Here is a 144179-nt window from a genome sequence, read left to right on the forward strand (position 1 = left end):
TGCAGAGTGTTTGAGGACCAGGACATTCGCAGGGAAACCAAAATGCTTGTTTACAAAGCTATTGTACTACCAACCTTACTATATGCTTGTGAAACATGGACCACTTATAAACACCATCTCCAACTCCACGAAAGATTCCATCAACGGTGTCTCCGAAATTTTTTACACATCACTTGGGAAGACAGGCGAACTAATGGCAGTGTACTGGAAGAAGCAAAGGTCACCAGTGTTGAAGCAATGATTCTTCAACATCATTGGACTGGACATGTTGTGCAGATGCCTGATGATCGTCTTCCAAAGCAACTACTCTATTCCAAACTTAAAAATGGAAAGCGTAATGCTGGTGGTCAACAAAAGAGGTTTAAAGACTGTCTCAAGGCTAATCTAAAAAAATGTAGCATAAACACTGATAACTGGGAAACACTGGCCTGCGAGCGCTCCAGTTGGTGAACAGCCTTTACCAAAGGTGTCATGGACTTTGAAGACACTCAAACTCAGGTCACAAGGGAGAAACATGCTAGGAGAAAGGCACGCTTGGCAAATCCACACCGTGATTAGCTCCTGCCCGGAAACCAATGTCCTCACTGTGGAAGGACGTGTGGATCCAGAATTGGCCTCCACAGTCACTTATGGACTCATTGTTAAAACTGTGTTTATGAAAGACAATCTGAAGAAGAATGTAAAAACAAGTGTGTGAATCATCCTTTCTTTTTTCTAGCTCCAACAAAGGCTGTAGTCAAGTGTCACTTTCTGAAAATCTCAGTGATTACTATCAAATTGATATTGGCTGGACAAATAAAGAAATAATATAGCAAAATTATTTCTGGACTGCAGAAATGTGTGCTTGACTATTCCTCTATGGGAATGGGGAAGAAATAATCAAAGGTTAAAAACAAACATACACTAGAAGCCATCTTCTTGACTTCTAAATTTCTGTTTTGGGGGTATTATTTTAAAAGTGGAGGAGCACTCAGTCATGTTATTCCCCACGCAGCTGCAGTCTAATGGAAGTCCAGTTACCTGGACTTCCTGTTATCTGCTACTGATGGGCTGGGTTTTTATTTTTTCTTATCTATAATCTGAACTTTGTTTGGTTTTCTGCTTTATTTGGTAACTGGTTTTTAACATTTTGTATGAATTGCTTTGAATCTTTCAAATTGATATGTATTGCGAAGGAAAAATGACCCCCGCCAAAGAGGAAATGTGGAGGTGCCCTACAAAGTACGGGGGTGGGTGGGTTTAATAATGATAGGTTCAAATATTTTAAGACAAGTCCTTTGCACTGGGCCCTAGATTTCCTGGCCACCCTTTCTCAAACATGAAAAAAGTTTTTGAAAACATTCAAGGCAGTGAGCATGCTGCAAAGTGCGAGCCACTCATCCTCTTAATTTGCTCAGAGATCTAAATTTGCATCCATTCATATACATTAGCATTTGCAAAGTCTATGCAAATCTGCATCATGAGCCTGTTCCGAGAGTCCTTTTAAAGACCTAGCAACGCCCTTACTTACGTAGTACTGTAGCATAAAGCTGCGGCGATTGAAAGGAAGCAGTATCGAGCTTTATTTTGTTTTTACCTGCTTGCTGTGTTTGCTTTAAACTGCGCAGCTCCACGCTAAGTCCTATACACGGAGAACAGTATACATGAAGTATAGTTCCCACTTCACAATCCCCCCCCCAAAAAAAAAGGTGGTTAGCAGCTACACTTTAGAAATAAACGCTGCGGTTTGATTTCCCCCGTCCCAGAACTTTGGCGGGGCGTTGCTGTTGCCGGAACTGCAACAACTTGACTCCGAGCCCCAGCCGCTCGCTTTGGGGCTCGTCCGGGGCTGCCCACGTGAGATCCTACCTGGGGGAGCAAGCCCCATCGAGCAAGGGGGGGGGGGAGACTCTGTCCCGCGGAAACGCGCCGCGTGCCTGCGTAAAACAAGTGCCTCGCTTTCCCGGTGCCAGATGTGGCAGGCCGATGCGCACGCCGCGTGCGTAAAAACCTTTATTTCCTAACCTCACCCCACCCCAAGGCTCTGAGCGTTGTTGAGGGGGCACAGAGCCTGGATCGGCGGGGGAAGCACGCGGCGGACCCACGCAGCCGGCGAGGCTGGCTTTTCCTGTGGCTTGACTTCGGGACACTTCTCCCAGTTGGGCGAGGGAGTGCAACGCGCCGAGCTCCGCCCCTTTGCGCGAACTCCCGCTGCCGCCTGCTCGGCTTAGCCGCCGCTCAGAAGCCTTGCGCTTGGTGGCGAGGCGGGCGGGCGGGCGAGCGAGCGAGCGAACGAGCGACCACCTCCCGAGGGAAGCGGCCAGGTCGGAGCCCGGGGTCGCCGGGCCGCTCTGCTGCCCTCTCTCCGCGTATGGCTCTGGGCAAGTAAGCGCGCTCGCTCCTCCCTCCTTCCCGGGATCGCCCGGGCTATCATGCGCGCCTCTCGGTGGGCTCTCCAGGGCAGCTCGCCGGCCAAGTGATCGGTCCCTCCGCGGCGCGCTCGGCTGCCCCTTCCTTTTTAATGCGCGGCTCTTTCGGCCGGCCGCCTCTCCCGCCCAGCCCGCCGGCTCCCTGGCTCTGCCCCCCGTGACGGAGATGCGCGCGGCGGGGTGGCTCAAGCGGCGGGCGGCGGAGGCGGCTGCCGCCCGGCTGCTGGTGTGGCTCCTCTTGGGCGCCTGGGCTGTGGAGCTGCGCTGCGCCCTGGCCGACTTCACGCTGGAGAACGAGGTGCACTCCAGCTTCATCCACCGGAGGCTCCGCAGCCAGGAGCGCCGGGAGATGCAGCGGGAGATCCTCTCCATCCTGGGCTTGCCCCACCGGCCGAGGCCCCATCTGCACGGCAAGCACAACTCGGCGCCCATGTTCATGCTGGACCTCTACAATGCCATGTCGGTGGAGGAGGAGGGCGCCGGAGGCAGCGAGGGCGGAGAGGGCTACTCCTACCCTTACAAGCCCATCTTCAGCACCCAGGGGCCGCCCCTGGCCAGCCTGCAGGACAGCAACTTCCTCACAGAGGCCGACATGGTCATGAGCTTCGTCAACATGGGTGAGTCTCTTGGCTGGCAGGGAGAGGGAGAAGGGGCTTGGGGAACCTTGGGAGACGGACACTTCCTCGTGGCCTCCGGGAAGCCAGGAGGAACCTGTGGGATGGTGAGGCCAAGTGGCTGGCACCAGCAATGCAAGGGCATAGCAGCCCAGGCCTGGCATCCTGGGCAGTTCCTCTGGCATCCATGTGCCACCCTGTAGGGCCTGTTTGGGCAGACACCTGCTGAGGGCTTCTCTAGCAGCTGGCAGGAGCCATTTCCCCCAATTCTGCCCCCCTGCCAATAGTGGTACTCCAGGGCATTGTGGGAAATTGCAGTGACCCAGCGGGATGGCCCCCCATGAGAGGACATGGAGCTAATCTTTTTTAAAAAAACAACAACAACCCCGCTTGAACTCACCTGGAAGTATTTATTACTATCTCTTCAGTGTTTGTCCTGGCTTAAGATGCTGCCCCTTCACCCAGAAGTATTAGACTGGGCTTTAAAAATATTAACGCTCCACTAAAGCACCTTTGGAGGAACCCTCTAGTTACACGTATGAGACAGCTGTTAAAGGAAGGGTTTAGTGCAGCCCTTCTGAAGTGTTTTGATCTCCACCCCCAAAAAAGTTTATTTTAATTTCCGGGATCCCCCATTCTTGCACCAACCACCAGGACAGCAATCCTTGGTGTGCCATTCTTGTGTGCCTGCAGCCTGCTGCTGTTAAAGACCTGTTGATTGGGGTTCTTACCCAACGCTGGCATTTGAAAAGGCGATGGTGTTTGAAAAGCAGATTTATGATGCCTCTTAAATCTGCAAGCAGAGAAACATCTGAACAAATTGGGTTGGCTAGATGGAGCAAGTGGAGGAACTGCTATCCTCACAAATCCAGTGTGAATCAGTTATGATCTTCTACTAAGGGACATTCACCCTGCCAGTGTGTCATGAATGCTGAGAGAAGGATGGGTCCCTCCTCAGGATCCTGCCCCTCCTTATAACTTTCTACCCCTCCTAGGACTAGGTGATCCATACTCAACAAGGGTGGTGGTGTCCCACAAAGCGAGAGCCATTAATTTAATCTGTAACCTGTCAGTGCTGAGTGATCTTCACATATGTGCTTTTGCTGATTACTGAGTGTTTCTAGGATAGCCACCTGAAATACTTTTCCAAGGCCAAAGGTTTGGGCCATCAGCTGTCTTCAGCCATTTCCCTGCAAAGAGAGCACTCATAGATTCACTTTAAGACTGCAATCGTATGCACACTAACTTGGGAGTGAGTGGTGCTTGAATGCATAGGACCAAGATGCATGGCAAACCATGGCATGTTCAAAAGGCAGATTAACCACTGAGTAGCAAATAGAGCCCTTTGGGTTCCACGCTTGCAACAGCCAACGTGGATTGCAAGCATCAACTGAAACCTTCACCAATGAGTGTGGATTTTTAAAAGATGAGGAAATTGCATCATTTTACTGTGCACAAGTGCTTGGAGCCTGGAGGTTACAGAATCTTGTGTATGGGCCCCTAATTATACTTTAATGTACATGTTTTGGTACCCAGTTCACAGTAGGGGTGGGGTACTTGTCTAGCTCTTTAAAAATCAAGTAAAACAGGGAGGGGTATGGTGCTGCTTTGGGGTAATTTAACCTAGAATAAAGACCTTTGTGACTCATTTAGGATTGTGAAAATAATTCCATATGCATGTGCTGAAAGAGAAATAATTTCTTTTCTTTTACTATGGAAGTACTGTATGGACAAAGTGTTCTTATGGAAAACAGTTCTGTATCAAGAAGTCTTGAGAACTAGCTATCAAAAGGTGGTTCTCAGTTGTAGTTGCAACTGTGATGATTGATCATGTGGTGTTGTTAATTGTGGATTAATTAATCTCAATTAGTGTCATCTTGTAAATGCACTTGGGAGCTGGCTCAGAGAAATTTGCTGTGGCGACTTAGAACTCCTTGCTTCGCCTCCCAATCTTGTTTTGTTGTCTTTGCTGCTGCCTGAACAGGAATGCCACAATGTCCATCTTTATTTCTTTGCTTTAGCAGTGTTTGCCCGCATTTTGCCGTGAGGCTAGTTCAGACTTGGGAACCTGAACTGCAGCAGGCCACAGACTGCAACATATAACAGATGAAGGGGCTTAAACCACCTTTGAATAACTGCAACATTGCTGGTGCTGCTGTAAATGGAGAAGTCCTGGTGGAAAAGGAGACACATGCAGGCAGTATTTAAGCTTCTCCAAAGAGCCAGTTTTTGTAGGATTGCTTGTGGGGTTTCATTTCTTTTTCAGGCTGCAGTCCCCAAACCTCTTATTTTAGAGGGATTCTATTTAGACCAGTGGGAGAACTCTGCAGTAAGTGGGTTGTGATCTTAATGACCCCAAGAAAAGTTCTCTAGTAAATCCTCATTTGCTGTTCTTTCTAATGAGCTAGCCTGGGTTGCCAGCCCGTGCTCTTTTGGTGAGCACATGTGGATGGGTTTATGCAAATTAAATGGAAGTTGTCACTTTTCGGCTTGCGGTTGGCTGAGCCTTTTTAATGGGATGTGGTCCTCCAATGGGGATTTCTCTTTGTGTGCTATGGGTCAGAATAAACTGGCTGGATTTGAGTAGAACACTCTCAGGGGCAAGCTGTCTATTTAAAATATATAATTATAGGCACCAGTTTTGCTGTATCTGTTTTTAGCCTGTGTCACATGCATCTGTGAAACCACCGCATGTACAGATTGCAACTCTGTGAATCCAGACCAAATCCAAACAGAAGTTCAGAAGAGCCAAGAGCTTTAAACGCAGCCCCAGGCTCCCCCCAGTGCCCTCTACTCTGCCGCTCACATTTTAAACAAGAAGGGACTCCCTGGGAATTTGAAGGGACACACCCTTTGAAGATGAAATGATAATCTGACTCATCTTTGTTGTTGTGTTTATGGGCTCTTTTGCTTAAGATTTCATGATTGTCCAAATGACCACCAAGTAAGACTGTTGATGATAAAATGATGGTTTTGGAAGAGTCTTGTGAATAGTCTGCAAGGTGCGGCTGCTGGGAGATAAAAGGCTAAAGAGGTGCCACTTCTAAGTAGACCTGAGTTGGGGGTGTCAAATCGCCACCCCCAGGCCTCTTCAGGACTTTTCTGAGGTCACACCTCTTATCTCCAGGCCAGATCCTTCAGTAAACCTGCTCTGTATTGCCTGAGTAGAATGTTTCCTTTAACTGCGATGATGCTGGCTTGGATCAATGGCAGCGAGATGGGTGTGGGGGGTATGCACTATACAAAAGTTAGAGGCATGCCCGCTTTTGCCTCTAGGTCCTGCGCATCACTTGAATGTGGCCCCCAGAAGGTTGCCTATGATAGTATGTGGCTCTTGGGCTGACAAGGGTTCTGCACCTCTGCTTTAGACATTGTTGTTGAACCCGTATGGAACTCCATTGTTGGGAATCCTTTCTAAAACTTGGGTTTGGTAAGGAAAAACCCCATACTGAGCTGAGCATCTGAATCAAGATTCTTCTTCTCTGTACAGAGATCAAGTATGCTAGTAAAAGAGAATCACCAGGAGCTTGCCATTTTATGTATGTCATCGTTTGTACACTGGGTGATATACATCTGATCCTTGTAATCGTTCCACCCCCTCTTTGATGCAGAAGGATCGTGGCAACTGGGTGCACGCACACTGGCGACCATGTGAACCTGCACGGAGTTGTTTATAAACATGGTGTGTATGTATGTAGATGTGTGTCTGTGTGGATTCATGTGCATAAACACAGAGAGAGCCAAAATGTTCAGGCACACTTTCTAAATCCAGGAAAACCAGGACGAACTTATAAACAGTGAAACTCAATTCATAGAATCTAAGGCTAGCTCAGTCTGCAGAGCATGAGACTTTAATCTCAACCCAATCCTGTGCAGGCTTACTCTGAACTAAACACTGCTGTCTTCAGAGGAATGTGGTCCCACATAAGTGAGCAAAGGATTGCAAGACTTAGAGTTGCTTTGCATATACACATCCGTCCCTTGGTGGCTGCAGCAGTGTCAAGCAATGACTTGTTTGTGTCATTGTTGAACACCACAGATAGAATTGTAGTATTCCATTCAATCAATTCCTTGCTTTTCCATGGAACTGCTCAGCTGTACAGTATCAGATGGTGAGCAATCAAGAGATGCAAATGAATGAATGAAATAGCTCACATTTTCCATTGTTTATCTCAGGGGTGGGGAACCTCTTTCAGCCCAAGAGGCACATTCCACCCTGGGCAGCCTTTCAGGGGCCACATGCAAGTGGTGGGTGTGGCAAGAGGCCAAGTGGGCATAACAACAGGTGTGACTCTTACCTTTATAATAGTAGGCTATTTTCCAGCATGCGAAAGTCAGAGATTTCTGCATGCACATACACCGCTCCCCCCCCTCAATTCTCGGTCTTACACCTAGGCAAGCAGAGGCAGTTCAAGTATACATCCCATCCTAGGAGGATCACTTGAGGAGGTTTCAGGGCAGCAACAGGGTGGTGTGAATTGTAGAGTTGGAGTGGCCCATGAGCATCATCTAGTCCAGCTTTCTGCAATGCAGGAATCTTTTGCCCAACACTGGGCTCAAACCCATGACCCTGAGATTTAAGAGTCTCATGTTCTACTGACTGAGCTATCCCAGCAGTTAAGTGTGCAGCTTGAGGAGAGGGGATGTCACTTAGATAAAGGTTATATAATAGTATGAACATAAGGAGAGCCTTGCTGGATCAATCCCTTTCCCACGTGAAATTTGTCCTTTTACTACCTATTCACACAGTTTGGAAATATCATTTTGGAGCTCATTGCAATCCCCCTTTCTTTTAAACTACTCTGAATAAATTGGTATCAACAGCAAACTTTGCTACCTCTTTGCTTACCCCTTAACTCTAGATCATTTATGAACAAGTTAAAAAGCACAGGTCATAATACCAGTCCGGTGTGTGTGTGTGTGTGTGTTCACTTTCTAAATCTCTCCAGCAGTAGAAGTAGATAAACACAGGTGGCAGTTCCAGAGAAACAGCATGCATTATTTGTTTCCTAAAAAGCTTGCTGACTTTCCACAAATGTCTTAGAATCCTCATCCATTATCTCTATGTAAGCAAAAGCTACAGGAGTCTTGTGTTACAGTTTGAAATATTTTAACAAACCATTTCATTTGAGAGTTTAAGCAATATCACACAAATTGTAACCCAGAGAAAAGTGTAAAGCTTCATTTGAAATGCTGAACAGAAAGCTCTTCTTTGTCAGGTCCTGTTTCGGAAGAAATCACAGCTTACATAAAAGCAGACAACATGCTTCTACACTGTGCAGGTTGATGGGATGAAGTTAAGATAATTGCATGTACAGTGGTACCTCGGGTACCTCGTTCTGGAGGTCTGTTCTTAACCTGAAACTGTTCTTAACCTGAAACACCACTTTAGCTAATGGGGCCTCCTGCTGCTGCCACGCCGCCGGAGCACAATTTCTGTTCTCATCCTGAAGCAAAGTTCTTAACCCGAGGTAATATTTCTGGGTTAGCGGAGTCTGTAACCTGAAGCGTATGTAACCCGAGGTACCACTGTATTATATTGGGTCCAAACCCAACCCCTTCTTGGGCCAGCATATGCAATCAACTGGGTTTCTGGCCCCCCTTGAGCTGCTTAAGGTTAGATGAAGGGGCTGTGCCCCTGATGCTACCTTTGTGTTGAAAAAAATCCCTGCACATAGAAAAATACCATATCAGGGAGACTGATATGCTCAACTTTTCCTCCTGATGGGCTAATTTTCTATGGTGTAGGCAGTTTGCTTTATGGCAGAGCACCCAGTCGCTCCCCTGCTGCCTGCTGATTGTAGACACCAGTCTAATGCTATACTGCAGGAGATGCTCTTCAAGAAATCATGGTGCTGTTATAGTTCTATTGTGTTTGCCTTCTGTTAGCATGGTCTGTCATTAGTAAGATGATAGGCAAGATCCAATCGTTTTAACATAGACAGGTGGAACTATTAGCAACAAGGCACTTCTGAGAGTTTTGTCTGTATGGTTTTGTTCCCCTGTCAACAGTGCATGCCAGGACGAGTTTAAGAAAGGACATAGATCCATAATAGCTTTCTTCATCCTTGTGCACACCTTTCATCCCATTGTAGTCTCAGTTCTTTCATCTCCATGGGACAAAGGCCAGCTTGTTTATAGACTTCTTAATGAATTAGACTAGTTGCTAGCCAGCCTATATAGCGAAGCACAGCACCTGCTTTCAGACATACAGATTTCTATTGACAGTGGAAATTAGAAGATCTTTTGTGAGGTGGTGTCCCCCCCTTTAAACTGAAGGGTTTCTATAGCGATCTTTTAAAATTGCAGCCTGTATTAAACTGTGTGCCTTGGTTTTGTAAGAGATACTCTTGTGGGCATTGTATTTCCCAGGTAGGGTTTTGTTACATACGTCAAACTAGCGCAGCAAGTGCCATAATGCCAGAATGTGCATTGCAGCAGAGAAGTGTCATAGCACTGTGGAAGCCTTTGCAGTTCCTTTTCCTTTTTTAAAAGTAAGTTAAGTGCAGAACATAAATAAAATAAACGCAGCCCTCAATAATTGCAACATATTGGTACACATTAACTGATTTCCTTGCAGTTTTCTACCTACACCTTTGCGTGTCTGGTCATCGGGAGAAGGAGTTTTTCAAGGAGGTACTAGGTGGGCAAGCTTTGCAAGGATGGCGGAAGATCTAAAAGATTTTGCGTTTGGAACAAATGATCCTTTATGAGAAGACAGAGTGGCTTTGTAACTTGCAAGGAAGCACCGAAAGATGGAGAACCAGCAAACGACACTTATTCTTTTCTTTTTGTGCTCAATACAGTAAAGTGTAGTTGGGGAATGTGTGAGGAGCTGTGTATCCTCCGATGCATAGACAGCCACAGAGGTGATGCATGACTTTCCCCTCCATTGGTTACACTGGAATTGCAGAGAGAGAAAATGCAATGGTCATATGCTTCCTTGCAATGTGCAAAGCCACCTTGAAAACAAACTTTAGTTATTATGGAAACCACAACAGTTTACTTGTCGTGACTCACACTGGCGAACCTGGGCTTTTAGCTTGATGTAGGTATTGAAACTTCACTGTTAAAGAAATCCTGTCCTACTGAGTGACAGTTCCCATAATCTGCAGATCATTGTTTACTGCGCACAATTCTCCGAACTGCCATCATAAGGGCAAAGGAAACGGGAAATACCGGTGTGCATTGATCTTTGCCAGTAACACCAGAGCGCCGCATGGCTGCAGCAGCTAACAGCTCTTTTTCCAGCCCCTTAAACAGATGTGGAACTGAAAAACAGCAGTGATTTGACAAACCATGCAGAGGAAGGCTTTCCAAAGGTGTGGAACCACCACTGACAAGACACTGATCCTTTAGGAGGGAGGGTACATTAACTGAAGGGGGAACGGATTCTTTTTTGGGGCAGGGGAGTTGTTGATGTTTGAAGTTGAGATCTCATCTTTTACACTGTTTGTAGCCCTGGGCAAGTTTCCACCTTGCTGAATATTCTTTTTATGTAAGCCAATCAAATGCCTTTGAGAAGCTTACAAGCAGGTATGAAGTCAATAGCCCTTCCCTGTTCATGATGGAAATGTTGGTTGTTAGAGGCACCAATTGCTCTGGGTTCCTGAGGGCAGCTGGGACATAGAACAGAGGAAGCCGCCTTATGTTGAGTCAGACCAGAGGTCTATCTAACTAACTTATCTATTGTTTACATGGATTGGCAGCAGCTCTTCCCACCCTTACCTGAAGATGGCAGGGATTGAATTTGGGAACTTCTGTGTACAAAGCAGATGCCTTACCCCTGAACGGTGCTCCTTACCCAAAGCTGATGGACGGTTAAATCAGTTTTAAGTTTGTGGTGTAATATGCTCTTAGTGTGATGATTTTGGCCCTTATTCCTGCTTCCTCTCTTCTCTTGTTCCTTTTCCTTGGTTTTTCCTATCTGGCTCTCTGCTTGTTGTTGTCCCTCCTCTTTTTCACACTTGCATATTCCAGATAAAGCATATTGCAACATGCATTTGAAGCACATTACTTCCCCAAAAGAATCCTATAGTTTTCCCCCTGACAGAGCTACCATTTCCAGAACTCTTTAAAAACTACAGTTCCCAGCAGCCTTTGGGGGAAGCCATGCCCTTTAAACATGCATGGAATATGCTTTAAATGTGGAGCGTGGAACTGTCCTCCCTTCCTTTCCTCTAGCTCCCTTCCTGGTGGCTGAGACCCACACTCCATTGTTGTCCTGTGCTGGGCGGAGCAGTGCTGCACCCTCAGGGAGGTCTTTCTGCTCCATCCTTTCCTTTTCAACTGGCTCACCTTCCAGCCAGACTGCCAACACCACAGCACACTGGAGACGACTCCTCCCTGAACTCTCATCACAGTAGCTTAGCCCGAGAGAAGCTTGGCATGAGCTCCCCCACCCCACCCTGACATTGCAGCAGCTGGGATTGGAACCTGGCTCTCCCCGGACTCTAACCATTGCACCACACTTCTGCCGCTTTTCCTCAGGTGTGCTGCTTGGGAGCTGTGGTAAGTCTAATGGGAAGTAGGGAACTGAACACCATTACAATCACCTGTTCCTTTCGGCTTAGTTAAAAGCAGTATGCAAGGTGCTTGGCAGTTGCCCAGCCACCACCAAAGGACTCCCTCCCTCAGAATAGGGCCCCCAGGCCAACTTCTAAGATTGATGGTTTCCCCAGATCAATAGGTAAGTGAAACCCCAGTATTCAAGGAGAGAACAATACCATCCCACCTCCCTCAGACATGCAAAATAACCTGAGGGGTGTGTGGCGATACTTGCCTTCTGCTTTAGAGGACTGCAATCGAAAAATAGCCATCCCAGGGTGAAACTCCTTGTCTTTCTGTTGCAAATTGAGGAAGGACCTCGCCCTTTAAAACAGGGGTCAGCAACCTTTTTCAGCCATACTTCCCTCAGACCATGTGGTGGGCCAGACCATATTTTGGAGGAAAAAAATGAACGAATGAACGAATTCCTATGCCCCACAAATAACTCTGAGATGCATTTTAAATAAAGGGACACATTCTACTCACGCAATAACATGCTGATTCTTGGATCATCCGTGGGCTGGATTGAGAAGACGATTGGGCCGCATCTGGCCTCCGGGCCTTAAGTTGCCTACCCCTGCTTTAAAATGAAGAGTAAATCTTGGCTGCTGCTAATGAGAATCAAAAGGCAGGTGGTTGTTTGTTTGTTTTTAAATGTATTTTGTTAAGGTTTTTGGACGTCAGTTTAAGATGGCTTTAGAGGAGGATTAGGCTGTGAACGGCTCCTGGTCACCAGTCATGATGTATGCTATCTCCAGGATCAGTGAGCCTTTGAATTCCACTCACTGGGGAACAACGCCTTCAGAGTGCTGTAGCTCTCGAGTCCTACTTAGCAGGGTGCCTGGTTGGCTGCTGTGGGAGTCTGGGTTGCTGGACTGGATAAGGCTCTGGCCTGGTCTAGTTCAGCATCAGGTTCTCACAGTGCTATGGGAAACCCGCAAACAGGACCTGAACGCAGCAACACTCTCCCCACTTGTGGCACCCAGCAACTGGGAGCGACACTTTCGCAATCCTTATGCCTGCCCCACACTAACAGATGGAGACTGTTTTGTGCTTGGTGACGTAAGGTGCAGGAAGGATGGGGCATAGCCAAGTAGCAAGGGATGTGCTGTAGGTAGCTCAGTGCACCTCCTTTGCATGCAGCAGCTCCCTGGCATGTCCAGCAAGAGCTGGGAGGGACTCCTGGTCTGAAATTGTAGCTAGCCACTGGTAGTACGTGTTGACAATACTGATCTAGTTAGACCAATGGTCTGACTTGGTTTCCTCTGCACATTTTCCCAGACTGTGTGTGGCTTTGCACATGCCCCAGCCCCTTGTCTGTTTATAGTGGTGTTGTTAGGGAAGATACTTCGTTTGCACTTGTTATTTGAGCATATAAAGCCATGAATGGCTTGGGAACCAGGTAATTGAAAGAGCACGTGTCCCAGTATCGGCCATCTTGGACAGTACGATTGGCAGACAAGGCCTTGTTGGTGGTGATGCCACCAGGGGCTGCTTGGCTGGTGTTGACCTGTGACAGGCCCTTTCTGGTGGTGGCTCCCTTTTTGTGGAATGCCCTCCCTCTCTGGTGAAGTGTATCTTGCTTTTGATGGCTGAAGGATACTGTTCCTGACAACCCTGAGACCACGAGATGAGAGAATGCTTGTAATTGTTTTTGGAATGTCTTAATTGTTATGTACTGAAGTTTTCACCCTGGGCCAGCAGGGGGATACTGTAGATAGTTCAGGTCCACATATGCAAATAAGGGATCGAAAGTGACGTTCAGTGGTTGGATAGTTACAGAAAATGGTTACTGTTGCGTTCTAGTGGAGCTCTATATAAGCAGGCTGACTGAACCCTTCAGTTCAGTTCTGTTCTGGCCTGTGAATAAACAAGAACTGTTTGAAGAATCGCTGTGTCGTCTGATATGTTCACCCACAACTTAACATTAATGATAACTGTTTCTTGTATTTTTAGAATCATAGAATCATAGAATCATAGAGTTGGAAGAGACCACAAGGGCCATCGAGTCCAACCCCCTGCCAAGCAGGAAACACCATCAGAGCACTCCTGACATATGGTTGTCAAGCCTCTGCTTAAAGACCTCCAAAGAAGGAGACTCCACCACACACCTTGGCAGCAAATTCCACTGTCGAACAGCTCTTACTGTCAGGAAGTTCTTCCTAATGTTTAGGTGGAATCTTTTTTCTTGTAGTTTGGAACCATTGCTCCGTGTCCGCTTCTCTGGAGCAGCAGAAAACAACCTTTCTCCCTCCTCTATGTGACATCCTTTTATATATTTGAACATGGCTATCATATCACCCCTTAACCTCCTCTTCTCCAGGCTAAACATGCCCAGCTCCCTTAGCCGTTCTTCATAAGGCATCGTTTCCAGGCCTTTGACCATTTTGGTTGCCCTCCTCTGGACACATTCCAGTTTGTCAGTGTCCTTCTTGAACTGTGGTGCCCAGAACTGGACACAGTACTCCAGGTGAGGTCTGACCAGAGCAGAATACAGTGGCACTATTACTTCCCTTGATCTAGATGCAATACTCCTATTGATGCAGCCCAGAATTGCATTGGCTTTTTTAGCTGCCGCGTCACACTGTTGGCTCATGTCAAGTTTGTGGTCAACCAAGACTCCTAGATCCTTTTCACATGTACTGCTCTCAAGCCAGGTGTCACCCATCTTGTATTTGTGCCTCTCATTTTTTTTGCCCAAGTGCAATACTTTACATTTCTCCCTATTAAAATTCATCTTGTTTGTTTTGGCCCAGTTCTCTAATCTGTCAAGGTCATTTTGAAGTGTGATCCTGTCCTCTGGGGTGTTAGCCACCCCTCCCAGTTTGGTGTCATCTGCAAATTTGATCAGGATGCCCTTGAGTCCATCATCCAAGTCGTTGATAAAGATGTTGAATAAGACCGGACCCAAGACAGAACCCTGTGGCACCCCACTAGTCACTCTTCTCCAGGATGAAGAGGAACCATTGATGAGCACCCTTTGGGTTCGGTCAGTCAGCCAGTTACAAATCCACTGAGTGGTAGCATAGTCAAGACCGCATTTTACCAGCTTCTTTACAAGAATATCATGGGGCACCTTGTCAAATGCCTTGCTGAAATCAAGGTAGGCTACATCCACTGCGTTCCCTTCATCTACCAGGCTTGTAATTCTGTCAAAAAATGAGATCAGGTTAGTCTGACACGACTTATTTTTCAGAAATCCATGCTGACTATTGGTGATCACAGTATTCCTTTCTAGGTGCTCACAAACTGTTTGCTTAATGATCTGCTCCAGAATCTTCCCTGCTATTGATGTCAGACTGACTGGGCGGTAATTATTTGGGTCCTCTCTTTTCCCCTTTTTGAAAATAGGGACAACATTTGCCCTCATCCAGTCTGCCGGGACTTCGCCTGTTCGCCAGGAATTCTCAAAGATGACTGCCAGTGGTTCTGAGATCACATCTGCCAGTTCTTTTAATACTCTTGGATGCAGTTCATCTGGCCCTGGAGACTTGAATACATCTAAACTAGCCAAGTATTCTTGTACTATCTCCTTAGTTATTCTGGGCTGTGTTTCCTCTGCTGAATCATTTGCTCCAAATTCTTCAGGTCGGGCACTGTTTTCTTTATCGGAGAAGACTGAGGCAAAGAAGGCATTGAGGAGTTCAGCCCTTAACTGCATTTGTTTTTAGAATCCTCCATGATTCCAGAATGGTGATACCCAAATTGGATATATTTCTGTTTCAGAGAACTGTTTCCGTATTGATTTCTCTGTGGACCTGCTACAAGTGCTTTATAGGTTTCAGAGTATTTTAAGGTACGTGCTGAGCTCATAGGAAACACTGGTCCAAGCTGTGGGGGACTGTTACCTCATGTGAACTGAAAGGCACCCCTTCCACCCTGATCGCAGGAGATCAGGAATCCAGCTGTATTTCTGAGATGTTTGTCCATGATTATTTATTTCATTGATAAATCCCTTCGGGATTCCTTGGAACAAGGTTTGAAAAGCACCTCTCTAGGCTACAAAGGAGTCCATGCTGCTTCTCAGCAGGGTTCTGTGTGATGCTTGGAAACGCAGCTGGACCTTTCAGTAGTGAGAAGTGCAGATTTAACTCAAAGGTGGCCAAGTGATTTTATCTTTTATGCTTTTTATGCTCAGGCAATGGAGCTGGAAACTGTGACTCATAAATTTTATAAAATTTTTTTTAAAAAAATACAAGGGCATGAACTCTCTTCCATTTGTGGTTTTGGTGATGAAGCAGGAATAAAATCATAGCCTGGGCACATTTGCAATGCATTTCATTCTGAACATGATTTTAGCAGGCTTTGCAGTAATATTTTTTCTTTTTTGCAAATTCATTTTTGTGTGAATCAAAAGTGCATCAGCAGGGAAGCAGTTTCTCCCTTCCAGCGCTCAGGTAGCCCTGTAATCGACATTGGAGTGTGCTGTCTTCAGGCTAACAGAATGTACTTTGTTATACACTGAATGTGTATAACATGGTAGAGCATGGGACTCTTAATCTCAGGGTCGTGGGTTTGAGCCCCAAGTTGCACAAAGGATTCCTGCATTGCAGGGGGTTGGGCTAGATGACCCTCAGGGGTCCCTTCCAACTCTACAATTCTATTATTTACTAGAGCATTGGGGTCCACCAATCAAAGCCAAGTTTAAAACAGTGGCCAGAGGGTTGGGGCCAGGTAGAAGTTTGCCTCTGAATACAAGTTGCTGGGGAGTGCCAGTGTCTCTCTTAGATCTTGGCAAGCGGGCTTCCCGTCTCCTTTTGGTTGGTTACCACGAGAACAGAATGCTGGACTAGATAGGCCTTTGGTCTAATCCAACAGGGCTGCTCTTACCTTCTTAAATGGTACCTTGCATGGTTCCAATTATCTCCTGCATCCCAAGAGGCCACCCACTGAGTTAACTTGCCTAGGCAAGTACAGATCTACATCTGAGTTGCTGCAGATCATAATTCCTATCACAAAACTAAAATTGGCCAGCAGGGCTGTACTAAGACGAGGTCAAAAGCAGCTGACGAATACACCTATTTTACAGGTGAGGCACACTGAAGCCGAGAGATAAGTGGTTAGCCATCTCAGAGATTTTTCTTTTAAATAACATTTTCCATTGTTCAACTACTGGAAGTCAGAAACACTTGCAGATATACTGCAAGTCACTGAGTAATCTGCCAGTAGATCCTACTCTTACCTTGGGCTCACCCCTGATCTGAGTGGTCTTAGCAAGGCCGTCACAAACAGCAGAGCTGTCCCACCTGCTTGGAACAGGTTGCTGAAAATATTTGCTGGTCAGGGTGGCCGTTTTTGTGTTCTTCCCTCTTGCCTCTTGGGCTCAGTACGAGTGCGAAATGCTGTCAGCTCCAGTCACCTCACTGACAAGTATAAAATTGTGGTTAAGTGCTTGACAAAACCTAAGGAGAGAGAGAGGAGGGGAAAAATTTGGAAAATTACTCATTCTTGGAAAGAGTGCACAAAAGTGACTTTTGGTTCATGTAAGTGAAGATGCTGAGGAGACCTCAAATTTCAGTTTACTTCATACCATCTGGTGGTGTTCTCTCTCTCCCCCCCCCAAATTTCCCCCCTGACAAGTATTTGGCACCAGAATATGCATCCCGTTGCCCCCCTAGAATAGCAGGCTTTTAGCACTGTAGGGCATTAGCATTTTCATTCTGAAGCAGTTTAAGGGGGGGGGGGACTTGTAGAGAATCCTCCGTTGGGACTGGCTTTGTGAAGTGAATTCAGGGGGCAGGCCTTTGCAGCTGTAACCTGGCTTGTGTTAAAAATTGGAAAGGCTGCTTTGCATTCCATCTCGCTACAGGCCTTCCTTGGTGTACAGCCAAAGGTTAATATAGATGTCGCAAAGTTTCTCCCTCCCCGCCCCAACCCCCCACTTCGGAGAGCTTCAGATATAAGAGTATGTGTACAGCTGTGTTTGTAGTAACCCTTTCATAATCACACTTCTTAAACTTGCATTTCCCGGCTTGTATAAATGAAAAGAATTTCTGAAGGGATATTTGACCTGCGTTTGAACTTATTTGATCTTCACGTATTTCCCACTTGAAACAAAGCAGATTAAATCTTGGCCCTGAGAAGGCCTGTCGAGGATCACATGATGTGGTCCATACATCAGGGTAAATACACTTTCCCCCCCTCTTTCTCCCTCCTTTTTTAAACATCTCTGGCTGTTTTGAGAAGCGTGTGCATTGGGTCATTTTATGCTGAGATTTAGAAACCCCTCCCAGAAGGCTCAAAGCAAAGCAACACCAGTATTCCTTAGGGACCTTTAAGAATAGCTCCCACAACAACAATCTTAATAAGGATATGCAAAAAGGTACTTCTGTATGTGGATGTATAAAAGTGTTCAAAATTGCCTGTCAAATCGTCTCTCATTAAAAGTTTGCTTAAAAAAAAGCGCTGCAAAGTTTTCTTTGAATATGCTTGTGCTTTACAACTTTTAGATGTTCTAGAAGTGGGGAGCAACCTTTGAGAGACTCCGTCTCCCATTGCTCTGTCCCCCCAGCATTTTAATCTGCTGTATAGGCAGTACCGTCAAGCATTGAATGGACCATAGAAATTGGCGTGGGACATGGCCTGGGCCGATGGGTTCTATAGCATGTGTGTCAAATAAAAATATCAGGTGGTGTGATGTTTTTCAGCAAGGTGGAAGGGTGATTATTTATAGCGATACGAAGGATAAAGGGGAAATGGAAAACGTATGTTCCGAAATCCAGATCTAGAGTGGTCTGTGTATGTGTGTGTTGCAGGTGGGGGTCTGCGTGCTTTTAGTTACGTTCCTGAAATATCTCCTTTCTCTCTAGCATTTCGCATCAGGAGGCTTTGAAAACCTCTTTGGGTTGGGAAGCATTCAAACTGCTTGACTTTTTTTAAAAGGGAGCTGCATATGTGCAGCATAGGCTTGTAATTAAAGTACCAGGACAAGTGGTTAAGTGCAATAGGCCTCAGGAGGAATATTGCAGAGGGAGTTGTTTTCAGGCTTGCAAGCCTGCTTTAGTATATCATCGCTATGCACGAGAGATGCAGAACAGGTCCTCTAGCACGTGTATGTGATGTTGTTTATATATGATTGACAGGGGATGTTTTATTTAGTTCTTTTTTTAAAAAATGGTTTCCTAATCAGGGACAAAATCCAAAGCAAAGACTGCAATTCAGTTGGATTCGTCTTAGGATCTCCTTCATTCTGAATATCAAAGTGTTTGGTTAACAGTTGTATTTAGGAACCTCTACCACTGAAAGACACCCCACCTTTCTGAGCCATTAATGCTTATATCTGATCTTTAGATGATGCTATAATATTTTGGTATGTTAGAAGGGGTGGGGGCAGGGGACATGTAATTTATTTGTGACATATTATGTGTTCTTAACGACACAAACAACTAAAAAAAAGTTAAGAGTGGTGGCCCACTAACTTTTACTCAGAGTAAACCCATTGAAACCAATGGACCTAAGTTAGGGGGCAATCCTGAGCTCAGATCTGCTGGGATGAGCAACTCCAGATCTCATGGCTGAATCCTGGCTCAGCTGGACAATTCCAGCGTAAGCTCCTGCTGAGCCAAGACCAGCAGATTGTCCGAATTCTGGGGGAGTGGAGAGGATAGGAGTGAAGCGGGGACACTTTATGCTGGATCCTAAGCCTGCTCATCTTTGTCACATGACCTGACAGCCTAGCATAAGTTCCGTCAGCAATGGAAGTCCATGGGGAGGGTCTGCAGAAATCTGTAGAAATTTCAGCTCAGGCTCACCTACAATCAGGGCCGTCTTTACCCAGGGGTGCAAGGGGTATGGGGCACCTGGGTACTGAATTCTGGGGGGCGCCAGGCGCCGCCACTGAAAGGAGCAAATGCGAAAACTGCAAAGGCAACCCTTGGGCAGCAGCACAAGACAATGCAATGTCGCTGTGATGGCCTGGGATTCGGAGTTGGATGCTGAACCTGAGGGATCCCAGCCTGCACAGGATTCCCCACCTCCAGAACCAGCTGAGCCGGGGCTGGGGCATGAGCCTGAAGGGTCCTCACCTGCGCTGGATCCTCAGGTGAGGGCACCAGCTGAGTCTGCTCGGGCTCCTGAGGGGGTGGAGGACCCATTGCCTGCAGGTGCTCCACTCTCAGCCCCGTCAGAGGAAACTGAGGTTGCCTCTGGGTCCATTAACCCTCCAGCCTCTCCTGGGCTGCAGAGGCTTAGGGCAGAGAGGCTCATAGTTCATAGGCTGCAAGTCGACAGGTGCTGCAGCAACTGTCTGCTCTGTCTCTTGTTTATTCACATATATCGACTGCTAGATTAATAGGCATTTGCTGTCCAGGGTTTCAGACACAGCTCTTTTCCAGCCCTATCCAGAGATGCAGGAGATTGAACCTCGGCTCTTTTGCATGTAAAACTCAGTCTTTTCTTATTCGCTACGGACCCCTCCTCCTAGGTGCTAAAGGAGAAGATGAGGTATCTTCTTGCGCAAAACCCTCTTTCTATAGCCAATGATTAATGCTTGACCCTGGGATGTTACTCATTTTGCACAACCTCAGTATATGGCTGGGTTAACTGTTATGCTAAGCGCTCTGCAGAGTAGGGCCCTATTCAAAGAGATACCCTTTTTGCCTTGGTGAGTCATGCATATCATTGCTATCTTTTAGCTGCTGGGCATGGTAAGCAGAAATCTGTAGGAAGGTAGCTGAAAAGTAAGACAAAAAAAGCCTTATTTGCTAGAAACAATAGCAAAATCCTGCCCAGATTTCTGTTTGTGCATGCAAAGAAACCAGTATTTACACTGATGTATTTATCTAATGTTCTGGGGTTGTAACCAGCAATGTAGCACCTGGCTGATGCTCCACTAGCCTGTTGACTCTAGTGCATTTTGAATGAAGCTATATGGTCTGTTTGGAGATCTCTCTCCCTCCACATTCCCCTTTCTTAGCCTCTCCCAACTCAAGGCCTTGGAGGAAAAGTGACTGCTTGTGACATGTTAATGAGGTGTTAATAGCTCCAAGTGAGGTGCGAATAGTTGCTGAAATAGTCTTAATGGCAGCTGCATGGACCTTATACTATAGGTGGGGAAGAAGAAGAAGAAAGACGAAGCAACAAGGGGAGCATCTTTCTTGGACCTGGTCCTCTCTAACTGATTGATGAAGTGGAAGTACTGGGAACCTTGTGAGGAAGTGATAATGTTCCCTTGGGTTTCATTCTATAGAGGCAAGGGAAAGCTGAGTGTAGTTGAACATGCACTCTGGAATTTAAGAAGACTGATTTTGAAAAGCTTAAGGAATTACTGGGTAATCTCAGAGACTCTATCATCTATGAGAATTCTTGGAATACAGGTGAGGTCCATCATCACAAAAGGCAAAGAGAGACCCAGGTAACTATCAACCAGAGAAGGTGGTGTTGAGACCAGGAAAGGTCCTTGAACATATAACTAAACAGTCGGTCTGTGAACACTTAAAAAAGGATGCCTTGATTACTAACAACCAGCCTGGGTTTCTAAGCTGCAACTACAGAAGTACAGTGTCCTGATCAAGGGAAGTAAAAGTACCACTCTGTTCTGCCTTGGTCAGGCCACACCTGGAATACCGTGCCCAGTTCTGGGTGCCACAATTTAAGAAGGATATTGACAAGCTGGAACATAAAGAGGAGGGCAACCAAGATGATCAATGGTCTGGAAACCCTTGGGGAATGGTTAAGGGAGTTGGGTGTGCTTAGCCTGCTAAAGAGGAGATATGATTGCCATCTTCAAAATATCTCAAGGGCTGTCACATGGAAGATTGAGTAAGTTTGTTTTCTCCTATTCTGGAGGGTAGGACCCAAACCAATGGCTTCAGGTTACGAGAAAGGAGATTCCAACTTAACATCAGGAATAACTTGCTAATGGTAAGAGCTGTTTGTCAGTGGAACAGACTCCCTCAGAAGGTGGCGGACTCTGCTTCCTTGGAGGTGATTAAGCAGAGGTTGGATGGCCATCTGTCATGGATGCTTTAGCTGAGATTCCTGCACTGCAGATTTGAAGTATAGCAGCTGATAGGAAGTGGAAGTTACGAGTATAATGGGTAAAATATAAGTAATATAGCAGCTTTGTAAGGTAAGAAACGAACACCATGGAAGGCTGGATGGGAAGTTGATGCATATGAGATATATGTTCTGACAGTTGTTTAAAAGAATTTGAAAAGCTAAAAAAAATAATAATGTTGAAAAAGAGTTTCATGAACTTCAGGGGGTTGGGCTAGATAACCCTCGGGGTCCCTTCCAAGTCTACAGTTCTATGATTCTTTAACAGGAGGCCATGTGCCACTGCTGTTTACATGGAAGATGGCAAGGAGGAGATCCATTGCACATGCCTTTGGGGCACAGAGAGGCATTACCAACTCATTGTTGAACATCCAAATACACTGAATAGTTGATTTTGCGAGGCAGTCGGGCAATCAGATCTGGCCAAGGGTACTTTCTAAGGGCATTCCAAAAAGTGTGAACCTGTCGACTTTGCTAGATCACCAGAAACCAGAGCTTTGGGAGCAAGAGCTGCTACAGAGACCCTCATCAAGGCCTGTGGTTTAAGAAGCCCCGAAGCAAGTCTTGCAATGTACAGCCCAAAAGGAAGGCCCCTCTTGAAACCCATAACGGGCCATTGCTGTTGACGAACAACATACATTTTGACATCTCTGTGTGTGCATAAGCACACCGGCTGTCTTTGGAGAGTGTGGGCAGCTGGAGCAGGTTGCTCTTAGTCACTGTAGTGGTGAAGTGACTGTTTTACACCAGTTTGGGGAGCAGTTTTGTTGCAAGACTCACAAAGGTCTAATTTGGCTGTTTTGTTCTTCTCTCCATTGTTGCTTGTTCAGCTGCTTTTAAAGCACACTCACTCACGCGTGCGTGCGCGCGTGCACACACACACACACACACACAGAGAGACAACTTACTCTCTTTTCTTAATAAAAATTGCATCCAGTTTGGGACATCTTGTGGGGGGAACGGTACAGGGTGGAGAGGTAGGGAATGAATGCAACTGGAAAGATTAATTTTTTAAAACGCTTCTAACCATTAAAGCCTAGTCAGGGGCTGTTGACAGATGCCTTTTTAAACGGGACACTGTTATGCTTTAGTTTAATATATTCTGGCAGTGTCAGCGAGGTTAAGGCTAATACAGAGTTGTGCGGATCCTGTCAGGAGGAATGTGGGGATTACATTTAAAAGGGGGTGGGTGGGGTGAGCGGCGCAGCTGTGTACACTTATTACAAAAAAGGGGGTTAAGTCCCACCGCTAGAATCAATATATTAAATTGCAAGGGCCTTTGTTTTTAATTAGTCAAAATAAAGTATGCTGTTATAGCTGTTATGGCTTCTCTCCTTGAACCGCAGTGAGGAAATGCTAATATTTATACTGAAACTGTTAATTTGTTGCTAAAACAATAACATGTTTAGTTTTTACACAGCTCAGTGCGTCTTAATGCACAAGATGCCCAAGAGTGGCTGAGATGACAGATTGGAATCAGCTGAGTGAAGGAATAAGGCAGAGTGTTTAACAGTGGCCAGGTGGAATATTTTAGCCAGTAATGCACCACATTTGGCAATAATGGTATATCTCCCCCCGCCACCTTTCTTTTTTCCTAAACCCTTCCTGTCACACACTTGACTTATTTCAATAATGTTCATCCAGGATTGACTTAATTGTGTCCATTTTAGTCTTTCAAGAAACAAACGAAGGGACCACTTTAGAAATAAATTTTTTAAAATCTATTCTATGGGACTTCTAATGAGTAACACATACACACAAGAGACTGCATCCCACTACTCAGAGTAGACCCACTGAAATGAATGGACTGATTTAGTCACTGAGTGTTCCTAAACCCAGGATCAGGATGCAGGAACTGATTCTTTAACGCAAGGGTGGGGTGCTGCAGATGTTTTTGGCTCCCAGCTCCCAGCAAGGATGGCCAGTAGTTGAGGATGAGTTGCAGCCCATCAACATCTGAAGGGCCACATGTTCCCCCTCCTGGCTTCGGTGTTGCTTTATACTCTGCAAACTCATTAAAAGTTAGGTAAGCACCTGTCTGGAAGAGCAAGCACCATTGCTCATTAGCAGCAGAACGAAAACTGACCTTGACTTTAGTTACACAAGCATAAATCCTGCAGTATTCTAATTGAACCATATTTTTACCCACCCAATACAACTGGAGTAGGCTACAGCCAAGATCCTCACAAGGAAAAGGCTAGCATGTGGTAGCTTGTTGTTAGGGTTGGCCTCGGATTAAGTACCCAGTGAAAGAGTGCAACCTTGGGTATTATTTTGAAATTCAGGCCAAGTGAGATGGCAATTAGAGTGGACCATTTCACTTTATCATGTTCTTAGGTGTCTGGAGCAAAGGAAAGATGTTTTATGTTTGTGCAGGTTTAGTAGTTTGGTGTTACGGTAGTAGTTTTCCTGTTCACTTCTGGGACCTCTTTTGTTTATTGATTCATATTTGGTCTGCTGCATCTCCTGTGCCACCTCCTGTACTGTTCCAGTCTGGCTCCAACCTTCTGGAGCAGTGTTTTGGAGTGTGCAGGGATCTAAATGGGGAATGGGCAAAAGTCACCTGCCAGTCTGTTGGCAGGAGCAAAGTCTTGATCCAAGCTATAGTAGCTATTTGTTGCATTGAGATATATATGTGCCTTTGAAAATTGTAAGTACGAAAATCAATGTGTTAAGGAATGGTTGACAGTCATTAGTTTCGGAATGGTAAACTTAGGGATGATGTACGACTATTCTCTCTACGTTGGTCTGACAAAATAGTTATTAGGTACGGTATTTTAACATGCCGATGTGCCTGTAGTTTTTAAAAGAAGTGAAGAATTACAGTGGTACCTCGGGTTAAGAGCTTAATTCATTCTGGAGGTCCATTCTTAACCTGAAACTGTTCTTAACTTGAGGTACCACTTTAGCTAATGGGGCCTCCTGCTTCTGCTTTGCCGCCGTCATGCGATTTCTGTTCTCATCCTGAAGCAAAGTTCTTAACCCGAGGTACTATTTCTGGGTTAGCGGAGTCTGTAACCTGAAGCGTCTGTAACCCGAGGTACCACTGTATGTGCAATATTTTCTTGACTTTCTTGTTTATTTTTAAATAAAAATGCATGTTATATATATTTACCAATGTGTGTGAGGCACGTGCAGCCTAAGTAGTTCACAATGCTTGCTAAAATGAAGCTCAGCTATCACTCAGAACTCTAATTGTTAGTTCTTAAAGAGGAGGGCTTTTCCAGCTGGCATAGCCCTTTCCCCTGGGGCAGAGTGGAATAATTGTCTTTGCAGCTGCCCCAGGGAAGTCAGCTATAAACGCAGCATGAAATCAGTCCTGTTGCCGAATCCCCAGAACATATATTAGTGCAATCCCTCTTTCATAATGGCATAGGAACAAAGGAAGCGGCCTTCCACTGATTCAGACTGTTTCTCTGTCTTGTTCATTATTGTCCGAACTGACTGGCAGCAGCTCTCTGGAGGTTTAGGCAAAGTTCTTCTCTGGCTCTACCTAGAGGTACTGGGGATTGAACCTGGGATCTTCTGTATGCAAAGCAGATGCTCTACCCCTGAGCTATAGCCCTTCACTCTGCAGTCCCCATTGGCCTTTGGTCTGCACCGAAGTGCCCCAGCTACCTGGGGAAAGGAGGGTGAGCTTCCATCTGCATAGAAGGGCCTGGCCTGGATGAGAGCCAGGAAGAAGTACTAACTAATATGATCTTCCAGTTAGAACTTCTTCATCACTGAAGCTTTCCGCTCCATCTGGGGAACAGACCAGAAGTCCTTAAATGCTTTGGGTTAGGGGGCTTCAGGGTCTGGTTGTAGGTAGTTCTGATCTCTTCTTATAACTGCAGATCCCTATTATGGAGTCCAACACAAATTAGAGCCCCACATTCTCCTTCTTGCTAAGTGGAGCAAAACCTCCAAACAACGGCTTATCTAGTCGCTCAGAACAATTATGGTCTACAGTCCTCCTTAGGACTGGGACATTACAGAATGCTGCTTCAAATGCCTAGAGAACATACTTATGATATTGAAATTATTGGATGTGTTTTTAATTGTTTTTGTTTTGTTTGGTTGACTCAATGTTTTAGGGTTTGGGTTGTGTGGTGTTTTTCTTTTGTTTTTGTATTGTATTGTATTGTCTTGTTTAATTCTTTTTCTTTTCTTTTGTAATCTCTAAACGGCTAATAAATATTATTTAAAAAAACAAACAAATGCCTAGGGAACATAGGAGGGTCCCTTATACCAGGTCCATCTTATTCCAGTATTGCCTAGCATTGGGGTGGGAAGAAGGTAGATTGGGAATTTAGGGTAGATCTTTGGATGTTTTGCTGTAGGTCGGCTGGACTTTTGATTTCCAGTTGTTGAACAATAGCAACAACAAAGTAGACTTCTGAAACAAAGAAAGCTGGGGCAGGAGTGGGAAGTGTGGAGTTTTCTGTTCAAAGACTAGGAGTCATGGACTAGGAGTTTGAAGGAACCCCAAGGGTCATCTAGTCCAATCTCCTGCAAAGCAGGAATCCCAACTAAAGCATCCATGACAGATGGCCGCCCAACCTCTGCTTCAAAACCTCCAAGGAAGGAGAGCCCACCACCTCTCATGGGAGTCCATTCCACTGTCGAACAGCTCTTATCGTCATAAAGTTCTTTCTGTTTGGTCGGAATCTTCTTTCTTGAAGTCATTGGTTCAAGTCCTACCTTCCAGAGCAGGACCTCAGTTCTAGGGCCAGAAACAAATTATATGACTGAGCCATGTGCTCGAAAGTAGCCCATACCAGTTCTGTATCTGGCTCCTGAGCCACTGTTTTTCACGTGGGTCTGGTTGTTGGCTTTTGAGGTTCTAGCAGAAACCAAAGTACCGTATTTTTTTGCACCATAACACTCACTTTTTTCCTCCCAGAAAGTAAGGGGAAATGTCTGTGCGTGTTATGGAGGGAATGCCTACGGGTGGCGGGGGGGATCTGCTGCAGTCGTGAGCAGAGGATCCATGGTTCCCCTTCCTTCCCTCCTCTGTGGCTCGCTTTGAAACAGCAAAGCGGGAGAAGAGCCGCTGAATGGGGAGGAGAGAGGGACAGAGAGCCTGCTTCTTTAAAGGAGCAAAGCGGGAGAGGAGAGGAGCCACTTACACGAGTGTAAGCGGCTCCTGTCCAGTTGGTTCCTTTAAAGCAAGCAGGCTCTCTGTCCCTCTCTCCTCCCCACTCAGCTCGCTAAATAGCAGCAAAGTTTTTCAGCTCGCTAAGCTGGGGGTGAGCGGGGAGGAAGGAGAAAAGCAGAGCCTGCTTGCTTTAAAGGAGCAAAGCGGGAGAGGAGAGGAGCCTTCTCTCCTTATACCCCTCTTCTTCATTATTAGCAGCATCCTTCTCCACCCATCCCACACGTGCTTCTTCTCCCCTTAAACCCCTCTTCTGCATTATTAGCAGCATCCTTCTCCACACACCCCATGCGTGCTCCTTGTCCCTTGAGTGCTTTTCCTTCCCTCCCCACTTAAAACGTGGTTACAAAGCACGGATCCACATGGATCCTCAGGATTTTTGCACTGGGTCACCCCAAATTCACCATCAGATCACATAGCATGTCCATGGCTACATCTTGCACCAAAAAAATCACGCAGTGGTGCAAAAACGTGGTTACAAAGCATGGATCCACATGGATCCTCAGGATTTTTGCATTGGGCTACTCCAAACTCACTGTCAGATCACATGTCTGTGGCCACAGCATGAACCACAAAAATCATACATCCACTGTTTCGTTTAGAATATTTTTTTCCTTGTTTTCCTCCTCTAAAAACTATGTGTGTGTTATGGTCGGGTGCGTGTTATAGAGCGAAAAATACGGTAGATTCTGTAATCCTGAAATCTCTCTCCCACCCACTAGGCTAGCAGCTGCTGTCCAAAGTCTCAGGCAGAACCTTACTGTCTGAACTAGCTTTTACTGGAGATGCCCAGGATTGAGTTCAGGACTTATAAAAGCATGTGCTCTACCACTGATCCATAGTCTTCTCTATGAAAACTTCCCCATACCTAGAAATGTTAGCATGTCAGGCAGAAAGCTAGACATGTTTCCCATAACACTCTAGCTTTCCAGAGGCAGTGTTGTTGTTGTTTTAATATGGAGACCATTCAGTTACGGGATTCCCCACAACTACAGTTTGCTGCCCCGCAAGGTTTCTGAACATGTAGATCAGGTCTGTGTGCTCTAAGCTCCAAGTTCCAGTGTAATTGCCTTATTGTTTTGGAACCAAGATGTTTATAATCTGGTTCCTGTGCAAACATGCTGAATGTGTGTTAATGTGTTTCAAAACCAGACCCCCTCAGCAAAATCTCTGCTTTTCATTAATTGACATCAGTAGCACATGGTACAGTATTTCAAAGTGCCGGCCAAATCTGAGCTGTGTTTCTAATTTCCTTACTTTCCTGTGTTTGGAATGCCAATGTTAATTTGTTCCCATGGAAGAGCGAGTGCTGCCAACCATCGCTTTAAGTAAATGGCTTTGCAGCGCGAGGCTGCCAACACTAAATGATACTTGGGGGAGATTCCTTGGCCGAGCTTGCCAGATTTTGTACCCGGTGCTGGGAGTGCAAAGCAAGGATAGGGTGTTTACAATATTGGTTACAAGTCTTTGCTTTGAAAGATTTAGTACAGCATGCTTTCAATTTTAATGAATAACCACAATAATGAAAAGGGTCGGATTAGCTCATTTAACGAAGGACAAATGCAAAAGATTTACTGTTTGCACACGTTCCAGGCTGCATCCAAAGGCAGTGAAACCGATGGACGGATCCCTCCCCACAGTTACTTGCAACCTGATTTCAGTGGCAGTGTCTGCAAAGGAAGGGTGTTTAGGGCTTCCACCTTAAAAGGAAATGACTACCCACAAAAATCAAGTCATTATTATTTTAATTCATGTTTTACATCTATACACTTCCAAGAGCTTTGAGGTACTTGATTTTACTTGCTACGGTATGCTAACAGGTTCTCTCTGAAGTCACCCTCAGGCATGCATGCAGATCTTTCTTCCCTCCCTCTCCCCACAGTTAGCAGGCAGGTGACCCTGTACTCAGATGTCAGATGAAGTCATTAATGTGCAGACCCCCTTCCCTGAAGTTTATATGTAAATCTGCTATTAGGACCATTCTAATTATGTAGGGAATAGTGTCTGTTCCTTCTTAGAGTCATTTTCCTTCTAGACTTTTTTCTGCCTCCTGTGATCCTTTTACTTTTTGTTGTGACTTTTAACTATTATTGCTTTCTCCCCTTTATGGCCCTTTGAACCACAAGGGGCCCCAGGGTGCAGTCTGAAGCCACGTTAGACCACCTACTTGCTGAAGCCAATCAGGCCTCGTTCTTACCAATACCTGAATGGAAGACCACCTGGGAAGCTCACATGTATTGCACCTTGTGTTCCATGATGGAAGAAAAGTGGGGTATAAATGTAAGAAAATAAATGAGAGTTAACTTTTCAAAAGTTATCTCACAAAGAGGGCATGTCCACTCTATGGACTGGTTTAACGGTCATTACCTTTCCCTGGAACAGAAGCTAGAGATCTCTGAGAGTCAGTGCAGACATTGTTGCAGCCAGCTCCCCCCCCCTCTTCTTTATCACCCTTCACCAGTACATCTCAGGAAGGTTCACAACTCTAAATAATTGCTTACTTATAGTTGCTGCGGCAACCCAGTCAGATGGGCGGGGCACAAATAACATTATTATTATTACTATCATTTCAGTGGTTTACTCATGCTGCATCAATAGGAGTATAGCATCTAGATCAAGGGAAGTAATAGTGCCACTGTATTCTGCTCTGGTCAGACCTCACCTGGAGTACTGTGTCCAGTTCTGGGCACCACAGTTCAAGAAGGACACTGACAAACTGGAACGTGTCCAGAGGAGGGCAACCAAAATGGTCAAAGGCCTGGAAACGATGCCTTATGAAGAACGGCTAAGGGAGCTGGGCATGTTTAGCCTGGAGAAGAGGAGGTTAAGGGGTGATATGATAGTCATGTTCAAATATATAAAAGGATGTCACATAGAGGAGGGAGAAAGGTTGTTTTCTGCTGCTCCAGAGAAGCGGACGCGGAGCAATGGTTCCAAACTACAAGAAAAAAGATTCCACCTAAACATTAGGAAGAAGTTTCTGACAGTAAGAGCTGTTCGACAGTGGAATTTGCTGCCAAGGTGTGTGGTGGAGTCTCCTTCTTTGGAGGTCTTTAAGCAGAGGCTTGACAACCATATGTCAGGAGTGCTCTGATGGTGTTTCCTGCTTGGCAGGGGGTTGGACTCGATGGCCCTTGTGGTCTCTTCCAACTCTATGATTCTATGATTCTATGATTCTATGATTCTATGATTCTAAGATTGGGCATTGCAAGAACATCTCAGACTCCCTCCTTCTCCTCTGACAGAGCTGCAAGGAGGAGTCTGGATGCTTCCACTTTTGATAAAACATAGCTTGCACAATGGTGCCCAGGCTGGGACAGACTGTGTTAAGGTTGACCAGTGATCGTTGGAAACAAGCTAACTGTAGTCCATAGTTTATGAAACTATCTTGTTTTGATTAGCCAAAGTTAACAACAGTTGATCAAATGGAAGTAGGAACTTCCGATCTCCTCACAGCCATGTCCAAAGAGGAGGGGAGGAATGGGAGTGCCTAGCCTTGGTAGAGGCTAGATTCATTCTCATAACACAAAACTCTAAACCATGGTTATGTCCAGGCACACCTGTTTGTAGCATCTGAAGTGAGATGCTATTTCTGTGCATCTTGGAGTTTTCCTAACCAATGCGTAAGAACTGCACCTTGAGATGTTTCATAGATGTGTTGCTGCTGTGATCCTCTGAGGGAGTTCTCATGTATATATAACTGACAAACAGGAAACCTTTCAAAATGCAACATTGACATTGACCCCTACAGAGAATTCTCCGCATCCCCACCAAACTACAATTATTCCAATTGTTTGGGGGGAAGCAACTATTAAAAGTTGGATGAAACTGATTGGAGTTTTGTAGTGTAGATGTACATGTTTTTTAAAAAGGTAAAGGACCTCTGACAATCCAGTCGCAGACAACTCTGGGGTTGCGGTGCTTATCTCGCTTTACAGGCCGAGGGAGCCGGCGTTTGTCCGCAGACAGTTTTTCCGGGTCATGTGGCCAGCATGACTAAGCCGCTTCTGGTGCAACAGAACACTGAAACCAGAGCAGTGCACGGAAACACCGTTTACCATCCGGCTGGAGCGGTACCTACTTATCTACTCGCACTTTGGGGGGCATGCTTTTGAACTGCTAGGTTGGCAGGAGCTGGGACTGAGCAATGGGAGCTCACCCTGTCATGGGGATTTGAACCAGCAACCTTCTGATCAGGAAGCGCAAGCGGCTTAGTGGTTTAGACCACAATGCCACCCGCATCCCATATACATGTTTACTTATAGGCAAATCTCACTGTGTCCCGGCATCCATCATCTCTGATCAGGTGGGGCTGATAGGCGTTGCAATTCAACAACATCTGCAGAGCACCAGAGGCTGGCTCCTCTTGCCCTAGTAACTGTGTTTATGATGACTGCGCTAAGCAACACTTGAAGGATGCTGTAAGGTACAGATGGCCAAGCTTTGCCATGACATAATGTAAAAGAAAATAAGGAAATTGTAGGAGCTCGTGGTTAGTTTTTGTTGTGTGCGCTATCTCTCTTTTAAAGATTCAGAGCATTTTGATTTGATGCCTCTCCTTTTGCTTGAAATGCAGCTTGACATAAGCAGGGCCACTTCACCCACTCCAGCCCTTCTCTCGAGGAGGCTTTTCAGAGCACAAGAGCTGCCTTCGGTTTCATGCGGCTAATGACACCAAATGGTTTTGAATCTCCTGTTTTATTGGAACAGGTGTAGCGCCTGCCATCTGCGCCAATGCCTTCCTTGGCCGGCGAGCAGAGCACTGTTTTGGTTCAATGGATTTAAAAGTCTCCTGAGAGCAAAGCAGCGAAAGAATGCAGAAAGCGTCTGGCAAAGGAAAAGCACTTTAAGTAATGAGCTTTGTCACTCAAGGCTTCTAGTAAATTGCCTTCAAATATTTCCAAACTATTTTTGGGGTGGAGGTGGGGGGTGGCAGAGTTGGGGACTGGAGACGTGGAAGGGAAAAAAAGGGAGAAATCTGCCTGCAGAGTTTTAGGTTTCTGTTGCTCTATGAAATCTTCTTTATCTTCTTGCAGTAGCTTCCAAGTGAGTTTGTTGGCTGGTTGATTTCAACCTTATGCTGCGTCTGTCAGCTGTGTGTGTGTGTAGGAGGAGATACTTTTAATACTTTGATAAGAATATAAAACTGTTGCCGTGTTTCAGTGATGGGAATTCTGCTGATAAGAATAGGAGAAAGACCAAAACAAGATTCTTCAGAGCAGTTTAAAAAAAAAAAGAAGAAGGAAAAAGGAAAAGGTAATTTTGCAACTCTAACAGACAAAGATCATGCTGAGTCTGCGGTTAGAGAAACCACCACCACCCTTCATTGTGTCCGACCTGGCAGGGTTGAGTCAATGTGTCTGGAACACTCTTAACAGCTAAAGGGCCTGAGGGGTGGGAATGGATATTTCTCCTTTAGTGCACAACCTTGTAGTATCAAGTCTGTTTGACTTGGGAAGCTAAGCTGGCTTTTTGGAATGGAAAATCCTCTTAGTTTTATTATGACAGGAAACTCTTAAAAACCTTTAAAGCACTGTCCAGCTCCTCCCCTCCCCCCAAGTTGGCACGCCTTTACTTGGAAAGCTTTAATGAGAGAACAACCCTCAAATAGATAGTTTTATATAATTATGCAGGTGCTCATTAAAAAATGTCTTGTTTCTCCCTCTGCCCAGCTGGTTTCCTTTCTCTTTGTCCCAGTGGAAACTTTTATCCAATCATGTATACAGTAGCAACACTTGTAGAGCTGAGGTTGAAGATGCTGAAAAGCAATAAAGAGAAGTCTCTGAATAATCCTTCTCGCCCCCCACCCGCTTTTTCCTTTGCCTCTTATTTTCACCTTGCAGTCTGAGTAGGCAATACTTCTATCTGTGTGTCGTATGAGTCAGAAAAAAAGGAAGAGATAGGATGGCCTTTCTTGTCCGGCAAGTTCGTAATTATGTGAATTGGAATGTAAATTGTATGGATGTATTACGAACTCAGGCCTGGATTACCACAGAAATTCTCCTCCAGCTTGGAATGTAAAACGAGGTTCTGTGCATACACTTCTGGTAAGTTACTAAATGTGCACTTACAGGTTATTGTTATTATTAGTGCATTTCAAGGTAGAAAATAACATCTCTGGGAATTTAGGCTCAGTTTGTAATGCCTCCAAATTCTAGGGTTTCCAGGTCGCAACCGAGAGATCTGTCTGGTGCGGCTCAGAGTTTCTTTTAACATTTCCTGATGTATCAAGAGTTGGATGGGTGTACCCTCTCCTGTCTGTTCCTTGCCCAGTCCAGACATTTCTTCCCTTGCTCATATCCCACTTTGCCTGCTGTAACAAGCTGGACTCAAGGTGTGGCACAATGCAAACGGAGAGGTGAATTGATGACAGGGTCAGAAGGAAGAGCTGGCTGAGATAAAATACCAAGGGTTCAGGGCAGATGTTTTGGCTGCACCCAGGCAGCTCAAACCATTGTACCCAACAGTGGCCTTTATACTTGCAGATTTGTCAATTGCCATGCAGATTTCCCATGTTAATTCTACATATCTCTATACCTTCTGGTTTATGTACTTTGATCCTTTTCTTGTGATAGGGAACATAGATAGAAAATGCCCTTGGCCACGGACAGTTGAACTATAGCAATGAAAACAACAGGATGCATATCTCACCTGTTTTCCAATTAAAAGGATGGGCTACTTTCCCAGGTTGATGAGACCCATTTGCCCCTCTACACATGTGCAGAAAACGCCTTCTTGACTCTTGGACCCACTGTTGGTCTTGTCCATTCAATCCAGTGGAGCCTGTCTTTGCATGCAGGGAAAGCTGCTAACTCACAGAGGGTTTGAGACCCACTGGCTCACCCAGTTTAGTCTGCCAGTCGAAGCCATTTTCTGGGGTGTGGCTGCTGTCACATGCTGGCAGCTTCCAGGAGCCACAGCTGAGAGCTGAGTGCAGGGTGGGAACAAAAGTGCCCATACATATTTTGGATGAACAATAATATGTTAGTTTTTTATTTTGTTTTTTGAATGGTCACTGCTGAAGTTCTACAAGAACTGAAAAGTCACAATTTTCTACTGGATAATAGAAATTGGTAGTCTGGGATGGCATTATTCCTTGAGACATTTGTGTGGAAGGTGAATAATAAATAATAATAATATTGAATCCTTAAAAACTGTGTGTGTTTGTATGGGGGTGAAGAGAGAAGCCCCTGCCTCTCAATATGTTTAAAATTAACTCTGGTTATTGCTTTTTTATATATATATAAAAGCACCATATTCACAAAAAATGGACCTCAGAGAATTTTATTCTTGCACATTTTCATTTTATTTTAAAGTATAGAGCAGTTTTAAACTATTAAGTTATAAGCCCAGAGGGGGAGCTTTGAGGGTTAAAATATATATTTTGGCCATCACTTTTTCTGACCCCAGTGTGGCCCTATAAATATTTGCATGGGAGTTTAAGTTCCTCTTTTTGATTATGAGTTTGGGGGGGGGGGTAGGCAGGGTTGTTTCAGAAGGGTGATTGGGGTTATTTTAAAGTGGAAAAATGTAACTTTAGTTCCATGATCTGTTAAGTACATGGAGTAATAAATGTTTATTTGAGGCTGGGAGAACCTAAGCTAGTAGTGGTTGGCTGTTTCCTTTTGGAGGAAACTATAAATTCACCCACTTGTGTTTTAACTACATTACCACTGGGGCCCCTAATTACCCTCATGCATATAATAAGCTGCAGTGGAGGGGAACTTGATTTTTTTACAAAAATTTTTTTTTAGCATCGTTCTGTAACTAACCTACAGCACTAGACAAGAATCTTATTTCACCAGTAATTCTTAAATGTCTTGGTTATTGCAGGCCACTGTGGTGGTTTGCTAGTATATGGACCACCAAAACCCTCACCTTTTCACCTTAAGAATGGAAGAAAAAACTGCTGAATCAGATCAAGGGCCCATCTCATCTAACATTTTGTCCCAGCAATGGTCAAACAGATTCCTTTGGGTAGCCTACAAGCAGGAAATGAGGACAACAGCTTGATCCTGGTGTTGTTCCTCAGAAACTCATATTCAGGGTGTTCTGGGAGTGTCATGCCTGGTAGCCTTTGGCAGCTTTGTCTTCCGTGGATTTACCCTAACCCCCTTTTAAAATGATCATTTTCTTTTCTCTCTCCTGAATCTTCCACCATTCATTTTCTTTTCTCTCTCCTGAATCTTCCACCATTCAGTTCCACTGAATGACCCTGTGTTTGTTGCACTCAAATACATTCATAGAAGGTTCTGAATTCATTGGAAGAGCATGTGTGCAAGTTATTCTCTGTTCCTTTTTACCAGTCAAAATCACTCTCCTACCTGCAAAAGGGAAAAGACACAGGCTCCACATCCCCCCCTCCCTGGGGGGGGGGAGAAAGCAGCTGGACAATAATTTATTCTCATTAGAAAAACAGTTCTAATTCCCTTGGGCTTTAGTAGATTCACAGACCTCTGTTGGCTTAGTTGAGGGGTGTTGTGTGTGTGTTTTTTTAATCCTTTTCCCTCCTCAGCTCTTCTTCCTTTTATGCCATGTCTTTTAGATTGTAAGCCTTCAGGCGCAGGGACTCTTTTGTTTCAGTTGGTTGTGCATTAGCTTCTCCGGGGCCTTTTCTTGGCTGAAGAGTGGATGAAAGCTGTTCCAAGTAAATAACTGGGAGATTAATCATGTGTTTCTCACATCACATATAGTTTGAAGCTGCAAAGACAGAAAAATCCTATGAACTTGAAAAATAACAACAGAGCAGGTGTTTCAGAGGTTGACAGGGAAAAGGCATGGGAATTATATTAAGAAACTTTTGCAGGATAAAGAGCTTTGTTTTCCCAAGACAACCATCTAGTCAACAGCAATCTAGTCAACATTCCAGCGATAGCAATAAGCCATTAGAAGATTCCATCACCTAATCTCTTTCCTTTAAGTGTTGCCAGTTGATGGATGTATGGGTTCTATATGCTTGTGCTTTTGAAGGACTTTTATTCTGAACTCAAGATGTGGATCTTATGGTATTAAGGGAAACAGAACAATCCTTTATTTAGCTGCACCTGCACCTTAATGCCTAATGAGTTTAGTTTGATGGAATCCAGACCTCAGGAAGGATTATAAATTCTCATTTGATTTCATTTACTCCTGAAATACCTTAAACCAGCTGTACCAGCCTGCAATCCAGTTGGCTCTTCAAGACTTTTTCTTCTTCTTTTTTTTGCAAAAGCCTGTGAGCCTGTTGCATTTGTAACTTTAACTTTCTAATGCGTACACAGTAATAAAGAACAGGAGGCAGGTTTGAGAAGGGGGGGGGGAATCTACTGGAAAGATAAATTTCAACTTGCATGAATTTGAAAGCAATCACGTTAAGAGCAAAAGTCTGCCCGCCCTCCCCCATCATATTGAGCATGAAAGGAAGCATTTGACACAAAAATATAAAGGAACACACCGTCAGACTTGTTCCAAGCCTTTGAAAAATTAGAGGAAGTGAATTTTCATAGGTGACTTTTGAATTGCCTTTGAGCTTCTCTCACATGGTTCATGTGCATGAATTTCTGGCGGTTCTTAATGTGGAAGAGGGACTTTTCTTGAGTGTTGATCAGTTTCCTGACCATTCTATGTTTTAATTTTGTACCTCAAACCAGTTGAAGTAAGCTCGCTCAGATAGGGTTGCCATATTTCAAAAAGTAAAATTAACGACACCTGCAAATTTGTTGAGCTTTTTGGGGGAACCTCCCCCAAAATAGTGATTTTTTTAAACACCATTTTTACACCTGAAAACCAGGACATTTCGGGATTTTTCCTGATGTATGGCAAGCCTACACTCAAAAACCACCAACAACACAGCTCTCCTTTTAAGGCTGTAATCTTTTATGCACTTACAGGTTAGTTTCTTTTGCGGTGGTCACATCCATACTTGTCAGGGAACTGCCATCAGAGCCAGAAGCGGAGGGAAGGCTCCAGAGCGATGCTGGAGAGGGTCCCAGCAGGGAGAGAGGCAGCCCATCTGCTGGGGAAGGAAATCAACGTAACACCAGGAGAGAAGGGGGGCAGATGGGGGAATCAGAGAAAAGGCTCCAGGACTCTTCACCGGAGACTAGTGGGGAGAGCACGGGTACTCCGCTGCCCACACCCTCCCTGCGCAGAAGACTTCCGCGCAGGGAGAGTAGGAGGAGACTTGGCGTCAAAGAACTTTTGTGCTGGAAGAAGTTTAAGAAACGCCCACTGACGGATTCTGCCAGCGACTGAGACAGCCACGCAGTGAAGGGCTGTCCAGAGAGAAAGGGTTCAACCAGGCAACCAAGGCAGGAGTGGCGGCAACTTACGCACGAGCAACCCCCTTAGAACCATTACAGTACTATACATTTAAAGCACACTTACGACACACTGACTGTCATGGCCTTCCCCAGAGAACCCTGATAATTGTATCTGAGCCCTCACAGAGCCACAGTGCCTAGAACCTTCAATAAAATGCAGTTCCCAGATTCTTTGGGAAAAGCCCTGTTATTTAAATGTGCTTTAAATGTTTGGTGTGGATGTGACTAGTGTTGTTGTTTAAAAAAAGGAAGGTCAAAAGGGGACACAGATTTGCAGAAAACAGGCATATGCTAATTGGTGCGAATTTAGGAATAATTTGTACAATTTAAATGAAAATATCATAGATCTGAGGGACGTGGGTGGCGCTGTGGGTTAAGCCACAGAGCCTAGGACTTGCCGATCAGAAGGTTGGCGATTCGAATCCCCGCGACGGGGTGAGCTCCCATTGCTTGGTCCCTGCTCCTGCCAACATAGCAGTTCAAAAGCACGTCAAAGTGCAAGTAGATAAATAGGTACTGCTCTGGCGGGAAGGTAAACGGCATTTCCGTGCGCTGCTATGGTTTGCCAGAAGCGGCTTAGTCATGCTGACCACGTAACCTGGAAGCTGTACGCCGGCTCCCTCGGCCAATAAAGCGAGATGAGCGCCGCAGCCCCAGAGTTGGCCACGACTGGACCTAATGGTCAGGGGTCCCTTTACCTTTTATCATAGGTCTCACTTTAGTGGGGACCAGGTCTATTGTCAAGATGTTGATGGGCATTTTCACGGCCCCTATTCTTCAATGTTAGCTTTTATAAATATCTTTAAACCAGACTTGGACAGGACACAGCCCTTCAAAGAGGGGACTTTCCTCTGTAATGTAAGAGTCAAGGCCACCCAATATGGTTAAACGGGGAGTAAGTTCCATTGGATTTCTTCTGAGTAGGGATGCATAGGATTCAGTTGAACATATCCTGTTAAAATGCTTGATGGCCCCAGCTGCACTTAATATATCCCCATCTTCTCTTTCTGGCCAAAATGACACATTAGATAGTTTCGTATAGCAAAGTTGCGTAAAAGGGAGCTCTAAACAGGTATGTGCACACCTGCATCTCTTGACAGTCTTCATTTTCTACCCGTAGCATTGGCACGGCAAGGGAGCCCCATCTCTTGTGAGAGCTGGCAACCTCAAGACAAATCTGTTCTTCCCCATCTGTCTCACATTGGTTCTGTTAGGCAATGGTGTTTTCTAGTGTTCTTCAACCTTGCCTTCCTGGATATTATTGAACTACAACTCCCATCATCCCTGACCATTGGCTAAGCTGGCTGGGGCTGATGGGAACTGGTGTCCAACAACATCTGGGAGCCCAAGTTTAAAGGACACTGCTTTAGATTCAATTGCACCGCTGCTTCTGAAGGACAGTAGCACAATGCAGCAACAACAAATTTAAAGAAATTTAAGTCCACATGACAACCCCAGGAGGAACAAAACCATTAAATGACACCACATAACCACAAAGACAACAAACTAACTTTGGAAACTCCTCACCCCCTCTAAAACTGAACCCTTACAGACATAGCTAAATATGGCTTAAGGGAAATAGCAAATTCCCTCAAACACAGCACCAACAACGACAAGCGGAAAATGAGCAAAAATTGTTCCACACGCCAAAATCTACACCCCAAGGCACTTAAGTCACACACACATACACACTGCATGCATACACACAGAAACAAGATTGTGGTTACCTCTTCCAGATTAATATAATGCTTAAACTTCTCCAATGTGGGCAGCAACTGCCAACAATCCTTCAGTCTATTATTGAAAAGCCTCATTTGTTCCCCTGAACCACCTTGCAGTAAAAGCCTTTCAGGCAGTCTTGACTCTTGCTACAATTAAAAGGCCTTTCCTAACCTCCAGTTCAACAAAGCTTTTCTAGAACTCATGATATTCCTTTATCATATTTTTCCTCTTCGCTTGTCTGATTGCTGTTTTGTTGCTGTCTTAAAATGAAGTGCTTAAACCTGGAGAAGACATTTTCTTTGCTGCAGGATGCCACTCAGTGCAGCTTGGCCAAACCAACAACCTGGAGCTGGGTATGCGTGGTTCCGTCTTCTGTTGTGCTTGCAATTCTTTTCATTTTGCTTTATCTGCCCTAACATCTAGCATCTGATGCCTTCCTCTTATTCATACGAATGTCATCCAACTTGAACTTTTAATAGAGTTTCTGACTTCCTGAGTAACAGATGGAATAGCAGGATGTGGTCCTTTCCAACCTTATGCAATCTCATCACTTCCTGTAGCTTCAGGAAGGTTCTTGGTTCCTTCCTGGGTGATGGAACAAGGACCTTCTGGGTGTAAGCTTGGAAAGGCATGTCTTCCATGGCTACCTCAAGCTCACACAGACTAATTTTCTGGAGTTTGATTCCATCTGAGACGAACACACGACAGCTTGAGAGATAATTAAATCCATCTTCCCTGAGCTCCGACTTCTTGGTGTCTCCACAATGGTACCATTGTTCATGGCTTCATGGCACACATGTTGACATTAAAGTGTTTAATCTTGTACTACAGTATTCAGGTTCTCCCTCCCCCTCAACATCTGTATATGATAAGAAATGGTTTGTATTAAGAGGATTTGTTGACAAAGTAATAGCTAATGCTTATACATGTGTAGATGGAAAATGTCTTCCCCCCCATTCCATTCAGCAGGAGGGACGTTCCTTTACTTCCAGTCTGGCTACAGATGTGATATGCCACATTGCTATTAGAGAATTTTTTTTTTAAAGCGAGAAGTCCATTTGTGATGGAAGGAAAAGGAAAATCTCGGCTCTGTTTCAGGACAGATGATTTGGTTTTCAACAACATTATTGTGATGAAAACTTAAGCAGTAGGGAGTGGGTCCGGAGCTAGCTTTACACTTGTGAAAAGTGCTTTTGCTTGAATTTTGCACTTGATTTTCACTGATACCCCCTGTATTTACTGCAGTCCTCTGCACATACTGTTTTGGAAGGTCCACCATCCTACAGGAAGTTATTCCGGGGTTGGGGGAGGGGAAGGGAGCTGCAGCAATTCAGGGGATTGGCAGAAATAAAGTGTCCTGCCGTGTAGAAGCAAAATAATTTCCACCAGCACAAAGCCATGGTGGTTGGTAACTAGCAATTGGCCCTTGAGGAACGTTGCTTGGTTTTGCTTGACAGTACAAGTCACATTTGGGCTAAGGGCAGCAGAAATAAGGCCTGCTTTGCAAGGTAGTGTATTGTGTTTTGCACACCATGGTGCTAGTGGGATGCCAGTGATAATACTTGAGGAAGGCTGTGTTTTCAAAGCAGGCACGTGGGCTGCAGCAGTGAACTTATTATCAGATTAATTTACTGGAGACTATGAACGCAGTATGTTGATTTCCTAGCACAAAGCCTTTTGTGCTGGTGCCCATAATTTTTGACAGTGTCACGCTAATACTGTTTTAACAGTATTAAAGAAACATTTTCACATTGGTTACACAGTGTGGAGCATTTTCTGCACTCTGCTTCCAGAACCCTTATTTGTGGATTCTTATTTTTTAAAGTGCTGATTCAGCTCTGTGGTCCAAGCATGTAAATCTCTTTGTCAAGGGGGCTGGGGTAAATGAAGACGAACTTGTGTAACTTTGCCTTAATCATTGTCTACTTTTTGTTTTATTTGCAACAACCCTCATAACTTACGTCAAGAACCAAGTGGAGATAGAAAGACATTTCGGCCCATAACATTGTTAATATGAATCCTGAAGATGCCGCCAGACTTCTCTTTTTGCTACAACAGAGTAACACAGCTACCCTTCTGGAAATTATTGTGGCACACCAGCCTGCTCCATCTTGGTGCTGTCCAGATGTTTTGGGCTACAACTCGCACCATTCCTGGCCATTGGGTAGCTGGCTGGGGCTGATGAAGGTAGTCGTCTTTGGAGAGCTTACGGGCCCATACATGTACTATTTTGAATGCCACTATTTGGGGTGGCACACCAGAATTTCAGAGAGAAGGGGTGTCAATGCCAGCTCCAGGTTTAAAGTGGCTCTTTGAATGGGATGGCTTCCTCATCGCAGCTGTCATCACTGCTAATTCCCTTGCCCTCTTCCACTAGGCCCACGCCGCACTGTTGGGAGCGCAGCAGTAGAGGTCATTCTGTTTGTAACTCGAGGGTTAATTCTGTTAGTGTTAAAGTCAACTAGCCAAGGAGGAAGGGTGGATTGAGGTGTTGCTCAGCAACCTGGCAGAGTGGCATGATCTTCACGGCTATGTCTCTGTTGTTCTGAGGGTGTTTCTGTATATTCCAGTGTTTCTGTATATTCCAGTGGTTTTCAGCCAGTGTGCTGTGGCACCCTGGGTTGCCTTGAATGATGGTTAGGGGTCCCGAGGGCAACACTAGCCTCTGACCCTCTTTCTTTCCCTCCCTGCTCTGATGCCCTCTTGCGTCTCTGCCTCCCAAAGGCTTGCACAGCTGTTCATTGCAGCAGCCCTGGCTACCCTGGGGCTGGTCAGTGGGTGCTGGTTGCCAGCAGCTGAGGTGGCCTTGGAGTAAGCAACCAACAACTCTTGGTTTGTGGCAACTGGCTAAAATGTTTTAAAATGTTTCTAATTTTGGTTCCTCTGTTTTGTTTTTGTTGGGATGGGGTTGCTTAAATGTTTAGTTTGGGGTTGGTGGTTATTTTAATTTGGGTATAACTGTAAACTGTTCACTATTGTTGTTACTGATTTATTGGCTGGCTTGTTGCTTGTATAGGATATTTTGTTTTTAAAATTTTTGATGTTTTGTTGCCTTGACTCAGAGAAAAAGAGGGTAATTCTTACTCCCATGCATTCTGAAAACAATCCTTTTAGGGTGTCACATGCTTCTCCACTTTTAATTCGGGGAGGAAAATTTGGGAAAACGTTGGCCTACATATTACCACTCCTAGCTGTATCTGTGCAAATAAATGTAATCCTTCTGCACATCACCGTCTGCCTCCCTCTCCTTCATTTGAGGTTCCATCTTCTATTAGATGAGACTCTTAATCTCAGGGTCAAGGGTTCAAGCCCCACGCTGGGCAAAAGATTCCTGCATTGCAGTGGGTTGGACTAGATCAGTGTTTCCCAACCTTGGGCCTCCAGCTCTTTTTGAACTACAGTTCCCATCATCCCTGACCACTGGTCTTGCTAGCTAGGGATGATGGGAGTTGTAGTCCAAAAACAGCTGGAGGCCCAAGGTTGGGAAACACTGGACTAGATGACCCTTGTTGTCCCTTCCAACTCTACAATTCTGTGATTCTGTTATTCTATGACACAGGGAGGTACCGCCATACCAGGCAAAGATGCAACACCAGCCCCTTTCACCCTGAAGAAATGGGTTTGTGTGTGAAGAGCAGAACCATACGGACTAGTGACGTCCCATTATGTGATGCTCTGACCATGGCCCTGATCTTCACCAGTTTGGCTCTTTGTGTGCAGGGGCTTCCACAACATTGCTCAAGGTTTCCAGTTGCATAGATGCCACTCCCCCCTGATGTGGATCTCTGTACATGTGTAGGAGCCCTTTTATGAGATCAGCTGAACACACAGACATCAGATGTGTGGTCAAAAGGGGACACTTGACTTTGGTGCCAGGAATAGAAGGTGCACATCTCCATATGTTCTGAGTCCCTTCATCAATTGATATGGTGAACATAGAATTGCCTTTATGCTGGAGATGACAATGCATGGTGTTTGTGCGTGTAATACCTTCTCTTATTCTTTAGACTCCTTTGTCTTTCCTTTGAATATCTTTTAGTTTCGGGAATTCCAGAACTCAAGGTTTAGGAGTTGGGGTGGGGACAGCGAGATTAAAAGTCCTTCGCAAATCCCGTATGGCATTTTGGGGGGAAGGAAAGAAGCTGACAGGCATTGAAATGTGTGCGCACACTCAAAATTGTATGCACATTCCTGTTGGCCTATTTCCTTCTCTCTCTCTCCAGCGCACTACCATTTTAAGTGGAAGGAAAGAACTGCTCTGCCCTCTTTTTCTCTTTGGGTCTTCTTACTGGTGTTGGGAGGAGAAGCCCACATTTCGTTCTATTTATTTGCTACAAATATGCCTACCCCTTTCAACATAAAGAGAATTGCTGGAGGCGGCTTAACAATACAGCAATAACCATGAGAAAGAGAATTCGTCAGAATGCAAAACTCTAGCCCACCATAAAAAAGGATGCCCCAGAGAAATGGGCTGCTGGGAATACAAAGATAGCACTAGCCTTATCTCCCAGCAGCAAAGGAAACACCCCCAATAAAATATGCCAGGTGACAGGCCAGTGGGCAAAGAGTTTGGTTATTGCCACCAGTGGAATGCCATCAAAAAGGGTTTGGGGAGGCAAACCTCCCTAGGGAGGAGATACCAAAATCCAGGTGTCCAGCCATTAAAAATCTCCTCTTTTTTGGCTCCCCACCAGAGGCACTTCTTACATCAGTGGGTCACAGAGGAGAGCCTCGCTTGTAGATCTTACTGCCTTGGGACAGGCTTGCAGTGGAGCAAACTGCCCTTTAGATCCAAGACAATACATTTTTTCAAAAGGAATATTTTCATCCTCTTGCCTTACATTTTGTTTTTTGTTTTTTAAATGATATTTTATTAAATTTTACATTTTGAATGCTTAGAATATTGCAGAACATTTACACTGTGGAACTATTACAGTAAGATCATTTTAAAACACACATTGACCTCTAGCAGAAAAGGAAGATTAAATGGTCTACTAAGGCTAGTTTATAGGGACGCGGGTGGCGCTGTGGGTAAAAGCCTCAGCGCCTAGGGCTTGCCGATCGAAAGGTCGGCGGTTCGAATCCCTGCGGCGGGGTGCGCTCCCGCTGCTCGGTCCCAGCGCCTGCCAACCTAGCAGTTCGAAAGCACCCCCGGGTGCAAGTAGATAAATAGGGACCGCTTACCAGTGGGAAGGTAAACGGCATTTCCGTGTGCGGCTCTGGCTCGCCAGAGCAGCGATGTCACGCTGGCCACGTGACCCGGAAGTGTCTCCGGACAGCGCTGGACCCTGGCCTCTTAAGTGAGATGGGCGCACAACCCCAGAGTCTGTCAAGACTGGCCCGTACGGGCAGGGGTACCTTTACCTTTACCTTTAAGGCTAGTTTTCAGGGTTTTGAAAAATTGTGCACCCCTTAATGCTGGCTCTCTTTCTTGGGGTTCAGTATGCATTAGCAGTGATATAATGAGGGGTGAGCTCCCATTCTTCTTGGGCTTGCCGATCAGAAGGTCGGTGGTTCAAATCCCCATGATGGGGTGAGTTCCCGTTGCTCTCTCCCAGCCTCTACCAACCTAGCAGTTCGAAAGCATGCCAGTGCAAGTAGATAAATAGGTACCGCTCTGGCGGGAAGGTAAATGGCGTTTCCGTGTGCTGCTCTGGTTTCAGCAGAAGTGGCTTAGTCATGCTGGCCACATGACTAGGAAAAACTGTCTGCAGACAAACTCCAGCTCCCTCGGCCAGTAAAGCGAGATGAGCGCTGCAACCCCAGAGTCGTTCATCTCTGGACTTAGCTAGCTGCTGCAGTCTGTCTCACGTTGGCCGGCAGTGGTCATACCCCCAGTTTTACTGCTGGTAGAATGACTTTGGTTTTGGCTCAGCAAGCAGCAGTCCTGGGAATGAAACTGGTCCATGGTTCCCACATGTCATGTGGTGCTCATGCATAAAGAGGGAAGGTTTTTGTTTGCAATTCCCACTGCAGTTGCATTGCTGGCATGAGAAGTGAGAGAAAATTTCAATTACTGGGGTGCAGTCAGACTGGTTAGGCCTTGATGGTCTTGATGAACTGCTGCTCAGAACAGCACACTGTTATTAAAAGATTTAACAGTAGGCCTAGTGCAGTCGGTGGCAGGCACAGTTCTGTGGAGAGATCTTGACCACTCAGTTGTTGGAAACCAATCCCATGTAGTCTTTCCAGTGCTTTGAATTACTCTGTGGAACCAAAGACGGACGGCAATAATATTTTATATTCCACTTTCCCACAAAAGCTGTGTCCAACGCACCTCACATAATAGGATAGCAACAATAAAAGTTGTGCATTATTCCCATTGACTTAACTGACAAACTTGTCCCACTGATTTCAGTGGGACTAAAAAGCAACTAATGGTTGCTTAGGGGAAAAAAATAGAAATAGTGTTTCAAAAAGTATTGTATCGGCATTTCCTGCAAAACAGGATGGTGGTCAAGATCTTGGAGAAGCTAATTTTAAGGATGTGTGTGTGTGTGTGTGTGTGTGTGTGTGTGTGTGTTAAATAATCATTATTTTGTTTGTTTGATAATAATTTTTATTAGTTTTCAGTTACAACAATCCAGTAATAGCCTCATTATAACAATGTCAAATTATAATACAATTAATAATACCAATAATTGAGATGCCAAATTATACAATTTAGGTGGCCCCCCACGTGCTAGAATTAATGGTTTGATGATTTTCTTGGTTTCTGCATTCCAAAGTCTTATAAATTTCAATTACGCTCCAGTCCAGATACCAGTCCCTTATATCGCAGCTGCAGTTTTAACGACTTCCATTCGTATTGACACATTGAATGATCCCTGCACCTACAGATGAAGCATTCAAACTATCTTCTTTCTGTGTGTCCATAAGGTTTCTTCCTGTCCTTGTAATATATTATGTCTGTCTTTTGTCAATTGTTGCTGTTCTCCAGCATGCCTTGGCCGGTGCTAGCGTCCCATTAAAGAGCATCATTCTATTATATCCTACCTTCATATCCAACGAGCTTAAGGTGGTATAGATGGCCCTCCCTCTCCCATGTTATCCTCAAAACCACCCTGTGAGTAGGTTAGGCTGAATCATAGAGTTTGGAAGGAGTGACTGGTCCATGGTCCCCCAGTGAGCCTCATAGCTGAGTGGGGATTTAGACCTTGTTATCCTCAGTCCAAGCCTGACACTCTAACCATTAGACTGCAGAAACTCCCTAAAATGTAGTGTCCGGTTACTGTGCTTGCACTGAAAAAGTGGAGGATGCGACAGGCAGTCACTATGTAAAATGTCTCAGAATCTGGGGGCTGTCTACATGTGTTTCTTTATTGCTGACTGTTCACAATTATCTGGTTATCTGGGCAGTGTGTGGCTTTGTGGAGAGCGTACAGTATGTTTGTCACACTTAAGCAACAATTTCCAACATAGTTGCAAAGAATCATTTTTTTAGCTCTGTTGTGATAACTGCGATTGCTAGCAAGTGCCTCTCTTCATTTCTTGACAATGTGGCACTTCCTCTATGCAGCAGCTCAAACCAGGGTGGCTTAAAGGTAAAGGTAAAGGGACCCCTGTGACCATTAGGTCCAGTCATGGCCAGCTCTGGGGTTGCAATGCTCATCTCGCTTTATTGGCCGAGGGAGCTGGCGTACAGCTTCTGGGTCATGTGGCCAGCATGACTAAGCTGCTTCTGGCGAACCAGAGCAACACATGGAAATGCCGTTTACCTTCCTGCCAGAGTGATACCTATTTATCTACTTGCACTTTGACATGCTTTCGAACTGCTAGGTTGGCAGGAGCAGGGACCAAGCAATGGGAGCTCACCCGGTCATGAGGATTCGAACCGCCGACCTTCTGATCGGCAAGTCCATGGCTCTGTGGTTTAACCCACAGCGCCACCCGCGTCCCTTTAGGGTGGGTTAGAATGGAGAAAATTCAGGTAAAAACAGCCCCCTGAGTTGAACAGATTCTCTGAAACAGAAAGCACCATTGTGGTTGTTTAAGGTTTAACTAATCAAACAAGAAGGTCAAGTAGGGATTTGTAAATAATGCATGTGTTGCTTCCTAGGGTTAATTGTTAATCGGGTAGCACAGGAAGTGTAAGTGGGATCAAGGAGGATACAAGACAAAGCCAAGCAAACACTTGGGGGGGGGGGGGGAGAGAAAGGTACCCATTTCAGCCATGAATGGGTGATTATTGGGTTACTTACAAAAGGCCTCTCAGGTGTAATCAATCATTCACTTTATTAGTATGCCTCCTTTCCAGAGTTAAAACCATGCTCCAGGTGGCTTACAACATTCAGAAAGCTACATTACTACACTGCTTGATTGTCAGAAACCTCTAAAGAGGTTTGCCAGAAAAGGGTAAGATAATAAAATGATCACTAAGAAAAACAACTATAATTTAAGATGTACAAAAGTTAAAATAAGTGTGGCCAATTTTTAAAAAAAGGAATTAAGATTTATTTAATTGGGTGACAAACATACTTATTTCATCTGAATATGCTCTAAACCATATGACCTGTTATGAAGGGTCTCCTTGCTTTAGTTTACATAAACAAATTTAACATGATGCCAGAACTACTAAAGATAGGGACTGTGCAGGGCACCAAACTGATTTATTACAGGTTTGTAGAACTCACAAGAGTGTGTGATCGTATGTATAACCGGCTGCGTTTGCACATAATTGAACCTACTGTGTTTTAATGTGAATTAGCAGCATGCTGGTGCACATTGCTCAAAAGTCCCTGCCTTGCACCTCCCATCAAGTAAACCGTGGACCAGTAAGCCAAAAACAAACCATGGTTACTGTTCCTGGTGTATTGGTAGAGAACCAAACCACAACCCCTGGTTCTGATGACACAGCGAACCAAGTCTTGTGGTTTGCTGTTGCCAGCATGAGGAGGAAAGTGGGGACTTCTGAATTGCAGGCACCAACACACTGCTTGTGCCTGCTAAACCATAGTTAAACTCAGTGGTTTTTTTCATGCTCAAGGGTATGTTAAAAAGTGTGGCACTTACTGTAACAACTTCATGATGAGTACCAGCACCTATTTTTCTAGGGGGGGGGGGGGAAGCACTGGTTAAATGTTTTAACGTGATGTGCAAACCAGGGCACTGTTGCCTTTCCCCCATTTTTTCTCCCCCACTCCCCAAATGCTAGAACCAAAGCAGTATGAATTCTGGGCAGTTTAAGCCTCCATAATACTTTTGTAGGTCCCATTGGGCTCTTTCTTGATGGTGTAGCATATTTTTCTTTAAACACTTAACTAGGCTATAAGAGGCACTGCAGTCACCTAGCAGATGCTGATTGAGGGTCCATGTTTCCCATAAATTAGTTCTGAAAGGATTTGTTACTTCTGGGTCAGCAAATATATACAGGGAGCAAGGAGAAATATGGGGCGGGAGAACTAATAAACCCTAGCTGGAAGGGTCTTTGGGGATTTATTTTTTTATTCAATTACATACCCAAACCACTATTCTGATATGTAGCAAAAGATGTTGGAAAGTTAATCTCTGCATTCAAACATATTTTGACTCCTTTTCCCTATCCGTCCTAAAACTTGTATAATTACTCCCAGAAGTAATTATTTTGAACCTATCTGCATTGTCTGTTCCTTTCCCTTCTTCTCTTTCAGTTTTACATATCCACTTACATCCTCATTAATTGGTGGATTAGTAGTTGCTGACCCCTGTGATGCCCCAATGTGCCTTTTTACTATGTCCCAGGAAAGTGAGGATTCATGGGAGATTCTTGCTGGAAAACAAAATACGAAAAGTGATCTATTCCTGGATTGGCTATCATAATTTATACCACATTGGATTTAAGAATTTAATCCTGTGATTTCATATAAATTTTTGTCACAGACTTCAGCCAGTCTCTGGCTAAAGGCAGTCATGTCCTAAGGCTGGACGTGAGGAACTGACCATGAATCCAAAGGATGCAGTTTAGGAATGGACAGATCCACTCCATGTCAACTTTACTTGTGTTCGTTTGCAATTTTTTTCTGACTTGGTTCCATATTAATCTCTTAATTTGTTTTTGTTTTTTAAATAAAGGTGTCCACAAAAGTCTGTGTTTAAATATTTTGTCACAGAATGCACATTTTAATTTATGTATTATTTCAAAAAAATCTTTTCTATACCTCTATGTCTCTCTGTTTCCAACCTTAAATTTAAGCAGTGCTTTCCCCCCTAAAAATGTTTAGGGGTACTGTCATTTTGACTCAAGAAAATCACCATTTTACAGTTCAAATCAGGAAAAATAAATACAGCAAATGGACAAAAGTACAATGGTTCACAAAATGTTTAGGGGTATGCGTACCCTGCATCCCCCCAGAGGAAAATCACTGAATTTAAGTATCAAACAAAGCATTACAAAAAATCAAATTAAAACTTTACAGATGAAGGTCAAATATAAAGCTCACATTTACAGCAGCATAATTAACCAGAGAACAAAATTTCCTCTTAAATATGAAATGGATTAAAAAAAGAAAAACAAATTCAAAAATACAATGATTTCCACAAAAAGGCATCATTAATAACTAAACAAAATAACTAAGGTAGAACCTGCACCCCCATTTCCCCTTGCTCAACACGGTAGGCTCTTCGAGATTGGCCCCCCGCATCCAAGAGACTCTCTTTTGCATTCCCACCAACCACAGAGGCAGCTAATCCTCAGCCAACAAGTTATTTCCAGTAATACTTTATTCAAAATGAAAAGGCATTGGGTACATCTTTTGAGCCAAGAACTGTATCGCAAAATTTGCAGGAGTGAAATCCGAATAATTATGGAGAAACAAGTAAGGCTGGCTTGCTGAAAACCGTGTCCTGAACAAGATTCTCCTCCATCCCTAGGGCAGGTGGAGAGTTAAAACGCAACAGCTGTTGTGTCCCAGAGTCATATTCAGCAATCAGAGACAGCAGGAGCTTTGTGTTCAAAGAACAAGAAAAGGATGGGGTGGCCAGCAGCAAGGTTGAGGCTGTACCCACGAGAGTGCTCTAGTTTGGCTACCAGTGCCAGCCTCACCACCATGCCGGCACAGCCTCATTGCCATCCTGGCCCCGACCCATCCAGGTAACTTGCAGTGCTGCTGTTGCTGGGGGGGGGGGCAACTCCTCAGCTCCACCTCACCACCCCAGCCTCTCCTGCTGGCACCACAGCCTAGATGGCACCCATGAAGCGAAGATCTGATAGGTTTGCATTTGGAGCAGGGTGCTCATGGTGCAGAAGCCAAGGCGCCAGAGTCTGACCGCTGGGTTCAGCTCTCCCCTGGCCCCAGGCACCTTACAAACAACTGCAGCACCAGTTGGAACATGCTTGGCAAGAATAGCAACGTGGGTTTTTTTTGTGACCCGGTAGCCCTGAGCCCGATTTGCAAACGTTGCGTGTAGCTTAAACGGGTCACCTCCAGGTAGCCAGCAAAGTGGCTTTAAAAAATAAAATTGAATTAAAGATTCTAATTCCTGAACTAGGTATGCAAGAACAGGTGAAGGACTGCAATTGTTTACAGGCCAGCGATTATTGTGGGCTTATTTACGAGCCAGTTCCAAATGTTTTGCAATTAGGAAGCTGTCTAGTCATTAGCAGCCTAGACTTTCTGTGCCTACATATAATTGCTCATGACGGATCGTACCAGCAACTACCAAAATATGTTACGAAAATGGATTTTTGACGTTCAGCCAGGCCTAGGCAGAAGTCAACAGTTAGGAATAATAGCAACCTGTCTCACAGGTTGGTTGTAAGTATGAGCAAGAGACGATTTGTCATCCCGAGGCGTACACAGAATTTATAGCATAATTTCGCATGGAGGATTCCCCCTCGCTCTGCCATAATCTGTATTTCAAATGCCACTGAACTGAAACAGCATTGTGCAGTATGAGGGAGGGCTGCTGGGAAGCTGGGCTGTTACACATGAATAGGAGCACATTAATCATCTCATTGGACCATGACCCAAAACCAAAAAGGGCTTTGCACATTAAAACGTTCTGTTTAAATGTCAAGAAGGTGTCATAAGTAGACAGGCCAGGATAACTGTTTACAATTCGTGTGCCAAGTAATTAACAATATTTGCCATATATAAAATTTTCTTTGCACAGCTGAGAACAGAGTATCTCACCATTCATCCCAATGCAGTTGTCGTTCTGATGACATAAACGAGACAGGCCCATGAACGTTGATGGCCCGCAGGTCAAGTGTCCTGGAAGTCCGCAGCAATAAGTCCAAAACCACCTCTCTAAATCCAAGCAGATAAAAATCCCTGGGCAAATGAAGGTATAGTGGTACCTCGGATTAAGAACTTAATTCGTTCTGGAGGTCCGTTCTCAACCTGAAACTGTTCTTAACCTGAGGTACCACTTTAGCTAATGGGGCCTCCTGCCGCCGCTGCGCAATTTCTGTTCTCATCCTGAAGCAAAGTTCTTAACCTGAGGTACTATTTCTGGGTTAGCGGAGTCTGTAACCTGAAGCATATGTAACCTGAAGTGTCTGTAACCTGAGGTACCATTGTATTTCCCATGGCATTTGAAAGAAAGCTGGAAGTGAATTTCTCTGGGAAGGGTGCTGTGACTGACAAGACCCTGTCTCTGGTCACCAGCCACCTTACTTTGGATGGCAGGGGAACTTGGAGCCTGTTTTTGCATCCGCCAAAAAAAGAAAGAAAGAAAATGCACCACACCAAATAGAGGGCACAGATTTGCATAAACGTGGGTGTTTGTGTGTGTGTTTGTGCACATTTAAATAGAATTGCAATACATCTTACCATGAATTGGATGTGTTAAAAAGAGGATTGGACAAAACTCATGGAGGTGAAAGCTCTGAACACTAGTTTCTTGGTTGGGAAGAATGCTGCTGAACTCGGGTCCTGTTTGTTGACTTCCTACATGCATCTAGCTGGCTACTGTGAGAACAGGATACTGTGTAGATGGGCCACTGGCCTGATTCAGCATGGGTCTCTTGTATGTTCTTACCACAGCGGGGGGCAGGTCACAGAGCAGGTGAGCGGTTGCCTGCTAAGTTAGTTGCCCAGCTGCCCAGGTGCTAACTACCGTATTTTTCACTCTATAAGACGCACCAGACCACAAGATGCACCTAGTTTTTGGAGGAGGAAAACAAGAAAAAAAAATATTCTGAATCTCAGAATCTCCCTCTTGCTGTTCTGGCTTCTGTGATAGCTGCGCAGCCTGCATTTGCTCCATAAGATGCACACACATTTCCCCTTACTTTTTAGGAGGGAAAAAGTAAGTCTTATACAGCAAAAAATACGGTATTTATGGGCAAGTTCAAAGCCCTTTGTGCTCCCTTTCTGCATTTTTTTTTGGGGGGGGGAGCATTTCTTTAAAATGCAACATGGACTGAGCAGATAGAGGATGCCTTCAAATAGAGGATAGTCCTCTGTGAAGGAAGGAAGGCATATGGCTGCCCTAGTCTGAGCTGCTACCAGACAGAGTTGACAGTACCAGGCCAGGCAGACGAATGTTACGACCTTCTAAAAGGCAGCTTCCTATGTCAATTTAGCTGTGGGATATTTGTTTTCTGGGAATAGCTGGGAGGAAACTGGTGAGGCCATTTCACTTTGAATAAAAATGTGCTTGCATTGTGCATAGCTCATTTAATCTTCAAAGGCTTTAATAATGAATCTTCCCAGCCCTGCCTGTAAATTGGTGTTGCTGCTTTAGCAGACGGGAAAGCTGGCAGGAGAGTACGATAAGAAGTTTTCCCGTGGGTACATGCGAGTGGTACAATCGAGAGTTGCATCCTGAAAGTTCTTTGAGCAATACGTCCTGAGTCAAATTAAAGAATGGGGTGAGGGAAGCTGAGCAGGGGAAGGGAGGCAGCTATTCTGAAGCCTAACGTGTTTTTCCTCTTCATGCCATCTGCATGTTCATGCAAATGGTTGCATCATTTTTTAAAAAATGATTACCTTGTTTAATGATCTGATGCCGCATGGATAAGGTTGCATCCTTGCCCTTGAGAAGAGCCCTATTGGATCATACCCAAAGGCCTATCTGGTGCAGGATTAGCCAACCAGAAACCTATAGGTCGCCCAGAGGCAGGAGCATGACTGCACAGGAGCACTGGTTTGCTTGCTGCCTTTGAACTTGGAGGCAGCATGTAGGAAGGCCTTGCGACTGGGAGTCATGGATTGCATTACCTCCCATGGACTTGTCTTAGCCCCTTGTTGTTGTTTAGTAGTTTAGTCGTGTCCGACTCTTTGTGATCCCGTGGACCAGAGCACGCCAGGCACTCCTGTCTTCCACTGCCTCCCACAGTTTGGTCAAACTCATGCTGGTAGCTTCGAGAACACTATCCAACCATCTCGTCCTCTGTCGTCCCCTTCTCCTTGTTCCCTCAGCCTTTCCCAACAACACCATAATTCAAAAGCATCAATTCTTCGGCGATCAGCCTTCTTTATGGTCCAGCTCTTACTTCCATACATCATTACGGGCCTTTGTTGGCAAGGTGATGTCTCTGCTTTTTAAGATGGTTTCAAAGTTGGAGACCACATCTTGTTACTTCATGTTGCTTATTCCAGAGTTACTGTCACAAATGAAACCTGCCCTACTTCTAGAAATGTGCAATTAAAAGATAGGAATAGGTTTACTTTTCTGTTGTTGTTTTCCCCCTGTTATCTGGGGCAGCAGGGTGATCAGTTTTGAAGCCAACAAAAAATTTATTAGCAATTTGATCTAGTTCCAGTTTGGCTGCAGTTTGATATAGGGCTCTTCCCCTGCTCCCCTTCAGCGTTAAGGAGCACAGTGGGCATTTACAGGAAACAGAAAAGCTGTTCATCTTCAGTTGGTCTTCCATCTCTGCACAATGCAGGTTGTTCATGTTCCAAGTTGAGGTGGAGAGACCGGCTCATCCATGTACACTTCTGCCTCTATGGTGAGACTAGATCATTCCCTTATTAGGTTGGGTTTTTTTTTAATGCCACCATTCCTAAAAACAGGAGTAAGGCTTTGGAAGCGTTTCTAGCAACTACGATTCAGAACCAAACCGTCTCCGACAGTGGAGCTAGAACCTAGCCATTAGTGGCTTGGTTTGAGGGCAACTCGTCTGATAGACTTCAAACAAGAACAGTAATTTATAATCACACCTTTGAAAGTACTGTTGAAAGTGGCACTGGGATGAGGGAAGGTCGGAGATCTCAGTGACGATGCCCAGGCAATGACCTGGTGGTGCCAGAGACTCGCAGCCACATTTCAGACACTGCTCCACAGCTGTGGCCGAGGTTGTGTCGGGGTGGATGGGAAGAGAGGTATATCAGCCCAGCAACAAAGCTCTGTGGTTAGAATGTGTAAACTTCATCAAGCACAGCTTGGAGGAAGAACAGTTGCATTCTCCGTAGCAAACAAGTAACAAGTACACCCAGTTAACAGAAAAAGACTGCCTGGAATGGCGCAGCCATAGACCTCTGACCTTTTGCTTTTTAAGTCTAATTTTGCACATCCATGGATGAAGGAAGCACATGTTGGCCATTTTCTTTCCCTTTGTTTTTGTCATGCGAGCCATTGCGGCCTTTTAGGCTGTTCTGCATTTGCTGCTGTTTTTAATTCAGTTTAATGACATGATATTTTGTTGGGTTTTATGATTTAACTGTTAGCTGCCTTGGTGGGATGGGGGGGGTGCAGTCCATTTTTGCAGTGGAAAGGCTGATTAGAAATATTTTAATAAAGAAAATAAAACATTTGGGTTTTTTTTCTTTTTGCAAATGCAGAGCAAACAAAAGGTGTTGGTGATTTGCGGGGTGGGGGACAGTGAAAATGCAAACCAGTTACTATGGGAGGGAGAAAGTGATATTTAATGTATGTAGGGGTGCAACATGGAGGGAAGGGCTGTAGCTCAGTAGCAGAGCATCACCTTTGGGTACAGAAGGTCCCAGGGTCAATTGCTCACATTTCCAACTGGGGCTGGGAGAGACCCCTGCCTGAAACCCTGGAGAGGTGCTGCCAGTCAGTGTAGACAACACTAAACTAGATGGACCATTGGGCTGACTGTGTGTATAAGGCAGCTTCCTATGTTCCTGTGAAGGTTCTCAGGAGCAGACTGCCCAACCAAGAGGCAGAAGCAACAAGATCCATAAAACGATAAGAAGCAAACTGTAAGGGTTTTAACAGAGATGTTGGTGTCATCCTATGGCGTGTTTACATAATGGTTAATTTAGCCTTGAATAAATGAGTCCATCTAGCTCTTCATTAGAGAGTCTGATGCTTGCGATAAGCTTTTATTCTGTGCAAGTGCAGAGGATGGGAACTAGACAGCCACAGAGCCAACGTCAGATGATTCAGAGGTATTACTAAGATCTGTAATGTGCCCTTCAAGTTTACCACCGCTGATGGGTGACTCAAATATTATAGGGTCATTGGGCGCAACGGACCCTGGTGCATGAGTCACAGAGGTCATGCAGCTGCCCATGGCAGCCCGCCTAAAAGACAGGCTCATTAGGCATATATTTCTGTTTGTTCTTAGCACTTTCTTCCTTACCTCAGTCCGCTGTCTAGTGCTTGCTTCCTTGCCTCTTCAGTAACTCCATGATCTTTGTAAAGGTGTTTGGACAGCAGGCGGATGTCTATGTCAGTAAGTAATTCTTACTCAAATGCACCTGGAGCCATTAATGTGCATGTGGATGAAGCTAACGAGCAAACTCAGTCCAGACAGGCTAGAAGTGCTGATGGTCCTTGAGTCATTGGACTTTGGAGGTTGTGCTTGGCCTTCTCTTGACGGGGTTGTGTTCAATTTCACAGCCCGGGAGTGCTGTTTAGGTGCAGCCTTGGGGCATCTGTGCCCAGATGTGCTTTTTATCAACTCTGGTTGGTTCTCCAGCTTTGCCCCCTCCTGGGTAAAAGCAACCTGATCATACATTGATACCTGTGCCTTGGCAAAATAATAATAATAATAATAATAATAATAATAATAATAATAATAATAATTTATATCCCGCCTTCCCCAGCCAAAGCCGGGCTCAAGAGCGGCTAATAACAGTAAAATAATACAGCATTCTAAAAGGAATTCATTATAAAATCAGTTCAAATTAAATTAATGGCAACCATTGGGCTACAGTTCTGTGAAGAATTACCAAGGAGGGGGTCAGGCTGTGTCTTGGCCAAAGGCCTGGTGGAACAGCTCTGTCTTGCAGGCCCTGCGGAAAGATGTCAAGTCCTGCAGGGCCCTAGTCTCTTGTGACAGAGCGTTCCACCAAATCGGAGCCACAGCCAAAAAAGCCATGGCTCTGGTTCAGGCCAGCCTAACCTCTCTGTGACCCGGGACCTCGAAGGTGTTTTTGTTTGAAGACCGTAAGGTCCTCCATGGGACATACCATCTAAATTGGATTCCTTTGTTTGGGTGTCTGCTCACGTGAAAAGGTGGGGAGCTCTGCCCTCTGTTCCACTATGCCTGTTGCTCTCAGTGAGAGCCTGTTGGATTAAGCCAATAGCCCACTTAGCCCAGCACCAGATGCCAGTGGAAAACCCACAAGCTGGATACAAGCTCAGGAGCCCTCCACCCTCCTGTGGTTTCCTGAAACTGGTATTCAGAAGCATTACTGCCTACTACTGTGGGGGCAGAGGAGAGCCATCAAGTAGCCTTTGATAGGCCTCTCCTCCATGAATTGGTCCAGTCCTCTTTTAAAGCCATCTAAGTTGGTGGAGAGATTTGAAGTGGGCAACTTCCTCTAATCACCCTCCAGGGTTCTAAATCATGTGGGGAGCCTCCACAAGTAGAGGAGGCTCCCCGCTCCAGGTGTCACCCTCCAACTTGTGGAGGGTGATGGGCACAGCGGCATGGGGCACGATACAGCTTGACCTGTTCATCCCTGCTCTCTATTCCTATGTGTATGAGCATAAGGCTGCCTATGGGTGGTAGACCGGTAGTTAACTATATTCCCATGTACTGAATGTATCTCACTGGTGCTTAAAGAGTTGTGCTGACTTCTATGCATGCTGGAGAGCAGCGTTTCCATTTTTTTTAGGCACTTTTTGTGACAGGGGATTTCATTTATGCAAGCAGTTTCTGAGCTCTGGGAGTAGTATTGCACCTAAGGTTTGAGATTAAAACTGCCACTGCCTCCCCACTTCCAGCCACTCGACCCTCATATTATGGGGGCAGGCAGGGGAAGTATGGCTTTGTGTTTTTTGTTGGTTTTTTTGCAGTCTTAGATGAGGACTAGACCATGTGATAAATGAATACAGTGGTACCTCGGGTTAAGTACTCAATTCATTCCGGAGGTCCTTCGTTCCGGAGGTCCGTTCTTAACCTGAAACTGTTCTTAACCTGAAGCACCACTTTAGCTAATGGGGCCTCCCGCTGCTGCTGCACCGCCGGAGCACGATTTCTGTTCTCATCCTGAAGCAAAGTTCTTAACCTGAAGCACTATTTCTGAGTTAGCGGAGTCTGTAACCTGAAGCGTATGTAACCTGAGGTTCCACTGTATAAGGTTTTAACTGCAGTTCATTATTTTCAGCTTTGCCTTCTCCTCCATTGTCTGTGTCCACGTTCAGACATATATCACTCTGCTCATATGGAATGAGGCTGCATTTTAAATTGCATTTTAATCTGTATTTTAAATGGGTTTTTTTTTCTTTTTCTTTTTTTTTTTCTTATTACGTTTTTACTGAAATTTTATTGGTGTTAGCTGCCCTGAGCCTGGCTCTGGCCAGGGAGGGCAGGGTATAAATAAAATTATTTATTTATTTATTTATTTATTTATTTATTTATTTATTTAAAAGCGCACCTAGAAATTCCGTTGTGGTGCCTATAACCTAGGTTTAAGGTGCCATTTAGCTCCTAGTTTTCATATCTTAGTTTCTTAACACTTCTGGAGAGCTGGAGTGCACACTCCTTGTACAACCACCATATCTGTACACCAGACGTGTACCCTCTTAAATATTTTTCTGCAAGAGTAGCGGGTCTCTATACTGTTGGTAGATTCCCTACCCAACCATACCCTACTGTGCCCTCCCCTCTCCCCCATTGTCTGTGTCCACATTCAGACATATACCACTCCGCTCATATAGGATGCTTTATGGTTCGCCCAAAAAGCAAGAGTGCCTTTAAGTGTGTATTTTGTTTTTGCAGTGGAGCATGACAAGGAGTTCTATCACCAGCGCAGCCATCATCGTGAGTTCCGGTTTGACCTCTCCAGAATCCCTGAGGGTGAAACAGTGACTGCTGCTGAGTTTCGGATTTACAAGGATTATATCCGAGAACGCTTTGATAATGAAACATTCCAGATCAGTGTCTACCAGGTCCTCCAGGAACACCCAGGAAGGTGAGTGACTGAGGAAAGACAAGACTGTGAAAAGACAAGAGCCAATAATTGCGCGAGTGGCTGGAACAATTGCGTGGCATCTCGTCCCATAGTGCTCATATCTGAATGTGCAAACTCATCCTTTTCAGACTGTCAGGAGTTGAGAAGATGCAAAGCAATATGAAAGCTCTGTCTGTGATGGTTGTTGATCCACAAAGGCTGTTTCACACATGCAAACTATCCCTTAAGGTGGCAGCTGAGAAGCACACACAGGATGAACTCAGGGTGAATCAAGGATTGATATATTACGATGTTTGTTGCGCCAGTTTGTGGACCAGGCAGAAAGATTAGAATAGAAAGATTTTGATTATTTGAAATGTGAAGAGAGAAATATAACATGCAGAGGAATTCCTGGGCTAGCCTATGCAAAAAACGACCAGGATATTAATAAACAACTGAGGGCCACTGGCAATCCAAGAAAACTGTCCTTCCCCGCTGCCCTGAGGTGCAAACAGAGACGGGGGATTTGGAAGGTTGCTAGGGTAACTGGGTGTGAGCTGACAGGAAAAGAGTGTTCTTAACTAGGTGTGCTGGGAAGAAGAAGGGGAAAAAAAGAGAAAGAGAGATCCATCTTGGGCAGGCTGGCTGAAGGCTGGCTGGGAGAGATGCCTTGGACTCGAGTGAACACTAAGACTGATGAGTGGCTCTGTTTTCACAGGTGTCTGGCTTGACCCAACTGCACAGACACTGCTGTTATATCTTATAGCTGAGCACTCAAAGAGGGCTCATTAAAGCCAGATACTAGAAGGACCCACCTCGAGACCTAGTTCACCCAAAGCCTTTCCATGCACACATTTGCACCAGGCTTGGTTGGAAGCTCAGAAAGCATGGGCTGGATCCTGACTCCAATCTTGCCAGTTGCCCGACACTGCTCAGCGTTTGTTGCAAAGCGGGACGTGGAACCTTCCTTCCCCGTGACTTAATGTGACTTTCGTATGGCGTAACTGATTGATTGGCATGCCCTTTGATTTTATTTTGCGTTGCACCTTCTGCATTTAGGAAACCGGATGAATAACAAATTGAGTTTGGTTGGTGTTTTTCTTGACAAAAAGGAATGATGGAAGAAGTGAGTTGTTTAGCTTGGAAGAAGTTTCGTGATTGCGGATGGTCGTCTTCCAGCACTCGGAGGCTAGAGCAGGGAGCGCTAATCCATTATTGCTGTAGAGTAAAATTATTGGTCACCAGGGTAGGAAAGTTCCAAAAGTGTGTGCATATGGTAAAGAGGACTCCCTTTGATCTCTCTTGCTGAGGGTTTCCCCCTCCAGGCCTGCTGTTTGCCCAGGACTATAACTAACTACAGGAAAACAAACGCATTATACAATTTCCCAGGCTGACTCACGGCGTGCAGTGACATGCGTCATGTCGGCATGGGAGCTTTTCTTTCTTAAAGGCTGGAATTCTTTTTCCTGTGTAGGTTTAATAATAAAAGCAGTAGCTTTCAAGAAGTGGCTGCTTTTCTCCTCGTTTCTCTCTCTCCCCCCCCCTTTTAAACTTTCGTGAATCGTGGTTTGTGGGTGAAGGAGATGAGTCAAGCAGTAAAGGAAGCATGAGAGCTTTTCACCTCTGGAAATTCCACATCAGATGCTGGTGTCTGAGTCCAAGAGCAATGCTTTCTCATCCCTGCTTCCTGTGGGAGTCCTTCGGTCAGATGTTGGTTATGACTTGAAAGCCCCAGGATGCGTTTCAGTGGCAGAAAGCTGGCTAACGAGTTGTGTGGTCTCCTTGATGCAAACCAGTAGAGGGAGGCCTCAAAAGCATTGTCTGTTTCCCAGGCTGGCCTTTTATAAGGGGAAAAGGGAAGTCTGGGGCCTGGACTTACAAAGTGTGTCTCAAGCAACCTCAAAGGTGCCTTATAGCGGCGGGTCAAGCTGTTTTTCCAACCAGCCCAATGCTATCTGCTCTTGAGCCCAGGATCTTTCTTGATTGCAAGTCTTTCCCATCAACAATTATATTGTAGTTATAAAGATATTTATACTGCCAACCTAGCAGTTTGAAAACACGTCAAGTGCAAGTAGATAAATAGGTACTGCTCCGGCGGGAAGGTAAATGGCGTTTCCGTGCACTGCTCTGGTTTGCCAGAAGCGGCTTAGTCATGCTGGCCACATGACCTGGAAGCTGTATGCCGGCTCCCTTGGCCAATAAAGCGAGATGAGCGCCACAACCCTAGAGTCAGTCATGACTGGACCTAATGGTCAGGGGTCCCTTTACCTTTATATCATAAAAAATTCAAAGCTGTTTGCAGCAGTATCTCTCTATATAACAAAAACACATAAAAATTGTAGTCAGAGACCACCAACTAACTATTCCTCTGCTCTGCATAGCTCAGTAGGTTAGATCATGGTACTGATAACATCAAGGTAGCAGGTTTGATCCCCATATGGGACAGTTGCATATTCCCACATTGCAAGGGGTTGGACTAGATGATCCTTAGGGTCCCTTACAATTCTAAGATTCTAGGAATGCTCTCCTTCTCTGTGTTCTTCTGCAGGTATTTATATTCTTCTGTTTGTTCCTTGCTAGTTCGGCACCGTATCTCTTTCTCTCTTGCGTTTTCATGCTTTTTTAAATCTTCTGTCACTTTATGGGACTCTGCCAATTATTTTTTGTTCATGTTATTCCACTTCTTTCTCTTAAATGCTTTGAAACTCATTTATTTCATTTTGTGCATTTCGGCTTGCTGATTTTTAATTCTGCTCCACCTCCACCTCTTTCAGTTTAATTTTTAAAGCCCTCTGCAGGTGTTCTGATGCCACATCAATGTGATTTTTCTGGGGTGCAGGGAACTCATGGAGAATGATGGACAGGCTCATACAAATGTGTGTGGAGCTAACACAATCACATCCCCCTTTTATGTGATTATTTATTTAATGATTTTGTTCATTTATTTGTTGCCTGCCTGGCCTTTACCATAAGGTTCCAGGGTGTTGGGGTGAGCAACAGTTTCGTAATATAATATTTAAAAAGTTAAAAGCATACGATGCATCCTCAAGAGTAGCGGACGGCAATGGTGGGACAGCAGTGCTCACTTGACCTCCTCACAGCCATGTTGCTCCTGCTGATTACTGAGAAAGTGAAGGCGAGGAGGGTAAGGAGACTGGCACAGTGCAAACACTGTCAGCGGAGTAAAGCCAGCGCTCCTACCAGTGTGTTTGCACTGTGCTAACCTTACCCCTCTCCTTCCTGGTGCTCCTTCCTGAAGCAATGCTGACCTGCCATGCAGTCTGCTATTGGTCCTAAAATATCTATCTCAAGTATCGTAGATCAGATGCACAGTTTTTACTAAGTTGAAATCTTGGTCTGTTGGGCAGGTTCTGTTTTTGTTCGGCGCATAATTTTTTATTCAGTTTTTAGGCATTTCACAAATAAGAGGTACACATTTAAATAGTTAAATAATTAAACTATTAAATAAGAGGTATACGTTTATAACTCTTTTCAGATAGTTATTGTCTCCTAAAGTGGCTCACCACATTTACTATTACTACTACTACTACTACTACCATTATTATTATTATTATTATTATTATTATTATTATTATTATACCAGCCCTTCACCCAAAGGTCCCAAGTTGGGTAACATAATATTAAAACACAATAGTAAAAACAGTTCAAAACAACTTAACAGTCACACAAAAAGGATGGGTCCTTGAAATAGACACCTCTTGTCAAAAGCCAGGGCAAAGGGGTCCGTCTTCAGCATATGCCAGAAACTGTATTATTAATAATGAGAAGAATCCTGCTATCAGGTTTACAAACTAAACAGGCAAAACCCATGGTGGAAGAGGAAAGTCAGGAAAAAGGTAGAGGAGGGAGATTCAGCTCTTTGAAGCTGGAACAAAGTGATGAGCTACAAACATTTACCGTATATTCAGTCAGGCTGATCTCCCCTTGTGGGTTGTTCTTGCCTGAGTAGCAGTTGTTCCGATGATTCAGGAAAGGGTAAGATCGGCCCAGTATACCTGAAGGAGCGTCTCCACCCCCATTGTTCAGCCCGGACACTGAGTCCAGCTCCGAGGGCCTTCTGGCGGTTCCCTCACTGCAAGAACTTATGTTACAGGGAACCAGGCAGAAGGCCTTCTCGGTGGTGGCGCCCACCCTGTGGAATGCCCTCCCATCAGATGTCAAGGAAATAAACAACTACCTGACTTTTAGAAAATGTCTGAAGGCAGCCCTTTTTAGGGAAGTTTTTAATGTTTGATGTTTTAGCGTGTTTTAAATATTCTGTTGGGAGCCCAAAGAGGCTGAGGAGGCCTGGCCAGATGGGCATGATAAATATTATTACTAGTGAGGTCTTGTTTCTTTGGCTGGTGCATGGGGCCAGAGTGTCCTTTCTCGTTGCTTCTTCAGTCCCCTAGCAACTGGCATTTGGAGCAGAGTTATTTCTGGCAGGGGCATGGAAGCGACCCACGGGAACAAGATGGGGGGGCTCCCTCTTGCCACAATGTTATCCCAGAAAGGCAGGGAGTGCCACCCTCCAATGGCCTATTGGTAGAGCATCTGCTTTGCATGTAGAAGGTCCCAGGCTCAAACCCCAGCAGCTCCAGGTAGGGCTGGGAGAGTCCTGGGTCTGAAAGCTTGGGGAGCTGCTGCCAGTCAGGGGTCCAACAGCTTCCTGGGTTCCTAAGGCTGTCTCATGAACACACAGCTGGTCTCATCTCTGCCTCTGTTGGAATGATCACAAAGTAATTAGTTACACAAATTTCTATGCAAAGTGTGCACAAGATGTTTGGCAAGATGATACAGGAGAGTCAGCAAAACAGACCGAAATTGAAGGTGCCGTGTTTGCATATCCAATTACCAAGCTTGCACAAACAGCCACAATATCTAGGCTAGTAGTATAAACATAGATGTTGTGGTTGTTTGTGCAAGATTGGCATATTTTAGCTCTAAGAGCAGTATATTTATATGGAACCTTTTATAGTTGGACCAGGCGTCTGAAAGCAAGTGCATGTGGTTGTGTGTTCACTGGTTGCATTGTTGCTCTGCCTCTCCCGTTCAGCCCCTGAGATGCTCAGATTATTAGCAGGGGTGACGTCTCTCCTCTATATCACCCTATATCACCCAAATGCAACCCTATAAATGGTAAAAGTTGCAATTCAACGCCGAACGTGTTTTATTTCTCATGATCATATTGCAATATCACAGTGCGCGTGTTTGCAAGACAGGAAAAGCTCTTGTAGGAACCATAGATAAAAGAATTAAAAAATACCACCTTCTAGTAACATTTCCCCATAAAAAGGGATTGTATATTATGATTACATATTATGATGCTTTCATTTATGCATTGCTTCTTATGAAGCATTTCAAAGCAGTTTCCCAACACAATAAAACATACATAAAAATTGTGTACAGTGGTACCTCGGGTTAAGTACTTAATTCGTTCCGGAGGTCCGTTCTTAACCTGAAACTGTTCTTAACCTGAAGCACCACTTTAGCTAATGGGGCCTCCCACTGCCGCCACACCGCTGGAGCACAATTTCTGCTCTTATCCTGAAGCAAAGTTCTTAACCCGAGGTACTATTTTTGGGTTAGCGGAGTCTGTAACCTGAAGTGTATGTAACTTGAAGTATATGTAACCTGAAGCGTATGTAACCCGAGGTACCACTGTGTATAAGAAAATTAAAAAGAATTGCACATATTTAAAAACAGTTAAAACAATTAGAGGCAACAACTGATTTATGCCCATGCATGTGCACATCGCGGCAACCCGGAAGTGGCAGAAAAGCTGGAATAGGAGGGGCAGAGCAGGCTTATGTGCACTCTGCCATCATGTGCAATGACCCAGAATGCAGCCCCCCCAAAAAATTGGGGGTTGCCTGTGCATATAGATATAGATAGATATAATTTCAAATCTCCTACAGATTCTAACTAGTATATACCGTATTTACTTGAATCTAACGCTCCCCTTTTTTGGCAAAATTTCGTTGCGAAAATTAAGATGCGCATTAGATTCAATGGCACTTTTACATTCACCAGCAAATACTTTTTTGGGTTTCAAGGTTCTGAAAATTGAGGTGCACGTTAGACTCAATGGTGCATTAAAGGTAAAGGTAAAGGTACCCCTGCCCGTACGGGCCAGTCTTGACAGACTCTGGGGTTGTGCGCCCATCTCACTTAAGAGGCCAGGGGCCAGCGCTGTCCGGAGACACTTTCGGGTCACGTGGCCAGCGTGACATCGCTGCTCTGGCGAGCCAGAGCCGCACACGGAAACGCCGTTTACCTTCCCGCTGGTAAGCGGTCCCTATTTATCTACTTGCACCCGGAGGTGCTTTCGAACTGCTAGGTTGGCAGGCGCTGGGACCGAGCAGCGGGAGCGCACCCCGCCGCAGGGATTCGAACCGCCGACCTTTCGATCGGCAAGTCCTAGGCGCTGAGGCTTTAACCCACAGCGCCACCTGCGTCCCGCCAATGGTGCATTAGACTCGAGTAAATACGGTCCTTCTCTAACTGTTGAAAAAGGAAGGTCTTCAACAGATGCCATAAGGCAATAGAGATGTTGCCTTTCTGAGATGAGGGAGTTTCAAAGGGGAGGTGCTGCCATACTGATGGTCCGACTCCGACATCATGTGGAATGGACCTCCTGGTAAGATGGCACCTTCTAGATGCCCTTTCTTGCAGACTGTAGCGATTGGCTCAGCATACAAGGGGTGAGATGGTCCTTTATGCTGATGCATAAATTGAGCAACGATTCGCACGTGCGTAGACATCACTTGATAACTTTCAGATGAGCTCCCTCCTTCCTTAGTTGTGAAGTATTGTCTTCTGAAGGCAAATGTTGGTTGATATGAAACCTCTGTTTGCAGTATTTGTTCTGTGGAATGCAACAGAACAACATGCAACAGGATGTCACTGAAACCTTAAAATTACGAAGCGCCCTGAAGTAGGGCTGGGTTTGAAGACTGCTTGGAAGCCATTCTTTATTTGGGGGCACATGTGAACAGTTCTCAGTACCTTCTCTCTCCACCCTGCTCACTTAAAATCAAAACTGCGTGAGGAAAGTGTATGCTTTAGGCTATCGTGTCTTAAAATATTTACAAGCGTCCCAGTAAAAATAATTTTCAAGTAAAGCTCTGTGTTTGCTTGAATAAAGCAGATGTGTGGTTTAAATGTTGCATTCAAATGAAACAATAGTTCCTATCAGTTCTATATAATTTGTTTACTTACAGTGCAGTCCTATATATCTATTCAGAAGTAAGCCCCCTTATGTTCACTGGGACTTATCCCAAGAACAGATAAAGGCAGCTTATATCAACTCAATTGGTCCATCTAGGTCAGCACTGTCTTCACTGAAAAGCAGCTGCACTCCAGGGTTTCAGATGGGTGGGGCATTCCCAGCCTTATCTGGAGATGGCAGGGATTGAACCTGGGACCTTGTGCACATGAGAAGCAGATGCTCTGCCACTGATGCTGTTGGCGCTGTGGTCTAAACCGCTGAGCCTCTTTGGCTTGCTGATTGGAAGGTCGGTGGTTCAAATCTCCGTGACAGGGTGAGCTCCCGTTGCTCTGTCCCAGCTCCTACCAACCTAGCAATTCAAAAGCATACCAGTGCAAGTAGATAAATAGGTACCACTGCGGCAGGAAGGTAAATGGTGTTTCCCTGCACTCTGGCACTTGTCACAGTCCTCCGGGTGCTAGTAGCGGTTTGGTCATGTTGGCCACATGAGCCGGAAAGCTGTCTGTGGACAAATGCCGGCTCCCTTGGCCTGAAGCAAGGTGAGCGCCACAACCCCATAGTTGCTTTTGACTGGACTTAACCGTCCAGGGATCCTTTACCTTTACCTTTTACCCCAATAAAGAATTGCAGCCTTAGTATTCTTTTAAAATGTTCATGTTATGCATTATCTCTCGGCCAGCGTGTGTATTTTGTCTGCATCCGTTACGAGAGTTGGTGTGATTGCTGCCTGCCTGGGTTTTTTGGCTGATTGCAATGTGTGGTATTGTTTGGCTTCTCCCTGAGGTGGTGTGGTCCAGAGTCTACCTCATTATAAAGACAGACTTGGCTGTAAGCAGTGGGGTCAACACCAAAGCATGTGGTTTCTTCTCGTAAATTATAAACTTGCAATTTTTTTGGAGGGCTAGGGCTAAATGTCATAAGGGTGGCGGGTGGCGCTGTGGGTAAAGGCCTCAGCGCCTAGGGCTTGCCGATCGAAAGGTCAGCGGTTCGAATCCCCGCGGCGGGGTGCGCTCCCGCTGTTCGGTCCCAGCGCCTGTCAACCTAGCAGTTCGAAAGCACCCCCGGGTGCAAGTAGATAAATAGGGACCGCTTACTAGCGGGAAGGTAAACGGCGTTTCCGTGTGCGGCTCTGGCTCGCCAGAGCAGCGATGTCACGCTGGCCACGTGACCCGGAAGTGTCTCCAGACAGCGCTGGCCCCCGGCCTCTTGAGTGAGATGGGCGCACAACCCCAGAGTCTGTCAAGACTGGCCCGTACGGGCAGGGGTACCTTTACCTTTACCTTTAAATGTCATAAATGCTTTTTGGTTTTTTATTTCATTTTCCCATTCCATCTCTTTGGTGCTACCATTTAAGTCAGAGATTACCCAATGTTGTTGGACTGCATTTCCCCTTAACCCCAGTAAGCATGGCAAGTGGTCAGGGACTTATAACCCCAACTTATAGCCCCAACAATATCTAGAGGGCATCCTGTCTGCTATTCCTGCTGTATATGGTTTATCCATGGTTGCTTTTAGTGTTGTTAAATGTAATAAAATGTAGTAATATGTCTTAATTATCCTTAATTTTCTCTCATTTTTCTTTATCCCTCTCTAGGGATTCAGATTTGTACTTGCTCGACACTCGGACAATTTGGGCCGCGGAAGAAGGCTGGCTAGTGTTTGATATTACAGCAACTAGTAATCACTGGGTGGTCAACCCACAACACAACCTTGGCTTGCAGCTATCAGTGGAAAGCATAGATGGTATGTTTCCAAAACATCATCGCTGACAAATCTCTATTTCGGCTTCCTATCCTGCAGTTTATGGCTAGCTGTTTTTAGAAATGGCGACATTTTCATATCCCAACCCTCCATTCTTGCTGCCCAAATTTGTTCATCTTTCCTGCCTCCCATACATGGGCCAGATTAATAATGGAGCTCTACTGGAGCAGCTCCACAGGAACCAGATAGTTTCAAAGACTGTCACTTTGGCATTCATTTGCTTTTGAAAAAAGGATGATGCTGTCCCTCTGCTGCTTTCCTATGACTATTACTTCTTGTCCTTCTAGTGTCCACTTGACATCTCCCATCCTTATATATGTTTCCCCTTCCATCCAGCATTATGGTCCTTCCCTTTTGATGCGTCCTTCAGCAGCTTCTTGGAATACTTCCAGAGGCATTGGGTGAAATTTAGCATCACACTCTTGCCAATCGTCTGTGCAAACATTCCGGCTAGTCAGGCAGAACAATACCTTCTCCCTGCGCACTGTTCTAGGGTTCTCCTGACCCACCCAGAGCCATTTTTTTTTTTGCAGGGGAGGTGGGTGCAGGTGGAAGAGAGGGGAGGAAACCCCATTGCTCAAGTGTTGCCCTGGCACAGGGCGTCTGCTGATGGAGCTGGTTAGACCACTCCTACATACTGTCCTGCAGCAGGTAATAATCCCAGCAGAATGAGGGTTCTGATTGGCAAGGGACCAGCAGCAAGGAGAGTCAGAGGGCACAAAGCAGGGTCAAGCGAGACCAGGTTGAGCAGTTCCGCATCCTGGTGGGGTTTAAGACTGGGTAGCTGTATGGGAATGTTGGTTTAGTGACTGGCCAGGATGCGGGTGGCACTGTGGGTTAAACCACAGAGCCTAGGACTTGCCGATCAGAAGGTCAGCGGTTCGAATCCCTGCGACGGGGTGAGCTCCCATTGCTCGGTCCCTGCTCCTGCCAACCTAGCAGTTCGAAAGCACATCAAAGTGCAAGTAGATAAACAGGTACCGCTCCGGCAGGAAGGTAAACAGTGTTTCCTGCTCTGGTTCGCCAGAAGCGGCTTAGTCATGCTGGCCACATGACCCGGAAGCTGTATGCCGGCTCCCTCGGCCAATAAAGTGAGATGAGTGCCGCAACCCCAGAGTCGGTCATGACTGGACTTAATGGTCAGGGGTCCCTTTACCTTAACCTTGGACTGAGCCTCCCATGGACAAGCTGGGGGCAATGGTCTGGACCAATTGACATTTCTTTTTTTTTTAATGAATATTTATTAGCATTTTTAAAAACAAGACAAAAACAAAAATAGACAAAAAGTAACAAAAATCCAAAACTTACAAACAATTAAAAACACATAAAGTTTCAATTACTTATTTTCATTTAACTTGTTTCTCAGACCTCCTCACACCTCCCCTTCTTGTATTCCAATTTAAATTATTAGCTCAGCAAGTCCTTATTGCTTATTTCTCCACTTTAACTTAATAATTTATTTTAGCATGTTGTTATTTCACTTTTCCTCTTTTCTTCCATATTCTCAATTTATTTTTGCAAACCTTATTTTCATTTAATTTAAACCATAGAAATTGACATTTCTATAATATTTTAGGTCTTTAAAATATAAGCCAATTCTGAGCTGTAGCTACAGGGGTGCTACCCAGGGGTTGGTTTTTGTGTGTGTGTGTGTACGCAAATGTATGTGGGGGGTACCGAGCTGGGTCTTTGGCCACTTAGGTATTTAAAAATCCCAACACAGTATATTCAAGGCCAGCACCAGATTCAGGTGGTAACATCCTTGAATCCTCAGAGGGAATGCACCGCCAGGCTGAATGTTTCTTCCAGGTGCAACAGAACTGCCAAGCAACAAACGTAATCCATTTTATCAGGGATGGCTTCTGTTTATTCACCCTAACCAGCTCCAAAGTGGTCCCCCAGACACAGGTTCATTGCTCCCATTGCCTCTCTAGCATTTAAACATTTAAATGTGAAACAGAACAATGCAATTGGTGACATCTTTGCCCCAGACCCTGGACCCATTTCTGGTTTTTTTTTTTTTTTTGGCAACATTCAGAACACCCTGTCCCTGCCCCTCACCAGAAACAGACTTCCCTTTTTCCAAACCAAGCACGAATGAAAACCAGGAGGAACAAGGAGGTCCATTATATGGTGTCAGGGGCTCAGGAGCAGAGGCACAGGGAAGAGAGGAGATGGAGAGTGAAGGGGAAGAATCCGAGGGGAGCGTAGGAGAAGAGGACAGTGGACAGAGGGATTCCATGAGCCTCTCCAGCGAATTGGAAGATTCACAGAAGGGGGCGCCAGTGGCCAGGGGTAGGGGGTTCCCAAGGGGAAAGCCCCAGGAGCAAGGGGGCAGCAGGGACTCCCAGAGCAGTAGCTGGAAATCAGGACCAGCTTCCCCACCAGAGCAGAGTGGGAGGGAAGAGTCCCAAGGATCGGGGCCAGTGCATTCCCCACCAGGGAGAGAAGATAAGGCAGGGCTGACCATGCCTCCATCAGAAAGTCGGACAACGGAGGAGAGGTCAGATCCGGCCAGTGTCCCGGAAGAGGGAAGCAGTGACCGAAGTAGTGTAACGGTTAGGAGAAAGGTCACTGGGCTGGTGCGAGAGGCAAGTTCAAATGTACAGGAGCGCGGGACAGCAGAGAATGAGGATTGGGAACCGGGTCCTAAAGCCCGCCGGAGGGAGGGGGAGGAGCTAAGCGACTCAGCGTCGGAAGAGTCCAGAAAGGGCAATGCCCCAGCAGGCAGGAGGACCCAGAGGAGGAGAGAGCAGCGTAAAAGGTGGAGCAGGGCTAGGATCTTAAACTGGTGTCATAGGGGAGGAGACTCAGACGGGACTTCGCCGATCTAGGGTTTAAGACGTAGGGCTGCACGCTGTGGCTTTGAAATGGAAACTGAACTTCAATAAAGACTTTTGTACATTACTACAGCCTAGCGTTGGTCCTCTGTGAGCTGGGACCTAGAGGCAGCTCTGACATATGGGTAGTAGCTTAGCCGAGGAACAGATGGAATGCATGGCATTGACACGGGCCTTGGTGTCCATCCTAGTTGTCCCATGGAGACCTTGGTCAGCCCAAGCCGAGTTGTTTTGAAGTGTTGTTTGAAACGATAATGAAAGACATTAGTTCATATTTAATAGCAATCCCGATTCCTTTGTATCAGCGCCAGCGAGATCCAGCAACGATAGGAAAGGAAAGGGAATTTTAAAGGCTCTTTGTTTACTCTTAGAAAGTTTGGATAAAGTGAAGCAATGCGAGAGAGGCTGAAGTAATTTTTTAGCCTGGGGCATTCTGTCATCTTCTAAGCACTCTTAATTCTTTCCTCCCTGACAATATGTTGGAGCAGCAGCTGACTTCTCGGAGCTTACTTGGGTTTCTTACTTATTACGGGTTCACATCCTGTTTGTCTCATTGCGGAGGAAAGGAAAACAGAGCCTGAACCTCTGTGCATTTGCTTGGCACTAAGTCTCGTTGAGTTTAATGGGACTCGCTCCCAAGGAACTGTGCATCTAATTATATAGCCTTCAAGGTGCTGAAGCCTAAGGAGAGTCATTTGAGAATATGGTTGTCCCTTTACATTTAATTGTGGGACATCAGTATTGGTTTTTAAGTCCTTAAGACCTCGGTCCTGTATACCTGAAGGAGCGTCTCCACCCCCATCGTTCAGCCCGGACACTGAGATCCAGCTCCGAGGGCCTTCTGGTGGTTCCCTCATTGCGAGAAGTGAGGCTACAGGGAACCAGACAGAGGGCCTTCTCGGTAGTGGCGCCCGCCCTGTGGAACGCCCTCCCATCAGATGTCAAAGAGATAAACAATTACCTGACATTCAGAAGACATCTTAAGGCAGCCCTGTTCAGGGAAGTTTTTAATATGTAACGCTGTACTGTTTTTAACACTTGATTGGGAGCCGCCCAGAGTGGCTGGGGAAACTCAGCCAGATGGGCGGGGTATAAATAATAAATTATTATTATTATATTATTATTAAAGAACCGTTGTTGTTTAAATAATGCAACCATTTGAGCATACGAATAGCCATGCAAGATCAGCCAGCCCCAAAGCACATTTAGTTCAGTATCCTGTTCTCTTATAATTGGCAGCCAATAATAAGATTCTAAATTGACCCAGCCTGCTGTAAATACTTTGAATTTGCCTAGGCGAGAGCAGGTCAAAAGAGCAGTGATCCCCTTTCTTGTGGCGTCTTACTTAAAAGTCGACCCATTTAAATGAACGAACATGGCCAAGTTAGGTCCATTAATTTCAATGGATCTGCTCTGAGTAAAACTTAGTGGACTACCACAATATATTTGTTTAGACTTCTTTCCCACCTTTCCTCAATGAGCTCCAAGTGGCACACATGGTTCTCTCCCTCCCCATTTCATCATCACAACAACTCTTTGAGGTAGGCTAGCCTGAGAAGGTGAATGACCGGCTCACAGTCACCCCAGTGAACTTCATGGCAGAGTGATGATATGCCCTGGTATTGCGTGTCCTGGCTCAACACACTAACCACTATACCACACGGCCTTTAGGCTGCAGCATCGAGAACAATCAACCCTGGCTTGTGGGAATACACAGATCTGAATAGCCAGGCATAGTCCAGCTTGCACACCGAAGTTCAAAAGTTGGCGTCAGTAAGCAAAATATATTGGAAAGACTAAAGCCATTTCTTGCCCTCAGGCGCAATCTATCCGGAATGGCACTGGACTTCATTTAAGATGAGACGTTTTTATTTTAAGCCAATAACCTTCCAGTGAGAATTTAGTGTTCCGCTGAGCCTAGTTTTTATGGTTCCTTTTTACAGGATCACATCAAATTCTAAGCTGCTGAACTCAAAGAAACCTCTCTTAAAAGCAAAAAAGCAAAATAAATACTGTAAATAAATAATAATAATAATAATAATAATAATAATAATAATAATAATAATAATAACCCAGGGAAGTCTAATATTGAAGTTGACCTAGCATAACATAACATTTGCTTCAGTTTGGGCACCGTGGCATACAACACAACATTTGTTGTGTTGAAGCATTGCTTGCGAGAAAAGCTGCCGTAATTTCAGGGCCCAGTTTTTGATCCTAAATCTAGTGAGAAAGGCTTTGGGAACAAACCGGAAGAGTAAAAAAAATCTGTAACCACTGACTTGTGGGGACATCTTTCAGAGAAGAAAGGGCAAAGGAGTAAACCCTTCACAAATCCAGAGTAGAGCCCCTAAGATAACAACAACAAACAACAACAAAACAACAATTTATTATTTGTACCCCGCCCATCTGGCTGGGTTTCCCCAGCCACTCTGGGCAGCTTCCAACAAAGATTAAAAATACATCAAAATGTCACACATTAAAAACTGCCCTGATCAGGGCTGCCTTCAGATGTTTTCTAAATGGCAGGTAGTTGTTTATCTCTTTGACATATGATGGGAGGGCGTCACTACCAAGAAGGCCCTCTGCCTGGTTCCCTGTAGCTTTGCTTCTTGAAGTGAGGAAACCTCCAAAAGGCCCTCTGTTCTGGACCTCAGCGTCCGGGCAGAATGATGGGGGTGGAGACCTCCTTCAGGTATACTGGGCCAAGGCCGTTTAGGGCTTTAAAGGTCAACACCAACACTTTAAATTGTGCTTGGAAACGTACTGGGAGCCAATGTAGCTCTTTCAAGACCAGTGTTATGTGGTCTCGGCGGCCGCCCCCAGTCACCAGCCTAGCTGCCGCATTCTGGATTATTTGTAGTTTCCGGGTCACCTTCAAAGGTAGTCCCACGTAGAGCGCATTGCAGTAGTCCAAGCGGGAGATAACTAACTAGAGCATGCACCACTTTGGCGAGTGCCTTGCATCCCACCTTCTGGCAATTCCTGTAGCCAGGATGGTGCGAAACATATTGCTCTGCTTTCCTTTGGACCACATCAGCGAGACAGAGAGAGGGGTCCTGTCATCTGAGCAGCCCAGGACCTCCATACACACAGGCTTGCACCCTGGGGTGGTTATTTGGTGTTGCAGATGCAGCAGAAAGAGTGCAGGGGGCAGCAGTTAGGAGTTACCAGTCTCTGCAGCCACAGCAGGCGCTGGGATTCTCCAGCAACTTGACTTCACTCCTGGAGGCTCACTCCGTCGTCTCTTGAGACAAATGGATGCCGACGACAAGTTTTTAAGTTAGCCTCAGCGTGCGTCTGGAAAGCCATGGGAGTTTAGCTTGTGGGTTTGCAGGTCCAACTATTTGTCTTCCTGCTCTTCCTGGTGCAAATGGGAGGCAGGTCACACTCCGCTTCAGAGCTAATGGTCTGTCCATCCCCCATCTCCTTAGGGCAAAGCATCAATCCCAAGTTAGCCGGTCTTATTGGAAGACACGGCCCGCAAAACAAGCAGCCCTTCACCGTGGCTTTCTTCAAAGCCACAGAGGTGCATCTCCGCAGTATCCGTTCCGCAGGAGGCAAACAGCGGAACCAGAACCGGTCGAAGACGCCAAAGAACCAAGAAGCCTTTCGGGTGTCAAACCTCGGAGGTATGCTGGCATTAGGTGTGTGCTTTCCATAAAGCTAACCCTGGTGGGGAATGCAGTTTAAAAGCTGGGACAATTTCTGTTTCAGGGAGTGAATGCTGGGTGGGGCCTTCCAGGCCAGCAGTCAGGGTAGAAGATGGGTGGAGCAGGAGTTCCACTGGCCGGGTGGGACCCCACCAATGACACTTCTGACCGTCCACAAGTTTGCCGCATTGTGTGCCACAGAACCATCAAGTCATAACATAACTGTGATTCCCAACTCTGAGCTGGGCACCCAGCTATATGGAGAAATAGGCACCACATCTTGTGTGCGATGTTACAACCGCCTACCAGAGAGGAGAAGCCTGACTGAGGCTAAAGTGTGAGTGTGTTTTGCCTTTGCCCAGTTAATGAACAAGTAGCCATAGGCAAAAGCACTTGAATAAATACAAGCTAGGGTTGTGTAAACACAGAAGCATCGTTTACTTTTCTGAGGTTTTGCCCTGGTTTGAGTGAGATGGCAAAGCTGACTTTGCAAATACATATGTGGATCAGAGGTAACAATAATTTGTTTCTGGCGGCTTCCTTGATTTTTCACTGGGAACAATAGGCTGCTTAAAATGTTGATTAACAAAGTTTCCTATTGTTGAAGCTTATAATACAATAAGTCATCAAGTGGAATGACATTCACTTCTCACAATACTGCCAACAGCTTTTCCTCACACAGAGTTTGAGGCAGAATTTTGATCCTGCCCCCAACTCAAATTTTGATATATGCCCACTCAAATAAAAGTCTGGTGTTAAAATGTTTGTGTAAGTCACTGGTGAGGGTGATAGAAAGTGCCCTTAACTGGGCTGTGCATTCACTAAAATTGCTGTGTAGTTTGCTGCTGGTCAGTCTCAGGTAACATGGTATTTTTTTCCTCTCCTTTCCCTACTCAACACTTTTCAAACTCAGAAAACAGCAGCACTGACCAGAGACAAGCTTGCAAGAAACATGAGCTCTATGTCAGCTTCAGGGATCTTGGCTGGCAGGTAATGTGATTTCTGTGCTTGGAATCAGAGATTTGTGGTGCATTTTTAGTCCACTGTTGCTATTGTGCTGGTAATGCGAACCCCATGACCCAGTTTTCCAAGTTCTGACCCTTAGAGAAGAGCAGTGGCTAAGCCCATCCTGGCAGTTGCCGCAAACTTCTAATGTACGGTAATACCTCCGCGGACGTCTGCCTCATCTAGCATCCATTCCGGCGAACGTCCGTGGCAAACCTGGAAATAACGGAATGGGTTACTTCTGGGTTTGTCGCTCGTGCTTTGCCCTGCGTCTTTTTCGGCTAGCAACCGGGGCTCTGGAATGGATCCTGGTCGCAAAACAAGGTACCACTGTATGTCTGCAAAGTCATAACAATTGGAGGGATGGGGGGTGGATATTATTGATTGGTCATCAGTCCTGCAGATTTGCAACTCCTCAGGATCATACTCTCAGCTTAGTTTGTTGAACTCTAATTTGGCTGCCCCCATCTAAAAGTCTGCTGGTTTAATGATGAGTGAATGCCCTCACCAAAATCAGCCACAATTTGATCAGCCCTGCATACTGAATCTTGAAAAATGTGAAGAGGTTGCTTAATGCCAGTGGGGCACATGCCCCAAATGCAGTTGTTTTCCAATTTCACAAAAGATTACCTGTGTGTTCAGAAGCTGGTTAACAAATTTGTGCTCTTAGTGGGGTGCCCCAAACACACACACCCTGCTCCTCTTCACAGCCACCCTCAAAGACTTCAGGGCATTGCTAGCGATTTACTGAGAGTGATAGCAGATGTAGCATTGAAACAGCAGTCACCAGAAGCCCTCCAGGGAGCCCAAAAGCCAAGTCTGCCTCCCCAATTGGCCATCAGCAATGGGTATTCACTAGTCCTAAAGATGGAAGCTCCACCTAGTTATTGGCTCCAAAAGCCATTGGCAGAACCATCCTTCCAGAATGGGGCCATTTGGTTCCTTCACCAAGTAGCTGGAACTTGATTCCCTTGCACCACCAAAAATGCCCAGCTGCAAAGCGAGAGATACAGTGAAAAATGGTTCTTGATAAGCTGGAGGGCCACATTTCCTGCTGGGCAACCTTCCTAGGGCTGCTCACATGCCACTTAGGCAGGGCCAGAGGCAGAAAGTGGGTGGAGCGATCCATGTAAATTTCGCCTTTGTACAGTAGGGTAGCTTTTGCACCCTCCTCTCTGTCTTCCATCCAGACAGGCCAGAACCATTATCAGGATATAAGGACACATTCCAGCAAGGCAAAAACCAGCCAGGCAATAAGATGTGAAGCAGGGCCAAATGAGGGGTGTGGCCTGGGGCAAGGGTATGGTGCGAGGGGAAGTCCCAAGGGTCAGATGCAAAGGCTTGTAGGGCTGCATTTGACCTCTAGATCTGAAGCTCCGCACCCCTGATGTGCAGCAGAATAGTCACAAAATCCTTCAATAGCCGCACTTGCATGTAGCAGACTTTCTTATAGGGAATTATAGTAAAGTACAAGCTGCTTGTTGGCGAATGCTACCTAGTTCCTCCTGCTCTGCTTCTCCCCTGCTGTGCAAGACACAATCATCCTGTCAACCACAAACCATGGGTTTAAATTGTTGGTTGTTATGGCTTGTTAGGGAGCAACAAACCATGCAGCCTAGTTTAGAACACAAAGCCGAGGCTTCCTGGTTTGTTGTTCATCCCACTCATGCCAAGGGAGGAGCGATCAGGCAGGATGCATTGCCCTTTCCTGATAAACCATGGCTAGCACACTGCTTGTTCCTGATAAACCATGATTAACCAGAAAGTATGGCTTATTATAGAAGGGACGCGGGTGGCGCTGTGGGTGAAACCACAGAGCCTAGGACTTGCCAATCAGAAGGTTGGCGGTTCGAATCCCCGCAACGGGATGAGCTCCCGTTGCTCGGTCCCTGCTCCTGCCAACCTAGCAGTTTGAAAGCACATCAAAGTGCTTCCCGGCGGGAAGGTAAACAGCATTTCCGTGCACTGCTCTGGTTCGCCAGAAGCAGCTTAGTCATGCTGGCCACATGACCTGAAAGCTGTACACCGGCTCCCTCGGCCAATAAAGCGAGATGATCGCCGCAACCCCAGAGTCGGCCATGACTGGACCTAATGGTCAGGGGTCCCTTTACCCTTTACCTTTTATGGCTTATCATTATGTGCAAATGCCTCCATGGTGTAGTCAGAGGTCGGGATGGATCAGCTGAAGCCAGTGCTGTGAACGTCTACAAATGTCAAACGTACTGAGGAGTGTTTTACTAAATCTTCTCTTTCTCTGATGTAACCCAGGACTGGATCATTGCTCCAGAAGGTTATGCTGCGTATTACTGCGAGGGAGAGTGTGCCTTTCCATTGAACTCTTACATGAATGCAACAAACCATGCTATTGTACAAACACTGGTAAGTTCATCCTAATGCCCTTTTCGAACAGCTTGACTTAATCCGATCAATTTCTTTCTTTCTTTCTTTCTTTCTTTCTTTCTTTCTTTCTTTCTTTCTTTCTTTCTTTCTGAATCACGCGAGGTGTTAGTCATTGTGGATTTTAACAAGGTAAAATAACCTCTAGATATTATGCTGGGTATTATTTGCACCCGTTTTGAGATTTGCTCAGGTAGGGGCACTTTGAGGAAAACCTGAAATGGGGAGAAGAAGGTGGTGCAAATAACTTTGTGCTGTTTTGAGAAAGGGAGGGGAGTGGGCTTACAAAGGCAGAAGGAGGGCTTCACCTCACCGCACTTTCCTTTCCTTGTTCAAACATTTAACTTTGTCGGCAGCTGCAGAAGCAGAGAGTGTTCACATTGCCACTGCCTTCCTTCTCCTGGGCAAGGGCCAATAACTGTCAGGAGATAGAGCTTCATATAGAAGGCAGGGTGTTGCTTTTACTCCTGCAGGGTTACAGATTGGGCAGAGCCTCAAGGAGTGCGCTGGGCTCCTTGATGTTGCAAGTGGAGAAGCCTGGGCTGGCCATTCCCAGTGGTGGTACTTCATTGAGCCTCTTGGGCTTGCCGATCAGAAGGTTGGCGGTTCGAATCCCTGCGATGGAGTGAGCTCCCGTTGCTCTGTCCCAGTTCCTGCCAACCTAGGAGTTTGAAACCATGCCAGTGCAGGTAGATAAATAGGTAATGCTGTGATGGGAAGGTAAATGGCATTTTCGTGTGCTCTGGCTTCCGACATAGTGTTTTGTTGGGCCAGAAGTGGTTTAGTCATGCTGGCCATGTGACCCAGAAAGCTGTCTGTGGACAAACACCGGCTCCCTCGGCCTGAAAAGCCAGATTAGCGCTGCACCCCATAGTCATTTTTGACTCGATTTAACCGTCTAGGGGTCCTTTAACTTTATCTTTACTTTTTACTCAGCAAGTGGCTGAGTCCATTTTTAATTTTCAGTGGATAGCACCCATTGTGCACCCATTGCACAAGAAGAATTAGTTGTAGCAGGTGCCCAAACTAGATTTATTAGCTGCTCATCAGAAGAAAACTTTCAGAGGATATGAAGTACTTAAAAGCCTCTATAAAAATCAGCCAGAGAGAACATAATAGTATTTGTGTGTGTGTAATCTCATTAAAAGATTAATCATGTAAAGCGGTCACATAGAAGAAATAGCTTATTAAAATAACTATTAAAATAAATAGTTGTTTCTCATGGACACACAGACATATATTTAACTCCACCCAAGTTTCACTTTCCTTTTCCTTCGTGAATAAGTTGTTTGTTCATTTGCTTGTTTTAATAAGAGCTCTCCAACACTACGTTCTGATTGTGAGAAAAGGCAAAAAGAATTCCGTAATCCCAGTGGAAGAATGCAGTGCATATCTGAACTGCAAAGCCGTACCTATAACTGTTCAAAACCTCAAGCTCAAAATGCAGTTGCATCCTTCAAATTGCATGCATGTAATTGCAAAATGCATGAGCACTTTTTGCATATTTGCAAGGACCACATCTACCTCTCTGCTGAGCCTTTTCTGCCCATGCTTTGATCTTCTTGCAGCAGATCTACTTGCAGAGGAAGGAACTATAATTGCATGCTTTGCACAAGATCAAAGGCCATTTTCCCTCTCAGCTGCTCCTCACTGGTGTTCAGGAGGGAAACCTAATGCAGAATTCAAATATCTTGTTAGGTGATGATACTGTGTCTCTCACTTGAAACTTGAATGGGAACGGCTGTGGTGCAGACTTTTTCTGTCTTTCTCCTTGTGAAAGATATGAAAATGAAAGAAAATGGTAGTGATGCTGTTTGTTACACCAGGAATGGGAAGCAGATATTGTTGGACTGCATTCCCCATCATCTTGACCATTGGCCTTGTTGCATTAAAGTTCAACAATATCTGGTGATCTACATCTTCCCCATCTCTGCTTTAAAACATCCAGGTTCTCAAGTTTGGGTCAATAGGAAAGAGTCTATAGGAAATGCTTTGTGTTAACACCTATCAAAACATTTTGTGATGGTGGCCGTAGAAGAGAAGATATGACTACCTTGATGTCTTGCAACTGTTTTGTCCCTACAGGTTCACTTTATAAACCCAGATACAGTGCCGAAGCCTTGCTGTGCCCCAACGCAGCTCAACGCCATCTCGGTCCTCTATTTTGACGACAGCTCCAACGTCATTCTGAAGAAATACCGGAACATGGTGGTACGAGCCTGTGGCTGCCATTGAACATTCAAATCGGGAAAGCCGCATGCAGCTTGCAGAATGTGCAGGTTGTGTGTGCCGTTGTCTTATAACATGTGTCGTTAGAAAGAAAAGAAACCCTTCTTTGAAAACATGCCGCAGTTCTTAGGAATACCGTTTCAGAAGTGGCCAAAGAAAAGAAACGCAGACACAAGTGGCACCTTGAACAATTTTGGCTTCCAAATAAGCATCATTCTGCAAACTGATGCACAAGGAAAACAAGGACCGAGGATTGATTTTGTAAACAGGTCCGTACTTCTGTAAGGCAAGCAAAACTTGTCCAAAAGTGCTTTGTCAAGGGGGAAGTGAACCGTTTTAACAACAACTAAAAGCCATCTGTAGTAAGAAACATGCTTGTGTGTGTGATTGCGTGTCTGTTGTGTGGAGAGGGGCACAGGTTTGTAAAAGTTACTTTTAGAGGAATGAATTGTTTGAACTGAAATGAGTGAATTCAGCTGCCTGAATGAAGCAGTGATTCTGTTAAAATTACTGTGGATGTGTAAATCCTGACTTTTTGTTTTCATGGATGTTTCTATCTTCCCATAACATTTTACATGTTTGGAACATTTCACCACCAAAGCGGTACTGCAATTCTTGCAAAGCAGATCTCAATTGTTGGTGTTGGTGTGTGTGTGTGTGTGTGTGTGTGTGTGTGAGAGAGAGAGAGAGAGAGAGAAGAGATTGAGAGATTTACAGCTGTGCAACATGTTCCCCAATCAAAAGCACAGCCAGCAATAGAAATCTACAATAGTTGTGGCTTATTTGTACATCATGTTCCCATCCTAACACACCGACAGCCATATAAACTGCACACGTTTCTGATTCACCGTCATGTATCACCAGTACAGTTGACTTAATTGTGTGACACCTTGCACAATTAAGCCACTACAGAACTCCTATTTTTATATTTTAAAAATTTGCTGTAAACCAACAATAAAATTTACAAAACTGGTTCCTTTTCATAACATTTAGCCACAACAACAAATGAGCAGTTTTTACTCTAGGAACAGAAAATCATTGTCATTCTCTGCATCCTTAAACTTTCTTTCATTTGATTTACTTCCAACTCCATAGGCGATAGGAATACTTAAGCCTCCAAAACATTGGACCTCTTTTGGTGTCTGGAAGGGATGTGCTTGTCACAAGGATTTTATTTTCCTGAGCAGCATCCTCTCTCAGATTCTAATATTCTGTAGTGCTGGTTTGAATCCTCCCCAAATCTGGCATGGCAGGGGGGGTACTATAGCATGTATCCAGCAGCATTCCACGGAAAAAAATTATTGATAAATTTTTAATATTTCTTGTAAACCGCTTGGAGGTTTTATTACCATCCAGTGGCATATGAGTTGTGTTAAATGAATAAATAAACACTGGGCAGAGTTCTGTATCTTACCGATATGGATGAGGAAATGGACAGGATCCTTATCAAATTGGGAAGGTCTGCAACACTGTAAAGGACAGGTCATACATTCAGAAGTATGACTTGGGGGACAGAATTAAATTCAGAAGAACCCATTTGCTGAGAAACTGGATAGGCGTCAGGGATTTTAGGAAAGATTTAGGAATTCCATTGATGACCAACTTGTACACAAATCAACAGTATGATGTTAAGACAAATATCATTTTAGGTTGCACCTAAAACTGTTCCAAACCTTGAGGTGTTTTTGTGCTCCTGAGCTCAAGATGTCTGTATCTGAAGCACTGTGTTTCGTTATTTGTACTCCTTTCAAAAAGAGGTTTGGGACTCTGGATAAGTTTTGAGGGGAAAGATACAAAGATTAGTAAATAGGAAGGAAGACTAAAGGAAGCAAGCCTCTGAACATTGGGAAGGGATAACTTGCAGAATTATTTTCCGCAAGATGAAGATGGCTTTTCAAAAAGCATTTGGAGCACAGAGGATTGTTCTATCAAGGACTATTAAGTGCTACAGCTAAATCCCAATTTTCCATACGTAAACATACAAAGTCCCTTCTAAAAATATAATGAATGAACACAGAGATCTTAGGAACAAATCAGACAGGTTAATTTTGTGGGGAGCAGGTGGGATTTGTGTATCTTGGTTGGCCAAAAGCCTGTTTTGCTGGCGAAGTCATGCTTGGAAATTTGTGGGACTGAACAAAGTGTCCACAGCAAATTTTATCTGTTGCTGGTGGGACCTCAAGGTGTTACCAAGGACTCCCCAAAACCCCACATTATCAAAGATGTGACTGAATACCTTTTATACTAATTGGGCATGGAGTTTTATTAGCCTGCATAACTTATTGTGCCTTACCATGCTAAATACTTTTAGAATGTAGACTAAATTATGCAGAACAAAAGAAGTTTTACAGTTCATAGATAAAACCCCTGTTTTGCCCACCAAATGTTTTGGACCATGATTCCTATTAGCCTCCATCATGTTGGATGGGCTAATGGGAGTCATCGTCCAAAACATCTGGAGGGCACCAAGTTGGGGGGAAGGCTGGCCTGAGACAAGGGTGCTAACCTTCAACCCTAGGCCTAAGAACACAGTGACTTGCCCAATAAATAGCCAGAGGGATTCATGTCCAAGCCAGGATCTGAACTGTGCTCTTCCAGACTACGGTATTTGCTGCCAGAAGTAGAAAGAGCGGCTTCTCTAAAAAGTTCCTTACATCCACCAGTCACAGCCTCAAAATTCAGACATGATTTGGTGCAAGAAATATCAGGCATCATAAATAACTAGCGGTCCTCTGTCTCAACTAGGCCTTGGTGGAAAAGGGGGAGGGGGGGGGGAGAAAAAAACACCCAAAAGTACAGCATTCACGTGAGAGAACGACTGAGAAGGTTTGACATCCACAGCACGGCTGTTGTCATTCAGCGCTTGGGGTTTTGCAAACCTCCAATGAGGGGAGAAGGGTTCTGCTATCACAGTGGGATTCGTGCTGCGATGAGGCGGCCTTTTTCTTATGGCTGCCCCCTAGCAAGCTGGCAAATTTGGGGCTTGGGTGAAAGGCCACATGTTCTCCAGACAGAGCCTACTACTTGGGCTAGCAACAGGCGCTTTCTGGCAGTGTCTGAAACCTCAGCTCATCCCTAGGCTAGCTGGTGCTGATGTTGTTCAGGACCTCCTCTGAGAGAGGACCCTTCCTCATCCTCCTTCACAGAGTCAGAGGAAAGGTAGCATACTTGTTGCTGGAGCGCAGCCACATGAGGAAGAGTAAAAATTGACATATCTGCTTGCCTATCTACTTCTCCCTCTGGCAGCATGGGGGTGGGGGGTTGGTCTCTGTGGGGAGGAGGAGTGGACCCCAGATAGGGTGTGTGTATTGCATGAGGGGTGCCCACCCACACCCAGAAACCCTTTAAATCATAGAATCATAGAATCATAGAGTTGGAAGAGACCACAAGGGCCATCGAGTCCAACCCCCTGCCAAGCAGGAAACACCATCAGAGCACTCCTGACATATGGTTGTCAAGCCTCTGCTTAAAGACCTCCAAAGAAGGAGACTCCACCACACTCCTTGGCAGCAAATTCCACTGTCGAACAGCTCTTACTGTCAGGAAGTTCTTCCTAATGTTAAATGATCATACTGTCATATGCGGTGGTTATACAATCACCTCAGTATGTCTTTACTTTCACTTTCTGATCAGGAATTCCAGTCCACATTCCCCCCCAAAATATTTTCAAAAACCAAATTTCTTTATTAAGAAAATGCCTATGGGGTTCTTCGACTCCCAAGGCTGCCATTATTAAAAATGCAATTACAAGTTAAACAAGGAGGATTTGGTATTCCAAATCCAGAACTATATTGCCCAAGCTTATTTATTGTCAAATATTAGATATTGGAAACCCCAAACTAGTGATAAATTTTCCTAATTAGGCAATCCTGGAATATACATATATAGCTCCTTTATCTTGATGGACAGCATTGGGATCAAAGTATGTTAAAACTTTTTCTTGCCGTGTTTTATCTCTGATCAGAAGGTACATAATCAGATACTGGTGTATAACCACACAAAATTGGTCGGGGCCAACAAATACAAGGCCCTGCAGCGATGTCTGGCTTACCTGTTGTGGACCCATCAGGGGCTTCTGCAAGACCTGGAACTGTTCCTGCCTTGTTATCTTCTCCCCCACTTAGCTTTGCAACAATCCTGCCCAGGCAGCCCATGCCAGAGAAGCCAGGATGAGGAAGTGCCTAGAACCTCTGGTGCGTTATTATAGAAAAGTTCAGCCACCTAACTATCTACTTCTAGGGGTTTGATAAGCCTTGTTAAGGGAACTCAGATGCTTCTTTTAAGGCTAACGATACATAAGAAACACCTTCTGAGTGTGTTATTATATATTATATGGGTGAGCTCCAGTGCCTTGTTGGTTGCTGTTCTATAGGTGGCATAAACCGTTTCACTGTATACCCTCCAGTCTCTTCTTTTTAAGATATGTTTTATGGGGATATTGTTTTTCCTGGGGTAATAAATGGCAGGCTTTCTGCCCATCTCTGTGTAAACTCCGCATTGTTTGTACATGTTTGTGTAAATAGTTTTCACGAAAGCAAGAACAAAAATTATTTATTTCAGCTACTGGATTTTTCTCTCCCCTCCAATCATGTTCAGGAAAAATATATATATCTTCATCTCTCCTTTGAGCACATTTTGTTTCCTTATTTAAAGATATTTATTAACAACTGTTGGCGCAAAAAGAAAACTATACATTTTGGGTCCATTCCCCACTTTAGAGCAGTTGTTTTTAGAAGGTTGTTTGTACAATTTAATCAAATAAATCATTGCTGTTTTACATGTTTTAAAGAAGACTGCCTAGTTTTGTGTGTTGATGTGATCATTTATCTTTCCCCCTCTGCTCTCTGCGCTACCTGTGCTTGCACCCCAGACCTGTGCACATTTATTCGTAAATTGAGTAAAGTACCACTAAGGTACACTCAGGATTTCATCTGTGTACTTATAGTCCATCCTGCGCACATGAAGATGAGTGACAAGATCTATCCTTTCAAGAAATAGGCAATTGATTTAACGTGTCTGCCATGGTAATTTTGTTGGCCATGTTAGCAGTGCAGAAATGATGAACTTAAAAATATGTCAAGGCATCCTTGCTAATACTGCTCGAAGTAAACTTTTATTTATTCAGGCTTGCCTTAGAGTCAACCCATGGTCTCCACTTACTGTCCCTGGTTACGCACCACAAGAATCCTGGGAACTGTAGCTTTTTAATGGGTGCTGGGAATTCTAGCTGTGTGAAGGCTGAGCTGCAGTACCTAGGATTCTGTGCATGGGGGGGGGGGAATCATGTGCTTTAAATATATAAAGTTCCCCAAACTTCATCACTGTGAGCCTCCACTGCCTCCACTTCACCCTAGTTGCTGGGCATGTCAATCGTCAACTCGAAATATAATATTGAGAAGGTTCCAAGTTCAATCCCGATGTCACCAGTTAAAGGTAAAGGGACCCCTGACCACTAGGTCCAGTCGTGGCCGATTCTGGTGTTGCGGTGCTCATCTTGCTTTACTGGCCGAGGAAGCTGGCGTACAGCTTCTGGATCATGTGGCCAGCATGACTAAGCTGCTTCTGGCAAACCAGAGCAGCGCACAGAAACGCCGTTTACCTTCCCGCCAGAGCGGTACCTATTTATCTACTTGCACTTTGATGTGCTTTCAAACTGCTAGGTTGGCAGGAGCAGGGACCGAGCAACAGGAGCTCACCCCGTCGCGGGGATTTGAACCGCCAACCTTCTGATCGGCAAGTCCTAGGCTCTGTGGTTTAACCCACAGCGCCACTCGTGGACTGGTAATATTCCCTCATCTGATACCTTACAGAGCCACTGCAAGTAATGGTAGACAATCCTGAGCTAAATGGACCAATGGTCTGATTTGGTCAAAAATAATACCCTGACATACTATGCAGTTGCATTCCTTCTTTCCCCCTTAGTCACAAGGCCTGTCAGTCTACTAGATCTCAAGATCACCTAATAGTGGGGAACTTGATCACTGCCTGCCCCCCTTGCTTTGATTCATTCCCACCTCCTATTTCCTTGTATTCCTAACTGCTTAGATTATGTGCCATGGTTACTTGTCAACAGTCAAAGCAACCACATAGCTCTTAACGCAGAAATGTGGGAGTGCGGTGGGGGGTAAGAGCCCCAAGGAAAAAACGTAAATCCCTCGCTGGCAGCCTTGCAAAGATGCCCAGTTGATTCTAGCACAGCTGTCGGCAGCTGTTTCAAAGAATTAGGAGGTAAATTAATTCTGTTTACTGCTGACATAGTTGAGAGATTTAGTCATTCCAGTAAAATTGCAGAGGCACAAGAAAGGCAGGGGGAGAGAAATGCTACGGAAACATCAGCCAAGAAGTTGAATCTCTCTCCTTTCCCCCACTGCCCAATTTAAGTGGATATATTTCCAAAGATGCTGCCAGCATTAAGATTCTCTCCTGACATCCTGACACCACTTCATGGAGGGTATGTTCTTGCTCAGGAGGCAACATATAGAGTAGTGGTTAGAGTGTCAGGCCAGGTCCTGGGAAACCAGGGTTCAAAACTTCCTGCAGTAGTAAGCCTCACTTTGGACCAGTAACCACCTCTTAGCCTAACCTACCTCACAGAGGTGTGGGGAAGGCAAAATGAGAACCAAGTGGTGCAGCAATAAAACTGCTAGCACATTTGCAAAGCTAAGCAGGGTCTAGTATGGTTTCAAATTGGACGGGAGACTGTGTTGAGATCCCTGCATTGCAGGGGGTTGGACTAGATCTACAATTCTATGCGCACCACCCTGAGATCCTTGGAGGAAGGGCGGGATAGAAACGGAACAATAAGTAAAAATAAATAAATAGACTTGTACGCAGTGTAGTGCTAAGAACAGTCTGGGCGCAAGGATTTTTGCTTGCACAATGGGACTCCCCACTGTGTACCCTCTAAATCTGCTTTGGGGGTTCCTCCAACCCTCTGGAGCAGATCTGAGAAGAGCAGGGAGGAGGAGAGGAAGCAAAGCCTGCTGTGCAAGTGGAACTTCTTGCACTGATGATACAGTTACGCAGTACTATGTTAGATACAGGGACGCAGGTGGCGCTGTGGGTTAAAGCCTCAGCGCCTAGGACTTGCCGATCGAAAGGTTGGCGGTTCGAATCCCTGCGGCGGGGTGCGCTCCCGCTGTTCGGTCCCAGCGCCTGCCAACCTAGCAGTTCGAAAGCACCTCCGGGTGCAAGTAGATAAATAGGGACCGCTTACCAGCGGGAAGGTAAACGGCGTTTCCGTGTGCGGCTCTGGCTCGCCAGAGCAGCGATGTCACGCTGGCCACGTGACCCAGAAGTGTCTCCGGACAGCGCTGGCCCCTGGCCTCTTAAGTGAGATGGGCGCACAACCCCAGAGTCTGTCAAGACTGGCCCGTACGGGCAGGGGTACCTTTACCTTTTACCTTTATGTTAGATACAGGCCATAAAGTTTGAAAACACTTGTTTGCAGCAGGAATATTCACTAGGGACATGCCTCTGTATGTTCCCCTCATTGTTCGACAAATGTTTGCCCGTTATTCCGGAAACTGAACTGGAACCTTGCGCAGAACATACTGAGGTACCCCACAAACTCCAAAAAGGTACATTTCCTTCTGTTTCCAATATTCAGGATGTGAGTGCCATTTCTTCTGTAGCCAAAGCAGCACTACACGCCCTCCCCCTCAAGAGACAATATACCAGCGGACTCAGGGGAACTGCAAGGTTCTCTCTTATCTCTCTCACACACGTGCACTCCCATATAATATGTGACATCCAAAAGGAATGGAAACCCTCAAAACAGCCCAGTGAAATCTGAGCACGCTGAGTGGTCATAGAGCTCTGAAGGGGAGGGAATGGAGAATTGATTGAGCGGAGGAGCCATGGAACAGAGTGACTGGGATCCTGAACAGCAGCACTTCACACTGCAATACTTTGTTGCAGATCCTGCTTGTGTCTCCAATGCTGTGGTCTCAACAGGGATCATATTATGCTCCTATGCTACTCAGAGTGTGCTTGCCACAGCCTACCTTGCAGATGGGCAGAAGCAACCTTTGGAAGCCCTGCTGCCTGTGGAAGCATTCACACTGCACATTTCAGATGATCAGTTGGAAGAAAGACAGTCGCCCTTGGTGGCTTTTCTTAAGCTCCTTACCATCTTATTTCTCAGTCTCTTTCAGTATTCATGCTGCCAGGGTGCTTGGAATTAGAGGCTGAGACAGTTCTGTGTGTTAAAATATGGGACTCCCCCAACTTCGTGGATTCAATTTTGAGAAGAAAGCGATTGGATAGATTAAGTGTTGATGAACCTTCATAATCGTGCCAGACATTTACTTCTCCTTAGTCCCTCTTGAGAGTCCCATGGACTGCAAGAAGATCAAACCTCTCCATTCTTAAGGAAATCAGCCCTGAGTGCTCACTGGAAGGACAGATCCTGAAGCTGAGGCTCCAATACTTTGGCCACCTCATGAGAAGAGAAGACTCCCTGGAAAAGACCCTGATGCTGGGAAAGATGGAGGGCACAAGGAGAAGGGGACGACAGAGGACGAGGTGGTTGGACAGTGTTCTCGAAGCTACCAGCATGAGTTTGACCAAACTGCGGGAGGCAGTGGAAAACAGGAGTGCCTGGCATGCTCTGGTCCATGGGGTCACGAAGAGTCGGACACGACTAAACGACTAAACAACAACAGTCCCTCTCCCCAAGCACTTTTGCACAGCAGAGGTCACTTTGGGGATAGAATAGGAGCATGAGAGAGGAAGAAATTAAACTGGTGCAGTTTCATCCACCAAGGGTAGGGAAAGCTGCTCCTATTGAACTTCTACCTGCCATAAAGGTCTCACAGACAAGGAGTCCTGTTAAGGGGGAGGAACTGGGTGAGCGATGAAGCGTGAGCAAAGTATTTGAAAGGAGCCCAGCGCAGGGTAGGGAGCAAATGTATTCTCAGCCCAGTGCTGACGGCGAAGGGATATTTTGGTCAGATTTCTTTACTGCAACATCCTTAACCCAGCCGTTAATGTATCTGGCTCTGATATGAACTTTGGCCCGGCTAATGGAGGGAAACTATTCAAAGTTGGTGGATTTATCCCTATGCAATGTGCTACTGATGTGTCAAGTTCCTTGGATGACTTCACATAAACTATGTGAAAGTGGAAAGATGCCGAGTCTGGAATGAGTTACAAAGGGTCAAAGTTCAGCTATGTTGTCTCCCAGTTCTCTTGCAAGCGAAACCACTTTCCCCCTCCGCTATTTGGGAATCTTATTTAACTGTTACCCCTAATCCTAAACACATTCGCTTGGGTTGGGGGTGGGGGGCAGGTTCCATGGCTGTCAATGGCATGTGCTTGTTCCAAGTAAATAATAAATGCATTCATTGGAGGGGAATTAAATTGCTAGTAAATTTATTGCAATTATGTTGAGGCAGCTCCAGTTATTAGATGTGTACAGTATCAAGACCAACAATAAAACCAGTACAACACACACACAGCTTAACAGAACTCTTTTATATGAGTGGCTGACACCGTAGTTCATTTCTCCTTTCTCTGAAGTTGCCCCACCAACTTGAACTACATTGCTCCAGAGAAAGTTGTGTGTTCCCCCCCATTTATATATTATGTTTCTATCTCACATTCCCTCAAGGTGTTGTAACTGGACCTCCTCCCCCTCCCCATTTCATCCTTACAACATCCTTGTGAGGCAGGTTAGGTTGAGAGATGCTGACTGGCCCAAGGTATTTTTAATAAACAAGTAACACTTATTCCCCGCACGCCTGAAAGATTTGGGACCCATATTTATATGAGTCACTTTCCCCCACCCCTCCCGGTTAGTTTTTGCAGAGTAAGTTTTTCATGACAAAGAAAAGTGAAGACAAAATGTAACATTGCACATGACAGAATGTTCCAGGTTCCCCCCTCCTTTCTTTGGTTAACCCATCCATTATTTTGGTTTCACATTACTACTGAGAAGTCGGCTGTAACAAGGGCAAGGTAAAAACAAGCACGTACCATACGCAGAATGTGCAACGATAAATACTGTTAAGGGCATCTGGGTTTAAGAAGCTGTAGTTAACTTTCTGTCAGCACTGCCATTGGAAACTCTTATTTTCTGAGATTTATATCTTTATTTTGGGAAGGGAGCGGAGAAGAGGGTGGTGGAAGAGAGATTGGATTCCCTTGGACCTCAGCGCATGAGTTTTAGCTATCAAGCGTTTATTTTTGTAGTTTGTGCTGCATGCTGGGCGGGATGGATTCAATTTGTCTGTTATGAATTTCAGTGGATCATGTAACTGTAGCACTGTTTACCTCCATTTTTTATTTTTATTTTAAGAATGATTATTGACATATTTTGTGCTTAGCAGGAAACCAAGGACCCCTGCAGACAATGGTTCTTGTTCAGAACACTACAACTGTAGGGCAACAGAGGCATTTTTCTTTTCTTCTTTAAAAGGCTCACAAATACAAGCCAAGGGTAGGCATACGGTGGCAGCCATCTTGTCCTGCACATCTTGGACTTGGCCAAGGGTTGCCTCAAACCAATAGCATGAATCCAAACAGCAGGAATTAAAGAATGAGCATCCCTGGCCAAGAAGTCACAAAATAACAGAATGTGTTAGAGGCAGCACTGCCAAGAATCTGAAGAACACTCCAGAAATATGGTTAGGAAAGACGTGGATAATGTCAGAGCTGAAGGCTTGAGGAAGCAGGTTCTTGAGGGAGCCATGAGGGCTAGCTCAAATGGATCTGCTTCCTAGGGTAGAACAACAAATGGTGCCCACCGCTCCCTCACACAGGCTGCATACACACTCCTATTCATCCTGCACCCAGTACACTCCCACCACCGGTTTGTCATGTGGCGTGCACCGAACATTTGCTCTTGGTAGTCCCACCTGCCTCAGAAGTTCAGGGGTTGTGACCCAGGAGAGGCTATTCACTGTGGCAGCTTCTAAGTTGTGGAACACCCTCCCTTCGGAAGTGTGTCTGGCTTCTTTGCTATACTGCTTTTGGCGAATGCCGAAAAATCATTTATTCAGCGTCTTCAGGAAAGTGAGGGGCAGATGGGACTTGTCAACCTGGGAAGGTAGCCCATCTAGGAGAAGGAAAACTCTGATCACAAACCTCTGCTGCCTTGTGGGCAGTGCTGTTTTTCTAGAAAAAGAGGTGCTGGAACTCACCATGAACTCTTCCCTTGTTCTCTTATAATGGCAATGGTGCCCATCTGAGAGGTGCTAGAACTGCTTTCCGGAGAGTTCCGGCTGAAAAAAAAGCCCTGCTTGTGGGACACATTTGGGAGAGGAAAAGGCTAATGAGTAAACCCTACACAAATTTGGACTGGAGTCCCTAAGTCCTTATACACCTCCTTCTGTAGTCAAGCTGGTGCCAAATGCATTGCTCTGCTTTCCTTTAGACCAGGGGTCTGCAACCTTTAAGACAAAAAGAGCCACTTGGACCCGTTTCCAAAGAAAAAAACTGGGAGCCGCAAAACTCATCATTATAAAAATAACTTTTTTGTCACTTTTTTATTATTTCTTTGTTTGACCCCTCAGAATTACTCCTCCTCATAGAAATAAACGTTAAATTAACAAGATACCTTTTTGTGTGTGTGTGTGTTCTTCACTCCCCTTCAAAACAGTGACCAGCGTACATGCCCCCTTTCAATGCAGTGACCAGCGTACATGCCCCTTACAATGTAGCGGGTGGGAAGGTGACGTCGGGACGGTGCGTGACTAACGCCCGCACTGCCCCCATGCGACGTCACAGCCAGTACAGCACCCGCCACAGTGGGGAGTGTCGGGGCGCACAATGTGCCTCCTCCCGTTGCTAGTATCCGCCCCGGAGCCGCAGCAAAGGTGTAAAAGAGCCACATGCGGCTCCGGAGCCACAGGTTGCAGACCCCTGCTTTAGACCACATCAGTGAGGCTGAGGGGGTCTTGTTGTCTGGGTAGCCCAGGACTTACGGCCCAGACTTGCATCCCGGAGACGTCACTTTGGTGCTGCTTACTCAGCAAAAACAATGTGATTTGACTTCACTCCTGAAGGTGCACTCCATTGTCTCTTGAGTGCACCAGCAACTACATTTGTTACCCCTGACATTGACTCATCAGAAGAAATAACATGGAAGATGACAGACAATTTGTGCATGAACCCAGCTTTTATGGTGCATTTCCAAATTAAAGTCAACTTCCAATCATAGTCTGTTCATATCAGCTTATTCATTGCTTGAGTACATCTTCTCCCACCACAGTTAAATAAATAATAATCCACCTCTTCGGACACTGCGGCAACCCTGAAGCACTGGTGTGGTTATAATATGTCATGCTGTTTTCTGAAAATGTAGTGGTTTGACCACTTAGCCAAAAAGTTGGAAAATGAAACCTTCAGCTTTCTTTGGGGGGGAAAAACCCACTAAACCACCAATAGTAGCCTCCTGGGAAGCTAGGAGTCAGAGTGAATGGAGTCTGCCAAAATGTATGGAATTTCCTGTTAACACCACTAGACCACAAATTCAAAGCATGTCAAATTTAGCTGAGGACTGTAACACATGGAGTTACAACTTTCAAAGGTAGATGTGCAAAAGCATGCAACTACACATAAATGCAATTATGACTCAAAGCACAGGTTGGATGATAATCTGAAGGAACATGGATACAAGGGCTGGTTAGGAAACTTCAAGCCCTACCAACTTTCTAGGAAAACACATTTGTGTATTCAAACATATGCATCTTCCAATTTTGGAAAACATTGGAAGAGTGTGTCAAGAAAAAGGGACAGAAACATGTCTTATGTTAGTACATGTTTACACAGAACATTTCTGACACGGAACTTCGGAAAAGAGGAGATAAGTCGAATGTTCGGATGAGGGGATGTGGAACAGTAGACTATGCCACTTGAGAATGAAGATTTGGTGAGTAATTATTTGGATCGTTCAGTGACCACATTCATACCCTGCCTTAAATTTGGTTCTTTGTGATCCACTACAACACACTGGCTTGTGGAAGGTTCCACCAAGTTAGACTCCATTCCTGTGGCAAGCTAATGTGTCATGGAGAAGGCCTGTCACCTTGGATGAAGCTCCACATCTTTCCAGTGACTCATGCTCTTGACAAATGTTCTCCTGCCCTCTCAATCACAATTTCTGGGAAGCAGGAGAAATTGTATTGAACCTAGCGGCAAAGCTGTGAGGGGAAAACATAATGGTAAAGGCTTTAGCAAATTATGGCTGTAGTCCTATAGCCAGCTAGATGGCCTCCAATGAACTGTAGAATCTTGTAGAAGTCTTATTTCACTGGTGAAGATGAGCTCCTTTAGCCAGTTCCCAGGGGTCCTAATCCAAGACAAGATCTGGCATGGATGAACATCTGGCATCTGAGGTTGTCCTAGCCAGGTGTTACAAAACTGTACGGAGGAATTCAAAGCAGTACTAAGCAGATCACTCCATCAGTGCAGATGTTTCTCCTTGCCTGGTAGAACCATCTCTTCTTTCCGCCTGCTGCATGCTGTTCTGGGGGTTCTCCTGACCCCCCTCTGTGCCAATTTGAGGGTAAGCATGGGGGAGGGGGGAGGAAAGACCCATTGTGCTTGAAGTCCTTGCACAGGCTTTCACTAGCAGGACTTGTTAGTTGACTCCATCCAGCCCATGGTCTACAGACCTTAGTGATCTGCAAGCTTCATTTAGATGGTCCATGCCGTGTTTGTAAAAATAAAAATAAAATCATATAGTGTCTAACACAGCACATTGCAATTGTTACAGCTGGCAGACAAAATCATTAAATGGTCTGCCAAGACCTTCAGCAATATTTAAGTGTTTGTGTGAAGTCTGAGAACCACTGTTCTAGGCAATGAGTTAGTCTCTTGTAATGGATCTACCATAAACACTGTGATGGAATCAGCAAACAATTTTTTAAATAATATTTTTTATTAAAGATTCTCTTTGTTTACAAAAATACATGCATTGTCTCTTTTCTCAGGTTGTAAAGTCTTTTCCATATATCAGTTACATCTGATATGAGACATTAGTGTTGTATTGTATACAGAATAAGGTTGGGGCAGAAGAAAAAAGGGGGAGGGAGGGAAGTGGTAAACGTTGGAGAGGCGATACCTCCACAGGCACATACCTCCACATGTGGTTGGTATGCTCCAAAATCCAACCCTTCTGGACAGCAGTCCTACAAGAGATATGCAAAATAACTAAACAGGTATTAGAACTCACCCCAGAACATTTTCCAAGATCATAATGCCAACTCACATTATAAAGAGCTTATAACCCACCTACTCTCAGCAGCCAGAAGCCTCAAATCCAGACACTGGAGAGACCTGTCAGGAGTAAGCATGGACCAATAGTATCAAATGGTATAGGAAACAGCCTTACTAGAAAAGCTAACCAAGAGACTGAAACAGACATGGGGACAAAGAGAAGAGGACACCTTCACCCCAGTAATGGCTCCCCTTTATCACATACACAGCCCAACAAGACAACAAGAACCCACTGACAGCATATGAATCAATGTGGCTTACTTGACCCAACAATCCCCACCCCCAAACAAATCTCACAATCAACCATGCCCTGGGCCCCCCAACCAACCTCTCTCACTACCAAGGAAACATAATAAACAAACAGAAAGAGAACCTACCCAAATGATGCTGACATAAAACCCCCACATACACACTAAGTATAAGAATCTGCAAACATTTCAACTCTGATCAGATCTCCCACCTCATTTCATTTATTTGGAAAGCAATGGTGGGGAAGCCCTGAACTGGACCAGAACCCCAGTGCTGGAGGAAGTGGTTAAATCTATCCATCTGACATTTTCCTGATCCAAATTGCTCCCTCCTACTGCCGTTTACTCTCTTAAAGCAAACATACTTGTGGCTGCCTTTAAAAGAGATTAAAAGAGTTCAGAGAGCCATTTCCCAATGTCTTGTCTTGTTAGCCTCTGAAATAGCAGGGCTTCTCTCCCGTCCATGAATAAATACCAGGTTACATTCCTGCAATTTCCTCTGAAACTTATCTTTCAATCTTCTTAATCCAGTTACTTGAGCATCTTCATGTTAAAAAAAGGGGGGGGGGGGAATGGCATCGGAATATGGTGATGAGAGTGTAATTTCAGGAGCCGCAGAGCTATATATAGGCATTGCTGAACAACCAAATGAACTACTTTACTTCTGTTAACCACAATGCCACTGAGATAGATGGTATGAATTACTGTCATTTCCAAAATTGCTAGCTGCAGAAGAAACATCCAAGACACTCTACCGTGTGCTCTAGCAGTGGGACTGACAAATCCACTGTAATCATGCAAAAACATTTTAAATGGTGCTGGTAAGGACCAGCTCTGGAAATAGAGTGTCAGTCACTGAATCTGGAGACTTATGGCAGTCTGATATGGTCCAGGGTTGCATAGGTGGGGACTGAGCCAAAACTGGGCAAGGCAAGAGTTGTGGCTCTTACCTTTGTACAATAGGATACATTGTTGGCATCCATCTGCCTCGGGAGACAATGGAGGAGTACACCTTCGGGGGTAAAGTCACACTGTTGGGGAGTTACAGCACCTGCTGTGGCTGTAGAAAGCATTATGGGAGAGACATGTTTTGTTGCAGCTGGGGCAGTCCAGTTGTGTTGCTGCAGATGCACCATGATATTTCTTTGCTCTGGTCACTGCTGTGGATGCACAACCTGACTGTCTGTCTCCAGGCACTGTGGTTGCCTGCAAAGGATTCTGTCAGGGAACTGCCATCGGAGCCAAGGGTGGTGGTAAGGCTCCCCAATGATGCTGGAGAGGGAACCAGCAAGGAGAGAGGGGAAGCTTCCGCTGGGGAAGGAGATAGGCGTGACGCCAGAGAGAAAGAGGGGGCTGAGGGAGCTTCGGAGGGAAGGCTCCGAGACTGTTCCAGCGAGACCAGTGGGGAGAGCACAGGACCTCCCCTTGGGACGCCCACTCTGCGCAGAAAGCTTCCGTGCAGGGAAGCTAGGCGACGACTTGGTGTCAAAGAACTTTTATGTTGGAGGAAATTCAGGAAACGCCCACTGACGGATTCTGCCAGTGATTGAGACAGTCATGGAGTACTGACTGTCCAGCCAGGGGAAAGTTTTAACCAAACTACTCAGCTTGGAGCAGTTTGCACCTTACGCACAAGCAACCCCAAACCCCATTACAGATTCTCATACAGCAGGGTTGATATTGCTAGCCTTCATGTCTCATTTTCACACATCTTTGTAGCACAGACTTGGTCTGCCAATGGGCCTGGTGCCTGAAGCCAGCTCCCCGTAGAGCATGTCCTTGCGGATCCTGCCATCTTTCCTTCTGTGGACATGACCAAGCCAGAGAAGACACTGCTGAGACAGGAATGTGCACATGCTGGGAATGTGGGTTTAGGAGAGCACGTCTCTGCCCTGCCATGTGATGCCCAAAATCTTCCTGGTGCAGCACATGTGGGAGGCATTGAGGCAGGTATAAGTTGCCCATGACTCACTTCCATAAAGCAGTGTGCTCAACATGCAAGCCTGGTAGACCTTCATAGTTTACATTACCATATTTCAAGGACACATTCCAATCTCACAGAAAACACTTGGAAAAGGCGCAGAGGACAGTGCATGAGGACTGTCTTGGGAGAAGCCCTGTTGTGTTCTGAGCTGATGCCAGAACCAACAGGGAGAATGGCAAGACTCCTGGACCATGGACAGCTACAGGTGAGCCTCTTCCTCCAGCAAAGATTGGCACCAGACTGAGGCCTTTATGCCTCTGTCTCCAGACTACCTCCTCCAGGCACCACCTGACTGAGAAAGTTTCAGAGCCTTAAAGGGGCAACTCTCTGGCCTTAATGCTCTCCTCTGGCTAGGGAGACCCAGTGGCGTAGCGTGGGTTATCAGCACCCGGGGCAAGGCAAGTAATTTGCGCCCCCAAACCCATGGATTTGCGCCCCCTAACCCGTGGATTTCCCTAACCCCCAGATGTTGCGCCCGGTGCGGCTGGCCCCCCTGCACCCCCCACGCTACACCACTGGGGAGACCTGAGTTCACACCCCTGATCTGCTGAGTTGCGTAGTTTCAAACCTGTGCATGGCTACCAGGGAGTAAGCTCCACTAAAGGGAGTGGAGTAACTTCTGATTGTTGCTAAACACACCAAGCTTTTTCAAAAGGTCTCCAGTCAGCTGAAAAGCAGTCCTTTAGCTATAAATTAGAACGGCAGAGAATCTTGCAAAGAAGTGTTATCGCTTAAATTGCTGGCATAAAAGCGGAACCCTGTCAAAATACCCAGCCCTTGCTGGATCATTTCCCCCATTCTCGGACTTTTTCTAGGCTAGTCCATCATAGGTAAAGGTTAAGGGGCCACTGACCATTAGGTCCAGTCGTGGCCGACTCTGGGGTTGAGGCGCTCATCTCGCTTTATTGGCCAAGGGAGCCAGTGTACAGCTTCTGGGTCATGTGGCCAGCATGACTAAGCCGCTTCTGGCAAACCAGAGCAGTGCACGGAAATGCTGTTTACCTTCCTGCCGGAGTGGTACCTATTTATCTACTTGCACGTGCTTTCGAACTGCTAAGTTGGCAGGAGCTGGGACTGAGCAATGGGAGCTCACCCCGTCGCAGGGATTCGAACCACCAACCTTCTGATTGGCAAGTCCTAGGCTCTGTGGTTTAACCCACACTGCCACCCACATCCTGGTAAAACTCGAAAGCCTTGTTATCACCTTATTCGTTTGGCAGAGCAAGGAGGGCAAGGAGGGCCAATCCATTACCTTGGTGCTCTGGCAAATTACATCATTACTGCTGCTTTGGAAAGAAGAGTCCTGGTGGTGAATTTCCCTTCTCCTCCCCATTCCTGAGCCACCAAACCACTGCAGTTGTCTCTCTTCAGTCAGGCTCCCTTCTACCCCTGATTTTCACCAGTGGTGGTGAGAGAAAACCTCCAAAACAACTATGAAACACAGCTGAGGAGGAGAAAGCAAGGCATGCCTCGTAGGCTGAGAGCAGTGCCATCATAACTACCCCCACAAAAAACCCCAACTTTGTTGCTCATCTCTGTGCTTTTTGGGGTGTGTTTGTTAACAGAGGCATATCTCTCATGCGTCAGAATTGTGCATGGCCAGAGGATAAGTATAAGGCTCTCTCGGCCCTTAATCCAACCCTGCATTTCTACATTGCTTCGTTTTGTAATGCATTTACAATACACCCCCTTGCACAATGTTCCAACAAGCGATGGCCTCCGAGCACTGCCTTATCTCTCACAGACATGACATCTGCAGCTGCTGCGGGTTTCTTCCTATGAGATGAAAGGACGAGAGGAAGATTCTTCCAGTAAATTTTATAGTGCCCACAACAGAGAGGTTGGAAGTCACTAGGATTAAAAATAAAATAAAATCCAAAAAATAAAATCACTGCCTCCTGGTGAGTAATGAGTAAGGAGCATGCCAACAAAGTAAACACCAAGACAACATCTAAAGACAGGGCAAAAGAAACTGGATTAAAGGATATCTAATGGGTGGAAGGCAGAAGAGGGACATAAACAAGTTTCTCCATCCTGTTAAGTGTCTCTTAAGTGCCTTTCCCCCCATATGACCCCCACTCAAACTGTTCAACTCACCGCCTGAGGCCCTTCTTTGCACTCCCCATGCAGCAGAAGTCCAGAGGGTGTCAGAGAGAGAACAGGCCCTGTCGATGGCAGCTCCCTGCCTGTGGAACGTTCTCCTCATGGAAGCTTGCCTTTATTTCTCGAAAGGCCTTTTCTAAAATGCTTCATGTGTTTCCCAAACTTGGGTCTTCAGCTGTTTTGGGACCACAACTACCATCATCCCTAGCTAGCAGGACCAGTGGTCAGGGATGGTGGGAGTTGTAGTCCAATCACAGCTGGAGACCCAAGTTCAGGAAACACTGTTTTAAAACACAGGAAGCTGCCTTATACTGAAACCAAACTTTAGTCCATTAAGCTCAGTATTGCCTACACCGAAGGGCAGCAAGTCTCCAGAGTTTCAGACTGAGGACACTGTTTTCCAAGATTTGGTGTGGGAAACTATTAGTATCACTAACCAGGTGAACACCTGGCATGTTCAGGGTGGACTTAGGGGACCCCGAGGTCAGTTTTCTTCTCAGCCAGGGTCTCCTTGGATGCACAGCTATGTAACAACTGCACCTTGTGTGGGTATGGGTGGGGGGCCCTCTGCTTGAGAAGTCCTGACCTAGGTCATTCTGCCGCAAGTAAGAACCTGTCTTTCTAAGGTCACCCAAGATTCTTTCCCCTTTTCCCTGTCCTGGCCATGTTTTATTTGTTGTAAACTCTTCCTATTGTGTGTTACGATGGTGGCCTCCGGCAAGGGAGCTTATCTCCCATCTACTTCAGCTCTCAGAAGAGCTGCTCTAGAGAAGTGCTGAGTATCTGCTGAGCTCCCCAGCGCTTTACATTTTCACCGTTTGCCCCTCCTGGCGCCAGATGCAAGCCCAGCTGAGCACATCAGTTGTATGCTGAAACTCCTACAAATGCCTGGTTTAGCCAGGAGATCACAGCACTCCGGTCCCCCAGTGCTTTTGGTCAGATTCACACAACCTCTTTTGCACCATCCCTTCGTCGGTCCTCATTTTGGATGTTAGCAGCAAAGTGCCATCATCCTGTGAGCTGTGTGTCAGGCGGTGCTGCACCCATCCATCACTTCACAGATGGAAATATCATCCCACCTCATGGCAAATGGGTCACCTGTCCGTACTCTCCCCTCTCCATCCAATAGACATCACTGAAGATTCTAGTCCATATGCGGTATTCATTGACTCTGTCTGCCTTCCACTGATTTAAACATCTAAAAGGTCATGTTTGGTTAAATACATGCTAGAAAGACACAATAGTTCTACAATGGGGGGTTATTAAAGTTGATTGTCTTATTTATTTATGTATTACCTGTATATACCACCTTTTCCTCCAACTAGTGCAAAGTAGTGTATCCTCACAACCACTGTGTGAGGTAGGTCAGGCTGAGAGACAGTGACTGGCCCAGGGTCAGCCAGGGAGGTTCGTGACCCAGTGAGGATTTGAACCCTGCTCTCCGAGGTCATAGTCCAACACTCTAACCACTACACCACACTGGCTACACATGACACTACACCCCCCTGCCCCAATTTGTATTGTGTTTCCTCTGCCTTGAAATGAATGGGATGGAATAATGTAATTACGATGTAATTTACATAATTAATGACGTAAGACACATAATTTCACCACAGCAGACAGCAAGACAAATAGCTTTGCTTTTTTCTTTTCTTTTTTTTTTTTTGCAGAAAGCAAACTGCAGTGAAACAGGAACAGCGCTGTGTGGGACAAACACAGGGCCGAAAACGATGTCTCCTTACATCCCTATTTCCTAACACTTGTAAGTTCATTTCAGCTTCACTTGGGTAGAGAGGATGACGTATACATTAAGTTAAGCATACTTGGACACTTGCCTACAGCAGCTATCCCTCAAGCCCTTTCTTTCAAATCTTTCCGCAAAAGATGGCAACTTTAGCCTTCACCTATTTCTCTACCACGCACTTCCTCCTGCTTTCCTAAATCTGCAGCTTGTACCCTTAGGGGAACTTTGATGTGGTCCTTGTTATTTTCGCATCTGGGTTCCACATTTTGGAGTTCTGCACTTGATGATGATCTGGAAGAGCGGCCCGATGCTAGTGGTATCCTGGAGCCGAGCTACTTAATGAGTTGTTCACTAGATATCCCGCTGTGTCCGTATCTTGTTGCAGAATGGATTTCTCTTTCATTTGCTGATGGCTACAATATTTTCCAGATGTTGAAACTGCAATAGTAATAATAATTAGCATCATTTCCAGTTGTGGGTTGCAGAGCATGGTATCCAAGAGCATAATCTTTTGTGACCTTCTCCAGTGCAAGTGTGTGGGAGCTCTGCAAAGGGCACAGAGCAATCCAGTTGTTCAGCTCCTGCCATTTCAATGGCACTTGTGCTGGAGAAACATCCAGTGGACTCTGCCCCAAGTGGAAGGAAGATTTAGATGAGTGGGGAACCTGTGACTCTCTAGACTACAACTCTCATCATCCTACTCACAGCCTTTGGCTGGGCTGATGAGAGTTGGAATTCAACAAGTATCTGGAGACCCATATTTTTCCCCATCCCTGCTCTAGAGGTTGGGTATGGGTCAGAAATTTCAATAACAATGTGCAAATAATAATATATTGTTATGGGTTTTGGGTGTGAAGCTGTATGCCAGACCCTTCTAATCCCTGGATCTAGCAAGTGTTAAAAGCTAATCAAGTTAAATTAGCTTCCTGGTGAGGTGATGAGTGATTAAGGCGCTTGGTGCAAGAGGACAAATGGGTGGGGGCCCCTCTCTCAACAGACAGAGCCAGAGTTTGGAGTGGAGATTTTCAGTGATGCGACTTAGAAGTAAAGCAGCAAGCTGGAGAGAAAGTCAAAGCAATGTTTGAGAGCAATGCTTGATTTCTGTTTGAATCGAAGGCTGTGGCTATGGGAGAAACAAGACCCACTTGGGGTGATTATGCTGTTGGCCTTTGTAGGCTCAGGTTGTATATATGTGTAAATAAACCCTATATCACAATGACACCACAGTCTCCATTGTGCCTCATTCTCAAAAGAAAACACGAACCCTGGGTAAGTGCCTGGAACTCCTGGAATCTTGCACCACTCAGAGATTGAGGTGGCATGCAACAACATTGTTAGGATGGAATTTGTGCATGCGACATAGCAGGAAGGAGTTGCGTAAGAGCGCTGCTTTCCTCACAGCCTATATCGCTATGCATGCTTTTGTTGAAAAATGGGCTTCAGTTCAGAGATGAAGGATTCCATTTGCACTTCTTGTTCCAAGTACAAAAAAAGACTAGGGGGCTACCCATACTGTCATGTTTATCTTTCATTGACTAAACCATCAAGTGAGGACTTGCATGGGTGAATGAGGCCATCACAGATAGATGTTTCACATCACCCAAATGCAAACTGGCCGTTTAGAATCCTGATGTCTCCCTTTTATTTCTCAGGGAAGTTTTGTAGAGTCTCACCCTGAAGTCCTAGATTGCAAAACAAGAATCTCTTCTAAGCTGGCAGGGCTTTCTCCTTCAGCTATCTTTCTCAGTGAATATCCCCTGGAAATAGTACAGCAGCAGGGGTTAGTTGAGAAAGATAACTAGAGAGATAACACATATGGAAAATTCATGGTATCTCCTTCCATTCCGTATATGATTTTGAAGAGCCAAAGCCTGGCAAATTTTCATGTGGCGAGTGTAACATGTAGCTTGACTCTCAACCAACATATTTTCCTATAGAGCGTGTTCAGCTGATGCACCTGTGTGGCCAAACTAGTGTTGCTTCTGGATATTTGCAGTTCCAGCACTGATCCTGAAAACACTTTCTCGGGAGCAGTTAGCCAGAGAGACTCTCTCTAAAAAGGTATTCTTAGTTTTTGCCCCATAGTCAATCCCTGGCATCTCCAGTTAGTGGAACTCAGGCGGTGGGGCTAAGTGTGCCAGAACTTTGAGAGTCATTTTAAATCATACTACACAGCACTAAATTAGGTGGGCCTATATTCTAACTGCTAAGGCAGCTTCAAATATTCATTCGTCTCCCATGCCTGGGATCACCTCTGAGGGTTTTCCAACCTACAGTACTCCATGCCCCTGCCACCCCCAGTTCATTATTGCAGCTCACTCTCTCATCCTACAGTATAGTTTATCAGCAGACATCACCTGGCCCTGAGAGCAAAATAATGCCTAGAAAACTCAACATGTTTTCTCTAATTCCTTTTTAGGGACGGGGAAGATTATTACTGCTTGCTGTTGCTGCCCACACAGAATTCGGGGAGGGGGGAGAGCGGAAATTAGAGGTTACAGCAAAGCAAATAAATGTTTCCAGTGGTTGGATTAACTGTGGACGGAAGCAATTCAGCTTGTATTAAAATCTAGTGGACTGACTGTAATGGGGGCAATTGGGCTGCTCTGAAGTCTTTCTGTTTAGATGTTTGGAGGAATTTGTTGATGGCTATTTCAATCGTTTCTCCTCCCTAAAGACACGATTCCACTCCATGACTGAAGAGGCATGGCTGAAAAGGACCATAGCTCAGTGGTAGAACATCTGCTTTCCACCCAGAAGGTCTCAAATTCAATCCCTGACAATCCCCAGGTAGGACTGGGATAAAACCTTCTTTGAATCCTGGAGAGCTTCTGCCAGTAGGTGCAGGCAGTACCAAGCTAAAGGAACCAGTGGTTTGACCCATCTTCCTATGTCTCTATGTCTTGGCACTTCAGGTAGCCACTTCCGCATCACCCAAAAGAGAGCAAAAGAGGACATGTATTTGCATCTGCTAATGCACCTCTGTAGATTAGTTCTTTTAGTTCTAATTCAGTGGTGGGGAACCTCTGGCCTCCAGGCTAAATTAAGTCCATTTGGGGTCCTAACTGGTCAGGTGAGGTTGTTTCCCTCAAGCCATACCCACCTGCCTTGCACCTAACATTAGGTGTGATGTCAGGTGTTGGGCAGGCATAGAGCCTCCAAGTGTCCCTATTTTCCAGGGACGTCCTTGATTTAGAGAAGCCATCTTGGTTTCTGATTTGATTCCAGAATGTCCAGCTTTCCCTTAGGACAGGCATCCCCAACCTGCAGTCCTCCAGATGTTTTGGCCTACAACTTCCATGATTCCTAGCTAACAGGACCAGTGGTCAGGGATGATGGGAATTGTAGTCCAAAACATCTGGAGGGCCAAAGGTTGGGGATGCCTGCCTTAGGATGTCCCTATTTTCATCAGAGAAATATTGGAGGGTCTGGAGTTATCAACCCCCGAGCTGTCTGAAGGCAATCCTGTAAGTTTTTTTAATGTTTAATGTTTTATTATGCTTTTATATATGTTGGAAACTGCTCAGAGTGGCTGGGGCAGCCCAGTAAGATGTGTGGGGTATAAATAGTAAAATTATCATTATGGAATGGGATGTCCCTATTTTCATCAAAGAAATGTTGGAAGTTATACAGGTAATGCCATTTCCCACCATATAATACATTTTTGTGGGTTATTTTCACTTATATGTGCATTTAATCTGCACTTTACCTCAGTATATGCATTTTTGTACACATTTACTTGATGGGAGAACCACATTGCAAAATTTGTTGGGGAGCAAATTTCAAAGGATGGTTGTGTTTTGGTTCCACTATTGTTTTGGAAAGCATGGATCAGATAGGTTTGCCTTTAAATGGAAAGTGAATTGAATTTCTACCATATCCCTCAGAGGAGGACTGAATGGGTGCAGAAACTGTGGCCCCTGAGAAGCTGTTGGACTCCCATCAGCCCCTGCCAACATGGCCAGCAGCAAGGGGTGATGGGAGCAATCGTCCTTGTTACAAGGCACTGTATAGGGTCCAAAAGTAAATCTGCATACGCTCCAGCATTTCTCTGATGAAAATAGGAACACCCTGAGGAAAAGTGGGATGTTCCAAGATCAAATCAAAAAGCGGGACAGCTTCTATAAATCTGGGACTGTCCCTGAAAAATAGGGACACCTGGGGGGTCTGAATCAGGGGTCTCACACACAAGGAATAAGAAGTTTGATGGCCAGAATGTCAAGAGGTGAATCTTTACTTCTTCACACAGCGCATAAACTCTGGAATTTGTTCCCACAAGAGGTAGTGATAGCCATCCACTTGGATGGCTTTTCATGCTCTCTGAGTATGAAATGTTGTTGGGGTAAGGAAGGAAAACAGGCAGTGGGAGGAGGGATGGAGGGACTGGAACCCGGAACAGCAGCACTCCACAATGCAACATTTTGTTGCACATCCCACAATACAGTGGATGCTCGGGTTGCGAACGTGATCTGTGCGGGATGCACATTCGCAACCCGCAGCATTTGGAGCCTGCGTCTGCGCATCTGCGCATGTGCAGGTTGTGATTCGGTGCTTCTGAGCATGTGCAAAGCGCGATTTAGCACTTCTGCGCATGAACGACCGCCGAAACCCGGAAGTAACCCGTTCCGGTACTTCCGGGTTTCAGCGGTCTGTAACCTGAAAAAACACAACCTGAAGTGGCTGTAACCCGAGGTATGACTGTAGTAGAATCCAAAGGATGGAAAGGCCTGGAAAACAACAACAACAACAACCCAAACCCAAGCAGCCTCACCTCCTGCCCTTGAGAAATCTGGCCACAGTAGGGGGATCTGGATGCTTCTCAAGTAGGCCTCGTGCCTTATCTTTTTTCACCTTGATGGGAGCCGAGCTCTTTTGAAAACACAACTGCTGTGAAGTGGAACTGCTCTGTGAAATCAAGTTCCACCACGGATCAGCAGTCAAATCTACAGATCCATCCCATGCCTGTAAACACATGCCAAAATCTGGCATCTTCCACCCTTTCTGAGTAATAGCCGATCCTGCTGCAAACTCTTAACATGTGACCTGCTTTTCTTGCTTTCAGCTAGTCAGTTATTTTCCCCCCCTTCTATTTAAAGATCTGTTCTCCCCCTGCTCCCCCCCCCACTCTCTACATCTCTTGTGCAATCTGGTTATGATTACAGCTTACAGCCACCCGCAGCTTGATAAACTTATAACAGCTGCATTGCAGGAAATCACCCGCAATTCAACCCTGATGTTGTATGGATGTCTTTAGTTAACTCAGGCTTTTAACATTTGTGTGTGTGTGTGAGAGTGTGAGTGCGCGCATGTGTTGTGTGGGTGCGTGCATGTGCACTTGCGCACGGGCACACAAAACACCTTTCATGAGTTTTGACTTGAGAGATCAAACGGCTAACAATGTGTTGATCCGGGGTTCCTTTCCCGATGATGTATTGTATCATTTTGGAGAATTATGAGGGTCCGAGGTTTTCGTTCGCTAATGTATCAAAGTCGATAGGCGAATGGGGGGTAAAGCTGCGTCCTGGGAGAGGAAGCTATTAACAGCTACGCCTGGAACATTTGGAGGGTCACACTGCGTCATAGCTATTGGGTTTATTGAACATTAAGTTATATTCTTCCCCTCTCCCCTAAACAAAGGAAATGAGTTCCTATAATCTACTGCTTTGAGCCACGTCCTCTGTGGGGTAATGAAAAATGACCTACCTCATTTGATAGGAGACTGTTTGCAGGCCATGCAGCATCACAAGAATGGATGCTATTCAACAAATAAAATTATTATTTCTTCCCTGAGCACTGAGTCACAGCCCTTCATAGAGGAATTATGTATTACCAAGCTGTTGAGTGTTTGCCTAAAAGGAACATACAGTGTGTGTGTGTGGGGGGGGGGAGGAAGCCAGCTTCAGCACTGGCTGCCTGTTCCCTTCTGGGTACGATCCAAGAAGCTGCTTGTTACACACAAAGCCTTGAACAGTTCAGGCCAATGTTGAGTCCCTGCAACCCTTCATCCCGCCCCCCTCCCCACCCATTGGCTATGCTACTTGGGGGTTGTAGGAAACTGAAGCCTGCCAGTTTTTGGAGAGCCACGGGTTCCCCACCACAAGCGGAGACCCCAAATACTTCTACAGTGGTACCTTGGTTGTCAAACTTAATCTGTTCCGGGAGTCTGTTCGACTCCCAGAACCATTCGAAAACCAAGGCGCGGCTTCCGATTGGCTTCAGGAGCTTTCTGCACTCAGTTGGAAGCCACAGAAGCTGCATTGGACATTCGGCTTCCAAAAAACGTTCGCAAACTGGAACACTCACTTCTGGGTTTGCAGCATTCGGGAGCTGATTTGTTCGGGAGCCAAGCTGTTCGACAATCAAGGTACCACTGTATTTCTTTTTTTAAGGCTCTATTCTTTAATTGCCATTTGCCACACAGAATGGTTATTGACACGAGAACATACAAAATGCAGAAAGAACGATGAGTGTAACAAATAAAAATGGAAGGGGAGAGGAAAGCCAGGAGACAACTGAGAGTGCAATGCCCCATACATTTATCACATATAAGAAGAAAAGGGTGAGACAATTTAGTTCTCAGTAAAGTCTTTCCGTATATTTATCTGTGGTTTCGTGGGCTGTGCGTATGAAATATACTTGAGTTGAGTGTTGATTTCATGCTCTTTATTTCAGCTCATGGTCAACAGTGAGTGAGTTTCCCCAAAAAACCTCTGGCTATATATACATTATTTACACAATGGGTCCTGCATGTTTGGCTGATTCAACTCCCCTCCTGGAGCCTGATTGGGCTGCTCCTGCAGACCAGTCAACTTGCTGCCTTCTAGCATCCTATCTGCCTATTGTTCTAGAATCCAAGCTCAGTACATAACAGCGTACAAGTTAACATAGGAGAAAAACTGATACCAAGTCGAATAAAAGTGGACTGTTTTTGATGAACCGTTAAGGACTCTCCGTGTGTCAGGACTTCTGACCGTGCAAGGTCCCATGCTTTTACTAGGCAATCTTCTGGGGAAGGAGTTGAGACAGACTCTCCCAGTGCAAATAGCAGCTAGCGGGTCCCTGATTCTAGCGAAAGGCCACAGCTCAGTGGTAGAGCATCTGCTTTGAATGCAGAAAGAAGGTCTCAGGTTCAATTCCTGGCATCTCTGAGGAGGAAACCATGTCAGAAGCTCTGGAGAGCTTCTACCAGTCATTATAGACATTATTATTCAAGTGAATGCGCATGAAAGTCCCCTGCAGACCTTTGCCATTCACCATGGGAAGGCTAGGGCCAGTGTGCTCAGGGATGGATGAGAACAAGGACATTGGGGTGGAAGTGGGGTTGTGTATGTTGACCCTGCCCTTGCCCCCACTTCTAAAAATTGCATATTCAGGCAAACTCCTCAGCATGGCTTGGGGAGCAACAAGCTAGCCAGGGCCAGCCCTATTGTTAGGCACAGTGAGGCAGCTGCCTCAGGCAGCAGATGTTATTGGGAGTGGAGTGGGAATGGAAGGACGTGCCATCTTGTCCTTTGCTTCTTGGCAGCAAAATGACTTTGCCCAGCCCTGAAGAGTCCCACCACGTTGGCCACAAGAGTAGTTGCAAACTGATTCAAGTCGTTTTGCACTTCTGAGCCTGTGCTTGTTCCTCAGTACAGGCTAGTTCTGAAGTAGGAGAAACCATAAACTTTTTGTTCTTGTTCTTGACGGAATGTGCATGTGAGTGACATGGAACTATTAAACATACATTAAATCAAATTCAGGGTGGAGGGAGGGACACACACCCACACACGCACCCACACACAGAGAGATATAGATGCATTGAATAGCCCCCAAGCAACAGAAAACTGGTCAGTCAATTTGGATCTGCTAGTTTTTAACATTCCACAAACTGAATAAAAATGTGTATCCAATTACATTCTATGAAAGGGTCTTGCTTATGAGGAAAAACTTTTGTGGTCAGGTCGCACTTTTCCATTTGTTTCTTGACCAGATTCAACTTGCAGTGTGTGAGAGAGTTTCTGTGTAAGATGGAGAGGCAGGCAGACAGACTCTTTAGCCTGAACTTTTGGAAGAAGTTGAAGTTTGTAGAAATCAAGTTTTCATAATCCTTCCTTCCTTCCTTCCTTCCTTCCTTCCTTCCTTCCTTCCTTCCTTCCTTCCTTGCTAGAATTCTCCAAGTGATGAACCTAGCACTAGTGCAGTTCCATTACAACTCCTAATGTAGTGCATTTAAAATATAAATGTCACATAAAATACAATATCAAACCACTAAGTCTTTTAAAACGTACATATATTGAAGCATTTGCAAGTCAAGCTTGGGCAGGTCTCTTTCAAGAGCAGATTTTGTTGGTTAATGATTGTGATGATGTTATTCTTTATGTTTGTGTGAGGTGTTCTATAATTTTTTATGCCTTTCTTTTTTCATCACCCCTTCGAGGTTGGCAAACAAGCCCATTGGCTCACAACCAGATTCTCCCAATGTTGCTGGGTGGTTTTGTACATTACACTGATTTGGGGAAGTGAAGAAGTGCAGATGAATTGTGCTCCATCTTAGTGCACTGCTAGTAGAATGCACAAAAAAGAACTTAGGAGAGAGGCCCATAATCTTCGGATGTGGAAAAAACATGCACGTATCACTATTCCACCACCATGGTTTGCTGAGCCCATGGTTTGTTGCTGCTGTTAAATTTATTACCTGCCCTTCATCAGCAGGTTGCAGGCTGAGTTACAACAGTTTAAAATTCAGTATTAAAAACAATTAAAGCAAATTGCAATCACAAAAGTAGTCTGGGTCTTGAAAACCCAGTGGCAGGTCTTCAGCGTTTGTTGGGAAGGAACTCCACAACTTAGGGGCTGCTACAGAGAATGCCCTCTTCCAGGCCACCCTCCCCAACGTTTGAGGGCAGTGGATCTACCAAGAGGGCCCTCTCTACTGATATTAACATCCAAGAGGGTCTCTAGAGAAGGAGGCAGTCTCTCAGATATTTGGTGCCTAAGTCAGTATGTCATGTAAGCTGATGTTCTCTGTGACTACTAGACTGGCATTCATTTACTAAATTTAGATCTAAATTAGTTTATGAGGTTGTAAGCCTTCAGATTTTGAAAAATTAAGTGAGTTTTGCAGAGGTGGAAACATCTTTGATTTATTTATTTACAGCTGTCTGCCAAATCAGCCTCTTAGATCAGTTCCTTCTCCTTATTTTCACACTGTTGTCCCGTCCCTGCCAGTGAATAGCTCCTCCATAGAAACAGTAACACATTAACTTTGTTGGTGTTATATTCTTGGCTGATCAACTGAAAAGTTCTGAGAGAAGCACAAACACCTCTTGGGTCACTGTGAGCGGAGACCTTTTGGCTCGGGAGTGTAATTAAAAGTGCTCGGGAATGTTGCTAACCTCACTTTTCAAAAACAAATGCCATGTGTTTACTCTGACACGAGGTATTGTGGAAATATTCGGAATACTTCTTGGGCTTGAAAGAAATGCGGAGGAGAAAATGTTCTGCTTCAAAACAATATATATATTCTGAAATGTTGTTTTTTTCCACATTGAGGCTGAGCCTATGGAAGAAGTGCCCGGGAGCCTTCTTGATACAGGTTTACTCTTTATTTTGGTACATTTATATGTTGCATTTTTGCCAGGGCAGTCAAGGTGTTGAGTAGATAAATAGTAGATAAATAGGTACTGTGAGTAAATAAATAGGTACCGCTGCGGCAGGAAGGTAAATGGCATTTTCCTGCGCTCTGGCACTAGTCATGGTATCTCATGCGCCAGAAGCGGTTTAGTTATGCTGGCCACTAGAAAGCTGTCTCCAGACAAATGCCAACTCCCTTGGCCTGATAGTGGAGATGAGCGCCACACCTCATAGTCAAATTCCATTGGACTTAACTACCCAGGGGTCCTTTACCTTACCTTTTTACCAAGGTCTAAACCACTGAGCCTCTTGGGCTTGCCAATCAGAAGGTTAGCGGTTCGAATCCCCATGATGGGGTGAGCTCTTGCTGCTCTGTCCCAGCTTCTGCCAACCTAGCAGTTTGAAAGCACACCAGTGCAAGTAGATAAATAGGTACTGCTGTGGTGGGAAAGTAAATGGCATTTCTGTGTGCTCTGGTTTCCGTCACAGTGTCCTGTTGTGGCAGAAGTGGTTGAGTCATGCTGGCCACATGACCTGGAAAGCTGTCTGTGGACAAACACCGGCTCCCTCGGCCTGAAAGTGAGATGAATGCCGCAACCCCATAGTCGCCTTTGACTGGACTTTACCATCCAGGGGTCCTTTTACCTTTTACCTTATCTTTTTACCAAGGTAGTGACAATTTAAAACAATGGCATATAATCTGACACAATATGAATCAGGAAGATGAAAACAAGCAAATTTTGGGGAACATTTAATATGACGTAAGAGCTCCATGGGGACGCAGGTGGCGCTGTGGGTTAAAGCCTCAGCGCCTAGGACTTGCCGATTGAAAGGTCGGCGGTTCGAATCCCTGCGGCGGGGTGCGCTCCTGCTGCTCGGTCCCAGCGCCTGCCAACCTAGCAGTTCGAAAGCACCTCCGGGTGCAAGTAGATAAATAGGGACCGCTTACCAGCGGGAAGGTAAACAGCATTTCCGTGTGCAGCTCTGGCTCGCCAGATGCAGCTTTGTCACGCTGGCCACGTGACCCGGAAGTGTCTCCGGACAGCGCTGGCCCCTGGCCTCTTAAGTGAGATGGGCGCACAACCCCAGAGTCTGTCAAGACTGGCCCGTACGGGCAGGGGTACCTTTACCTTTTACCTTTAAGAGCTCCATGACTGAAAAATGTGATGTCTGCTGGAGGTACTATTTGGTTTGGAGCTATAGGATGTGAATGGAGCTTAACTCTTTCACTTTGCCAGGACAGGCTCTAGGATCAAGTGAAGTCCTTGGCAAAGTGTCCTTTTGTGGGCTCCGTCCTACGTCAGTGGGCCCCTTCTGGTTGTTTAATGGTTGTGGCATTCAGTGGATAACATTGGCAAGTTAGCTGGGTCAGGGAGCTGGCATTTAAACATTTCCCACAATGCCCTGGAGTAGTGCAGTGTTGGGAGCATTGCAGGAAATTAAAATGGCAGCTCCTGGACTTGGGCATTGTTTACAGGGGGAGCCCAGGGACAGCCTAAGTTTCCTGTATGCTGACATCAGGCCTGTCCCTCACAATGATTCTCCAATGAAAATCACCCCATGAAAATTGCTATTAGCTGTGGAGGAGAAAGCATACAGGTCCAATACGTGGACTACTCTTCCTTGCCCTCCTGCTCCCCCCAGCTAATAGCAGGTTCAGTGTAAGTGTGTGAGGTGATGTGGGGGTAAAGAGTTTGATCATAATCATGCTTGCCTTTGGCTCACTTCTGGACAACAAATCATGAAACTCCAACATCATACCTAGTTTGTCTCTCAAGCTCCGATTCTTTATGCCAGGAAGGATTCCCAAATGTACTTTGTAACTGCACCTGAACAACCATGTATCATCCACTGAAAAATGCAGTGAAAGCTGTTAGCAAAGTCACTTAAATAACAGATGGAATACAAAAAAAGGAAAGAAATCCTGATGACACTTCACAGGATAAATGGAGCAAAAATAGCATATAAGATGGGGAGAAATAAACAAGAGAAATTTCACTTTCTTAGTAGTCAGGCCTCGCATGTGGAAAGAAGACACATTCAGAGTAAAACTCCTTCAGACAACGCAGACGACCAGAGCACATGTTACCTCAGCAAGGCTCATGCAATTCTGACAGGTTGATATAAAACTGCTTCATTGGCTGTCTGTCAACAGAATTATTAACCCTTAGGCTACTAACCAAATGATCCCTGCTGTTGTACATCCAACCAAAAGTAAGCAAATCATTGCTATAATATGACTTAAAATTGATTCTGCCTCTGTGTTTGTTTGGGCATTGAGTATACATGCAGATGGAGTTTAGATCTTGGCTCTATTATTATGCTGTTGGTTTTATATAATGAAACTAGCATGCGTGGAGATGTACTCTTCTTACTCTAAAGGTAGTAGGGCATTGTTGTATCGTCAAATACTTACTGATAAAACATTTAATATTGTCAAATGTTGACCACCACAATTCTGCTGTCAGATATTGTTTCACGGTAATAGCTATGTCTGATATTTCCTCCAAGGCATTCAAGACGATGGACATGATCCTCTTTCCTCCCCCAAATCCTACCACCCCACAACAGCCTTGTGAGGTAGGTAAGACTGAGAGACTGTGAATGACCCATCCACTGAGCTTCAAGATTAGGTGGGGATTTGATGGTGGCAAATCAGGAATAAGGTTAGGCTAGAATCCTTCTCCTTTCTAACAAGATTGTGAGAGGATTTTTATTTTGCATGTGGAAGCATTCCAATACACAAGTCTCCAAGTGCATTTTAAAGCGAGATGGGTGAGAAATGAGTTTACTATCGGATTTAGCTACTTGTGCATTGCCAAAAAGGAGGAAATGCCCCACCCCAAAGAAGGTAATATATTTACATGCTATATTCTTGTGCTAATTCTTATCTGCAGAAGTTAGAAATAAGTAGTGGGTAAAATTCTGTGTGCCTGCTCAGTCTGTTGTCCTGGTTGATATTGATGAACAACTTAAATGTCTCTGCAATCCTGTCCGGTGGTTCTTCCTCTTTAAATCAGACTTTGGACCAGGCAGCTCTTCAAACTGAGCACAGCCTTCAGATATACAACTGTCCTCTGTAAGGTCAGACTCATGGCCAGTGCATTTTACTACATTGTTGGCAGCTTGGGAGAACAAGGCCTAAGACAATCATGTTGGTGTTTTGTGTCTATGTGCGCACCTTGTTTTTCTTTTGTACTGGAGGAAGAGAGAGAGAGAGAGAGAGAGCGCTGGGAGCTGGGAGGTAGCTTGCTCTTTCTAATTTCATTGACAGCAGCGGTGATATATAGGGCAATTTTATCTTAACAACCTGTAACAAAGGATAAGACAGTAGTCATCTTACATTCCCCAGACAGTAGGAGATGTTTACTCATTCTCACAGCAGACTGTCTCATCATTCATCTAGACTTTATTAGCCTGCCAGGAAGCAGTAAACCTATAATTTAAGAAATGTATCATGAAGGGGAAAGCCTTTGTTTGCTTGTTTGTTGGTTTAGTAAATATAGCTGGAGACCTGGAATCAATTCCTTGCTTTTTTGACTCCGCACAGGCCCCCCCATCCATAATGAGGCCTCCCACAAAGCATGGCATCGTATTGCAGGAAAGTAGCCACTGTTGTGTCCCTGGGGATGAATCCTGTACCCTCCAGAGCTGGACAACAGAAACTATGTAGGTTCTTCCATGAGGGAGTCACAGAGAGAGACGTTTCTCTGGACACCAACGGCGTGCCCTGCTAAAGATAACATGCAATATTAACCTCACGCTACTCATTCATTCACAACTAAGCAAGTACTTGTTTACCATCATAAATTTCCTCAGAGCGAAACTGTGTAATTCTAAATTCAGGATACAAGCTGCCATTGCAACAGCAGTGGCACCAGGGGGGGGGGGTGGGGGCTTTTGGGGTTCACAGAAGGGGCAAAATATAATTTTAGGTGGGAAAGAAAGAAAGGAATAGCACCATCCCTTCCCATGCCCATCTCAGAAGGGCAGGAGTAGGACCCAGATAATCCCATGAGTTGTTTCCAATTCTCCCACCAGCCATTCCAGGCCAGGGATCTGACATGGTCCAATGGGGTGGAAGATAGGGTTGCCAGACCTCTAGGTCTTACCTAGAGGTTTGCCTGACCTTTTCCAGGTGGCACGTGGAGAGCTTGAGTCTCCAGGTGGGGAAGAGTCCCTTTAACAACAACAAAGAAGAATACTTGGCATGCGGCTTGCAGGCTTCAGCCCAGAAGCAGCTGGCTGCAAATTATACCACAGACACTCGGGGTGCAAATTATACCACAGACACTCTCCCAATTAACCTCCATCTCATGGAAGCCACTGGACTGGCACAAAAACAGCATTGCAGCACTGAGTTCTCCTCTTCCATGATTTATCTAAACTTATATCCTGCCCTTTGTATAAATCCCAGAGTGGGTATAGGAACACCCTGTATTATGACATCATGGCGTTATTTGCTTCTGCTGCTTAGTTCCATGTCATTTATTGGCAGGTGCAGGGAAATATACATCACAATGTCACCATAGCGCATGGTTCTGCTTGTCAGCTATGTGTTTCCTTTTGCAAGTATTTCGGTGTTTGGCCAATCCTGGAATCACTAGAGTCAACTGAGGTTCATTAATTAAAAAAAAAAGCATTTTGAATGTCTTATAAACATGCAACACCAGATGGCGCTGGAGAGCAAAATAAAAATGAAGCGATTTTCCATAGGGGTTTTCTTTTGTTATAACGATTTAATTTCTGACTTTTTTGTTCTGACAAGCCTTCTCAGCTGGATGAATAGGATGGGTAGAACCCAAACCAATGGCTTCAGGTTACAATAAAGGAGATCCCAACTAAACATCAGGAAAAAACTTTCTGACATTAAGAGCTGTTCAACAGTGGAACAGTCTCCCTTGGGAGGTTGTGGAGGTTTTTAAGCAGAGGTTGAGTGGCCATCTGTCATGGAATCTTTAGCTGAGATTCCTGCATTGCAGGGGTCAGACTAGATGACCCTTGGGTCCCTTCCAACTCTGCGATTCTATGATGTCTCCTTGGGCTTGTTTTAAAATTTATTCATCATATAGAGATGATGATGATGATGATGATGATGATATTTATATACCACTTCAGAGGATAAAAATACATGGTAAAAACACCAGTAAATAAAACAACCAAACAGTAACCCCCTGCTCCCACAAACACATTTAAAAGTCTGTAGAATATTAATCAGCTGTATAAAGCCAAAAATACTAATACAAAATACAAATTAACATGTAACACTTAAGAACAATTTAAAACAACACCCCCACGAGTTAAAATTCTATCCCCATTAAAACTAAAAATTTAGCACAAGGGAGCAGAAATGCCACCCTGAAAAGGATGATCCCCCTTGGTGTTTCCTATTTGGGGGCAGCCTCACCCCCAGGGCAGGGAGACTTTATAGAGCTGCCCCAGCAACTGGTGCATGCCTATATGGGATAGCAGGTGTTTCCAATGCTGCCTGCCTGCCCAGGGTCCTGGTCCTTGCCCTATTTGCACAGCTGCAGGCAAGTCCTGGTCTGGAGGTCCAGTAGAGGCCACAGGTCCAGCAGGTGTGGGGAGATGGAGGTCCCCTGGGCAGCAGCTGCAGGCAGATCCCAAAAACCACCTCACTCAGCTGAGTGACCCCAGAGCTTCTGCTTTCACAAGCGGTTACAGCAGATGATCAGAATGGTGCAGCTGAAATCACTCACAGGGGACGTTGGAGACATAACTTGGGATCTTTGATGAATGCAGTCCTCATGAATTCGCAATACAAATCAATCCGATCCACACCCTCTGGATTTCATATGCCAGTAGGATCTGATTATACATACACCAACTTTTGAACTTCTCAAATGTTTCAGCACAGCTCTCAGGTCAAGAAAGTATAATTCGGAGTAGCATGTTTTAAATGCAAATCTTTACGCAGACTAAAAGGTAAAGGTAAAGGGACCCCTGACCATTAGGTCCAGTCATGGCCGACTCTGGGGTTGGGGCGCTCATCTCGCTTTATTGGCCGAGGGAGCCGGTGTACAGCTTCCGGGTCATGTGGCCAGCATAACTAAGCCGCTTCTGGTGAATCAGAGCAGGGCACGAAAATGCTGTTCACTTTCCCTATTTATCTACTTGCACTTTGACGTGCTTTTGAACTGCTGGGTTGGCAGGAGCAGGGACTGAGCAACAGGAGCTCACCCTATCACGGGGATTTGAACCGCCGACCTTCTGATCGGCAAGCGCTAGGCTCTGTGGTTTAACCCACAGTGCCACCCGTGTCCCTATTATGCAGACTTAAAAATAAACAATCAAAGATTGTGGAAATAGGACTTATTATGGGTGAACACATGCAAAGCTACATGAACCAGAAATATGCTGATTTGGCCATCCTTGGCACAGCCTTCTCAGACCTTGTGCACATATCTAGGGTCACCTCCAACAGCCCCCCAAATCTTGCTGCTCCCAAGCGATTGACTGCAATCTCTGTGACTCTTCCACATGCCTTCTTGGGGTCTTAAGCAGAGCCAGCTATTGAGCGTTGCCTCTGATTGTTATCCCGGGCTCAGCCTGCCAGCACATGTTCCAAGGCTAACATGTCGGTTCAAATCAGTGCCGAATCTTTCCGCTTCTCCACCTGCAGGCCCTGCTCACGGCTGCCATGTAATAAGTGGCAGTGGGGAGCACAATGGTTGGGATGAAAAGGGGGGGGATCCCCTATAGACTTCTCAAGAGGGTTGATTCTACAAAATGGAGATACAAGAACAAGTTGCTCCTATCTGTGGCCGATTTTTTTGCTTCACACCACATTGGAGCACAGACGGATATTGAAGAGCTCTATACAGTTGCTTATTTGCATTTAAAATTACGGGTTCCTCTGCACCTTCTTACAAGCCTGTGCAAACAACTCAGCAATCATCTCTTATCTGAGGATCATAGAAAGTGATAAATGATGATCAGTAACGAGGCCTCTCTCGCAGAGGGTTTCGACAGAAGCAAGGAAGGCCGTGTTGGGTTGGCTACCTTAACGATGCACACACATTACAATTTACTCCGGATCCAACAGGCTCCTGCTGCTGGTGTGTGAAGTGGAGTACACAAGATTTATATACAGCTTGGTTGCAATAAAGCCTCAAAGTGGTTTACAAAAAGAACAAAACAATAACATTATCAATAAAAAAGAAGAAGTTAAAAACGGCTACAGGCAATCCTCTTTTGGAGCGGGGGTCTTTGTATGATCTTTATTTCCTGTGTTTCCTCTTTTTCTTTCTTTTTCTATTCACTTTCCGCTTATGTTTTGTTTTGTTTTTTGATGCCCTCTGTTCTGGGTTGATGAGGGTTCACACAGGAAGGTGATGGCTGGCTGGTGGAAGATTCTGTGTGAGAGGCAGGGAAGGGAAGTCTCCCAGGTGAGAGCAGGGAGCCCATCGCCTTTCATGTGAGACAAGGGTTAAGTTCTACCTCTGATAGAGTGCTTTGTGTTTCTTCTCCTTTCCTCTCTCTTTTGTTTTCTTTTGTATTTTTTTCATTTAGATTAGCTTGCTTTTTATTGCATTGCATGCTGATAAGTTTCAATATTAAAAAAAAACACACCCAAAACTTACGGCACCTTATGGGAGAAACGTGTGCGCGTGCGCGCGCGCGCGCGCGCGCACACACACACACACACACACACACACACACACACACATTCTGCATGCCTGGATAGGCTTTCATGAACAAAAGCATTTTTAGGAGGCATCAAAAAGAATACAGCGAAGGTGCCTGTCTCATGTCAATCGGCAGGGAGTTCCCAAGTGTGGGTGGTGCCACACTAAATTGGGTTCTCCCTTAAAGAGGGCATGTATTGCAGTGAGACCTGGAGAACTGACACCCTGCGTTGTGGGTGGGTATGATTGGTCAGCCACAACACCCGATTGGTAGGTCCCTCGAAGCTGGGTGCAATCTGGCCACTGGGACGCAGTCCAAACGGTTTGAGGGACCTATTTATGCCCATGCACGTGACCCAGAGCTTCCACTTTCTGTGCGTGCATTCGGAATACCCACCCACGTCTCCGGACTTTTAGGGCTTGTGCTTGACCTTGCCTATGCCGTCGTGTGTCGTCTGTCATTGGGACAGGGGCACGGCAGTAATTTTCCCGACTTGGCTGATTGGCTGTTGCCATTTGGGTTTCGCCTGCCGCGTAGCAAATCATCACAACTTGTAAGGTTGCGGATAGGCACTGGTTCAGGTGATAGGGATGGGAGAACGCTCTAGCCATCCCTATGTGAAGCGTATTCCATTAAAGGAATCCAGGGACTCGATGGTTTGGTCAACCCCTGAAAGGCAGTTGTGCCCTTGCCTGAGTCCAGGGGGACATTTGGGTGGCGGAGTTAGCCCGTTCCCAGCTTTCCACTCATCCAGGTATTCACCCTTGGCTGACCTTAGCTGGAACCCTGGGTCAGAGCTACCTGCATGTCAGGGAGCTAGTCGAACCAGAGCCTATGCAACCAGTCACTTTCTGTAATCAACAAAGTTGTGGCCTAAATTCTGCCAAAAACCAAAACTTGAGTCAAGTGTGAATTTATTTAGGGGGGAGGTTTCTGGGTCTGAACACGCAAATGACTGATTTCTTACAAATGTGGAACATTGTATGGGGTAAGATAATCCCACAAGTAAGCTGTTCCCGAGCTGCAAAGGGCTTTGTATGCTAATAGTTACACTTTGAACTTGGCCCTGTAGCAAATTGGCAACCAGGGCAGGTCTCTGAGCACAGGAGTTATATGCTGACAAGGTCTCACTTCAGCCACTATTTGTGCCTTGACGTGAGGACTCCTGCAAACAGAGGACCGTTCTCCAAAGCAGAACACCCAGCCACTCCATATATGGTATTTTATCACACCGATGCCCGTCTCTGCATTTCCTCTATCCCTTGGCATCTCTCCAACCTTGAGGGATACGAAACAAGGGACACCCTTATCAACACACGGAAACAGGCCTTTATTATCTGACAGGAAATATCTCTATAAAAGCTGAACCTGCCACCTAAACATGAGACGCAGGCTTGACTGTAGAAATCTAAGCAGCCCTGGTGTCGGGGGGGAATCAGCCTTCCTTGGCACCTGCCAGCAGCAAACATATTTTGCTTCTGTATAATCCAGGATTTCGCTGCCACCGTAACCCCAACAATATCACCTTCTCCTTCAGCGCTCCTGTTCGCAACTCGGCGTTACAGCTAAGCCCTTACGAAAAACAAAGAGGTGCCTGTTGATAGATAATCCTTGAAGACTGGCCTTTGTGTGAAACTCAGAGAAGAAGGGGGAAAGAACACCCCATCACGGAACGGCATTGGCAGGAAACACAAATAACTCTGGCTAATTTTCACGAGTGTTTTTCAGCTCTGATAATGGGTTGCATTGAGTATTTCTTTCTTTGGAGAGGCCAGCGGTAATGTGATGTATTTATCAAAGAAGAGATTCCAGGAAACAATGTTATATAAGGGGAAGGGGGGGGGGAGCCCACCCGCATTAAACAGCCAGATAGGAGAAAGTGGTGTGGTGGTGGGGATACCAAAGTGTGCAATCAGGTGCAAGAGCTCTTGCATCGTGGAAAGATTATTCAACAAATGCAGTTTTATTCAACAGATAGGCCCAAGCCCAAGACGTGAGCCAAACCCAGCTTGGTATAAAGTGAACATGGAGCATGCATTCTTCAATTACCAGATGACTCTTGGTCAAGAGGTCTCAAACTGTCAGCAGCTTCTAAGCAAAGCACATGTTTTTCTTTCTTCCTGCCCTCCCTTCACCCCAGGCAGATTTTGTGTACCGTAGAGCTAGAACAGATAGCTTGTGTGCAGGAAGAATTTGGCACCCGCCATAGCTTTCCCACTCGGAATTGCCTCCTCTCTGTTTGTTACATCCCAATTCCATCCTTGGAGTAGTGCAGGAAGTTGTGTTATGCCAGGCCAGACCATTGGCCCATCTGTCCCAGTGCTGTCCCCTTAGGCATGAACAACTCTGTAGCATCTCCAGCCTTTGGCTTCTGCTGCTACCAGATCCCTTTGCAACAACAGGGTCCAAGGACTGAACCTCCTGCTTTGCATGCCTCTGGGCCTCTTAAAGCTATATTGGAACCACAGAGATCGCCTCCCTCCCTCTTGTCTCTATGTGGATAGTGTCATAATAATGTTTTGTCACAAGATGGCACTGGACTTGGTTGTATCTGGGCGGAGTCAGGCGTTTCCTACTGCTGTTCTGTTTGTGTTTAAGAGAAACAACAACATTCTTGTCTAGCTTCCTGGCGGATGTGCCCTCTAAGCTTTCTGGGACTGTCTCCAAAGAAGGTTTTACCTCTTTCAGTTGTTTGCTCTGATAGGTTGGCTGCTGGTTGACTGATTTTGGTGCTGGTTCAGTCCCACCCCCCCATCTGCAGTTAGTGTTGTGAGTCACAAAGGATCACTCCAAAGCAACTCAGCTGTTTTTCTGTCTGTCTTATAACTGACAACAGTTCTTAAAATAGGCCACCCACTCGCAGCCTCTCCAGATCTGCTGCTGCTGTTCTGAGGAGCTCTTATCGCAAATGCAGAGGCAGCGGTTGGAAAGGAAGGTGACAGCTTCTGAACAATCTCCAGTTTGGATTCTTCCCTGGAGTATTTTAATTGGGATCCTTGAGACACAGTTCTTGGACTTTGTCTACCGTATGTGCAATATTTGTGCACAGAGGGTGTTTGCATATCATTGGGCTTGATTTTGGGTCCAAGCAATCCAGCCAGCTTCTTTTTCAGTACTTCCAGCCTGCAACTTTGGGGATGTGGGAATTGCTGTGTGGGCCAATGATTATCACAGAACAATATACATGCCCAAGGGAAGGTTGAAGGAACTGGCTATGTTTAGCAAGGAGAGGTGAAGACTCTCTTTCTCTGTGTGTCTGTGCCCCCCCCTCTCTCTGTGTAGCATATGATAACATTCCTTAAATCCCCAAAGGCTTGAGACAAAGACTCCTTCTCTGCGGCCCCAGAAAGCAGGCTTAAGTAACAGGAAGGTAGATTTTAAGTAAACCTTATGAGGAGCCTTTTATCAGAGCAGTGTGACAAAGGAACAATCAATCTGCTGGGGTGGTAGGCTCTCCCTTCAATCAGAGGCTGGACAGCCACCTTTTGGGGATGCTGTAGCAGTGATTGAGGGGGTCAGACTAGATGCCCTACAGGAGCCCCTCCACCTCTATGATTCTATGACACTGAATTACACCATATGCTGAATTGATCTTGCATTCTGGGTCCACCAACCGGGTGCCACTAGCACATAGAATCGGCAAGTTGGATTCATCTTGTCCAACCCCCTGCATTGCAGGAATCTCAGCTAAAGCATCCATGACGGATGACCACCCAACCTCTGCTAAAAACCTTCAAGGAAGGAGAGTCCACAACCTCCTGAGGGAGACCACTCCACTGTCAAACAGCTATTCCTGTTGGAAAGTTCTTCGTGATGTTTAGTTGGATCTCCTTTCTTGTAACTTGAAGCCATTGCCTCGAGTCCTACCCTCCAGAGCAGGAGAAAACAAGCTTGCTCCATCTTCCATGTAGCAGCCCTTGAGATATTTGAAAATAGCCATCACACCTCCTCTCAGTCTCCTCTTTTCCAGGTTAAACATACCCAACTCCTTCAACCGTTCCTCACAAGGCTTGGTTTCCAGACCCTTGATCATCTTGTTTGCTCTTCTCTGCACATGTTCCAGCTTGTCAACATTCTTCTTAAACTGTGATGCTCAGAACTGCACACAGTATTCCAGGTGGCGTCTGACCAAGGCAGAATAGAGTGGTACTATTACTTCCCTTGATCTTCCCTTGATGCAGCCTATAACAGCATTAGCCAGAATAGTATTAACATGACATTCAAGAGGTACACTGCATCTGAACACTGTTCTCTTTAGCTATTCACTCTTGATAGCCCTATCTTTCATGCATTTATGCAAATCTTTCTCTTTTTGCTTAGCAATAACTATTTAATTATATAACAATTAAAAACTAACAATAAAGCAGTGCGATCTGATCCGTTGTTCTAATGCTGCATTTGATTTTATGTTTAAAAAACAAGATTGCATTGTTGTGTTATTTTATGAGCATCCCAGAGAATGTGTTACTAAAGGTGGTGGTGGTGGTGGTAAGGGACCTATCAATAGCATGTTGTTGTTGTTTAGTCATTTAGTCATGTCCAACTCTTCGTGACCCCATGGACCAGAGCACTCCAAGCACTCCTGTCTTCCACTGCCTCCCGCAGCTTGGTCAGACTCTTGTTCGTAGCTTCGAGAACACTGTCCAGCCATCTCATCCTCTGTCGTCCCCTTCTCCTTGTGCCCTCCATCTTTCCCAACATCAGGGTCTTTTCCAGGGAGTCTTCTCTTCTCATGAGGTGGCCAAAGTATTGGAGCCTCAGCTTCAGGATCAATCTGTCCTTCCAGTGAGCACTTCAGGGCTGATTTCCTTCAGAATGGATAGGTTTGATCTTCTTGCAGTCCATGGGACTCTCAAGAGTCTCCTTCAGCACCATAATTCATAAGCATAAATTCTTCGGTGATCAGCCTTCAATAGCATAAACAATGATATAATTTTCTGCATTTACAAGTAAGGGCAGAAAGGCAACATTATTACCCCAAAGGCTTCATTATTCACCTTTGTGCATGTTGATTCCTAAACATCATTAACACAAAAGAGGAGAGGTATTTGCACTGCAGAAGAGAATTCTGGCTAGTGCAGCCTTTCAACAACATGTCCTGAAGCAAGAATCATTTTAAATCCCATATGCAGGAATGCTCAGAATCTTGCAAATGCATTGCGTATCCTGACAACTCTGCAGCAGCTTGTGGGCTTGTTACACCAATATGCCCTTGGGCATTATTTTGATTAAGGGACACAGTTTATATAATGCCCACCAAGGATGGCTTGTGAAATCAAATAGGAGGGCTGCCACAACTTTTATTAGGAAACCTTCCTGCTCTCTGTCAAGGCTGGGACTGGTTTTTACAACCTGTGCCTTTGACACAGGACACATGCTCTTTCCTTTGTCAGTCCCTTGGCAACAAGGAGTTAACCTATGCCTTTAAAAATAAAATAAAAAAGGAAGCCATTGTCTCCCTAGTACAGTCTCATTCTCAACTGGTCTTGTCTTTCCTTTTGGCTCTGCACCTGAAGGACACACAGCACCTCTTCTTCAACCCCACATTGGCACTAAGGGGTGAACAAAGTTCTCAGGATATTTTCTTTTTTAAAACAAAAAACAATGCATTTATTGATTTTCATATATAATAAACATCCCTACTCTCCCACTCCCTAGAGTAGAGTTTCACCGGTTCTCAGTGTAAATCCCAATTTCTTTTTCCCCCTCAAGATAATCTTTATTAGTTTTACAAATTTCATACTATACATACATATTGTATTACATTTTACATTTATACTTGCTCCTAGGAGCTGACTTCCCTCCTTCCTTCTTCTGACTTTTTTTATATCACCTCTAGATTTTTCGCATTGTCTTTCTCCATTTTATATATTGTTGTTCTGCTTCCACATTTGTCCATAAAATGTCTGTCAACTAATAAATCCTTCTATATATTCAATTCTTAATGTCTATCTGTGTATCATTTGCAACTACTATTGTTACATTAATCACATTATACAATTTATTTCTTATTGTTGTTATCTTTCCAATAAACTTATTTGTATTGCACATTATGAGGTTTGTTTCAGTTCTACTGGTTTCTCTATTTCACACCTTCTTTTCTATGCACAACATAAATTTCTTCCATTCTGAAACGTTTCACCACCCTTTTTCATTACTCATTTCTGTGCATTATAGAGCAGCCAGAATAGTGATGCAGTTTGGGATGTAAAAGAGGAGGCAGCCTAGCATTATACTACCCAGCCTCTATACCGTTGCTCTTTGCACCAGAGGTGGAAACATGGGCCTTAAGAACTGAGGAAGCTGCCTTTTGCTGAACCAGACCACTGGTCCATTCAACTCAGTAATGTCTACATGGACCGGCAACGGCTCTCCAGGATTTCAGGCAGGGAGCTCTCCCAACCCAACTTGGAGATGCTGGGGATTGAACCAGGGACTACTGCTTCAAGGCAGATGCTCTGCCCCTAAGCTATTCCTAAACGGAGGCGGAGAGAGGTTGTACATGAAATTTCAGGCTGCACCTGTGCAATGCATCTGTCAGTTTTAGTTTCATATTTTTCCACTCTTAATTCCCATTTCCACATTCGTTTGTAATTTTTTAAAAAGCATTTCAGTTCAGGTTTCTCCCAATATGCAATTTTGCTTCAAAGTATCTTTTTTTAAAAAACAACACACCAATGAATTTCTCCTAATATATTGCATATTTGTATGTTGTTTTCACAAACATGTACATTTGTGTAGCAGGCTGGAAGACTGCCTTGCAAAATTTAGAGAAATGTGATGTTTGAAGGAAGGCTGGGTTTTGGTTCACGTATAGATTTTCAAAAGTGCTAATTGGGTAGGTTCCGCTTTGAATGTAAACCAAATCAGATTTCGCCCTAATTTCTTATTCAAGCATGTTCTTGGTTTTGAATGCATGCTGAGTGGTAATAGAAAATGAGGGGTGTGTGCATGGGATTTTGCTTTGCATCATGAGTTTTTGTTGTTGTTTGTTTAGTCGTTTAGTTGTTTCTGACTTTTCGTGACCCCATGGACCAGAGCATGCCAGACACTTCTGTCTTCCACTGCCTCCCAGAGTTTCGTCAAATTCATGTTGGTAGTTTCGAGAACACTGTCCAACCATCTCGTCCTCTGTCGTCCCCTTCTCCTTGTGCCCTCCATCTTTCCCAACATCAGGGTCTTTTCCAGGGAGTCTTCTCTTCTCATGAGGTGGCCAAAGTATTGGAGCCTCAGCTTCAGGATCTGTCCTTCCAGTGAGCACTCAGGGCTGATTTCCTTCAGAATGGAGAGGTTTGATCTTCTTGCAGTCCATGGGACTCTCAAGAGTCTCCTCCAGCACCATAATTCAAAAGTATCAACTCCTTGGTGATCAGCCTTCTTTATGGTCCAGCTCTCACTTCCATACATCACTACTGGGAAAACCATAGCTTTAACTATACAGAGTTTTGTCAGCAAGGTGATGTCTCTGCTTTTTGAGATGCTGTCTAGGTTTGTCATTGCTATTCTCCCAAGAAGCAGGCGTCTTTTAATTTCATGACTGCAAAGGATGACCAGGCATCTCATGCATGCATGTTTCATTTAGTTTCCTCCTTTCCCCGTATGCCTTTCTGAGCCCCCAATGTTTCTTCCCCACATACCAGTGCAACCACTGAATCACTCTGAAATACTTTGATGGGCAGCGAACTCTCAGCCCTTGTCCCAGATGTTTTTAGATACATTTCCAAAAAGAAGGCCTTTGCGGGATAAGATCTTTGAAGTACTGATAAGGTTGTGTAATCCCTTTTACCATCTGAGAATTTTATAAGAGCTACCAGAAACACAGGGTGGTGGTATTTTATCTCTTTGAATGGATAACAACTGTTGGCCATTTGTAGCAGACATTTCCCCGGCTTCTTTTTCAACATACAGCCCAATTGTGGAAACTCAGCAGAATGAAAAACACACTTTCAAATCTGGAAAAGTTGCAGGAACTACATATATTCAAAATGCTGCACGCACGGTACTTCCCCTGCATAAAAGTGTGAACTGTGAACGCTGAACTTGGCAAATGTGGGTGTTTACCCAAAATTCTTGAAATTTGGGGCAAACTGCAGGAAAGTGTCATAACATTCTGACATTTTACTAGGAAATAGCCAGGAACTTGATGTCTCTGGTAGATGACCACATTTTACTCTCATTTCTACCATTTACCAATAAAGAATGAAATTGGTCATGGCACAGAAGTCAAAATCTTAAAAGGCAAAATGGTTGAAGCCAGCAGTGATGTTTGCCAGTAGAAATGGCTCTGAAAAACAATTGTTGGATTAAGCTACATCTGCTCTGCGTCATTTCAGTTTTTTGCCTGAAGAAACCATTACGGTAAATGTTCACAACAGGTTATTTTATTTATTTTAGTAAAACAACTCTTAACATTTGCATTGCATCCTTTTTAACATCCAGAGCACTTCATGTGCATTATCAATTGCCATCCGTACAAAAATCTTGTATTAAGTGGTGGTTGTTGTTCTTTGGGGCCAGTAGGGCAGAAGATAGCAAGACTAGTAGAAGGCAGCGCAACGTAATCCTCCTTCCTGCTGAGCTCTGCTGAGATATCCATAGAGATACTTGTTTTTGCAGAACATGTTCTGTGCATTCCTAACCTTTGTAAAGGATAGGAGATGAAGCAAGACCTCACTTGATTTCTGAAAGCAGAGGTGGGAGACCTGAGACTCTCCAGATGTTTATAGACTAGAACTCCCACCAACTTTGGTTGGTGCAGAATTCAGTCCCTATTCCCACCAGGGAAACATTGGAGGGTATGGACTAGAATGTCCCCATTTTCATTGGAGAAATGTTGCAGGATATGCAACCATCATCTGAGGCCCTTCTTCCTTTTCCTCCTTCAAGAAAGGTCAGGCGCGCAGCAAGACAAGAACGGGCCTTTTCTGTGGTGGCTCCGCACTGGTGGAATGCTCTCCCTAGGGAGGCTCACCTGGTGCCTTCATTACATAACTTTAGGTACTAGGTGAAATCATTTCTCCCTGGTCTTTTGCTAATTAAAGAACCTGTGGCCTTTTAAACGTGGGAGAGGGTATTGTTTTTGTTTGCTATTGTTACTTATTTTTGTTTTGTTTTAAAATTTTGAACAGCCCTGTGATCCTCAGATGAAGGGCGGTGTAGATATTCGACTGAGCAACCAACTAACCCAGGGGTCAGCAAACTTTTTCAGCAGGGGGCCGGTCCACTGTCCCTCAGACCTTGCGGGAGGCCAGTCTATATTTTGAAAAAATAAATAAATGAACGAACGAATTCCTATGCCCCACAAATAACCCAGAGATGCATTTTAAATAAAAGGGCACATTCTACTCATGTAAAAACACACTAATTCCCTGGACCGTCCGTGGGCCAGATTTAGAAGGCAATTGGGCCAGATCTGGGCCCCCAGGCCTCAGTTTGCCTACCCATGAACTAATCAACCCTGACAACTGGCCCTGCTAGCTGGAGCTGATGTCCAACAACAATTTGGAGGTTTCTCACTCCAAACCTAAGGGTATGATATGAAACAAGCCATTCCCTGAAGCATGGTCCAGACTGTTTATGATGGCAACCTAAAAATATTGTCATTACAGAATCTCAGGGTATTTCTAGGTGGGTGTTTTCAGGTGGGATTCATGATGTTTTCAGGTGGGATTCCATCACATACTGGGACACCGTGATGGTTGCTATGAACTGGATGTAGCACAGATGAGATCAAACTAGAACCCCTAGGAGGCAATAAAGTAATGCCAATGTATGTGGCACCATCAATACATTTCCTAACATGATACGCTGGGAGGGAAGTAATGGGGAACTTTCCCCATTGAATGGTTGCCAAGGAAGCTTATAAATACCACGGCAATTTTGCATGGGTCCAAAGGGAGTTTGCCCATCAGTAAGTGAGCTACTTGCATATGTGAAGGAGGCCGTATTCTAGAACTTTAAATGTCTGCCACCACCTTGAATTTCTGCAGCTGTGTGGCTGCATCACTTAACATAACTCACCTGGAGCACATGTGGTCTCCTTCAAGCCATTTTTATGAGAATTGTGCACCCTGGTGTTGAGCTCCAAGAACTGACTGTTACCGTATTAAGTTACAGGGACTGCAGATAACAAAGCATTCAGCCTAGGAAATAATCATCCCTAATGAATAGCGAACACAGAGAGGCAAATGAGCAAAGTTTTAAAATCTAGGGGTGAACTTGGATTACCTTTGAACAAAAATCCTGTTGTGAAAATCACCTCTCACATTCTGTCAGATCGATATGCAGCCAATGCTATCTAAACATACAGGATACAATCCCAATGTAGATTTGAACTTTTTCCGTGTGTCAATCACGTGGATGTTTTTGGTGGTCTTATCTGCATCTCTCTCGTCTTTTTTCACGGCTTCAGAACACATTGAATGAGATTATGCTTTTCCCTTCACAACTGCGGATGACACCTCCGTAAAACAACCTATTTCTTTAAGGCAGAAGGGCCATTTACTCATTGCGCACACTTACCTGGGGTGTAAGCCCCAAAGACTGAACATAGTGGGATTCTTAAATTCCTTAAAGCCCTGCAAAAATATATATAAATCATTTGACAGCTTTTGCTTAAAGCTCCCGACAGCAAGCAAAGCTAGTCTAGGTTTGAAGGGGGTCCTGGGCAGTGCCCTTTGGTCACTTTTCCTCATAGTTGGTGAGACCCACAGTTTTCCCTGGCAGAGCTGGGCATGTTAACGTTAATTGAATTCCTACAATGTCTTCAGCAATGCTGTGTCAAGGACCGTGTGATAATTTAAAATGTTGTTGTTGCTTAGTTGTTTAGTCATGTCCGATTCTTCGTGACCCCCTGGACCAGAGCACGCCAGGCACTCCTCTCTTCCACTGCCTCCCGCAGTTTGGTCAAACTCATGTTAGTAGCTTCGACAACACTGTCCAACCATCTCGTCCTCTGCCGTCCCCTTCTCCTTGTGCCCTCCATCTTTCCCAGCATCAGGGTCTTTTCCAGGGAGTCTTCTCTTCTCATGAGGTGGCCAAAGTATTGGAGCCTCAGCTTCAGGATCTGTCCTTCCAGTGAGCACTCAGGGCTGATTTCCTTCAGAATGGAGAGGTTTGATCTTCTTGCAGTCCATGGGACTCTCAAGAGTCTCCTCCAGCACCATAATTCAAAAGCATCAATTCTTTGGCGATCAGCCTTCTTTATGATCCAGCTCTCACTTCCATGCATCACTACTGGGATAAATTAAAATAGTGGCGTCCAAAAACGGCGGATTGGTGTAAGTGTGTGTCAGTGCCCCCAGGCCTGACAATATAATATCTCATGCAGCTTAGCCAAAATCCTCAAAATCAGATAACAAAGAATGTTTTTTTCTCCTGCTCTGGGGGTAGGAATTGAACCAATGGCTTCAAGTTACAAGAAATGAGATTTTGACTAAACTTCAGGAAGAACTGCTATTTGGGCCCCTACTGAGGTGCTATTACCATTTTTCAAAAGGTGCATGTTAATTGCATTCACTAAATTGACCCTCAATTATAGTTTGGCCTTTCACTGGCTTTTTGCATGGAGCCACAAATCTTTAATTACCTTTGTTAACATCGCAGCAGGAGCTTGCCTGTACCTTTGAGTGGAGTTTGCTGACCTCTTCCGGCAGAAGGAGTTTTTGCCCACTGACTAATTCATTCAGCCTATGCAGTCTTATGTTTTGCTCAGAAGACTATACACATTTCTGCACATGAGCTCCCAAGAAAGCATGAATAGCGCTGCAGCTCATTTGTTGCAGCGAAACCAACAGAATCTTGTGACACCTTAGAGCAAAGTTAAACATAAAATGACATCAGCATCCGTAGGGCATCAGCAGAAGCACAAAGTGGATGGTGAAGACATTATTATATTCAAAACAGGAAGTGAAGATTAAAACTGAGATTGCAGATTCAAAGAACATAACTAACTTTGATCCCAGCTAAAGCTTAATGACCAGAATGCATTGGCCAGTGTATCTCCGTTGTGAACGTATTTATTTATTTTTTGGTCAGTTTAACTGTCATGGCTTCTCCCAAAGAATCCTGGGAATTCTAGCTTGGTTAGAGATCCCTAGTCTCTCCCAGTTCTCAGGAATTAGAGCACCCAAGATTGTGGGAGACAGGAATAGCTATGACACTTGCATGTTGAGTAGCTATGTTCTTATTAATAGCCAGTTAACAGCAATCTGATGTACCACGACTTGGACGTAAACCTGATTTTTAAAATCAGGACTTGCTTCTAGGTACAAATTGTACTGCAAGTTTTTCAAGGGCAATCAATTAAAAAATTAAGCACAGCCTGACACCAACTTTCCTTTGTATTCTGAGAATTTCCCTGTTAATCCATCCACCAAAATTCTACTCTGGAGTCTCACACTGCTTACATTATTTTGAAGCATCCATGTGACAGATGAAGACTGGGGGCACTGGGCATACACCTGTCACATTTATAAATTCACATCTAGAGCTAGAGTGATGAATTTATTTCTCTTGTGTGGGATACAGGCTAAATTACAGAGCAATCCATTGGAGGAAAGATTGGAAAGAACAGATTCCTGCCAGTCTTGTGCCAGCTGGGCAGATGAGGGAACAGCTGGAAAGAAACTGCCTTGAGGTTCTTTGACAACCAAGCAGTGTATAAATTTTATGAAATAAATACCCCTGCTCCCAGCTGACATATTTCACCTTCCTTGTCGGGAACGTGTCAGAGTGGGAGATCTTTGTATTCAAAGCCTCTCTTGATCTGCCTGCTCCCTATCAACCACGTACATTCCAAGTTAACCATTTGGGAGATTAACTTGGATATTATTGGGGAGAAGGGGGAGGAATGGGGCCATGTGCTGCTAACACTTCAAGCAGCATCATAACTTGGGCTGACCCTATCCATGCATTTATCTAAGCCTATATAAAACTATGTAAGCCAGTTGCCGCCGCCACATCTCTATGCCACGGAAACAGAATTTTTAAACAACAGCGTCATAAAAATGGAACCTAAGGTTGAAATTTTGAATAGATGCAACCCAAATCCTACTTGTGCATTTAAAACATACATTTGTTCCTTGTGGTTACCAGCACATTTAACCAACTACAGTTCTCAGGATTCTTTGGTGGAAACCCATGTGTTTTCAGTGGCATGCACACCACCTGAATCTTTTTAAAGTCCAGGAGGAATGTGCCTGTTGTTGGAGGGATAACATTTCTAGCAACTGCCCGTTGGGGGAGCTAAAGCTACACTAATAAAACAGGTTTCCCTTAATTTTTATTATTTTTAAAATCAGCAGTAAGAAAGAGAGAGCCCACAAGTGAGAAAGAGAAAGAGGGAGGGAGAAAGGAAAGAAGGAAAATTTGTATTATTTTCCTTTGATGCACAACCCCACTTCTCCCAAGGAGCAGAATCGATGGGGCAAATCCCAAAGCATTGAGGGTGGTGCAGCCCCCTGCCCCCTGGGAATTTTGGGGTGCCCTTTTTGTGCTACAAGTCTCGGTGATATGTGCCGACTGCTCCTCTAAATCAGAAAAGCTGTGTAGCACATTCTGGTGCAGCGTGCATTGCTGCAAATTATTTATAAATTTATAAATTTATTTATAAATTTCTTCCTTTCTTTTAAAAAGTAGTTCTATACTGCTGTATCATAAAACACACACACATCATGGCGGTTTTCAACACTATAAAAACATAACACCAAACAATAAAACCATAAAAAGTTAAAGACAAAAAGAAATTAAAAACAAACACCAGTAGACCATTGTGGGGGATGTACTCTTAAAATACCAGCATAGGTCTGGTGGAAATGAAAAATTTTCAGCCAGCGATTAAAAGTTGGCACAGAAGGTGCCCGCTGAATATCTACTGGCCGGATGTTCCACAGGATTGGGCCAATGACACCAAAGGCTTGATTTCTCATTGCCATCAAATGAACCTCACCAAATCTGGGAAGAATGAAAGACACTCCTGCAGATGATCTCAGTGGCTGAGCTGGAATATAACGGTTAAGGTAATCCCTGAAGTATCTGTGACCCAAGTTGCCTGGTGCTTTGTAAATCAACACAAGAACCTTGAACTTGGCTCAGGAGCAGATGGGTAGCCAGTTCAGTTGTTTTAACCATGTGATGATCTCAGCTGACTCTTTGGATCCTGCCTCTAGGGAGGGCCAGGAGGAGCCCAGGAAAACCCCCATTTGACCCCAAACGAAGACTTGTCCAGCACCACAGGTGCAGCAGCATCAGGTATCTTCTTAACTTTCAGAGCAAAAATAGTTACCGGCCTTCAATACAACTCTAGGTACAACTGCATTTGCATTTCACCAGTTTTGAAATTTGTAAACCCAGAGGACATGGTTGACTGTGCAGGCTACGAAAGTTTAAAAAATAAATAAATGCAAGAAGTTGAAATGGCGTGGTTCAGAATTTTGGTTGGAGAGGAGGGGGGTGAGAGGAACTAAAGAGAACCATCTTGAAGAAGAATTTTGTACATGGTATCTGTTGGCCTGAATGATTGTCCAGCCAGCCAGGAATGTAGCTCAGTGGTTGAGCAGATGCTTTTCATGTTGAAGATTCCAAGTTCAAACCCTGGCATCTTCCAGGTAAGGGCTGACACAGAACCATGCATGGGACCCTGGAGAACTGCTGCCAACCAGTGTGGTGATGCTGAATGAGGTGGACCAGCAATCTGACTTTCCATAAGGCAGCTTCCTATGTGTGCAGTTGCCCACATCCGAGCCATGTCCATAGTTCAACTCGCCATCTAAATTGGAATGTTTCCTGGCAAGATCATGTGGCGCCTGTGACCTAACAACATTTGAACTTCTCAGATGCTCACATAACCCACAGTGAGGGGAAATGTATCTCATATCCACCTGTAACAGGAAACATTTCAGGTAGCTGGAGGAAATCAATGCTGTTCAGTGAGTTCTCAGCTGAAACAGAGGACATTTATTTTTATTGCTCATTGGAGGACAATATTGAAGGATAAAAGTGTTACTTTACATATTTCAAAAGGATCTGTGTACGAGTTATGTCATGCATGGAGGAAAGGGTAAGCTGCTGCTTTGGGAGCATATAAAGGGAGATTTACAATGTTTCTGAAACATGCTGGGACTCATTGAACAGTGTACGAACAATTATTCTTCCTACTTGCATTTGAATCATTTCCCCCTCTATATTTGCATTTGTGGCACAATCACCTTCATCCTTGAATTGATATCTGAGTCTGGCTTGCAGTCAATACTTACAGCAGAATCATAGCAAAATAAAACGCAGTAACAGAATTCTTTGCCTGTATCACAAGAAGTACCAGAATACAGCGAATATATCCCATATATCCATATCTGCTCATGCAAGCACAGAATTTCATGAAGACTGTTGCTTGAAATGCTTCCAAATCTCAAGATTATTATTATTATTATTTCCTCGCAGCTTCTAAACTTCAAAGCATGAGGGTAGCATTTGCTTATGTGTCAGGAACTAGATACATGATATGCAAATTTTTAGAGTGACCCAAGAGGAAAATTCCCTCTGTTTGCAGCTTGTTGTGTGCAGTTTGTTGAAGGAAACATAGAAAACTCAAGTGTAGAGGGATCTTATGGAGCCTAAAAGTGCCCTGAAACTGGTCACAGCTGTCTGTGACTCACACAACACACACCCTAGGATACCTGCTTCATCCAATATTTTCTCTTTCCCCTCCCCTCAATCTGATATTTTCTCAGCATATGGGTATGACTTGATGTGTTTTCTTGCTAACCTACACCCTGCATCCATGCACCTTCTTTGTCTTCTGTCATTTGTCATCGATTTGCATCCATGGGCACTTCCAGGATGTCATTATTTTTGGGTGAGATTCCGTCACAGCGCAGCAAATTCAGGTTGTGAAATATTACAGTTGCTTTAGAGCTCTTGCACAACTAATGCGCTTGCCCCAAAAGCTGGACTTTTTGCAGCAAGGGAAGCGATAGGGAAAAGCACTGGCAAATGTGGGATATAACACTCGCTGAATGAGAAATCATCTGTCCTCCCTGCAAACAATTCAGAATGAATGCTTAATAATAATAATAATAATAATAATAATAATAATAATGTCACCCTGAAGTGCTCCACATCACCAAAAAAGAAGTCTCCAAGAGAGCACAAGGTGTATGTATAGGCCAATGCAAGTATTCAATAATGCTGCATATAATAACATAGCATAAAATACCAGATTGCTGGTTGAAGGACTAGGCTGATTTTGACAGTTACATTTTTTATTTTATTTTTTGCAAAACGCACAAACCTTTACACGTAACACATTTGACTGCTGCTCACATGCCAACGGGCTGATGAAAGTAATGAAGTATGCATAGGATAGGCTTGTCCTTACACGATACTTTTCCAGGGATGCTGAAGATTCATACTGTTAGGTTGTGGGCGAACATAGCAGACGGCACAGCGATATCTCCAGAGCAGCTCTTTATTTGTACGCTGGACAGAACTGAACAGCAAACAGCTCAGCCGGCCTGCTTTTATAGGCAGCCGGCTGTCAACATTGTAGCAACAACAACCCAGGGTTTCCCGCCTAAAATAACTGACGTGGACCTGAGTGAAAACTATCTACAGTATCCCCCTGCTGGCCCAGGGTGAGAACTTCAGTACATAACACATACAGTTTGGGTTTTGCCTTGCTTTCAACTTCCTGCAAAGATACAAACAGATTTCTGAAAAATTGGAAGCTCAGTGATTCCGCACATTCAGCTTAGGAAAGGTTCACAAAGACAAGAAGAAAAAGAGAAGAAGAGTTTGGATTTGATATCCCACTTTATCACTAGTCTCAAAGCGGCTAACATTCTCCTTTCCCTTCCTCCCCCACAACAAACACTCTGTGAGGTGAGTGGGGCTGAGAGACTTCAGATAAGTGTGACTGGCCCAAGGTCACACAGCAGCTGCATGTGGAGGAGCAGAGATGCACTTTGTTGGCTAACAAAGCAGTGCATAATACATTTGAATGTGATGTGAAGCTAATTTTGATGTCTCCTGCATGACATCACATGGCAGGAGGAGGCCCAACGGGGCCCGTCGTGTCCCTGAAAGGCCCAACGGGACCTGCTGCAGGGCCTCCTTCCATCGTGTGGGCTGCAGAATATTGAGGGGGGCCAATACCTTATTTGAAAATTAGTGAGGGCTCAACACCCATGGCACTGCAGAGATGGTGCCCCTACAAGGACTCTGGAATGACACTAAAAGTTTCATTACCACAATTGCATCTGTGGAGCTTCTCTTGGTGATGTTCCTCCACGTGGTGAACAGGATAGTTTTGCTATGGGTCTGGCCACTTGTTCCCATGGGTGGCTACTGTGAGAACAGCGTGCTGGACTAGATTGATGGGCCTTTAATCTGGTCCTGCAAGGCTCTTCTTCTTTCTGATGGTTGCCTAGTCATCCATTACTTGCTGTGACATTTGCAGATAAAATCCGTTGTTCTCAGTCTAAGATGGCGCAGTTGAAGCAGAGCGCAGAGCCACTTGCTGCCTCTTGTTGAAATTGTTTTCAATTGCATTCAGTTTGTAGGATATGGACAGGGTATATTGGAAAGTGTGCATGAACACATGCACTTCAGACCTGTAACTCTCTTGGTTCTTAAATCTTACAGGTCGGAGTTCATGCCTGGAGGGGAAACGGCCTCTTATGGCTGGTTAGTGACCTTGACAACTTTCACCCAGTCTCAGATCTCCTCTACTCAGGTAAGCTTAGATAGAGCATGGAGATCTAAGCGTTCCTGGGTGACACATCTTTCCTCTGCTTTTGTCAACCTGTATTTTTCACTTGTCTTTGATGTTGGGATTCTGTATGGAGAGCCATGTGACCATCCCACTCTTCTAGTTCTTCTGGAACTCCCAGTGACAAGTGGATCACTAAATTGATCTTAGGTCAGGGGACTCCAGCAGCTCCAGCTAACATAGCCAGTGATCAGGATTGATGGGAGGTGCAGTTCAGAAACACCTGGAGGGCCCCATAGTCCTCACCCCTGTCCTAGATGCAGGAGTGCCAACTTGGCCCCATGACCAAGGGGTCATGGGTGCCATGCAGCATGCATTGCCCCGGCATGGAAATTTGTGGGTGCCCAGCAGTGGCGTAGCGTGGGGGGTGCAGGGGGGGCGGCCGCACCGGGCGCAACATCTGGGGGTTAGGGTTAGGGGGCGCAAATCCATGGGTTAGGGGGCGCAAATCCATGGGTTAGGGGGCGCAAATTACTTGCCTTGCCCCGGGTGCTGACAACCCATGCTACGCCACTGGTGCCCAGCCCCTTCATTGGGAATTTTGTGCGTGCTCGGGCACCCAGGGCCCCAGGGAGTTGGCACCTATGCCGAGATGATCAAGTGGGATCCAGCGATCAGGTTTATTTCATTTCATCCAGGAGCTGCCTTTTGAGGTACCACAGCAGGGTTTCCCAAACTTGGGTCTCCAGCTCTTGTTGGACTACAACTTCCATCATCCCTGACCACTGGTTCTGCTAGCTAGGGATAATGTGAGTTGCAGTCCTTTTTTCAACAGGATGATCTTGGACTTGAAACAACTCCTTTTAAAACCAAACTTTCCAATCACTGCCAGGTTCCTTTCAAATATTTTGCTTGTCTGGTATTTTGATATTGTAGATTAACTTGTAGTCTCGTTTGGGAGCTGAAAAGGAGTATCTAGGTGATTTTACAAATGAATAATTCTAGAGCATGGGTAGGCAAACTGAGGCCTGGGGGCCGGATCCAACCCAATCACCTTCTAAATCCGGCCCGCGGATGGTCCGGGAATCAACATGTTTTTACGAGTATAAGAATAATAATAATAATAGTAATAATAATAATTTATTATTTATACCCCGCCCATCTGGCTGGGCTTCCACAGCCACTCTGGGCAGCTTCCAACAAAATATTAAAATACAGTAATCCATCAAACATTAAAAGCATCCCTAAACAGGGAACTGCCAGAAGGCCCTCGGCGCTGGACCTGTGTCTGTGTAGAACGATGGGGGTGGAGACGCTCCTTCAGGTATGTGTGCTTTTATTTAAAATGCATCTCTGGGTTATTTGCAGGGCATAGGAATTCATTCCTTTTCCCCCTTCAAAATATAGTCCGGCCTCCCACAAGATCTGAGGGACAGTGGACCTGCCCCCTGCTGAAAAAGCTTGCTGACCCCTGTTCTAGAGTGTGGTATAAACTTTCTTGTTTATACCAGAGTGTGATGGGGCCAAAGTAATCATTTCACCCAACAGGACCCAACAATCTCCTATTAGAGGGGTCCTAACAGGAGATTGTTGCTGAAAAGCAGACATTGGAGACTGACAGTTTGAGTGAAGGAATGGCAGAGGAAAGAGACTGCACAACCCTCTCCTATCCTTGTCCAAAACCACCCTCCCCATTCTGTTTTTTTTGTCATTCTTTCATTTACTCCCCTGAAAGAAAGGATCTTGTCCTTTTAAGAGCACGATAAAGGGAGAAAATGTTGGGAGCTGGCTAGCTAGTCTGAACAACAGCAGCAACACTCCCAAAGGATGTCTGTGTGACACCAAAACTGTGAAAAAGGAACACCTGAACCGAATTAAGCTCTGTGCATCAATGAACAATTGCACAAGCTGATCTTGCAATGTCCATTTTCGCAGGGCCTGAGAACATGCAACAAATAGGAGACAATTAACAAGAACAAAGACATTCAACATCAAACATCCCTTTGGCTCTGAAAATTAATTGCGGGAAAATAGGCCTCTTAATCAGTTGCAGATTTGTCTCTGTAATAGCTAGCGTGACTCCACTTAATTATTACACTGTAGTCTGGAGTGAAGAGTTTGGTTCTCAGCTTTGTCTTGTATGAGGTGAAAGGCCAGTGGGATGGCAGCATTAAAAGGTCAAGGGTGACTGAAAGGAGGGTGTAAGGCAATTGCGGTGTTCTGTATAATAAGTAATAAGGCAATCAATAATTGTTATTTAAAAATAATAACTGCATCCTTTTCCTAAATGTAAAGTGTAATGCAAGCTTGCAAACTGAATGTAGTGCACTTTAAATGACATCAGATACAGAACTGCTTGGGGAAACTCTTGCAATAAATCCTTGCATGAAATGCGCTTTGCAGCAAAAGTGCAGCTCTTTCTATGAATAATTAGATCAAGTCCCCCGCCCCGGGGAAAAGAGGGGGGACGTCCTTTGAACTTGACAACGGCCAGAATACAATAACCAGAATTCTGCTAGAGTAAGGCACATGCTATTTTCTTTATTTTTCAACACTTATTTATTTGGTGTATTCATAGGGTTATTTCTAAACTGCCAGCTCCTTAAAAACAAATCATTATAAAGAGCTTAAAGTTTCCCGAGCCCTGTACAGATCTGAAAAGATGAGATGGTCTGTGCCCACTGGCTCACCACTTAATGGCATGATACATAAAGTAAATTGGGATGCAGGTGGTGCTGTGGGTTAAACCACAGAGCCTAGGGCTTGCCGATCAAAAAGTCGGCAGTTCGAATCCCCGTGACGGGGTGAGCTCCCGTTGCTCCGTCCCTGCTCCTGCCGACCTCGCAGTTCGAAAGCATGTCAAAGTGCAAGTAGATAAATAGGTACTGCTCCGGCAGGAAGGTAAATGGTGTTTCCGTGCGCTGCTCTGGTTCTCCAGAAGCGGCTTAGTCATGCTGGCCACATGACCCGGCTTCCTCGGCCAATAAAGCGAGATGAGACCACAACCCCAGAGTCGGTCATGACTGGACCTAATGGTCAGGGGTCCTTTACATAAAGTAAAGGGAATGGGGAGAGAAAAAGAAATCAAACACTGAAGGGTTCGTTCTGCAGCTCTTCCTTCACTGGATTGAACCAGATTGGTCTCTCCCCTTGCCATGACGTTCCTCTTCGCAGGCAGGACATCCAGGTTCTCAGTGGCTATAGCAGAGGCTTACAACCTTTTTGAGTCCTCAGCTCGCTTGATCTACAGTGGTGCCCCGCAAGACGAACCCGCTAGACGAAAGGGTTTTCCGTTTTTCGAGGCGCTTCGCAAGATGAATTTCCCTATGGGCTTGCTTTGCAAGACCAAAACGTCTTGTGAGTCTTGCAAGTTTTTTTCCTTTTCTCCCCTTTTTCTAAGCCGCTAAGCCGCTAATAGCCGCTTAGCCGCTAAGCCACTAATAGCCCTAATCCGCTAAGCCGCTAATAGGGATGCTTCGCAAGACGAAAAAACCGCTAGACGAAGAGACTCGCGGAACGGATTATTTTCGTCTTGTGAGGCACCACTGTACTACATTCTTTCTGTGGCTCCCCTGTGGGGAAACACGTTCTGAGTCTCAGGAGTCCAGTTATGTCACCCCCTGCCTGCTGAGCCACCAACCCCTCACTACTTTTTAGACACCCTTTCTTGTGGAGGGTTCCCTCAGCCTCCCCTCCCCTCCTCTCTTCTCAGGAATCCTCACCCACTTGCTTTCTTATTCTGAGGCCACCTCAGCTCTCAGCAACCAGCACCCCCGGCTGGCCCCAGAGCCACAATTTGCCTGGGGAACCTGTAGCCAGGTCTGCTGCAACAAACAGCTGCACAAGCCTCTGCTGTCAGGCTGCTGCCATCGACTCCCAGCCGGTTGCCCAGGAACGTACAAAGACAAGGAAATGTTTCTTACCGTCGGGTTTTCGTTCAGTATTTACAGATAGAAGCTGTAGAACCCAGCCTCTTGAATCATGGCGTTGTCCCGAATGAATCCCCACCCTCTATTCCCCCACTTCCTCATTTGTCAATCTCATCATCTCTCCTACTGGTGCTGCTACGTGCCCTCTGTCTTTGAGCTCTTTGCTCTCCTACTTTCAAGGCATGCTGGGTTCAGGGAGAGGAGGGGTCTGGAATGCTTTCTAAAGACACTGTGTCCGTCAGCTGCCCCCCCCAAGTGCTTCCTCCACTTCCTCTCCCATGATACTTATTTATTTATTTATTTATTTATTTATTTATTTATTTATTTACATCCCGCCCTCCCCAGCCGAAGCCAGGCTCAGGGCGGCTAACAACAACAGCTTTCCCCCTCATCTGCCTCCTTCAAACCCCTGTTGTAAATCTAAAACTGGGCTCCTCTTCCTCCTCCCTGGAAGGGTCAAGCTGGGGAGGCAGTCTCCACCATTCCTCCTCTGCCCTGTCCCTGATATCTGGAGGCAGAGACATGGGAGGGCACCAAAGAAGGGAGGGAAGGGACGGAGGCCGCTGCTGTCCATGGCGCACCTGACCACTATTCAAGGCGCCCCAGGGTGCCATGGCACACATGTTGGAAACCGTTGGGCTATAGGTCTCCTGTTTAGAAGGAGAGGCCAGAATGTGCCTGCCTAGAGTTCTGCAGTCCCAGATAGTTGGGACACTCTGCTATACTTGCAACGTTCCTGTTCTCCCACCAGCTCCTCCTTCCACCGCATGTTGCTGAAGGCGGGCTTGGCATCATAAGGCAGCACCCATAGGCAGTTTGGGGAGCCTTGCTGCTCCCCAGTTCCAGACATCAGGTGGGCACCAGGGGATAACTATGGTCATGGCCAGGGCCGGATTTAGGTTTGATGAGACCCTAAGCTACTGAAGGTACCGTATTTTTCACTCTATAAGACGCACCAGACCACAAGACGCACCTAGTTTTTGGAGGAGGAAAACAAGGAAAAAAATATTCTGAATCTCAGAAGCCAGAACAGCAAGAGGGTATCGTTACGCAGTGAAAGCAGCAATCCCTCTTGCTGTTCTGGCTTCTGGGATAGCTGCGCAGCCTGCATTCGTTCCATAAGACGCACACACATTTCCCCTTACTTTTTAGGAGGGAAAAAGTGAGCCTTATAGAGCAAAATATACGGTAATTGGGCCCTTTATAGGTCCAGCTGTCCTTTGTCAACAACAAATTGTCGCTGTTTTTTGTGTTGAATATATGCTATATGGTAATTTATGGACCTAATAGGTATCTAAAGCCTTAATGGAATCAAAATAAATTATGAATCACATGAAATCAATCAGTCAATCAGTAGGCATAAGACTCATACCCTTAGTCTATGCCAGGGGTCAGCAACTTATTTCTACCGTCCCTCAAACCATGTGGTGGGCTGGACTATATTTTGAAGAAAAAGAATGAATGAATTCCTATGCCCCACAAATAACCCAGAGATGCATTTTAAATAAAAGCACACATTCTACTCATGTAAAAACACGCGGATTCCTGGACTGTCCATGGGCCAAATTGAGAAGGCAATCAAGCCTCATCTGGCCCCCAGGCCTTAGGTTGCCTACCCCTGGTCTATGCTGCCTGATCATCAGTCTACAAGCACTCTTTAATATTTAGATTACAGGTACAACAGCTTGACCTACATTCAACTGTGCTGCACTGCAGTCTGCAACCAGTCCATGCAGAAAGTAGGTGCCCTATATATAGAAATGAGCAAACCAGTGATATTTTAGGGAGCAGGTTAGCAGACGGGGGCCATTGCTTACATCATAGGAGCCTACACAACACAAAACACTGTTGCTGTATGTACCAGTAGGTTTTATTTTATATTTTGGAAATGTACATTCAGGTTTTTTTCCTTTAATTTTTTTGGGGGCCCCCAAGAGAGTGGGGCCCTGAGCTATAGCTTGTTTAGCTTATACATAAACCCAACACTGGTCATGGCCCACAATGCCTTGTAGTGACATTGCCTTAAAACACCAAGGCCAGCAATCTCTGCATTTGCATGCACAGTGGTTACTAGCCATGATGGCTGTGTTTTGCTGCTGCTGCTGCTGCCAGAGACATTGCTGGGAATTGCAAGTGGGGAGTGATTGCACTTGCATCCAGTGGCGAAGCTGCATGCTCCGTCTCTGGGGGCAGAGACCAGGCAGGGGCATGGCTGGTGAGCGTCCCGTGGGGTGGGACTAACATCCTGGGGCATGGCGCTCCGCCTGTGGAGGTGCGGTGTGCATCCTGGGGGTATGGCGTCCTGTGTGTTGGGGGTGCGTGGTGCGTGTCTGGGGGAAACTGCGATTGTACCTCCTCCCCGATGGTGCCGGAGGTGGTGTGCTCCCTCTGCCAGTGCTCGTGTCCTGCACTTGGCTTCCCATGGGCACCTGGTTGCCCACTTTGAGAACTGAGTGGGCTTTTGTCCTGATCCAGCAGGTTCAACTTTATGCATTTTTAAAAATAATTCTCTCCAAAGGCAAAAATAAGGAACAAATTTCCTGGCACAAATGCCAGGAAATAGGAACTGTCCCTGGAAAATAGGGAGTGTTTGCATGTATGACAGTAGAACCCTAGGCAGTCGAGAATTGGCTTGAAAAGCTATTAGCTCATTCGCTTTGAAGAAGATAACGGGAACTGAAGACGGAAAAAGTTCATTTATGCTTTATATTTTTCCACATCTCATTTGTCTTCTTCGGAACAAACATGAAAGCAGATATGAGTCCCTCCCCCCACAGATTCACTATTTACTTGAAGTATTTGCAAATATTGCCATTCTGTAATGCAATCTGCTTTTCTACCAACCTACCGTATTTTTTGCTCTATAACACGCACCCGACCATTACATGCACGTAGTTTTTAGAGGAGGAAAATCCGTAGGCATGCCACCCGTAGGCATTCCCTCCATAACATGCACAGACATTTCCCCTTACTTTTTCGGAGGAAAAAAGTGAGTGTTATGGTGCAATAAATACAGTATATTAAGTCAACTATCTATGGACCTCTACATTTTGTTGAATTTGGTGTTAAGTTGTTTTGCCCCATTTTTGTGGATCTAAAGGGTGTTCACACATTATGTTCAATAAGTGTACCATTCCTGTGTGTATAATAGTCGCACTTTGCTCTGGTACTGTGATTCACACATGTCGTTCAATGCGTGTAGAGCCTATGTACCTGTGCATACAATAGCTGAGCTGCACAAATCAACAAGTGCACGCTCTTCCACACAAACACTTGTACATGCAGCTTGTACCTGTGTTCAGTGCAACGTGTGAACAAGCTTCTTGTCAAACACAGACAACTGCTTCCGTTACCACTTTGTGTACAGAAAACTGCAACCCCGTTTCTGCACCAGCACACAAAATAATTCTTCCTTTTCTTCAATCCCACCTTTGGTGTGTTTCATTTTTGCTGCTGGTAGAGAATGAAAGTAAAAGAAAGATGTTTATCCCTGATATCAAAAGAAGGTTGCTAAGACTAAGGGAAAAGGAGCCACCTGTATTTGGGCTGGATTTGTAGGGAAGAGTCATAGCTCAGTGGTAGATGGGTCCAATACTTTATATCTCCAGGAAGGTCTGGAACAGACTTCTTCTTGAAACCCTGGAAAGTCAAGGCCAGTCGTAGTCAATGCCAAGTTGATGGCCCAGTGCACTGCTATGCTGTATCTCAGTTCCCTGTATTCCTAAGAGTCAGGGATTCCTTTTTTATGAATCCAGATTCTTCCTTTCACGAATGAAAACGAATGAAGCAGGTATATTTGGAATAAAATTTGGTGTGAAGATCCGTTTCAAAGATAAGGGAAATAGTATTCACTCAATATCACAAGCCTAGGCATGTTTACTCAAAAATAAGCCTAGCTAACTTCAAATAAGGGATGCGGGTGCTGCTGCTGTGGGTTAAACCACAGAGCCTAGGACTTGCCGATCAGAAGGTCGGCAGTACGAATCCCCATGACGGGGTGAGCTACCATTTCTCGGTCCCTGCTCCTGCCAACCTAGCAGTTCGAAAGCACGTCAAAGTGCAAGTAGATAAATAGGTACCGCTCTGGCGGGAAGGTAAATGGCATTTCCTGCTCTGGTTCGCCAGAAGCGGCTTAGTCATGCTGGCCACATGACCCGGAAGCTGTACGCCGGCTCCCTTGGCCAATAAAGCGAGATGAGCGCCGCAACCCCAGAATCGGCCACGACTGTACCTAATGGTCAGGGGTCCCTTTACCTTTACTTTAACTTCAAATAGGTTTAGGATTACGACCCTTTAAACCGCACGGTGAACTTCAGTGATTTGGGTGGTCACTTATGGATTATCAAAAAGCAGAGGAAGAAGGGAGATGGATTCATGTCTGCACATGCTAACTTATATGCATATATGCACATTTAGAAATGGTGGAGCCCAACAACACTTGGAGTGTCACAGGTTCCCCATCCTTGCTCTTGAGTGACGGCTGTGTCAGGATCATGGTGGAAAATCAAAAGCGTGACTAGCATGACTTGAAGGAAACATTTGGGAGGGCAGGCTGGGACCCTGGCAACAGCCCACAAATGCAAGGTGGTGACGCTAACCCTCTCTTTAGCTTACCCCATTGATTAAATTGGGCCTTCCTTTGAATTGGGGCCACTGTGTAGAAGCTGATACATCCATGTTCCACTCTTCCATATTCTGGTCAGATAAGCCTTTGCAAAATGCCTTGGAGCCTCAATAGTTTTGCCCAAGCTCTCATTATATCTCTGTTGCTTCATTCCTTCCCAACGTAATCTGAACCCAAAAGTAGCTTTTTTGTTGAACGATAATACAGGTCAGCAGTGTTTCATAGGTCAGAAGGTCGCACTGAGCCCCCATCTGTTTTAGTTCTCCTGTGGAACCATGAAAGTCCTTTTAAACTTCAAATGTTCTGCAGCATTCCTGACTCGCCAGTAAGACGCAAGAACTGCGGTCTAGAAATGTCACTTCCCCCCCTCCCCCTCCCCCCACTTTTTTTATCTGTATGGGAGTAGTGTTGGCTTTAGGGAGGAAAATTCAATTCAGCTGCAGGCAGGTCAGCGGAGAAGGGAAGCTTACAGTGGGTGCCTCCGGCCTATAAAATGCCTACCCTACTGTGTACTGGCTCCGGGGCTTATTAAATGCCAGCCATTTTTGACTAGTAAAAGACCAAACAAAGCATGCAGACCTTGTTCCTTTGCTCTTTGATGATCAAATTTGGTCTTAAGTGAGAGGTATTATTTATATAAACACGTACGCACAGGCTGTCCTGAGGAATTAGCACATCTGCAGGCTCAAGGTTAAAAGCCATGCATCGTCTTTATCGCAAAGGCTTTGGGAACGGCCAGCCTCCGCTTGAGTCTTTTGACATGGGAAACAATTCACGGAGTATTTTTAGAGTCATCCATATAAGGTCCTCTGAGCTCTCTCTGTTCTTGCTGATTTTCAATCAAGGCCCAAAGTGGCCAGACCCAGGGACATGGGTCAATCCCGATTTGCTTTGCATTTAAAAGCGAACCTCCTTAATTTGCACTTTCTGGAACAATAAGGTAAAGGTAAAGGTACCCCTGCCCGTACGGGCCAGTCTTGACAGACTCTGGGGTTGTGCGCCCATCTCACTTAAGAGGCCAGGGGCCAGCGCTGTCCAGAGACACTTCCGGGTCATGTGGCCAGCGTGACATCGCTGCTCTGGCGAGCCAGAGCCGCACACGGAAACGCCGTTTACCTTCCCGCTGGTAAGCGGTCCCTATTTATCTACTTGCACCTGGAGGTGCTTTCGAACTGCTAGGTTGGCAGGCGCTGGGACCGAGCAGCGGGAGCGCACCCCGCCGCAGGGATTTGAACCGCCGACCTTTCGATCGGCAAGTCCTAGGCGCTGAGGC

The 144179-nt window shown here is 45.3% G+C and overlaps 1 protein-coding gene across 2 annotated transcripts; it reads left to right on the plus strand.

The window, feature by feature from the left end:
- The first annotated feature begins 2297 nt into the window (after nt 1-2297).
- Nucleotides 2298-83872, plus strand: BMP7 (bone morphogenetic protein 7). Of its 2 annotated transcripts, none has more exons than XM_079979640.1 (7): nt 2298-3025; nt 57792-57984; nt 66789-66937; nt 73230-73442; nt 74362-74438; nt 76722-76832; nt 78936-83872. In XM_079979640.1, the coding sequence occupies exons 1-7, from the start codon at nt 2575-2577 to the stop codon at nt 79083-79085; spliced, it is 1344 nt and encodes a 447-aa protein (XP_079835766.1). In that variant the 5' UTR covers nt 2298-2574; the 3' UTR covers nt 79086-83872. The 2 variants fall into 2 exon arrangements, with proteins under 2 accessions (XP_079835766.1, XP_079835767.1); XM_079979641.1 differs by having other exon boundaries at nt 2302-3025; nt 73230-73427.
- The last annotated feature ends 60307 nt before the right edge of the window (nt 83873-144179 follow it).

Source organism: Podarcis cretensis (assembly GCF_951804945.1).
Source record: "Podarcis cretensis genome assembly, chromosome: 6".
NCBI lineage: Eukaryota > Metazoa > Chordata > Lepidosauria > Squamata > Lacertidae > Podarcis > Podarcis cretensis.

Coding starts and splice junctions, on each gene's coding strand:
- BMP7 (XM_079979640.1), top strand. CDS start 2,575: ATGCGCGCGGCGGGGTGGCTCAAGCGGCGGGCGGCGGAGGCGGCTGCC. Junction 3,026..57,791: donor CATGAGCTTCGTCAACATGG/GTGAGTCTCTTG, acceptor TTGTTTTTGCAG/TGGAGCATGACAAGGAGTTC. Junction 73,443..74,361: donor CGGAGGTATGCTGGCATTAG/GTGTGTGCTTTC, acceptor TTTCAAACTCAG/AAAACAGCAGCACTGACCAG.